This window comes from Chenopodium album, chromosome 10 (assembly GCF_948465745.1).
Source record: "Chenopodium album chromosome 10, dcCheAlbu1.1, whole genome shotgun sequence".
Classification (NCBI taxonomy): domain Eukaryota; kingdom Viridiplantae; phylum Streptophyta; class Magnoliopsida; order Caryophyllales; family Amaranthaceae; genus Chenopodium; species Chenopodium album.
In genome coordinates, this window is record NC_137843.1 from 55,565,276 (window position 1) to 55,687,310 (window position 122,035).

General features: G+C 33.7%; 9 protein-coding genes and 3 pseudogenes across 11 annotated transcripts; 2 read left to right on the forward strand and 10 right to left on the reverse strand.

Moving 5' to 3' along the window:
* Positions 1–2,020: 2,020 nt before the first annotated feature.
* LOC145565450 (uncharacterized) lies at positions 2,021–2,551 on the reverse strand. Its single transcript, XM_081625451.1, has one exon. The coding sequence runs from the start codon at positions 2,549–2,551 to the stop codon at positions 2,021–2,023; it is 531 nt and encodes a 176-aa protein (XP_081481577.1).
* Positions 2,552–8,172: 5,621 nt separating this feature from the next.
* On the reverse strand, positions 8,173–10,406 carry LOC145564187 (deacetoxyvindoline 4-hydroxylase-like). The gene is made up of 3 exons (XM_081624516.1): positions 9,766–10,406; positions 8,864–9,185; positions 8,173–8,753 (listed from the first exon to the last, which is right to left on the reverse strand). Exons 1-3 carry the CDS (start codon positions 10,299–10,301, stop codon positions 8,496–8,498), a joined length of 1,116 nt encoding a protein of 371 aa, XP_081480642.1. The 5' UTR covers positions 10,302–10,406; the 3' UTR covers positions 8,173–8,495.
* Positions 10,407–37,604: 27,198 nt separating this feature from the next.
* LOC145565451 (uncharacterized) lies at positions 37,605–38,507 on the reverse strand. Its single transcript, XM_081625452.1, has 2 exons — positions 38,270–38,507; positions 37,605–38,020 (listed from the first exon to the last, which is right to left on the reverse strand). The coding sequence occupies exons 1-2, from the start codon at positions 38,505–38,507 to the stop codon at positions 37,605–37,607; spliced, it is 654 nt and encodes a 217-aa protein (XP_081481578.1).
* A 5,791-nt stretch (positions 38,508–44,298) lies between these two features.
* On the reverse strand, positions 44,299–46,226 carry LOC145565452 (1-aminocyclopropane-1-carboxylate oxidase homolog 1 pseudogene; annotated as a pseudogene).
* Positions 46,227–46,664: 438 nt separating this feature from the next.
* LOC145564188 (1-aminocyclopropane-1-carboxylate oxidase homolog 1-like) lies at positions 46,665–48,535 on the reverse strand. Its single transcript, XM_081624517.1, has 3 exons — positions 47,743–48,535; positions 47,296–47,617; positions 46,665–47,142 (listed from the first exon to the last, which is right to left on the reverse strand). Exons 1-3 carry the CDS (start codon positions 48,270–48,272, stop codon positions 46,876–46,878), a joined length of 1,119 nt encoding a protein of 372 aa, XP_081480643.1. The 5' UTR covers positions 48,273–48,535; the 3' UTR covers positions 46,665–46,875.
* A 5,747-nt stretch (positions 48,536–54,282) lies between these two features.
* Positions 54,283–56,314, reverse strand: LOC145564189 (deacetoxyvindoline 4-hydroxylase-like). The gene is made up of 3 exons (XM_081624518.1): positions 55,606–56,314; positions 55,060–55,381; positions 54,283–54,820 (listed from the first exon to the last, which is right to left on the reverse strand). Exons 1-3 carry the CDS (start codon positions 56,133–56,135, stop codon positions 54,554–54,556), a joined length of 1,119 nt encoding a protein of 372 aa, XP_081480644.1. The 5' UTR covers positions 56,136–56,314; the 3' UTR covers positions 54,283–54,553.
* A 2,676-nt stretch (positions 56,315–58,990) lies between these two features.
* On the reverse strand, positions 58,991–61,310 carry LOC145564190 (1-aminocyclopropane-1-carboxylate oxidase homolog 1-like; annotated as a pseudogene). Its single transcript, XR_014094765.1, has 3 exons — positions 60,760–61,310; positions 60,261–60,582; positions 58,991–59,633 (listed from the first exon to the last, which is right to left on the reverse strand). The product of XR_014094765.1 is annotated as a 1-aminocyclopropane-1-carboxylate oxidase homolog 1-like (transcript).
* A 4,586-nt stretch (positions 61,311–65,896) lies between these two features.
* Positions 65,897–68,877, forward strand: LOC145564191 (O-methyltransferase 13-like; annotated as a pseudogene). Its single transcript, XR_014094766.1, has 4 exons — positions 65,897–66,336; positions 67,169–67,477; positions 67,692–67,756; positions 68,549–68,877. The product of XR_014094766.1 is annotated as an O-methyltransferase 13-like (transcript).
* A 13,854-nt stretch (positions 68,878–82,731) lies between these two features.
* LOC145565453 (uncharacterized) lies at positions 82,732–83,819 on the reverse strand. The gene is made up of 2 exons (XM_081625453.1): positions 83,661–83,819; positions 82,732–83,595 (listed from the first exon to the last, which is right to left on the reverse strand). Exons 1-2 carry the CDS (start codon positions 83,817–83,819, stop codon positions 82,732–82,734), a joined length of 1,023 nt encoding a protein of 340 aa, XP_081481579.1.
* An 8,875-nt stretch (positions 83,820–92,694) lies between these two features.
* LOC145564192 (1-aminocyclopropane-1-carboxylate oxidase homolog 1-like) lies at positions 92,695–95,550 on the reverse strand. Its single transcript, XM_081624519.1, has 3 exons — positions 94,961–95,550; positions 94,282–94,603; positions 92,695–93,095 (listed from the first exon to the last, which is right to left on the reverse strand). Exons 1-3 carry the CDS (start codon positions 95,476–95,478, stop codon positions 92,835–92,837), a joined length of 1,101 nt encoding a protein of 366 aa, XP_081480645.1. The 5' UTR covers positions 95,479–95,550; the 3' UTR covers positions 92,695–92,834.
* An 8,262-nt stretch (positions 95,551–103,812) lies between these two features.
* LOC145562582 (DNA polymerase alpha-associated DNA helicase A-like) lies at positions 103,813–111,133 on the reverse strand. The gene is made up of 7 exons (XM_081622899.1): positions 110,216–111,133; positions 109,484–109,792; positions 109,118–109,401; positions 107,489–108,520; positions 106,038–106,206; positions 104,470–104,627; positions 103,813–104,327 (listed from the first exon to the last, which is right to left on the reverse strand). Exons 1-7 carry the CDS (start codon positions 110,892–110,894, stop codon positions 104,085–104,087), a joined length of 2,874 nt encoding a protein of 957 aa, XP_081479025.1. The 5' UTR covers positions 110,895–111,133; the 3' UTR covers positions 103,813–104,084.
* A 6,545-nt stretch (positions 111,134–117,678) lies between these two features.
* Positions 117,679–118,479, forward strand: LOC145565455 (uncharacterized). Its single transcript, XM_081625454.1, has one exon. The coding sequence runs from the start codon at positions 117,679–117,681 to the stop codon at positions 118,477–118,479; it is 801 nt and encodes a 266-aa protein (XP_081481580.1).
* The last annotated feature ends 3,556 nt before the right edge of the window (positions 118,480–122,035 follow it).

Genomic DNA, 122,035 nt, shown 5'->3' on the forward strand with positions numbered 1-122,035 from the left:
CCTACGTGTAAAAAGCCTATGTTTTTTACGCATTACAGATGGTCTATCCAATGCGGACCTTTTTATGCTTATGCCAATAATGTCAATCAAAATTACGCACATGAATACTTAGAACTTTTCGAGTCTCATCCACTCATTCTAAATTATTGCCAAAATAAATTTTAGGAATTAAAATAGAAATCCTCCCCAGTGGAGTGGCCAAAAACTGTAGGGAATATTTCAAGCTTCCCACACTTAAGCCCAACCATGATCATACACTTAAGTATGGTGGCGTCCAAAGGGAAGGAAGCTAGAGTAAAAGAATCGCCAACAAGTTTTAGGAACTTGTAAACCGTTCACAGGGTGAAGGTTACACCCCTTCATGATCCATGAGATCGCTAACTCCATGGTAGTCTGGAACCATGACTGGATATTCGGGGATGAAGGTACAAATCTAACCTAAAAGAGATTGAACCTACCCTAAAAATAGGCCTCTACTTTATTCTTCTCATATTCATGTGCGCTTTCTGACTAACATGCAATCAATATATTTATCATAAACCTATTTAATCTATGTTGGTTGAATATTAATGCACAAACAAAAATATTATTGGCGATCACTTGAATTAAAATCACATTAGCCTAAATAAAATTATTAATTATCTTATTAAGCGTGATTTCAAGTACAAATTCCCTTTAGTCCTGCAAGAGAGGGCGTAATCAAGCAATAATAATAACATCAAGCAACATAATAACAACAAATCATCATCATCATAATCTCAATATCAACAAAGCATAATAATATTAGAAAGATTCTGGGCATGATACTAACAAGATTAATAATAAATCCTAGCATGTCACTAAACAATAAAAAAAAATCAAATCTTTAACCCTAACATGATACTAGCATGATAGAAGAAATAGGAAGCTACCTAAACATGATACTAGAAAGCAATAAAAGACATCCTAACATGATACTAGGAATTAAAATAATCTAAGCATGCTTTTTTAAAGAAATAAAGCAGTGAAACAACTTACTTTATTGCCTAGTATCTCTTTCTATCAAAACAATACACACGTTAGTAACTTCAATGAAAATATTAAATCAAACAATTAATTTAAATAATTGAAATAGAGATTTAGGATCAAACCCTTAGAAATTATCAACCTTTCACGTCTAGGGCGAAGGCATCTTCGAGCTTGGCTAGGTGTGTCTAGAACTCGCGAATGCGATATTGTGTTTGAAAAAGGTTAGGCTTAGAAAGAGGGAGAAAGAATAAGCTATTGTTTAAGAGAGAGAAGAGAATAGAATTAGATGATTTTTGATGATTGAAAACAGGGAAATACGACCCTATTTATAGAGAAAATAGTCCGGAAACGATAGAAAATAGTTAGAATTCGAATCAGAGTAAAACTGTTTCAGTCGCCGCACGACAGGGTCTTGTCGTTTCGCGATGGGGAACGCGTTTTCTAAAATCCGTACGGAATCCTTAATCTAATTAAATTCGATTAATTAAAATCCGTACTTATCTTTTAAAATTAGATTTATTCTTTTTAAAATACTTGTTTTATTCCAAATAAAATTCTTTATTTTTCCAAAAGATATAATTATTAATCTTAATTCCACTAGAATTTGAGATAACCTTCTAGATTATTCTAGAAGATTAAAATCAATCCTAATGATTTTAGGAATAATAATTAATGGGCCCTCCACTAGATCATTGGGCCGTATAAAACCATTTCAGGCCCAATTTAGTATTTTGGCCATAACTTTCTCATTATTCATCGGAATTGGGCTTATAATATATCGTTGGAAAGCTCTTTTTGAGCCCAATCCAACTACATTATTATTGGACCCTTATCATGGACCAAACTAAATGGGACTGGACATTTTCATAAATAGAGTACATTTTTTAAAACAGAAAGAAAGGTATTTTTATTAAAAACAACCGCATCACAAGACTTCTCACACTTTCACTTTGTTCGATAATCGATGACGTGAAAGATATTCATCACTGGGTTTGGTTTTGGGGAGACACAATTAGGTGTCTACAGCCGTCTTCATAGCCTCCCAATTGGCCGACTCATCATATAGCATTACCCGAAGGGTAGGTTCGTACATCTCAATTGGGAGTACGGCTTTTGCGCCGTATACTAGAAAGAATGGGGTCTCTCCTGTTGAACTTATGGTTGTGGTTCGAATAGACCACAACACATTTACCAACTCATCCGCCCAAAGGCCGCCTACTTTCTCAAGCTTACGCTTGATACCATTAGAGATCATCTTATTGTAAGCCTCAACTTGGCCGTCAGCTTGCTGACGTCCGACCGAAGCAAAACAATGAGTGATGCCCTGGTCACTTAGCCAATTTTTGAGTTGGTGTGTTTCAAACACCATTGACTGTGGCACACCATAGCGAGTTATAATATTTTTCCAGATAAAGGCGGACACATCCGTCCACTTGATTCCTCGGACAGCCTCAGCTTCAACCCATTTGGTGAAATAGTCTACTGTTAATAACACGTACCGCCTCTGCCCGGACGCAGCAGTATACGGCCCCAAGATGTCCATGCCCCATTTGCAACGGGGAGTGGACTACTTATGACCGACAAGATATTTACAGGTCGGTGGATAAGGGTGGCAAGCCTCTAGCACTTGTCACATTTTTTCACCATTTTCATGGCGTCCGAATTCATGCTCGGCCAATAGTAGCCCAGATGGGTAGTCTTTTCTGCTAAGGCTCATCCGCCTATGTGGGATCCCCATTGCCCTTGGTGGAGGTCGTCCAACACATCATGTCCTCTCTATGGGGTGATGCACTTCAAGTACGATTTAACAAATGCTTTTTTGAATAGCTCCCCATTTTTCATTTTGAGTCAGGCCACTCTCCTTTTCATCAGCCAGCTCTCCTTATGATAGTTTGGGAGTGTCCCATCTCTCAGATAGAAGACCACCCCGTCCATCCAAGTGGAGCTTCTGTCCACGATCTGTACCGGCTCAGCATCAATACTCCTCTTTTCTTTTACTTTCCAAAATACTGATCTGGAAGTATCACATGATGCCGAGGATGCTAACTTGGAGAGCGCGTCCGCTTGATGATTTTCTGAACAAGGAACTTGTTGTAGAGTGAATTGATCTAGACCGTCGACCTCATTTTTCACCATATGAAGATATGTCATCATGGTCGGCTCCCTGGCCTCATAGTCACCATTAACCTAGCTAACAATCAGTTGGGAGTCCGAACTAGCATCAATTTTTGTTGCACCGACCACCTTACACATTCTAAGGTCAGCCAGAAGGGCTTTATACTCGACCTCATTGTTAGAGGCTTGAAACTAAAATCTCATTGCATATTCAAACTTATCTCCCTCGGGAGACTGACAAATGATGCCAACACCACATCCGGTTGTTGTAGCACTTCCATCCACAAAAACCTTCCAAATCTGATCCCCTACCGGCTGTAAATCTGGCCGTGTCATTTTAACTTAAAAATCAGCAAAGGCCTGCCCCTTGATTGCTTTCATGGGCTCGAACGTTATATCAAAACCTCTTAGTTCCAAGGCCCACTTAAACATTCGGCCACTGGCCTCCAATGTTGTGAATGACTTCTTCAATTGTTGGTCTGTGTAGACCACTATTGAATGAGCAAGAAAGTATAGCCTTAGCTTTTTTGATGCCATGAACAATGCCACGAATTTTTCAATGGGTGGATACCTCAGCTCGGCATTGTGCAAGACATGGCTTATGAAATACACAAGGATCTGATGGTCGTCCCTCTCTACAAGGAGGATGACACAAAAAGAATGCTCTGAAATAGAAAGGTACATGTATAGCTTCTCATCTTTGAGTGGGCTGACGAGCCAAGGAAGTGTATGTAGATGATTCTTTAATTGTACAAAGGCTTCATTGGCCTCTTCGGTCCACTCGAATATAACTTTTTTCTTGATTGTTTGAAAAAAATATCCACACTTATCCCCTGACCTTGATAGAAATCGGCCGAGCGTCGCTAAGCAGCCAGCCAGTCTTTGCACTTCTTTGATTGTTCTCGGCGACTTCATATCTAGGACCACTTAGATTTTTTCAGGGTTGGCCTCAATGCCGCGTTGATCAATTAGAAATCCGAGAAACTTGTCGGACTCAACACCAAAGACACATTTCTTTGGATTTAACATCATCTTATGCCACCTGAGTTCGGTGAACGTTTCTCGAAGATCATTCAAATGGTCGGCCGACAGCTTTGATTTAACAATCATGTCATCAATATACGCCTCCATGTTCCGGCCAATTTGATCTCTAAAAACAGTGTTAACAAGTCTCTAAAATGTAGCAGGGGCATTCTTAAGGCCGAATGGCATAACTTTGTAGCAGTACAGAACCTGCTCGGTCACAAACGCGGTTTTCTCTTGGTCTTCTTCCCACAAGGGGATCTGGTGGAATCCGGAGTATACGTCCATAAAGCTCATCAGGACGTGTCTGGTTGTTGAATCAACCAGTCGTTCGATTTTAGGAAAGGGAAAGTTATCCTTAGATTATGCCTTATTGAGGTCCGTGTAATCCACGCACATTCTCCATGTTCCATTCGGCTTTTTTACCAGAACTACATTTTCTACCCAATCAGGGTAGTAACATTGCCGAATGAAACCGGCGTCCAGCAACTTCTTAACTTCTGCCGCGGCCGCCTGATTCCTTTCTTCTCCATGATTTCTCTTTTCTGTCGGACATGCTTTATCATTGAATATACCGCCAACTTGTGGACGACCAGACTATGATCTGTGCCCGGTATTTCATGAACCTCAAATGCAAAGACATCCTTGAATTCTTTTAACAACTTTATCAAGTCACCCCCTAGCAAGCCCATGGCCATAGTGCCCACCTTGATCGTTCGATCAGGTTGGTCTGGATCAAGCACTATGTCCGTATGATCGCCAGCCGGCTGCGACCTTAACTTTTCTGGTCAGCCGACGACCATTAGCTGCTATGCCTGCTCTTTCTTGATGCGCTTCGGGCCGACCTGCTGTGTTTGGATTAACCTTTCTTCGAAATTTGGCTCGGACGACCGTTGTCGTCCCCTAACTGTTGGCTTCACAGCCAGCTGATTACATTCTTTAGCCATTTTTTGGTTACCATGAACGGTACCAATTTTTCCATCTATCCTCCCAACCTTCATCAGCATTAAGTGAGGTACGATTACTGTTTTGGTTGCTGTTAAAGTCAGACGGCCGATAATGACATTGTAGCCTGTAAGCTCTTTGACCACCAGGAAACGGATGACCATGTCCCTGCCTTCCCCCTTTTTCCCAAATTGGACGGGTACATCAATCCGTCCTATCGGGTAAATGATACTCCCACCAAATCCAATAAGCGGATAGGAGATATCCTGGAGGGCATCTTCTGGAAATTTCAAATTTTTCAGACATCCCAAGCTGATTATGTCGAACGAGCTGCCCATATCAACGAGTACCCGTTCGACCTTCATGTTAGCCACCTTCATGATGAACACTATGGGGTCATTATGAGGGGCTCTTATCTCGCCTCGGTCTGCTTCACAGACCGTCACTTCCGGGAAGGGCTCGTCCTTCACCCCCTCGGCGTGCATCACGTTCCCCAAAATCCAAGCATCCTGCTTGATTCCCTTCATGGTAGGGCCGCATGCGGCAAAGCCTCCTGATATGACGGCCACAAGCCAGAGTCAGTGCTATTTCCATCATCTTCCTTGTATTTTGCTTTTTCTTCTCGGATTTGTTGTCTGTCCGAGTGTACGTGAATTTTGACTTTTAAGGCGTACGAATTCAACATGCCCCTTTCGGCCAGTTTATCCACCAATATTTTCAAGTTGATGCATTCATTCGTGTCATGTCCCACGTCCTTGTGGTAATGACAGTATTTGTTCTTGTTGCGGTACTTGGCCGAACCTCTCATTGGTTGAGGCTTCATGAACTCAAATTTATCTTTGATTTCCACCAGGATTGAGTAACAATCCTTGTTGAACTCGTACTATGGTTCGTACGTCTTGACCTTTTTTGATTTTGGCTGCTGGCTGTCAGCCACCTAGACTTCCTTTCGCTTATTTCCTTCTTTTTTCTTTCCGGTCAAGTCTTGCTGAGAAGGTTTCTTCTTCTCAGCCCCCTTGGCCGGCTTTTCTACTTTGGTAAGCGAACAAAGCCTCATGATAGGTTTTGGCCTCCCGCAGCACGCCTGTGTATGTCCGAACCTTTTTCCTGACTAAATCAAAGTTGAAACCGTTATTTCTTAACCCCTGGAGAAATTCCGAATAGGCCATTTCATTCGGCAGGTTATGAATTTGGGTTTTTTCTTGATTGAACCTCTGAACGTACGAACGCAAACCTTCATTGTTTCCTTAAACGATTGTTGCTAAGTTCGAGCTGGTCTTCCTTGGGGGAATGTTATATGAGAACTTTCCAATAAACAATAAACTGAGGATGGTAAAATAGTTGATGCACCCGGCTGACAAACTATTAAACTAGTCCCGCGCCACACCCTTAAGGGTGGCCGGGAAGCACCTGCACCATGTGGCATCATCCACACTTTGCAAATACATCAGAATTCTGTACGAAGTGACTTGTTCTTCCGGGTTGCCTGTACCATCATAGGCACCCACAAGTACACTTTTAACCTTTGCTGGTTGGGGGGGGAGTTAAGAATTTTCTGAGAAAACGGAGGCGGCTTATCACCGAGATTTAAAAAACGCATTTGCCAATTAATTGACTGAGGCTGTGCGGATTGTCCGGCCAGGTAAGTTGCCTGGTTGAACGGCTGGCCATATTGCCCGTACTGTCCGAAGACAGGAGGGTTAGGCGGCAGAAACGCATTAAAATTCTGGGGGGTCTGATATTGAAATGGTTGAAAAACTAGAATAGGAGTTTGAGTATGGTGAGCTTAACTTCTGCTGGTCCTGGCCGAGTTGGTATGTTTGGAAAGAGAGGGGTTTGAGAATTCATCAGGCATTGTGGAAGTAGAGGCAGTGTCCGAGTAGGATGCTCGTTCCCGTTGCTTGTGCCAAATGTATTCCCTTGCGTCTTTCCAGCGTCAAGACGACTCAAGCTCTTCCCTTCGAGGCTTTCTAGTCTGCCCCCCAGCCGACTGTGTTTTCTCCAAGAACCCAGAGAATTTCGTCCGTGGCACCCAGGGAGATCTTCCAGGTCGTTTGAAAGGGGTGTTTCCACCATGTTCGGCGTTAGTTGCCTTGCTTTGGGTCTTCTTGTGAGTGCCCTCTCCTCCTCTCCTAGGCGGCTGCCTAGAGGAAGAAGGCATCTTACCCTCAAGCTCCTTTCGGAGCTTGCTCAAGGCAAGCTTAAGTGAACCAGCAGTGACTGGAGGATCCTCGGCCTCATGAAACAAAGTGGTCAGAGGATCACTAGAATTGATTGTTGCAACTATGTCCTTTACATGCCCGTCCTCACCAGGAGCAGGACCTGTGTTTGGTGTCAAACCATCTATTGCCATAACGGACAAGAGTCCCCACAGACGACGCCAGATGTTTCGGGTGATTTTGTGATTTCCCCCTGGACTCTAGTCGCGTTCTTATGACAAGTAGACTCGTACACCTGCAAAACACAAATATTCCGGCAACGAAATATTCGCCTCCGATGATTAAGTTAGTAACCCGAAATCAAAAAAGTTAGAGAGAGAAGTGGGAGCTGTGCTATGCTCTATTAAATGATATGTCTTAATCCATCCCTCTCATCATAAATGATTGGGGTATTTATAGGGGTGGGGATCTGAGCTTTTTAGGGTTTTGTACCCTAGAATGACGTTTTCTGATTAGCGGCGCAATCAGATCGGGACACGTGTCCTTGGGAAGCGCCGTTTTACGGCTTTCTCGGGACTTAGGCCTCCTGATCTAAGGAGACCCTTTTCTCTCTAATTCAGGTGCTCTTAAAAGGGCTTGCATACGTGGTATCTTCCTATAGTGACACGTGTCGCTCTTTGATTGGGCCACATGTCACTAGAGCATTGGTCCACGCTTTGGGGTAATGCCCCAAACACTAGTTACGATGACCGAGTAACCCCTATAAAACTAACGAGATAACCTTGTAATAACTTGTCATACGATATGGCCAATCACATGTAAAAGACATTTAAGCAAATAGTTCAGTACTCCGTATTAGTTTTTGATGTATTACTCAATTTCATTAATTAAAAGACATTTAAGTATTGCTGAATCCATCATATACAATAGAAAATATCACGGAGCGCATTGATAAAGCATCACACCAAGTAAAATAATGGACTAATGGCTAATAGGTTTTTTTTTTTTTTTGAAAGCACTAATGGCTAATAGTTTATCATAAGAGCCTTTATTTTCTATATAAATGTCTTCCCAAACTTTTGGCTTTTAAATTAGATATCACAACTTAAAATAAACGATTACAATAATGCGAATCTAGATTGCTACATATAGCTCTTTAACTAGTTCAAATTATGATGATACTCATAAAAATATTGTTGGAAGTTGTGGTTGTAATACTATCTCTAATAGATTTACTCTCCATCTTTAGGATAATGAATGTAGCTTGAAATGATCAATTCCAATCTCATCAAGGGATTTGGAGAATAAGTGTGTGAGATTCTCCTTGGTTGAGAATTCACGATAAATAGGTGGGTTTTCTTCTGATATTAGCTCCTTGATTGGACCATATATCTTCTTAGATGAGAAAAAACCTTGGACAAAAAATGGAACGGAAATTCTTGGTCCAACGCTGTTCACAATTGATCTGTGGTAGACACTCTTTAATAGGCCATTAGATACAATCTGTATACACATTAAGTATTAGATCACTAGTTTAGATTAAAAATTATTCACCCATGTATTCCAAAGTTAGAAATCATAGTAAAAATCAAGAAATTAAATAGTAATGTTACCTGAAGTGCGTCTCCAATGTTAACAATCAAAGCACCATTAATAGGTTTAACATTAACCCATTGGTTTTCATGAAGAACTTGAAGACCCCCAACTTGATCTTGTAAAAGTACTGTGAGGAATGTGATATCAGCATGTCCATTAGTTCCCAAGGTCAATTGTGGCTCTGGACAAGCTGGGTAGTAGTGGCAACTTAAGGACCATCCTTTGCTAATTTCGAGTTCTTCAAGATGCTTTGGTTTAAGTCCAAGACCCATCGATAACAACAGAAGTATGTTGTTAACGAATTTAACCATATGGTCGACATATTCTATTGTCACATCCCTGCGAAAATAATTTGTATTTAATATACTTGATCGAGTGAAATTTAAATTACAAATAGTAACATGAACTAGTCCTATATACTTAATAAGAATTCAAAAGATTAAAAAATTAGGACACACAAAGATACATGGGATACATAGATTTGAAATAGTTAAAAAGCATAAATTTTACGCAATGCGTTTGGGTAATATTTAAATACGATGTATTCATATATATATATATATATATATATATATATATATATATATATATATATATATATATATATATATATATATACTCTGTATTTTTATGGTTGCAACACTTCTCTTTTCACGCTTGTTGAGATATTTTTTCAATCGTTAATATCTTTAATTACCAATATGTAAAAATTATAAAGATTTGGTATTAAAATTGTATAAATCGAGATGAATCTAACAAGATTCCACATGACTATGTTTTTACTTAAGTATAAACTGTCAAAACTAGTCAAAGTGAAACACATATATAGTGTAAAAGTCAAACTGTTGCAACTATATAAAAACGAAGGAAGTATATACTAAAAAAAATCTGATTGATAACATAGCAATACAGAACTTACTTGCATATTGGAGGTAACTCTTGAGGATCGACTTCACCAGTCAGAGCATTGAAAGACAAAGTATCCCTCCAATTAGCAGCCTTCGATTTATACAAGTCATGGTTGGAAAGAAAAATGACCTTCTTTGAGAAAATATCACGACTATAAATTTGCTTCTTAGCCTCATCATCTTGTTCATGAAACATTCGAGCTCCTTCAATCATTTTTTCCAACAACTCCAAGGGAACTTCATGATTCATCACTTGAAAAAATCCCCAAGTCTGAGATGCTGAAATGATTTCTTTTACAATCTTAGCAGTTTGATCATCACTCTCACCAAGATGAGCAAAATCTATGACGGGTACACCTATATTTTCAGTGTTAGTATCCAAATCCTTAGAGCGATCCTCAAGTGGTCTAACAAATATGCTAGGCACTTTTTCGATTCCTCCATCTACCACCCCCTTTACCCCTATTTTTTCTTCATCAAACGCCTTGAGATCATTAGTTCGATCATAAATACTTTGTGTTTCATTCATGTTACCTTGGTTGCTCATTGAATCTTACAAGCTTTTTTATGGAGGCGGTATGAAATGGATCGGAGTTTTTTTTGGACTTATTAGGAGTAGTGCGTGCATAGACGACTCTTAGCTATGTATTAGTCAGTAAAACAAATTTATATAGTCAAGTGTAATTATTCATTTCGCTTTCCACTCACATACGAAGAAATCAATGTGTGAAGGAAATTAATTCCGTGGAGATTGCATTATCAAAACTAGAATATATACAAAATACAAGCTAGGAAGTTAGGCAGAATATCCTAATTGATTCAATTCCCTTAACAAGTGGGATAAACTTTGACTAAGCAAACCTAACTAATTGCTAGAATAGAATGACTTTGTATTGCCCGATCATTATTCATCAATAGGTTGAGTATTTATACAAAACCTAGGCTCATAAGATAGGAAACAATCTTCCTAAAGATATACTAGCATAACAATAAACCATAAAAATATATTTTCTAAATAATATCTTAACATAACATAATACTAAATATATTATTCTCATAACAATATCTATACGGAAAATATATCACATATATTTTCCGATATATCATATCTCTAACACCCTCCCGCAATCGTAACGACAGTAACACGAACGTTGCGATTGGAAATTCTTCAATTTGTTGAAGTCGAGATGCACACTTTTGTGATGTCGCCTTCAATTTTTGGTTTTTCTTTTTCATCGATGAGAACGTTTATCTTTTCGAACTCATCAATTATCAATCAAGCAGGAACGTCATTCTTTTCGAACCTGCAAATATAACAATTTTGGTTTTTCTAGAGCAAAACCGAGCTCAATCAAATATTGGTTTTTTCAGAGTAAACCACACTCAAATCTTTTATTGGTCTTTCAGAGTAAACCACACTCAAATCTCTTGGTCTTTTAAGAGTAAACCACACTCAAATCTTTTACTGGTCTTTCAGAGTAAACCACGCTCAAATCTCTTGGTCTGTCAGAGTAAACCAAGCTCATATCAAAAGGAGCAATGTTAATGCTCGAATCAAGTCACAAACCTCGTCGCACGGCACAAGGAGAACCAAATATATCTTGTCTCACGACACAAGAGAGCCGAAAACCTTTTTTGCGTTAAGCATAACGCTATTTCATTTCTTCATCTCCAAAGATGTGTTATAGTGGAGGAAGTCCACTCACATACTCCCAAAAAAAAAAAAGAAATTCACATACACATATATGATGATTAATCACGTGTACCAACCAAAAAAAATAAAAAAAAATAAAGAGTATTAATATTGTATAGCGGAAGCAAAATTTTGAATCCCACCGGTGGGTTAAATTTTCTAACCCACCGGCAGGGGGAAAGTTTATGTGAGCGGTCCCAAGACTTAACCTGCTCTTGATACCATGATAAATTAGAGAGAAGAGAGAATAGAATGACTTTGTATTGTCCGATCATTATTCATCAATAGGTTGAGTATTTATACAAAACCTAGGCTCATAAGATAGGAAACAATCTTCCTAAAGATATACTAGCATAACAATAAACCATAAAAATATATTTTCTAAATAATATCTTAACATAACATAATACTAAATATATTATTCTCATAACAATATCTATACGGAAAATATATCACATATATTTTCCGATATATCATATCTCTAACAAAGTGGGATAAACTTTGACTAAGAAAACCTAACTAATTGCTAGGAGTATGATAAGAATAATACAATTAATATTAGGGCTGTTAAACGGGTCGTGTCGTGTCGGGATTGTGTTCGTGTCGATGTTAAATGGGTTGTAAAACCCTTGACCCAAATCTTACCCGTTTATTAAATGGGTTGAAAACTCTTGATCCAATCCTAACCCGTTTATTAAACGGGTTAATCGTGTAACTTTTTATCCACATAGTATGTAATAAACTAATTAATGTTCAATTTAAAAATTAAATTAGCATTCATCATTAATTCATTAATGATACTACAAGAGTTTAAAGTACAGAGTAAGTAAATTTAGTAAAAGATACTACATGAGTTTAAAGCTAGTAGTTTTAGCTAGGGCTGGCAATCCCTAACCTGACTTGATAACACGATCCGAACACGACCCGAAGTTAGTGAGAGAAATCCGAACCCGAACAATTCGCATTCAATCCGATTTAACCCAAATTTCATATTTCATAATAATATTAAGTTTTACACTATTTTTTATTGTTATAAGCATAACATGAAATTGACTCGAAATCTGACCCGAATCTGACCTGCTGACCCGAATTGTCACTTCTAATTTTAGCTACACAACCATACATAAGAATTGTCCCAAATTAACAGCCAAATTTCAATTGGAAAAATTGTCAAAAATAATACAAACTTTGAGCGGTCCGCCAAAAACAAGTCAATCTTTTATTTATTTCTGAATAATACAAACTTTGGGAAGTATCCGCTATAAACAGGTTATAACCTGTTGGTGACTTGATTAGTAGGTATATGGAACACGTGTCATTATTCTGTTGGTTTGACAATTTAATTTTTTTTTATTTTATTTAATGTCTTTAATATTTATTTTTTTATTATGTTATTAATATAATTATTTTAAAAAAATAAAAAGAAAAAGAAACCCCTCCCCTACCAGCCACCCATTCAGCCCTTCTCCTCTCTGTCAACAGCCCAACATCCCTTTTCCCCGCACCGGAACCTCCAGCAACCCCCTGCACCTCAGCCCTCTCCCCTGCGCCGGCGACACCAATATAGCCTCCCTACCGCCCCCTCTCCCTTCCCCAACTCCTACCCACCAATAATAATCAACCGCGCAAGTCACCGCCGCACGACTCGCTGCCGAAACTCAAATCGAAAGCGACAGGATGATGATGATTTCTCCGGCGATGATGATGATTTCCCCCATGAAATCACGGTAACCAATCGCCTATACTTCGGCGAGTGAAAACCCTAACTCCGTTGACACATTAATCACCATTGCTCCAACGTTCAGATTTCGTTGGTGTTTGAGGGGAGGGGAATGGGGTTTCGATGATGGTGGTTCGAGGGAAGGGGCGACGGTGACAACGACAACGACAACGACGGAGGTAGGAATGGTCGGCGGGCCGACGAGGTAACTAGGCTGACGCTGTCGGCGGGTTTGGGGAAGGGAGCTGTAGGTGAGGGAAGAGGAGGTCGGTGGTGAGGGAGGGAAGTGTTTTTTTTATTTTTAATTATTTTAATAATTTAATTGTTAATGAACTATAATTAATATTTTTCGAGTTAAACTATAATTAAAGCTTTAATTAGGAGTTAATTAAAGAATTTATCAAAAAAAAAAAAAAAAAAAATTGCCTGGTTATTAAGGTTCTTGGTAAAATATCTCGTTTATAGCGGATACTCCACAAAGTTTGTATTATTTAGAAATAATTACAAGATTGACTTGTTTTTGACAAATCGCTCAAAGTTTGTATTATTTTTGACAATTTTTTCATTTCAATTTACAAAAGTTGAAATTTATTTTAACCGCCAAAAATTTACCTTAATGTATACATAGTGCCAAGGCAATTTACAAAATTACAAGTTTAGAATAAAATTTTTGGTTTTTTACTACTTAATTAATAAGTAAAGCGTGTCGAGTTCGAGTTACCAGGTTATTGTTCAACCCATTTATATAATCGAGTTATGCGTGTCGGTTTCGGGTTGAAATTCAGGTTGAAAATTTCAACCCAAACCTAACCCATTAAATTTTGTGTCGGGTTCGTGTTGACCCAATTATGTAAACGGGTCGAGAATATTTGACCTAAACCCACTTATTTCATGTCGAGTTATCGGATTGTGTCGTGTCAGATTTTGACAGCCCTAATTAATATGATTAAACATGGGCATCGTGCCGTGCCGGGCCATGCCTGCTTCCCGATGGGTCATGTCATGTCGTGCCAAATTTTGGCACACACGGCACGGCCCACGTGCCTGGCGGGCCGTGCTGTGCCGGGCAGCTGGCCGCCCCGTTTAAATTTTTTTTTAATGTATATGTATATATAAAAACATCGATATATATTTTTTTTGAACAACTTTAATTATTTGAGTTTATATAAATAATTTTATTAATTTATGTTTATGTTTTTGTATTATTACATTACTCCGTGTATTATTTAGCAAAAAACAACAATGTATATAATTAAAAAAATTTACGAGTGCAATAAACCGATAACATAGAAATTGATGAATAACTTATTAAAAATCGTACAATAATCGATGAATACAATAATTTATAATGATAATTAAAAATCGTACAATAATCGATGAATAAATTCATTTTATTATACGAAATACGGGGTTCGATAATACAATAATATTGGGTCGCGTGCCGTGCTGGGTCGTGTCGGCATGTCGTCCCATGGGCCGAAGACCGTGCCACCCGCCGTGCCCGTGCCATTTTTCAAAATATTTGTTCACGGCACGGCCCACGGCCCACAAGTGGGCCAACTTGCCGGTGGTCGTGCCGTGCCGGAGTCGTGCCGGGCCCGTGGCGCCTGCGTGCCGGCACGGCCTATGCCCACCTTTAAATATGATACATATAGAATATATAATAAGTATATTCTAACAATGTGCATTAAAAAAATTTGGATAATCCTTGTGCTAATCCATATACATTAACATTATTAACAATTAAAGATGTTCCTATCTAAGAGAATTTATGTGCTACATGAAACCATGGCCTACTCTTAGACAAAGTTTATATTCATGTCACATGTCAAACCTACGCTATAAAAAACATGGTTGTTGGTATGAATTAAACTTGTGACCATTCAAATGCAAAATAAGAATTAACTTCCATTAATGTTTCAAGGTACTAAAAAATAAAGTCTTACAAGTTACAAATGTATGAATATTGTTAGACATGTATATCTCCGACACCTTAATTGTAATACAAATTGTTTTGAACAAATACTATTGTACGGAGTACCTTAATTCACTATAGAAATTATATTAATATAATTTTTTTTATTTTATTTTTAGTTGTAAGAGTTTTTGCTTCAAATGTTAGATAGTACTACTTCGTATTAGACAGAAATTAAAAAATAAAAACTTAGTGCATTGTCCGGGACAGTCATTAGTAAGTTTCCCGCCATAAGTGCTGCACGGCTGCATGCCTTTATTGTTATTGTTATTGGGTAAACCACCATACCTTTTCTAGTTTTCTACTTCCACTAAAACTCTAAAAGTTTATTTCCAGAAGATTAGTTGCATTTATCCTTAATTGTAATTAGCAAACTAAAGGCAAATACTGTAAGTTAGTCAATATTTTGTGTTTAAGTTTTAACTGGAATTTCTTTATTTGTTTTTTTTCGGAAAAAAAAAAAAAAAAAAAAAAAAAAAAAAAAAAAAAAAAAAAAAAAAAAAAATTGAAGGAGAGAGTATTAACTTCCATATGATTTCCTACATTTTTTTTTTTTTTTTTAAGGAAAAGCTTTGATACAATTTTGGTCACATGGTTGACCTTTTTAAGTTATTATAGAATTGGGTCAAGAGTTGACCTATTAATTAATTTCTACTTGTAGTTTAATTATAGAACAATTTTCAAATGGCTATAATAAAATTGTGGTCATTGTAATTGAGTGAATCACAACCCTCTAATTAATAAAATTCATCATATCCATCCATTTAATTGACTTTAAAATACGGTTATCAACCAAAAAAAAAAAACAACTTTTTTAATACCAGAAATTTTGGTCGAAAGAAGGATGAAATTTCTAATTTATCTTACTTGATGTTTTTAATTTTTTTCATCTTTAATATCAATTGATTGGTTTCTTAAAAATTATAGACAAATTTCACAAATTTGTTTTTTTTATCATCTTCTTCTTTTTTCCTCCCTTTTTCTGGTTTTCTTTAATGGAGAATGATTCATTTTTTGATAAATTTGATGCAAAATTATGGGCCTTGTAAAGTTGTAATATATAATGCGGTAATTAGGTTTATATTGTTGATAAACTATAATCAAATGTTGTTTTTTTTAATTGAGATGGGAGAATCATTTAAACTAAGAAATTTCAAGAATATGCATCGATGGCAAAGTTCATAATTTTTGCTATAGAAACTGTAAAACAATTTTTTTTTACTGGTAATCAAGAAACTTTTTTTAAAAAAAAAAAAAAAATTAAAAATTAAAGTCAATTAATTGAATGGACAAGATTGAACATTAAAAATATAGGGCCAAGATTAAAACTAATTACAATAGTTACAATTTTATTGTAGCCATTGAATAGTCTTTTGCTGTCAAAAAAATAAATAAAAATAAAATAAAATTATACATAAGTTTGCATTATTATATCCAACCTAACCACCTTATCTCAGGTTTGCAAATCTTAACCACTAATTGAAACCACCCCCTCACCCAGAAAAAGAAAAAAAAAAAAAAAACAAAAACCTGGTAAGATTCAAAACTTATAGACAAGGTCAGGACATTTATCATTCATGATCTCGTGTTAATGAGTACAAGTATTATGTAACATTATGGATTATGTGAAAATAATATTCTAATGACGAATATTTCCTAGTTATATATATATATATATATATATATATATATATATATATATATATATATATATATATATATATATATATATATATATATATATATATATATATATATATATATATAGGTGTAGACACCCAAATGTGTCTCCCCAAAACCAAAGCCAGTGATGAATACCTTTTGCGTCGAATGATAATCGAACGAGGTAAAAGTGTGAAAGGTCAAGTGTTGCGGTTATTTTTTATTAAAAATTCTTTATTTCTGTTTTCGAAAAACAACTCTATTTTATGAAAACAGTCAATCCAGTTTAGTTTGGTCTACGACAAGGGTCCAATAATAGTGTAGTTGGATGGGGTTTGCAAAGAACTTTCCAACGATATATTATAAGCCCAATTCGGATGAATAATGAGGAAGTTATGACCAAAATACTAAACTGGGCCCGGTTTGATCTTTACATGCGGCCCAATGATCTAGGGGAGGGCCCAATGATAATTATTATTCTTAAGGTTATTAGAATTGATTATAGTCTTCTAGAATTCTTTAGAAGGTTCTTTTTAAGTCCTAATAAGATTAGAATTAATAATTATGTTTTGATAAGTTTTATTTGGAATAAAATATTATTTTATGAAAAATACGATTTAGTTTTCATACAGACTTTACGAGTCAATTTTGATTGATAAGTGGACTCCGTGTTTGAAAACGCGTAGGAATCCAGGTTGTCGCCAAACGACAGGCCTGTCGCCACGCGACAAACCCTGTCGCCTGGCGACAAGGTCGGTTTTGCAGCGACAGAGTGGAGTTTTATTCCTTATCAAATTCTACCTATTTCTGGATTGTTTTCTTATAAATAGGGTCCTGAACCTCCGTTTTTATTCATCTACAATTCACAATCATCATCATCTACAATCATCTATACTCTCTCTCTCTCTCTAGCTTTTCATAAACAAAATTCCGCATTCACAAGATCTAGAAACACCTAGCCGAGTTCGAAGTTGCTTTTGCCCTAGACGTGAAAGGTTATAATTTCTGAGGGTTTGGTCCCAAATCTCTCTTTCAATTATTTAATTTAATTAATTGATTTTATATTTTCCTTGAAGTTACTAACGCGTGTATTTTGTTATTAGAAAGAGATACGAGACATCAAAGTATGTAGTCTTATTGCTCTATTCTTGTAGAAAGCATGTTTGAATTTGTTTAATTCCTAGTATCATGTTAGGATGTTATTATTGCTTTCTAGTATCATGTTTAGGGTGTCTTTTACTCTTTTCTAATATAATGTTAGTATCATGTTAGGGCTAAAGCTTTGATCTTTAATGCTTAGTGACATGCTAGGGTTTGTTATTAATCTTGTTAGTATCATGCCTAGGATCTTGCTATTATATTTAAGCTTTATTATTAACATGATTATAATTGTTATGATTATTGTGATTATCATGTTGCTTGATGCTTATTTATTGTTATTGCTTGATCACGCCTTTTATGCATGTTTAAAAGGAATTTGTACTTGTAATCACGCTTAATAAGATAATTAATAATCTTGTTTAAGGCTAATATGATTATAATTCAAGTGATCGCCAATAATAGTTTTGCTTGTGCATTAAATTCAACCAACATAGAATAAACAGGTTTAGGGTTAATCCGTTGTTTGCATGCTAGTCAGAAAGCGCACATGAATACGAGAAGAATGAAGTAGAGGCCTATTTAGGGCAGGTTCAATCTCTTTTAGGTTGGATTTGTACCTTCATCCCCGAACCCTATTTGGTTCAAGACCTTTTGGAGTTGATGATCTCATGGATCGTTAAGGGGTGTAATTTTCACCTTGTGAACAGTTTACAAGTTCCTAAAACTTGTTGGCGACTCTTTTGCTCTAGCTTCCTTCCCTTTGGACGCCACCATACTTAAGTGTATGATCACAGTGGGGTTCAAGTTTGGGATAATGCTTGAAATATTCCCTACAGTTTTTGGAGACTCCACTGGGGAGGATTTCTATTTTAATTCCTGAAATTTATTTCGGCAATGATTTAGAATGAGCGGATGAGACTCGAAAAGTTCTAAGTATTTCATGTGCGTAATTTTGATTAGCATTATTGTCATATGCATAAAAAAGGTCCTCATTGGATAGACCATCCGAAATGAGTCAAAAACATAGGATTTTTACACGTAGGAAATTTGAGAAATATCTTTCACAACTAGAATTGAAATAATACTGCAAAATCTGGAAAATTCTAAGAACGTAGATACCTGCTGAGGCATGTAGGAACTAGCGTCTAGAAAACAGGGCATGTTGCCTGTAAAGTGCTTCTGTCGCTTGGCGACAGTTCTATCGCTTAACGATATGGGTACTTTTGCGGCGACAGTCCCTGTAGTCTGGCGCCAAGTTCTTCCAATATCGAGCCAGAACTCGGCCTTCTTGTTTTGACCATTTCTAGCACTGTTGGCTCGATTCTACTTCCTGATTGAGTTTTTCTCACTTTTCTGAAACCCATATGTGTTCTACATATGGACATAACCCTCTGGGGGTTCACGCTCCATCTACCCAATCGAACGCTCCTGGCAACGACGGGTACATCCGAGTTTGTGAATCCACCAAACCGTGGAAGCAAGTTTTTAACTTGCGGGGTCCCATCCATACACACCAACCCTTCCAAAGCTAAGGCTTCCGCGCGATGCATTCGGACTCATAACCATGGATCCTCTTTTACTAACCCATATCCTTGAACTTTAGAGAACTAGAGCCATGGTTAGGTTGCAAACTCATTGCATCATGTTGTGACTATTTGACTACTTGTGCATTATTTGCTTGTGCATACTTAAATGTGATTTAACTAACCGTTTGGTTTGACTTGTAATTATAAATATAATTAAATAAACTAACCAAGGATTAAAAGACTTTGATTAATTAACTAGTTAATTAATTTGGCTAATAAATATGGCTAAAATTGAGTCATAGTTCCTTTGAGTCAACCCGGATTTTTATTCCCGTATACTGCACAAGTGTCAAATTGTTTTGGTCATAGCCGTAGTTCTAGGAAGAAATACGAGTCGTATAACCTATGGATCTGTAGCCCCGAGTTTTATCTTTAATTTGGCGTTGGTTTTGTTCCAATCAGAGTCACGGATCAAAAGTTATGACTAAAATACCACAGCCTGTCCAGTTTAATGCATATATGTTAGGTCTTAACTTAGTCTTTGCTTGAGTCTAGTCACATAGTCTAGCCGCATGGTCTTACACAAGAGCCTTAACATGTCACATACACTCACCATATAGTCACCATGACCATGTCTTAGGTTCATGCATGAGTCGGTTTTTTCCGTCATTTGAGTTGGGGGTACATTATATTCCTAATTTCTTATATATCTTTATCTACATCATCTTTCCATTCTCTACATGCTTTCCCCATGTCACAATATTCACTCTTCCTACCTTCTTCCATCTATTGCATGTTGAATAGAGTTGAGTCAAATAATTAACAACGAATATCCCTTAATTTCCCTTTCCACAGTACTTGGTCAAAGAGAGAAGAGCACTTAACCAAGACAACACTTTTGATAAAGCATCATTTTTTTTTATAAAACAAAAGGGTTGTAGTAATGGCTGGCGAAAAAGAAATTTTCTTAAGTAATATTAGTGAAAGTCCGTCAAGCCTGGAAGAGGATGTTCAGGAATTACGAAATACCGTTGTCACGCTTATGGGTGCAATAGAAGGACTAAGAGATTGGATAATGGTTATCGAACAGCGTTCTCATTATCAACACCATAGAGGCCATGATCACACTACCGAAGGACGCTTCATCCTCAAAGATCGCGTTCAAGACCTCATTGATTCAAGTCTCCTTCATGTTCCTCCGCGCAACAAGAAGGCTCGGATTAGTAACGATGACAACAGTGGCTGTAAAGGAAAGAAGAACGATTATCCTTCTTCTTCCGAAAACACCTACTCTAGCAACAGTGTTGGTACTTTCGACCTTAATGAAATCTTAGCCATGGATAATCGAGGATTTAGAAAGCAACTAAGAAAAGATTTCACCCCTATTGGAATTAGCTACGATGATGCTTTCGATCGACTCCATGCAAAGAAACTCATTACTCCTACTGGACCCGTTCAAGATCCCCCACTTGAGAAGAGATTGCCTAGTTGGAACCCAAATGTACGCTGCAAGTACCATCAAGGTAGGGGTCATATTACTGAGAGCTGTTGGAAGCTAAAGGAAGCAATCCAATGTTTGATCGACAATAACAAGCTTCCTATACCTCCAGTCGGCAAGAAGACCGAGTGATGATAAGGCACAAGATAAGAGGCGAGCTTCAACGACAAGATTTCATGACCTTTTTTTTCTATTTCTTTTTCATTTTTTCGTTCCCCAATAAGTCTAGCAATAGGCACCTTCTTCCTTAGATTTTTTTATTATTTTGTATGTTTCTTTTCTCCCTTTAATAAAATGAGCATTTGTTTCCTTTCATGTGATCATTACATTGCATTGCAAAAAAAAAAAAAAAAAAAAAAAAAAAAAAAAAAAAAAAAAAAAAAGCCGAACTAAGCACAAGGTATACCAATGATTTGAGGCACCCCTTGTAGCCACATCATATCACCTTTCACCCTTTAGAAAATATAAATCCTTTCTTGACAAGCCACTTTGAGCCTCGTCTACTGATAGACCTTTCTTTCTTCGACCCACATCTACCAACCTTGGGATGGGATGGTGTGCAATTTGTGCAATTTTCAAAGAATAAAAGCTTGAGTGAATCAAAAAATTAAAATAGCAAAAAACAATACAAATGGCGAAAGGGCAAGTGTTCCAATGTCTTTGATATGAAAATGTCTTTGATATGAACACGTCTCAAATTGCGTCTCTTATCGAGTGCTCGGTACCGTGCCTAAGAAACATGAATGCCAAGTGAGTGATAGACCGCATGATCAGGATTGCCCACACTTATCAAAAAAGGTTCAAAATAATAAAAAAAAAATGCAAAAGCAAAAAAAGAGAGCAAAAATAAAAAAAAAGAAAGAGCTCAAAAACGAAAAACCTCAAGCATACAAATACAAAGATTCAAAAGCAAGGTTGCACACCTTGGGGCTTATCTAGGGTCTTGAGCCTTTATCCCTTTCTTCTTCAACCTTTAGCCTAACCAAGTTACAACCCTTAAAAGACCTTTTTGAGGTATACACACTTGTGCGAGGTTCGGCTAGAGCTACGTTCGACCTGATTCCTAACGGATACGTAGGCAACCTCACATTGGGGTACGACCGTAATAAATATGCATTCATATTTACATTCATAATTGATTATATCAAAGGATCTCCAATGCTCATCCTTTTCCATTTAGAGCTAGACTTGGGGGCTTGATCCTTACATTATTAGCCTACCCAGCCTAAGAGTCACCACCATTTGACTCTTTTCAATATATTTTTCCACACACTTAGCCTTTGCGGCCTAACTTTAGTGTCACTTTTACACACATCACAGATACATGATTAAATAGTCTTTCCCTTAGGAACCCTTTGTCATGAAATCTTAACACAACGTTGGAGCATGCCTTGTCATATCAAAATCACTCATCACTCATCATTGCATCACAAAGTATGAAGTACTTAGCCTCCGCGCCTAAGTTACCTAAATACTTTCATTATCGATTCAACCAGGATAGTATAAGATGTTACAATCCTTGTACTGTGAGAGACAACGTTAACGGAATAAGCTCATTCAACATGCACCATCAAAAACTTCGCTTCTTTCTTTTTCGCGTCTTTCTTTTTAAGGAGAAAGTCGGTACCCTCCACAAAAATGACGGAAATTTTTGCTTTTTTTTAACATTTTTGAGTCGCACAATCACATTATAATGCACACACGAGTCATGTACGTTGAGTCATGTCACCTCGAATTAAGTCTAACACATGTGTCAAAACACATTAGGTCACATAAGAGTCACACACGTGTCAAAACACATTGAGTCAAACCTCAAGTCAGTCAATCACCTTAGGCCAACCCTAAGAAAAACACCAGCAAAGTCTTTTGGAAATCTTTTGATTTTTACAGGATACAACCATTCAGCAAAGCTCCTATTCGCAGCCAACCGAACGATCGCAACAAACATTCAAATATCGAAGCTCTATTGTTCAGAGACGAGTGGACATTCCTATTCAAAGCTCTATTGTTCAGAGACGCGTGGACATTTATTTCAAGCTCTTTTGTTCAGAGACGCGTGGACATTTCTTTTCAAGCTCTTTTGCTCAGAGACGTGTGGGCATATCATTTCAAGCTCTTTTGCTCAGAGACGCGTGGGCATATCATTTCAAGCTCTTTTGTTCAGAGACGCGTGGACATTTCTTTCAAAGCTCTTTGTTCAGAGACGCGTGGACATATCAAAAAAGCTCTTTTGCTCAGAGACGCGTGGGCATCCTATCAAAAAGCTCCATTGTTCAGAGACGCGTGGGCATCCTATCAAAAAGCTCCATTGTTCAGAGACGCGTGGACATATCAAAAAGCTCCATTGTACAGAGACGAGTGAACATCCCCCTAAAAGCTCCATTGTTCAGAGATGAGTGAACATTCCTAAAAAAGAAGCTCTTTTGTTCAAAAAAGAGTGAACATCAACGGCGACAAAGCCTGTCGCTTGGCGACAAGCAGAAATGGTGGCGACAAGCAGTTCCGGCTAGCGCTGGAGCGGCGACAGAGTACAGGGCTCCATAAAATGGTTATGTGAACCTCGTGCAGTAATTTTGGGTTCCTTGGTACGCCAATTAGCCCCTATAAGCAACTTGAAATGATTTAATGATCGGCTCAACCACGATTAAATCAAGTGATCGACCTGATGAAAAGATCGTCTCACTTAGCTTATAGCGCCTAAACATTGGCTCAAAGGCACCGACATAATGGTTCATAAATAGCAAAGGCATCGACGTAATGGTTCACAAGCAGCAAAAGTGTCGACGTACTGGCATAGCGGAAGCAAAGTTCAAGCGAACTTTAAAGGATCAACAGGAATTGGTCTTCTATGATATTCTTCGGAGTATTGTCGCAACAAATGAGGATGACTTCGGGCGAAGATATCTTCGACGACGTTCCCTAGGATGTGGAGAGTTGTCACAAAACGGAAGATGGCTACAAGTAGAGTTGTCTTCGATCGTGTTCCCTAGGATGTGGAATATGGTCACAAAAAAAACTAAAGATGGCTACAAGCAGAGTTATCTTCAATTGTGTTCCCTAGGATGTGGAAGATGATCACCAACAACTGAATATGGCTACAGGCAGAGTTATCTTCGATCGTGTTCCCTAGGATGTGGAAGATGGTCACAAGCGGCGGAGAATGACTACAAGAAGAGTCATCTTCGATGAAATAGGAGGCTGCTACAAGCAGAGAGGTCTAAAATAAAATGCAATAAATCGGTTACCTTCAGAGACGTGTGGTCGACGGTGTAAGATACGCGTTTCTTAACTCTCTTATCTGTTTAACTAACGCTAGTTTGCAGGTATCGGTGTTACAAGAATGATTTAGGATCGCAGAACGTTCTGAATCATTCTCCGTCCCTATCGCTACTTTGACTTTCGTTTTCGAAACATGCGTTTCTCCAAACTCAGTCAAAGTGGGGGCTTCTGTAGACACCCAAATGTGTCTCCCCAAAACCAAACCCAGTGATGAATACCTTTTGCGTCGAATGATAATCGAACGAGGTGAAAGTGTGAAAGGTCAAGTGTTGCGGTTAGTTTTTATTAAAAATTCTTTCTTTCTGTTTTCGAAAAACAACTCTGTTTTATGAAAACAGCCAATCCAGTTTAGTTTGGTCCACGACAAGGGTCCAATAATAGTGTAGTTGGATGGGGCTTGCAAAGAACTTTCCAACGATATATTATAAGCCCAATTCCGATGAATAATGAGAAAGTTATGGCCAAAATACTAAACTGGGCCCGGTTTGATCTTTACATGCGGCCCAATGATCTAGGGGAGGGCCCAATGATAATTATTATTCCTAAGGTTATTAGAATTGATTATAGTCTTCTAGAATTCTTTAGAAGGTTCTTTTTAAGTCCTAATAAGATTAGAATTAATAATTATGTTTTGATAAGTTTTATTTGGAATAAAATATTATTTTATGAAAAATACGATTTCAGTTTTCATACGGACTTTACGAGTCAATTTTGATTGATAAGTGGACTCCGTGTTTGAAAGCGCGTAGGAATCCAGGCTGTCGCCAAACGACAGGCTTGTCGCCACGCGACAAGGTCGGTTTTGCAGCGATAGAGTGGAGTTTTATTCCTTATCAAATTCTACCTATTTCTGGATTGTTTTCTTAAAAATAGGGTCCTGAACCTCCGTTTTTATTCATCTACAATTCACAATCATCATCATCTACAATCATCTATGCTCTCTCTCTCTCTCTCTAGCTTTTCATAAACAAAATTCCGCATTCACAAGATCTAGAAACACCTAGCCGAGTTCGAAGTTGCCTTCGCCCTAGACGTGAAAGGTTATAATTTTTGAGGGTTTGGTCCCTAATCTCTCTTTCAATTATTTAATTTAATTGATTGATTTTATATTTTCCTTGAAGTTACTAACGCGTGTATTTTGTTATTAGAAAGAGATACGAGGCATCAAATTATGTAGTCTTATTGCTCTATTCTGTAGAAAGCATGTTTGAATTTGTTTAATTCCTAGTATCATGTTAGGATGTTATTATTGCTTTCTAGTATCATGTTTAGGGTGTCTTTTACTCTTTTCTAATATCATGTTAGTATCATGCCTAGGATCTTGCTATTATATTTAAGCTTTATTATTAACATGATTATAATTGTTATGATTATTGTGATCATCATGTTGCTTGATGCTTATTTATTGTTATTGCTTGATCACGCCTTTTATGCATGTTTAAAGGGAATTTGTACTTGTAATCACGCTTAATAAGATAATTAATAATCTTGTTTAGGGCTAATATGATTATAATTCAAGTGATCGCCAATAATAGTTTTGCTTGTGCATTAAATTCAACCAACATAAATAAACAGGTTTAGGGTTAATTTCGAATCCTAAATCCGCAAAAACTGAACCCTAAATCTGAACCCTAAATTTGCAAAAATCGAACTAAAAAAAATCAAACTCCATGCGAAATTTTTTAAAATCAAATCAGAAATATCAAACTCATGCAAAATTCATGAAAATCAAAACAGAAAAAACGCAAATATCAAATCACAAAAATCGCAAAAATCACATTGAAAAACCGCAAAATCCACTTGAACATCATGCTAATTTCATAAAAATTTGAACAAAATTGAAAAGAAAAACATACCTGAAATGAAAATCCTTCAAATTGCAATTCTTTGGAGATTTTTGGGGGTTTGAGGAGAGAGAAAATGAAAGATACGTGAGGAAGAGAGAGAAAGTTAGAGGAGAGAGAAAAATTTAGGCGGTGGGTAAGGGGTTAGAGGGAGGATACGTGTTTTAATGTTAACCGTCCAAAACAACTTAATCCTATGGCTGAGATGGGTTCTTATATAACTAGGGTTCTTATATAAGGAGGGGTTCTTACCGGATCCCTCCCCTATTGTAGGGAATATTTCAAGCATTATCCCGAACTTGAACCCCACTGTGATCATACACTTAAGTATGGTGGCGTCCAAAGGGAAGGAAGCTAGAGCAAAAGAGTCGCCAACAAGTTTTAGGAACTTGTAAACCGTTCACAAGGTGAAAATTACACCCCTTAACGATCCATGAGATCATCAACTCCAAAAGGTCTTGAACCAAATAGGGTTCGGGGATGAAGGTACAAATCCAACCTAAAAGAGATTGAACCTGCCCTAAATAGGCCTCTACTTCATTCTTCTCGTATTCATGTGCGCTTTCTGACTAGCATGCAAACAACAGTTTAGGGTTCGATTTTTGCTAATATTTTGATTTTGTTCGATTATATGCTAATCTTCTGATTATATGCTAATCTTTTCATTTTGTTCGAATAAATAAGTTCGATTTTGCGATTTCACCAGTTTGTTTTTTTGCGGATTTATGTGTTCGTTTCAATTTCGAACAGATCTTAGCAAAATTTCTCAATTTTTGATTTTTTTTTCTTCAAATTCAAACTATTGATTATAGATCCGTCAATTTTGAACCGTTCTTTCCAGTATCCTATTGATTACTATTTTTCATAGGAATTGATGAAAGAATGTGTGAATTAAATTAGTACTTTAATATTATGATAGCATGTTCTAAACTATTTTTCAGCATGTTTCAAACTATTCTTATGTTTAGGTTGAAATTGCATGTTTTGAAAAATAATTCTGTGTTTGATTAAGGCTGTTAAATTGGGGGTTTTTTTTAATTATTATTTTCAGAGCACTTCACCCTCACCCTCGGACTGCCTATATTGCTGCTATATTTTTGTTGGTTAGAGGTAAGTTTACCATATTATAAGTTGATTATACTACTCTACTCTACTCTTTGAATGTTTGGGACTTTGGTATAATTTGGAGAATTTTATTGTTGAATGTTTGGAGAATTTGGAGTATCATATTGTAATTTCACCGCTGCTCTTGATGATTAGATAATTTCAACCCATTTTTTTCGATTTTTTTTCTTTTTAGCGTCATTTTTGGTGAGTGAAGGTGGAGGTCGAGGGTGAGTAAAAAATAGAACATAAGTAAAAAAATTTAGAACATAGGAAAAATTTTGAACATAGAAAAAAATGTTTATAACAATAGGCAGAAAAATTTAGAACATAGGGAAAAATTCTAAACTATTTTTCAGCATGTTCTAAACTATTCCTATGTTTAAAATATATTACTAATGTTGGAATGTTACTAATATTTTTACTTCTTAAAATTGCAGCAAAATGCAAGGCCAAAATGAAGAAAAATTAGAAGAAGAAATTACTATTATACCTGATGAAAAAATTACTTATGGAAGAAAAAAGGTAATTAAAGTTTATGTATTATTTTTCCCTTATGTTCTAAAGTTTTCCCTTATGTTCTAAAGTATTTCTATTATATTCTAAAGTATTTCTATTATGTTCTAAAGTTTTCCCCTATATTCTAAGGTTTTCTATTATGTTCTAAAGTAATTCTATTATGATCTAAAGATTTCTATTATGTTCTAAAGATTATCATATATGTTTGAAATTATTTATATTACATGTCAATGTTTTAAAGTACTTCTGATTATGTTCTAAAGATTATCATATATGTTCTAAATCATTTATATTTGATTTTAAAGGAAAGTTGTTGAAAATGAAGCGGAAGTAACTGACAAAGCTGAATTTGAGAAACATGTTAAAAGTCTAAAACGAAAAAAAAAAAAAAAAAAAGTAGCAAGCTTCCATCAAGGATTCAACCACCTAGAAAAATGAAAAAAAAAGGAAGAAGAAGAAGAGACGATGATGAGGATGATGATGAAGATGATAACAATGATGAGAGGATGATGAAGATGATAACGATGATATTGATGATGAGATGGATAGACCAAAGTTGGAGGAGAAAAATGATAAAAGAGAGGACGTGAAAGATGATAGTAAAAAAGTTCTAAATTATTTGTTGATGTTCTAAATTATATGCTTATGTCATAAATTGCATGTTTATATTCTACATTCATGCTTATGTTCTAAAGTAAATGATTTAATTAATATGTTTATGTTCTAAAATCAGGTTATTATGTTCTAATGTAAATGCTTATATTTTAAATTGTTTGCTTATGTGTGTAACTTTATTTTTGTAAGCTACATGCTTACATTCCCAAGTTTATGTTTTAAATTATACACATATGTTCTAAACTTTATTTTTATAACATAACCTATATGCTTATGTTCTAAATTACATGTTCTAAACAATAAACTTATGTTCTAAAGTTCGTGTTCTAATTCAAATCTTTTTTTCTCCTAATTTGTATTCTTATAATTGATTGCGTATGTTATAAAACTATGTGCTCATGTTGTAAACTATGTACTTATGTTCTAAAGTACATGTTTTTAACAAGTACGTGTATTCTAAACTATATGCTTGTATTCTACACTTTATGCTGATATTCTAAAGTTCAAGTTTTTATTATGTTAGAATTCTTTCTAATGTTCTACTTTTTTCAGGTGGTTCTGAAAAAAAATGTGAAAAGTAAGAAAAGAGAGATTGAAAAAGAATAGGATGATGAGGATGTTAAAGTAATCAAAGAGGAAAAAAATAAGAGGCCAACTTATCAAAGAGTTACTGCTAAGATATTTATGAGAAAGGTGTTGAAAGGTCTTTCTGATAAGCTTAAAAAAGCAATTAAGGAAATTGGATTTGGAGCTTTTTTGGAATTGTATGCACCACATCATGCCGATTCTTGGTAAGCACTAGCACTAAGTTTTATTTTTATTTTTATGTTTTAAAGATTGACTATTATGTTGTAATTCTTATAACGTTCTAATTAATGTTCTAAAGTTTAATTATTATGTTAATTTTTGGTTTATCTCTATTCTAATCTATATGCATTTTGTATTCTAAACCTTTAAAGATGTTGCTTGATGCTACTAGGGAGAGAAGAAGAAATATTCTTTGATGAAATTGATGTTCACATGACATATGGATTGCTAATGGGAGATGTCGAAATTCAAGAGTCACAAGAAGAGTCAAATGTGGAATATGAAAAGTTTTTTCAAAAATGGAGAAAAAACTTTGACCTTGAAAAGGTATGAATTTTTTGTTTTAAAATGTCACTTAATAGTTATTCAACCTATATTTAAAAGTTTAAGTATTATGTTCGAATTTTATTTTGTTCTAAACTTTTATTTGACTTACGTTCTATATGGTATTTTGTGCTTGATTCTAAATTTTTTATTATTATCATCTTCTAAAGTTTTTATGTTCTAAATTAGATTTAGGTTATGTTTTAAAGTATTTTCAACTTATAGAATATGTTTAGCTTATGAGTATATTCAGCCTATGTTCTATAGTGTAATTTTTATTGTGTGCTTGTATTCTAAACTTGTTATTTGGCTTATGCTCTAAATTATATTTTCTTCTTATTTACTAGTGTTGTTTTGAATTATACTCTATGTTCTAAATCAGTTGATATTATAACCTGTTATGTTTAAAAATAAATTTTTGCTTATGTTCTAAAATAATTTATCCTTATGTTCTAAAATATTTTCTGCGTATTAATTATTACTTCCACCTATGTTCTAACTTATATGTTTTATTTTGTGTCTTACAGGGTGCTCCAACAAATGGACAATTGATTAGTAGGATTGAAAAGGTGAAAGCGGTAGATAAAGCACAAAAACGAGTTTCCGATGAATTCATTTGGAATTTCTTGGTTTGTGTGGTTAATAGTTGCATCTGTTCAAATAATAGCACACAACTACACATTAAGTTTTTGTATAGTTGCAGGGATACGAAGAATATAATTAAGTTGGATTGGTGTAAGTTTGTTAAGGACCACTTGATGAAAAGTTCTAAAAAAATGGCTAGCTAGAGAATCTTTCTTACGGTAATTTTTAATTTTTTACCATTCTTTATATATGTAATTTATATTATGATCAAAATGCACTAAAATAGTCTAATTAATTCTTGTAGGTATCCTATTTTGATCGTGTACAAAGGAAAGGGTTGGAGCTACCACGTGGAGTTCCATTAATAGCATTGTGGAATAAGGAAAGGTTTCATACGAGATTGAAATTTGAAAAAGACCTTGGATTTGGAAAAGGAAAATTACTAGAAAGAATGAAATTGAATGTGGTATGATTTTTTATATGCTTATGTTCTAAATTTTACGCTATATGTTCTAAAGTTTATACTATATGTTCTAAAGTTTATAATATATGCTCTAAAGTTTATTGTATATGTGTTTTAAAGTTTATTATGCATGTTTATTTTATGTTCTAAATTTTATTATGTATGTTCTAAAGTTTGTAATTTATTCATATTATGATTTGTAGGGTCGAATCAAGAAGAAAGAATCGGAGGATAAGAAAAATGAAGGTTTATCAATGGTAATTATCGTTTTATATTTATCCATACATTATGTTTAGGCATGTATTCTAAGATTTGTAATTTATATTTAAAAAGGAATTGGAAAAAAGGCAAGGGAAAGACAAAGGCAAGAAATAAATATTGAAAGAGCAACCCTTGACAATTAGAGAAAGGCAAGGGGAGAAGAAAGTAATGAAAAAGCAACCCATGGCATTGTTAAAAAAGCAAGGGAAAGACAAAGGGAAGGAGAAAGTTATGGAAGAACAATCCATGGCTTGTGATTCTATCACTTATCAAAATGACATGATGGTATAATGTTTTAATATTTTATTTATTGATTTATTTACTTATTTCTATTATGTTTTAAATATTCATTACTTTATGTTCTAAATTATTAGCACTTTTTAAGCAAATTTAGAGATTTGGCAAAAACTCTTGCATTGAATGTGAAAGAGATGTATGCATGTTGGACCGAACAAAAAATATCTTTGTTGAGGAAGAAACAACTGGGAAAATGCATCATCTTATAGACAACATTTGGTGCAAGTGTACCACAAAGGTATTATAATCATGTTCTAAAGTACTTATGTTCTAAATTAGCTTTTGGTTATGTTCTAAACTATTTTCAGCCTATTTTCAACCTATGTTCTAAAGTATATTCAGCTCATGTTCTAAAGTATATTCAGCATATATAAATGTCTTATTGGACTCTAACTTATGTATTCTTATATTACAGCCATTGGAAAATCAAGAAGAAGAAAAGCGACCAAAGAAAAGTCCTTCTATACTTAGTCAAGATCAACATTTCTTCAATGGCCGGCATTCATAGAAGAATTGGATATGTTGATGAACAGAGCATGGAAGAAATTCAATGATGAAAAGTCACCAAAGACATTGGGACATGGTAATTACATGCTTAATTTCTAAATTATACCTATGTTCTAAGTGATGCTCTTAAATCAAGTGTTTATGTTTCAAATCAAATCCTTATGATATAGTTATGTTCTAAAATTGTGTCTTATAATTATTATGAAGATTTGACATTAAATGAATGAGAAAAAGAAATGAACAACAAAGAAAGAAAAAGCAATGAAAAGAAAGATGATAGCATCTCCTCACCTATAGTTGGTAATTTCACATTATTTTCAAACTCATTTCTTATTAATGTTCTTTGAATAAATTGATTTGGAAAAGGAAAAGTACTAAAAAGAATGAAATAGAATGTTCGTATATGCTTATGTTCTAAAGTTTACGCTATATGATCTAAAATTTATACTTTATGCTCTAAAGTTTATGTTTATGTTCCAAATCAAATCCTTATGATATAATTATGTTCTAATATTGTGTTTTATAATTATTATGAAGATTTGACATCAAATGAAGGAGAAAAGAAGAGAACAATGACGAAAAGAAAAGCAATGAGAAGAAAAATGATAATATCCCATCACCAATAGTTGGTAATTTCACATTATTTTCAAACTCATATTCTTATTTACTTTTCTAGGTTGTGTACTAATTGTTTCTACTTAATATTTTTAATGTGAACAAAGAGGGTAATGAAGAGAGAAACATGGAGAAGAATGATGATGAGATTGATGAACAAAATAAAGAAGACAAAAAAAGCAAGCATAATGAAGAGAAAAGCTTGTTGACCTCACCACAAATCGGTAACTTCACATTTATTCAAATTACATGTCTATGTTATAAATTATTTTGTACTTATATTCCAAATTTCTTATGTTCTAACTATTTTCTTATATCCTTTTTCATTCACAGTTGCTCTAGATGATCAAATTTTTGAACGTGTTCTTAGTTGTGATTTTCTAAACCCAGAAAGTGATCACAAAGAGAAGCAACTAAAAGAGAAAGAGGAAAATCAAGAAGAAGAAAAAGAGGAAAAACTAGAAAAAGAGGAAAAGCAAGAACAAGAACAAGAGGAGAAGCAAGAAGAAACCAAGGAAGGAGAAAAGGAGGAAAAAGAGATGAACAAGAAAGTTGAAGCAAAGGAAGGGTAATCAATGTAATTTAGTAATAGGAATATTTAAAACATTAGTTTTGGTTTAGAACATATGTTAGATGATTTAGTAAAACATTAATATAGAATTAATGGTTTGTTTGTTTTAGTTATATATTGGTTTTGATTTGGGTTTGTTATTAGTTGAATTTTTTGATTATGTTATATTGTTACAAGTTTGTTTTTGATTTAGGTTATTATTTGGTGTGGTTTGGTTGTGATTTTTACATAATTAATTAGTTTACAACTTTGGTTATGAACTAGGAATAGAACAACATATACATGATTATATGGTTATGAAGGTTTTGATGTTTGACTTAGATTAATTATTTTTATTTTTATAATGTTCTAAATTTTAAGTTTATGTTCTAAAGTATTTCTGATTATGTTCTAAATTACTTGTCCATGTTCTAAAGTAATTTTGATTATGTTTAGACAAAAGAATAAACTTAAGTTTTTCTTGCGTACAACAAAGAAGAAAGAGGAAAGGAACGAGGACACACCAAAGACACCAATTCCTCCAAAAAAGACACATAAAGATATTTCTCCTCCAAGCTTCAATTTGTTGTCACCCTCACCAATAGTTAGTAATTTCAACTCATTTAAACTTTATTTCTTATATATTTATTGGATATTTATAATATTTAATTTGTATGATATAAATTTCTGATTATGTTCAGAAGTTGTTTTAATGTTCTAAATTTTTTCTAGTTATGTTTTAAATTAATTATGTGAATTTGTTAATTATGGTTTTTTTGAATCAAGATTATCCACCTACATTCAATGAAGAAAAAGAGGACAAAAAAACCAAAAAAGAAAAGAAGAAGCATGATGAAGAAAAGAACAACAAAGAGAATAAGCAACGGTATTTATTTTGAAAACATTAGAAATTAGGTTTAGGCTATGACTGTTGTTTGATTATTATTTGATTTTAGTTGATTATTTTTTAATTCAATTGAACAGGAAGCAAGAAGAAGAAACAAGGAAAAAAAGAGGAAAGGATAAGCTTCCAATGTACTTGCGTTCGCCTTTTATGGTTAATCATGAAAAACTCTTCAACAATGTAGATCATAAAATGATAGCTGCGTATGCTTTTGCTCAAGGAGATAACGTGTAAGATTTCATCACTCTATATTTATATGCTTATAATCTAAGTATGTGCTTATGTCATAAAATCTATACTTATGTTCTAAGGTAGATGCTTATGCTCTAAAGTACATGTTTGAAACTATATGCACACGCCCTAAATTTGATATTTATATTCTAAACTATTTAATCAAAGCTATAAATTATGTTATTATTTATAATTTTAATTCTAAACTATATATTTTTTCTAAGTAAATGTTCTAAATGCTACAAGCTTATGTTCTAAAGTACTATGCTTATGTTATAAAGTTCTATGTTTATGTTCAAAATTACGTGCTTATGTTCTAAAGTATTATGCTTATGTTAAAAATTATGTTTTGATTTAATATAATTTTTTGTTCTCATTTTAGGGAACTTTTGTATGCTGACAAAACGACAACGGTGATTAGGAGAGATGATATGGATAGTCTTTCAGGAAATAGTCACATGTTCAACAACATTGCAGATGCTTTTGTTTTCATATTGAATTATGAAAACAAAAGGCATGGTGTAGACAAGAAGAGTAGATTTTTTTTTCTCTACTGAATGCTATGTATGTTCTAAATATCTTACTTATACATATAGATTATACAAGACATATATGATTATTTTTTTGTGGTTTTATTTGGTTAAGAAGGTTTTGGTGTTGAGAATTGACTTAGTTAATTATTTTTTTTATCATGCTATTATATGTCTATGTTCTAAAGTAATTCTGATTATATTCTAAATTACATGTCAATGTTCTAAAATATTTCTGATTATTTTCTAAATTACATGTCTATGTTCTAAAGTAATTTTGGTTATGTTTTAAAGGTTTTTTTTTTTTTTTTGGGTAAGAATGTTTTGGTTTAGAGTTTTGACTTGGTTAATTATTATTTTCTTATCATGCTATAAAGAAATTTTATGTTCTATTTATTTCTAATTATATTCTAACTCATATGTCTATGTTCTAAAGTAATTCTGATTATGTTCTAATTAACATATCAATGTTCTAAAGTATTTCTAATGATGTTCTAAATTATATGTCTATGTTCTAAAGTAATTTTGAATATGTTCTAATTACATGTAATGTTCTAAAGTATTTCTAATTATGTTCTAAATTACATGTCTATGTTCTAATTATGTTCTAATTCTGATTATGTTCTAATTACATGTCAATGTTCTAATTACTTAAGTTTTAATTTTTTTTTCAGCTCATTCTTTGCACCGGAAAATACGTCAAAAATACAAAAAGTTTGGAAGATAGAAAGCTTCATCAAATGATAAAGGAAATGACAAATGCCGAAGTAACAAAATTTAACAACTTTCAATTGGTAACATGTTATTTTTTTTTTCTTTTTATTATGTTCTATTTATTTTTATTTATGTTCTAAAGTATCTAATTATTTTATAAACACATGTTTGTATTTTTTATTTATTATTTAATTGTGTTTATCTATTAGGTTTTCTTTCCGGCTGTTTTACCGGATCACTGTTATTTGTTGTGTGTCAACTTTTTGGAAGGAACACTTAATGTGATTGATAATAGAATTCTTCCACCAAATATTTCTTTTGAAGATAAATATGGAGATGACTTTACAAAGATGGTAAATCATTAAAGTTTAAATTTTCTAAATATGTATATGTTTATGTTCTACACTACATATTCAAATAAATAAGTTATATGTATATTTTCTAAAAAATGTATAGCTTAAACCATATGCTTATAAATTAATTTATTTTTTTAGTTGAAGGCATTTGGTGAATTCTATCAAGGAGTTGATAACAAGAGTGACATTATCTCTTCTTATGAAACAAGAAACTTGGAGATCAAATGGAAGAGCAATGCGAACAAGCATGATTGTGGAGTGTTTCTATTGAAGCACATGGAAACATATGAAGGACAATGTGGAAAACAATGGAATTCAGAGCTAGAGAATTGAAGGACAATGTAAGTGTAGAACAAGACATATATGATTAGGTTCTAATTACATGTCAATGTTCTAAAGTAATTTTGATTATGTTATAAATCACATGTCTATGTTCTACAGTAATTGACTATGTTCTAAATTACATGTCTATGTTCTAAATTCAATCTAATTATGTTATAAATTACATGTCAATTATGTTGTAAATTACATGTCAATTTTCTAAAGTTATTCTGATTATGTTCTAAATTACAGGTCTATATTTTAAAGTAATTGTCTATGTTCTAAATTACATGTCTATGTTCTAAAGTAATTTTGATTATGTTCTAAATTACATGTCTATATTCTAAAGTAATTTTGATTATGTTCTAAATTACATGTCTATGTTCTAAAGTAATAGTCTATGTTCTAAAGTCAATCTGATTATGTTCTAAATTACATGGGAATGTTCTAAAGTATTTTTGATTATATTCTAAATTACATGTCTATGTTTCTAAACGTGTTTATTAATTTTTTTATTTTTTTTATTTTTTTTATTTTTTATTTATTTTTTATTTTTTTTTTTTGCAGTTTGAGCAAATGAAAAGGTTAAGAATGGAGTATTGTGAGAAGATTATAACATCAGAAGTAAATGAAGAACGGAAAAGAGTGATAAAGATGGCTAAAAAGTGGTCAAAGATCAACAAAAATTGATATATGATTGTGTAAATCTCAAGTATATATCTTTAGAAAGATATTTAAAACAATATAATAGTACTTTTTTTTTATGTATATAAAAATATATTATACAAGACATGTTTTAGTACTCTTGTTTATGGGATTGATGATAAGGTTATGGTTTTGATATTTTGGTTTAAAAATGCAATCAAAAAGTTAATACTACCTTCGGTTATTGTTACTTGCAAAATTTGCCAATAATAGATGGTTCACATTACTCGCAAAAAATTGTTTCCTCTCCTCCTCATCCAACCCAATTCTCATGGTAATTAAATTCCGTTGGTGTGGTTTCCAATTGTTGATTCGTCATGATTTTAATTCGTAGGTGATATGTTCACATCGCGAGGTTCGTCAATGGTAGGTTAGTGGGTTCAAATCGGTGGGTTTGTCGGTGATTTGTGAATCAATCTATGGGTTCGTGGTTGGTTTATGGGTTAATGGAGGTCGGTAGGCTGCTAGGGTAAGTTAGGGTAAGTTGCAGTAGTGGGTTTGGTGGTGGTGGTGGATGGTTTCTATGCTGCTATTGGTGGTGATGGGTGGTTTCAATACAGTTGTTAGTGGTGGGTTGGCTTAATAGTTAACTATTTACCTTTATTTTTCAATAATCATGCTTAAAATCTTAGTTTTAGCAATACCCATCTTTGTTTCGAGTGGAGCTTGGTGGTGGTAGAAGTCATGGTTTTTACAAAAAGAAAAAAAAAAGAATAAGAGTTATAACATAATCATGTTCTAATATAATTGTAAACATAAGAATATAGAGAATGATTGGACAAAAAATAATATGATATTATGTTCTCAATATAAGAAAAAGAATACAAAAAAATATTAAAAAATTTATACAAAATTTTTTCCATGTGCAAGTAAATGAGATTATTTTCTAAAAATAAAATGTCTCGTGCGGTTGTACTAATAGCAAATCCGTCAACCTGTAAAAAAAAATAAAAAATAATTAGAACATAAACACATTATAATATATGATAAATTTTAGAACATATTTGATGCATTTTAGAACATATACAAAATGATATGAAGAGACATTTATTAAATTAAAACTCAAAGTATTTATATAATAATAATAATTTTAATTTATAACTAATTAGAACATAAGAAAATTAAAAAATGTTTACTTACAATATCACTTGACTTTCCCTGGACAATTATGACTATCATGATGGCCAAGCTCTCCACATGCTCTACATAATCTTTTCTTCTTTTGAATTTGTTCAACAAATTTTTCTCTATCACTCTTCATTCTCTTGTCACTATTTGGAACATGGGTATCATTTGGAACATGGGTATCATTTGGAACATCGATATCATTTGAAACATTAACCTGATTTGGAACATTAACCCCCGTACCTTTGTTTTTTGAAATTTTAGGAGGTTTAATCAAAACTTCAGAAGGTAAACTAGCTCCAATAAGCATTTGAATGTCTTTAACTTTGCTAGAAAGATTGTTGCTTCCATTTGTTGTTTTCTTCTGTTCCAAATCTATCCTCATGGCTTGAAGTTTTTTGACAAGATCAGTAAGATCATCTTCATTGTTTTGCACTAAACTCACACAAGCATGAATTTCAGACCACAAATCATTTAATAGCATCTTTTTATCTACTGCATCAAGCCATTCCTAAAACACATTACCCTCTAAATAAAAAATGGGCTTCTTATAAGCCATTGTACACCATCTATTCAGAACGTAGGTCTTGGGAATTTTTTCTAACATGCTTGCCTTCCACACCTAAATCATATGCCTATAAAGCACACCATCACGTTCAAATTTTTTACAAAAACACTTGGTACCTAAGGTAGTTGGATTAAAAACAACATCAAAAGTCATCCTCCTAGATCCTTCCCTTAATTTGAAAATGTAAATCTCATTGTCCTTCTTCATCTCCTCAACACCACAATTAAAACATCCAATTTCAAGCTCATATTGAAATTCATAGAAAATTGTTGTTGTAAACAACTCGAAAGCATCTTTCTCTAAAGGAATTGGAGTCTTGCACTCCGGACGCTTATTCTTCGAATCATTATCCATTTTATTTTGAGTGTGCCTTTGAGCATCCAATGCACATTCAAACCTATAGAAAATAGAAATTAACTTTAGAACATAGAGGATAACTTTAGAACATAAAGTGAATTACATTAGAACATATTAAAATAATACACATGACATGCTTATTATGATCTAAATACTATTAAAACATTAAACAAAAACTTTTCAACATGTAAGACAAAATTTAGAACATAAAAAAGAAACATAAAACAGAATTATAAAATAAATAGTAAAACTATAAAACATAAAAAGAAAACTTTAGAGCATAGAAGAAAAACTACGAAGTGCTATAATTTGTCAAATGGAAAAATCATCATTTTTAGGCATGTGAAATTTATTGAAAACGAGTTCCCGTTCTCAAAGGTTCACACACCGAAAATTGATGATTATGATTTTTTGGACTACTCTCCATCAAATCACATTCACCATTTGCGCACCACTCAACCACAATCCCCTCCTTCGCCAATCCAGCCCATGCCTCCTACTGGGTCGACTCCTCCTTCTAGCCCAATCCTCCACTCTCCCGTCACAACTTCGCAGGTGGGCTCCCAAGAAACCGCAGCCCAACACACTCCAATCCTTATTCCTCCGTTGTTTGACAGCCCCATCCCCACAGCTTCGTGAGGAAGTGAGGATCACTCTCCTCACATGACTGCCAGCCCCACAGCTTCTGTCACGGCTAGCAGCCATGCCCCACCCACGCCACTAGCCCGCAAGCCACCGTATCCCACCCAATGACCACTAGAGCTAAGGAAGGCATTATTAAGCCTAACCCAAAGTATTTCACCAACCTAAACACAATGACCACTACCGCCATCTCTCCTATACCAAAGGACTCGGTTAGTGCTATTCGTGACCTTAATTGGAAAAATGCAATGTTAGATGAATATAATGCTCTTATTGATAATCATACATGGGATTTGGTTCCTCGGCCTCCTAATGTGAATGTCATTCGTTCTATGTGGATATTTCGTCATAAACGAAATTCTGATGGTTTATTTGAGCGGTATAAGGCTCGTCTTGTAGGTGATGGCAAGACTCAGCAGCAGGGCATTGATTGTGATGAGACTTTCAGTCCGGTTGTAAAATCGGATACTATTCGTACTGTTCTTAGTATTGCTATTTCTCACTCTTGGCCAATCCATCAGTTGGATGTCAAGAATGCTTTTTTTCATGGTTATCTCAACGAGATAATTTATATGCATTAACCTATGGGTTTTCGCGACAAAATTGCCCTGAATATGTGTGCCTTTTGCGGAAATCTCTCTATGGTCTCAAATAGTCTCCTCAAGCCTGGTATCAGCGGTTTGCAGATTTTGTCACTTCTATTGGATTTGCTAACAGTAAATCTGATAATTCTCTGTTTATTTACAGGCAGGAAACTGATACTGCTTATATTATGTTATATGTTGATGATATTATTCTTACAACTTCTTCTGACCGACTTCAGACACACTTTATGGGTCTTCTGAGCTCCGAATTTGCAATGAAGGACTTAGGTCCTTTAAGTTTCTTTCTGGGCATTGCTGTAACTCGTAATGCAAATGGCATGTTCTTATCTCGGAAACAGTATGCTACCTCCATCATTGACAGGGCCGACATTCTTTAGTTGCCTATCCTGGTCTGCTAGTTCCTCTCTTTGATGCTAAAATTTGGATTCCTCGCTCGAGCTGGAATCTTGTGAAGAAGGTCCCCTTCAAGCGCCAGATTGATGTTTTTGACAATTGGTATTTAATTTTAGATTTTGTCACCAAATGAGAAGGTAGTTTTTAATTATTTTTTTCAATTTATATTTCATAATTTTGTTGTTGTTGATGATGTTTTTAGATTATTATATTTGTTCTTGAATCATTGTTAACGAATTCATCACTGAAAGAAAATGTAAAAAAAAATTTATTATTATTTTAGTTTTTTTTTTAATTTTTAAAATTTGTGTTATTTTTGGAGGTTGAAGATGAAGTTCATTTGGGTTAGGATAATTGTGCTTTTATCAATTTTTTGGTCCATATTCATTGGAATGAATATGTTCATTGAGTTTGATTAATATGATCTTTGGGTCTAAACTTTATGTTCTTTATAGTCACAAACTATGTTCTTTGGATTTGAACTATGTGTTCTTTACGTTACAAACTATGTTCATCTAATTGCGTTTTTTTTTTTATTTTTTTTTTTTTAAAAAAAACAAATCATCTAATTGTGTATATGTATATTTTTTGAAATCAGGATCATAAAGGTTGATGAAGACGACATACTTTTAGGACTTCTTCTATTGATGATTGATTTTTCGATAGATTTAAAGAACATTCGCTATATTTATAAAGAACATGATCATATCATTTAAAGAACATTTTTTATATTATATACCCAATATGTTAATTCAAAAAATATTTCACAATAAGTAATGAACATTATGTGACAATAAAGGTACATTAAATTACAATCAAAGAACATAAATATTATATAATGAACATCATGACACATGACCAAGATGAATATTATAACATAATATAAAAATATATAATTGGTTGTAGAGAATTTTTTTTAAAAAAGAAAGAGAACAGGAAAAAAAATATTGGAATTTGAAATTTTGAAAATGAATTTCAAATTTTAAAATTTGAAATTTGAAATTTGAAAATGAAATCTTCATTAAAAATAATTTTTGAGAGAATTATAGAAAATTGAATATTTTAAAATGAATTGACATTAAATACGTGGTAAAAATCAATTGGTAATTATCTTTTACGTTTTTTAAAAACTGTTTCACCAAAATTATCACGTTCTTTATATTTCAATGTTGTATTGTTTTATAAAGTCGTGATGTTTATTACAAATATAAGTTATATTCTTTCTGCTTTTTTTTAAAAAAAACTAGTTTTGATACAGGTGTACCATGCGCATGGTACACCTGGGTGTACCAACCAACAATTAATATATTATTTCAAAAATAAAAAGCTTTCTATCAATGATATTATCATTGCTTTAATATAAATTAACAAAAATACGAAACACCAAACACAATAAAATTTTCGTTCCTCTTCTCTCCTCCTCTCTTTAAGGGTTTCTCCAAAATCTTGGCCGTTTAGGCCAGAAATAGTCTAATTTCTTCGGAAATTAGACTATTTTCGACCCTTTTCCCTTAATTTAATTTTACTTGTTAGGTTTCAATAAATCTACACAAGTAGTATAGATATTTGTCCGTCTCCCTATGGTAGAGTGTCTCCCTATAGTGGAGTCGTTAGTTTTTGTTAGTTTAGTTGTTTGTTTATGTTTAGGGTTTGTTTGTATGTTAGGGTTCATCAAAAAGGTAATCATCTTTGGCCCTATTGTCAGTTCTTTTGTAAAGATTTGTTTGAGATCATGTTAAGTTTTCAAATAATGCGTTCAGGCGAATCAGATGAGAATCATCCTTACGGCTACAACAAATCGTTAGACCATCTTTCCGAAAAGGCTGTATATTCCAGCGATGTGTGTGAGAGATGTACCACATTACAATATCTTTTCAACGATCGTAGCTTTGATAAAGGAAACCCTAATTTGATTCAATTTTATGTATTTGTTAATTTAGATTTTATTTATAGATGCCGAATGGTTTTTTATTAATGAATTGATATGTTTCAAAAAAAATCATTGGTTTAATATATTTGTAGGGGTGCTGACCACTATTTCACTACGTCATCCACACTGCATAAGTGAGTGTTTGGTATCTTAACTAATTGATTTGAGTTTTGTAGGTAGTACTTTATATTTTGAATCGAATTCCGTTTAAATCATTAATTATTTTCTTGATTGATATCTACCAGAAAAAAAAATAAAAATAAATAAATAAAAAAAAAACAAACAAACAGAGTATTTGACAATAAGGCTATTAGTTAATCTATACAGAATTATAGAGTATAATCAACTTATCCGATCTACACCTTAATTGACTAACTGTTACCATAAATTATTTTATTATGACCAAAAAAGTTTTAACCATATGCTTCCTCCGTTTTTTTATAGTTGTAACAATTTGACTTTTACACTACTTATTTGTTTCACTTTGACTAGTTTTGATGATTTATGGATAAGTGAAAATATAGTCATGTGGGATCTTGTTGGATTCGTCTCGATTTGTACCATTTTAATATCTAAAATTTATAATTTTTACATATTAGTAATCAAATATATTAACGATCCAAAACATACATCGGTAAACGTAAAAAGAGAAATGTTGTAACTAAAAAAAGAAGAGGAAGTAAGTTTTGAGTACTCCTTTTTAGTCTCAGCATCTTCTTCATGAAACTTTCGAGTACCATCAATTGTCTTTTCTAAGAATGTCAATGGGATTCCATGATTTACCACTTAAAAAAATCCCCATTCCTTTGATGCTGAAAAGATTTATTTGACTATCTCAGCCGTTCGATCATTACTTTCACGAACTTGACCAATATCTATGACGGGCACACTTATATTTTCATCACAAGTATCGAAATCCTTTGAACGATCCTTGGATGATCTTACAAATATGCTTGATATACTTTCTGTTTCGGCGTCTACCAACCCCTTTATCCCGGTTTTTTCATCATCGAATGCCTTGAGGTCATTAATTCGATCATAACTACTTAAAGCTCCATCAATGGTGTTTTGGCTACCCATTGACTTTTGCAAATTTCCTTTGATGAATGTATCTGATTACGATGGTTTTTCTTTTGTTTTTAATTTGTTTGCTTCTTAAATAATTAGGAAGTTGACGTAAAGAGTATAAAATATCACACACGAACTACGAAGTATAATATAGGAAGATCAATTGCAAATGGAAGTACAGTTACTCCGTAATAATTAAAATACGAGTATGCATCAATCCACATGCTTTACTCGTGTGCGTTAATCTCTATTGTACTAAATCTAAATACATGTGATGTGCAATTATGTGTAATTTACTCCGTAAATCATTTACAACAAACTCATACTCCTTTATTTCCAAAATATATTACCAATTTCTATTTTTTCAGTTCGAACTTTCAAAAATAAAAAAAACCTTGCATCATCTTCTATTTTTAAAGGTTTTTATTTTGAATGTCACTTGTAAAATAATTTGGTACCTATCTTAAGTTCTTAACATGTAAATTTCTTTCGATTTTTAATTTTATTTAACATAATTTTTTTCCGGGTTTTCACTAAATTGAGTATATCACATCATAACAAGATTTTATTTTAAACGGAAACTTTAAACTTACTTCCTCCATTCTATTAATATTGCAATAATGGACTTTTTGCACTATTCATCACTCTTGTTTGACCTTATAATATGACTTATACGTTAAGCAAAATATAGTCATATGGAATATTATTGGATTTGTCTCATAAAACATTTTCAAAAATTCAAATTTTTATAAATTTTACTCTTACACAATTATAGATATTTAGCATATAAAATGTGATTTGGGATGCCTAATTTCATCCTTGTAGAACAGAAGAAGTAAAACATTCGAGTATCCAATTATCAGGTCTAATACTTTCTTTTTTGTTGTGTAAACAACGTTAGAAAAGACTTGTTTAGCCCAGCCCAGCCAATTTAATGATTTTTGAGGCCCGCAATTTTACTTTCAATCGTATGATCAAAACGAAACGTTTTGTGAAACCATTTACAATATTTTGTCAAGATCGAAGTAGTGGTTCAAAATATTGTACATTAGTCATTACACATGTGACATACCATGTAACAACGCCAATAAAATAAAATCCACTGGTAAACATGTTGAAATACACATAGTTACCCAAAATATTTCCATGATCAGTGGTGAAACATAAACCATCTCATCGAAATTAAATCCGATTGCCGTCTTCATAACCGGATCTTGAAATTATCGATACCAGGCTGATCTAATGGTCTCGAGACGAAGTGTGTGAGGAACTCCTCAAGTGTAAATTCTCTATAGATCGACGGATTTTCTTCTGTTATTAGCTCCTCAATTGGGCCATATAATTTTCGTGATGAAAAAAGGCCTTTGAAAAAGAAAGCAATAGAAATCCTTGGGCCTACCGTTTTTGCAATGACTCTATGATATACACTTTTAAGCTTGTCATTGGATACAATCTGAAATATTATGTAAAGTCAATATTATTTAATGTGGGACAACTCACATGTGAATAGCAAATATGTTTTAGGTACACTAAAAAATCATATACTAAAACAATATTGTAATGAACTAGGCAAAAGAGATCAAACCTAAAGTGCATCTCCAATGTTAACAATCAACGCACCTTTTACAGGCTCAACATTAACCCATTGGTTCTCATGAAGAACTTGGAGACCTCCGATTTGATCTTGCAAAAGTATTGTAATAAAGGAGGCATCAGCGTGTTTGCTAGTTCCTAACGTAAGATTTGGCTCCGGACACTCCGGATAGTAGTGGCAAACTAGGTTCCAAGCTTTTGTACTTTCCAATTCTTTTAAACAGTTTGGTTTTAATCCAAGACCCATTGATAACAACATGAGTATAAGATCACCTAACTTAATGACATGATTGATATAATCCAGTATCACATCCCTGCAAAATTAAAGCTACCTTTTAGCAACATAGTTCAAGAGTTGAAACTACAATATTAGCCAATTACTAATCCATAAAATAGCTCACTAATAAGTCACTAGTATTGATCAAATTGTGTAAATATAAATCCAAATCACATTCTAACAATTTGTTTTTATGAGGATAAAACTGATAAAATGTTATTGTAAGAGTAATAGATTTATGTACTTGGAAAAAGACTTGTAATCAAACCTGATATTGAATCTCGTTCATATCATTATTGCAGATAGGAATCAAGAGATTTTAAAACAAAGGTGATTACTCATTAAAGTGACCAATACACAAACAATTTTTCCAAAATCATGTATAGTATAAACAAATTCAAGCTCTAATTTTTTTTGGAGTAACTTTTAATTATCTCTAAATTCAAGATCAAATGGCAAGATAACAATTAATTTTTTTTTTTTTTTTAAAAAAAAAAAAAAAAAAAAAAAAAAAAAAAAAAAAAAAAAAAACCTTACTTGCATATTAGGAGGTAACTCTTGAGGATCAACTTCACCGGTAAAAGTAGTGTTGACCGACAAACTATCCCTCCAATTAGCCGCATTCGATTTATAAAAATCGTAATTAGAATTAAAGGTGACAACCTTTGATTTCTCGCGACTATAAAATTGCTTCTTACACTCATCATCTTGCTCATGAAACATTCGAGCACCTTCAACCATCGTATCCAACACTTCCAAGGGTATCCCATGATTTACCACTTGAAAAAATCCCCATTTTTCTGATGCCAATACAAGATCTTTCGCAATTTCTGTTGTTCTACTATTGCTTTCATGATCAACATGAGCTAAATCTATAATCGGAACACTTATATCTTTAGGACATGTACCTAAATCTTTTAAACGATCCTCATGTGGTCGTACAAATATGCTAGGAATTTTTTTTGTTCCTTCATCAACTATCCCTTTAACACCTGTTTTTCGAGCATCGAACGCCTTAAGATCGTTCGTTCGATCATAACTCTCAGGTTGGGTTTCAATGAGGGTATCTTGGCTGTTCATTATTTTCACCCGTTTAAAATGGAATTTATTTTTTTTAAATGATTGTGAGTTGGTTCAAAACTTCAAACTGCAAATTAAGGTTCCTATAAAGCCAAGAAATTGAGTTCATTGACTTTATCAGTTAAAGAATTTTCCACCCAAAATTTAAAATTAAAAAACTCATAATTTAATGCGTGACAATATGTTAGATTCCATTATAATATATATTTATTTTTTTTTGGTAAAGAGATTATAATATATTTCACTTGTTAGGTACTCCTTTCATATTTAAATACTTGCTCCATTATTTCATATATACCAACACGGCAACACGTACTTTTGTATGCTTGCAGTTTTGTTTTTTTCTATAAAAAAATGAACTTATTACTACATAAAAATGAACAAATTATAATGTACACGGAACTGAAGTTAAGTATTTGTGGGAAAACAAACAATAAAAATTTAATTATGTAAGGTAGTGAAAGAGAAAAACAACTATCATAAAATAATAGATGTTGCAATTATCTTATAACGGATGAAATAGCTGAGCTTTTAAGAACATACTGAGTATGCACTGCTTAGAATCATATGAAATTGGTATACTCTAGAATGGAATAATCAAGTATAAAGGACAGCAGATTAGTGAACACAAAATGTACAATAACCGCCTAAAGATCGAGACAGGAAACAACAAATAATGATATCAAAATCATTCAGCAGCCAGATTTTGATGATCGGAATGATAATGAACATGACTTGGTAAAGGATGTTGATTAGATTGTAGAGTTACTAGACTTACTACTGTCCAACTTTATGATTATGTAGCTTAAAGTATTCGAATCCTGGTTCATCAAGGGGCCGAGAGAAGAAATATATCAGAAATTCACTGAGGGTGAACTGTCTATAAACCGCTGAATTTTCATCAGACAGCAGCTCTTGAATTGGTCCGTACAACTTTGGCGATGAACGTGGGCCGTGTAGAAAAAGTGCAACTGAAATTCTTGGTCCGATATGATTAGCAGACACGCGATGGTACACACTCTTGAACTTGTCGTTGGAAATCATCTGCTTCGTAAAAACAGATTAAAAAACAGTAAATCAGACATTAGTACTTGGCTTTCCTCAAAAAAAAAAAAAAAAAAAAAAAAAAGACATTAGTACTTGGCTTATGTGACAAGAACCAAAAACAGGATGACAGATTGAACAAAATTAAGAAACCTGAAGAAGATCTCCAATGTTAACGACAAGGGCGCCGGGTATAGGCTGAACGTCCACCCATTGATTATCGTGCAGAATTTGGAGACCGCCGATTTGATCTTGTAGAAGTATAGTGAGAAATGAGGAATCAGAGTGTTTGCATATCCCTTGAGTCAATTCTGGAGCAGGGCAAGCAGGGTAGTATAGGTTTACGGCGGTCCATCCTTTGTTACATTCCATATCTTTCAGATGATTTGGTTTAAGTCCAAGAGACATGGATAGCAACTCTAGAAGAAGATCACTTAGCTTAAGTACTTGGTTGTAGTAGTCTAACAACACATCCCTGAAAATTATCAAACGGACACACTAATATAATTAGACTAGTAAAAGATAGCTCAGCATTATTTATGATCATATTCTAATGTATATTGTATAGGCACGAAAAATGGCAGTGATCAACAAACATACCTGCATATTTCTGGCAACTCTTTGGGATCAAGATGACCAGAACTTTTTGATGTGTCAACTGTTAAAGTGTCCCTCCAATTCGCGGTCTTTGAAGTATATAGGTCGTAATTGGATTGATACAAAACTTGTTTGGTCCTGTCACGGGTGTACATTTTCTTCTTTACCTTGGCATCTTGTTCATGAAACATCCGAACCCCTTGTACCATCTTATTCAGCAATTCTGAAGGGATTTCGTGATTTATCACTTGAAAAAATCCCCAATTTTCTGATGCATTAAGGACTTCTTTGATGATCCCAGCATACCGATCTTTATTATGAATTTCTTCTAAATTTATTACAGGTACTTGGAGTTTCACACATGGAATCTTGAGATCTTCTAAGAGCTCGTGAGTTGGTCGAATGAATATCTTAGGAAGAGTTTTTACACCTGAATCTACTAGTCCCTTCACCCCTGTCTTCGTATCATCGAAAGCCTTCACCTCTCTAGCGTGATCATAGTCGAATTGGGAGCCATTGGTGTACCCGTCCATGCTAAACGTCCTCAAATTCAGCTATAGACTAGAACAATGATTTAGCACCACTTAATTCTGTATCCGATCCCTTAGTGATTAACGTTAAGGATACGACATGATTCAATAAAATGGCCCTTCAGAACGATTGTGACTCGATAACATATTTACAAGGTCTAGCTATAAAAAAATCATTCGAGTAGAACTTAGGACTTTTTCCGAATATTCTAAAATAACGCCATGTATACGAGTATTTGATTTATTAATTTGGTACCGCAAGAGTAGTACTCCCTCTGTCCTTTAATACAAAATAAAGCCTCTTTCTAACATTTATTACTCGAATAATAAAGAGAAAGAGGTTTTGTATTAAGGACAGAGGGAGTAGTAATATGTCGCATGTACAGAAGATATTTAATTAATGATGGAGCAAACAAGACCATACAACTAATTGAAAAAGACATTCCTGTGCCTCACCGTAAGTTGAACCTCAGAAAAATAATAAGTGTTGATATGTAGAAATAAATATTATTTGTATAATCTATGAAGTTGTCATTTTATGCACCCACTGAAATAAAATCTCAATTATATTTAGTCTTACTTTTGATAGAGATTAGGGAACTAATGCAAGTAATTACAAGAAATAAATAATTGAATTTAACCTTCTAGAAATTAATAAAGCAAAGGACACTACAACCACTAAATTTTTAATGAGGCTCCAACCAATTATTAAGTAAAGGCATCCTGTGACAAGACATGATTAACAATTCAGTTCGGTTCAATTCAGCTCCAATCAGTTCAGTTCAGTTCATTTCAATTCAATTTAGTAAATCAGAACAGACCCTAATTTGACTAACTAGTAGGGTTTAGTTGTTACTTGTTAGCATTTACGTATGTACTATTATTATCATGAAATTTTCTCTGTTTATTGGTGTACTTGCTATATTAATCAATTTTCACATTTGTTTATGTAAAATTTCAACCATTAATATGTTAATATCAGCAATTTAAGTAAAACTTGAGATTGACTAAGTTATAAAAAATAGTTAGTAGATTCAGTTATAGATTGTTACATATTAAAATGTAAAAAATGACTCACATAATCATTTATATTTTTAATGAAAAAGCTTGCCCAAAGCAGCTCATATCTGGATTTTCATTTTGTCCTAAAAGCCAACTTTGCAAGCAATTTAGTCCATTGCCCCATAACAAGAAAGCATGTTACAAACGGTAACCTACGATATATAAGTAGCATAACTAATAAAATGGAACAAGCTAGACATCAACCAACACCAAGAAAGAGCACGCAATTGGATTAAAGAACGATGCCCCTACTCCACCACCTCAAGTCCTCAACCTCGGACTTTCTTTCTACAAGCCATCTCCATGATTTTGTATATATAAGTACTCAAATCCAGCATCATCAAGGGGTCGTGAGTAGAAATGTGCATAAAATGCATCTAGAGTGGTCTCTCTATAAATAGCTAGATTTTTTTCAACAACTCTTTAATCGGCCCATACAACTTTGAGGATGATGAAACACCTTTAATAAAGAATGCTGATGAAATTCTTGGTCCAACTTAATTAGCCGTCACTCTATGATAAACACTCTTAAGCTTATTATCATTGGAAATAATCTACATCATCATAGCAAAAATAATCAAGACAAAAATAAAAATATTCAACACTACTTCCAATTTCTGGATACATGCATGTGACATTTTATTTTAAATCGGCCTAGAAATGTAGGCTACGTTCATCATTTATATACCTTTATCAATACGCACGTAAATTAAATGTGGCCAATTATTTATAAACATCAGTATAAATAAGTTCGTTACAATTAAGATACCTAAATGATATTACCAATATTTATAACAAGGGATCCCAGAATGGGCTGAACGTCGACCCATTGATTTTGTGAAGGACTTGGAGCCTTGGAGGCCACCACCAGTATGGTCTTGCAACAGTATAGTAAGGAATGTAGGATCAGTGTGTTCAATAAAAAATGACCAGTTTATAACAACTGTGATCTTATAGGCTTATACGGAGTAATAGCATATTTACAAGTCTAGTTAAAAAAAAAAAAAAAAAAAAAAAAAAAAAAAAAAAGTTATTTGAGTAAAAACTTATGACTTTTTTTCGAACATTTTAAAATAGTACTCCCTCCGGTTTTTTTTTTTTTTTTTAAATGCATCACTTTCTTTTTACGGGTGTTTTTTTTTAATTGCATTACTTCTTTATTTAGTAACTTTATATTACATTTTTTCATTTCTCTCTCCTACTTCAAACCCCACTTAAATTATTTTATCATTTTTCTCTTTTACATGATCCCCACTTATATGATAAAAATATCTATTCTTCCTCACTACTTTCTCTTACATGGTCCCCGTCTTACTTTTACAATAATAAATTATTAACACACTCATAATATAATATTACACTCTTAAAACTCCGTGCATCACCAAGTGATGTAAATAAAAAAAAATGGAGGGAGTAGTTTGTATATGTGTAATTTAAAAGAGTAATATATCGCATGTGCTGCCAAAGGTAACCGATAATATTGAAGATTTTTTAATTAGTGACGGAGCAAACAAGACCATTTATACATAGCTATTTGAAAAAGACGCATACTGTGGCTCACCGTGAGTACGTGATAAATAAAGCTTATGTTCAACTTCAAAAAAAAAAATTAAACATAAACATTACAATCTGTGAAGTTGTCATTTTATGCACCTACTAAGGACCTGTTCTCATTAAATTAATTTCAGTTAAGTTCAGTTCAATTTAGTTTAGCTCTAATAAGTTCAGTTCAGTTCAGTTTATATTTAATGATATTGCTAATGATATAAAGTCAAATTTCATACTTTTAAGCTTATATTACAACAACGACAATAATAATAATAATAATGATGACAATGACTATTATACGATTATACCATAATTCACTTAATGACTATTGTACCATATTTCATTATTTGACGAGCTAGGTGTAAAAATAGGATCAAGTTAGTTTTTAAATAAGATTGGCCCAACTTTTTTTTATTATTATTTTTTTTTTCATTTTGAGAATTTTTTAAAAAGTGTTTTGTGTTCTTTTGTCATTTTAATATTTTATTTTTTTAATTATATAGTATATGTTTTTAAAATGTTTTGGAGTTCCATGTTTTTAATATATTTTTCATAAATACTTTAATTATATAGTATATTTTTCTTAAATATTTTAACATGTATATTTGTATATACACATATATATAATAATAAATAATTAAAGATCATTAATCCGTAATTAAAAATCACTAATTAATAAGTTCAGTTCAATTCAGTTCTAATAAATTCAGTTCAGTTCAATTCAGCTCATTTCAGTCAATGAGAATAGGCCCTAAATATCTCAATTATTGGTTTTTATTTTGATAAGGAACATATGCAAGTAATTACAAGAAGAAAATGATTGAATTTAACCTTCTAGATGTTAATGCACAACCACTAAATTCTAAAGAAGCTCCAACCTATTAAGTCAAGGCACTTATGACAAGACATAATTAAAAACTTGTACTAGCTTGTTTTAATAGAATGCTTATTCCTCCTTGGACATCTGAGAAGGTATACTACCTATCAACATGAAAAATATGCAAAAGAGTCCCCGAACTAAACCTATTTCATCGAAGTTGAAGAATCAAGGAATTTGTCTTACAGATTCTGATAACTCGAGAAGTTTTTATTTTATTATGATAAAAAAAAAATAACAATCCATTTTGTGTGCAAGGGGTACTCAAAGACCTTTTGACTACGGTTCCAATAAGTAATCTCGGGAAATGTTAAGTTATTGCGTCCCCCGGGCATTAGATTGCAGCTTAGCGTGAAGTATAGGTTATGCGTCTTGCCACTAACAAAAGAAATATGCTGCATGACAGGAGTGGAAACCAAATTACTGATGCAGATGCGATTCGAGAGGAGATTCTCAGTTTCTACAAGGGTCTGTTAGGCTCATGTGCAGACTCTTTGCCTTGTATTGATCTGAGTATTATGAGGAAAGGTAGAACTTTGAGCAATGAAGTCAGGAGCTCTCTCTGTCAACCAGTCACAACTGAAGAAATTGAGAGTGCTCTTTTTAGATCAAAAGTAGAAGTCTTTCGCTGTGACTAAGGATAGACAGGACTCTCGGTTCGTCTGAGCCTGAGTCGAAGACTTCGGGTCCTGCATCTGCTTCAGTTAATTAGGTTAAAATGTGCCTTAACTTAATGGTGTTTTGATCTAATCCTAGCTAGTCATCATCCGAAGTTGAGGCCTTTCATCCAATGGTCTGTCAAAGAAGAGGTCAACCATCGCAATAGAGAGGGGCCTAAAAGGTACGAGGAGGAAAAACCGGAGTACAACTTAGACATAAGGTTTGAAATTGGGCTGTACCAATTCTACAGGAGTAAGACATTCACCCCTGGTCTTTCTTTCGATTCGAGCATTATATTGGCCATACCTTTCTGCAATCTCTTCCCAAAGTTGTTGTTTAGCCAGTTTCTTCTTTGTTCGAAAAGAGCTACTCCGACTCGACAGTAAAGCAAAGATCTAAGGCCTTCTTTGCTCGGCCAGGAAGGCAGTCGTAGAAGCGAAGCCTATCGCCCCGCCGACCATCAAATACGAGATTGGGCCCCTTCTCAAAAATTGGATGGGCTCGTCGCTTCCGAGCTTGATGCTTAAGAAGAAGACGGAAGAGTAATAAAAAAAAAGGACTCTTAAAAAAAGGACAGATGCCAGTCTTTTTTCTGTTGATGCGAAATAAGTGGTCTTAGCTTTTACGAGATGCCCCTTGGAGTGTTGGATTGAAGGAGAGAAAATCGCTTGCGTTGCGGGGGATGCCCGCGCGTAGGGCCAGGCCTGCTTCCCGCCCGAAAGAACCGCTCAGGCTAAGGTCGCACCTCAGATGCAAAGTCAACAAGGGAATCGCTTGAGAACTAACTGCATACCTGAAGTTAGCTTGTGTGCGCATAGCAGCAAAGCTAATCGAGAGGATTGACCAGATGGAAAAGAACTAGAAGGCACATCCCCCCTTTTTCTCAATCAACCATCTCGGACTACGTCATGATCGGGCAGCCACGCAATGTATTTCACTCCGGTTCAGCGCAACATGTACACAGGCGCAAAAGCCAGCCAACCCAGCCCCATGACTGTAAGAAGAATAAAGAAGAGAGGAGGCCGGGCCATAAAGTCTCTTGAAGGCTGGTTGACTCCTTTTATACAATTATGAACTTTACGTAACTTTCTCAATTCCAACGCAATTTCTCCTTTTGGAGTTGACGTAACAAACTACGCGAGCCTCCCAACGAAGCCAACAGAAATCCTATCCGAATAAAAAAAAGCGTTAGGGGTCTAGGTTTCAGTTGTAGTTTTCTGGTATCGACACAGACAGTGGTAAATCTCTATACGATTGAAGTCAGTGTGCAAGACATAGTCTAGTTTTTACTTTGAGTTCCTCTGCCGAGGCAGAGTATAGAGGTGTTGCAAATGTTGTCTCTGAGTCTTGTTGGATTCGCAATCTATTGCTAGAACTTCGTTGCCCAGTCACGAAAGCAACATTGGTCTATTGTGATAGTTCCGCAGCTGTGGAAGAAAATTCCATGATTCAAAAATAGATAGGCAGAGTTAACAGATAAGGCCGCCCGGGGAATAAATATAACGATAGACCTGGTCGCGGATCTCCTTCCTATATTCTAAAAAGAAAGAAGAAAGGGTCCTATGCTCCTCCTTGCTCTCTCTCCTACGCTCCGATTTTATAGCTGTAGAGAAAGACCCCCACAAAAGAGAGATATCCGCCGGCGGGCGCGAAGCGCAAACCGTTTTTTAATCAAATTATGATATGATTTGGTCGTTCGGAAGAGATTCTCTGAAAGCGTCCCTCGGGCAGGAATGAATGGACTGATTGATTGCCCCAGCTCAAAAAAAAGGCAAGGGGGAAGATCCAATATCCTTTAATTGTTCGGAGAGAAAGACGATGCCTTTACGGGGCCCCAAAAGCGTTTTTACTTACAGACACTTTATTTTCACATTTATATTTTCACATTTATCAATGTATAATTTCAAGTTCAATTGGCATTAAAAGCCAACTTTCCAATCAATATGTCCTTTACCCCAAAACAAAACAGCATGGTACAAATGGTAACCTATGGTACATAACTAAGAAGTATTAACTAATACTCCGTAAGATAAACAAATAGACATAAAGAAACACCAAGAAAGAGCACACATTTGGATCCCATCGAGTGACGCGCTCCTACTCCACCACCTCAAGTCATCAACCTTGAAATTTCTTTCTACATTCCATTTCCATGATTTTGTATTTTTAAGTACTCAAATCCAGCATCATCGAGGGGCCGTGAGAAGAAATGTGCATAAAATGCATTGAGAGTGAACTCTCTATAAATAGCTGGATTTTTTTCCGACAATAACTCTTTAATTGGTCCGTACAACTTTGAGGATGATGAAACACCTTTAAGAAAGAATGCTGATGAAATTCTTGGACCAACTTGATTAGCAGTCACTCTATGATAAACACTTTTAAATTTGTCGTTGGAAATAATCTACATCGATCATAGCAAAACTTATCAAGAAAAGAAAAAAAATCAACGCTACTTCCAATTTCTAGATAACATGTAACATTTCTATTTTAGACCGACCTAGAAATATAGGCTACTTTCATCATTTAGTAGCTAAATTGCATTTATTTTCCTTCATATGCCCTTTCTAGCTAATACGTGAATTAAATGTAGCCAATTATTTTAAGACATGAGTATGAATGAGTTTGATATAATTAAAATACCTGAAGGATATCACCGATATTTATAACAAGGGCTCCCGGGATTGGCTGAACGTCGACCCATTGATTTTTGTGAAGGACTTGGAGGCCACCAATTTGGTCTTGCAATACTATAGTGAGGAATGCAGGATCAGTGTGTTTGCTTGTTCCTAAGGTCAATTCTGGAGCAGGACAAGCAGGGTAGTAGTGGTTTATTGAAGTCCATCCCTTGTTACATTCGATTTCTTTCAAATAATCCGATTTGAGTCCAAGACCCATAGACAATAACTCTAGTAGAACATTACTTAGCTTCAGTACTTGGTTAAAATAGTCCAATATTGCATCCCTACAAATCAACAAATTAATGGACGCATTGAATTCAAAAATAATCACATAATGAAACAACTGTTACGTATGTAGTCATTCAAATTAAACGATGAACGTGACGGTTTATTCTGCATAAAGGTACGAACACTTAAAATAATCACATAATGATATAATTGTCAGTTTGTCACATTTAGTTCAAGTTAAACTATTAACACGACTGCTAATTTCAGACGAGATACATACCTGCATACTTCAGGTAATTCATTGGGATCGAGATGTTCAAAATTATAAGTGTCAACTACGAAAGTATCCCTCCAATTCGCAGCCCGAGAATTATAAAGATCATAATTAGACATATACTTAACTTGTTTTGTCACGTCACGGCTATAAAAATTCTTCTTTACCTCATCATCCTGCTCAAAAAAACTCCGAATCCCCTGCAACATCTTATCCAACACTTCCGAAGAAATTCCATGATTTACAACTTGAAAAAATCCCCAATTTTCTGATGCATCTAGGACTTGTTCGACAACCTCGTTGTAACGATCCTTACTATGATCAATCCCTTCAAAATTTATCACTGGAACCTCGAGCTTAACACAAGGTGTGCTAAGCTCTTGTACGAGCTCCTCAGGCGGTCGAATGAATATCCTAGGAATTGCTTTTGCACCTACATCAACCAGCCCTTTCACCCCTGCCTTCGTAGCATCAAAGGCTTGTAGCTCTTTTACGCGATCGTAGTCGAGTTGGGAGCCGTTGGTGCATACGTCCATGCTTAATTGTGTACTCCGCACCTTTTAAAGATAAACTTTTACGAGTCGAATATAGAATGAGAATTATTATTGTGTGTGGGTAATGTTACTTGGTATGTAGTACACTTTAATTTTATTACGCAAAATGGGTATGGGTACGCAATTTGCTACCTAGTTTTACAAAAGTCGATAAGTGTACCAATTTATATGTTCATTAGCCAAATTGATCACATATATAATCATCGACAAGGGAGAACAACATGATATTTTCCCGACTTTACCAATTTTGGCATTTATTGAATTTTTATCTTCTACTATATAGATAATTAAAGAATATTCACAAAAAACTAAAAAAATAAAAATAAAAATAAATAAAAACAAATTTGGAGCTAACTTTTGTGAAAGATCAAGTGTTTTGGGAACCTAGAATATATATGTGGAGATCTATGTACCACGTATTAAGGATTTTAACCATGGAAGACTTGAAATCTTTAATAACGTGCAACAAATAGGACTACATATTTATACTTTTATAAACAAACAAACAATAATGATGTGTGGGTAGGATGATCTTGAATCTCACACGACACTCTCCGAAATTGTAATTCTTTACCTAGTGATAACATAAGTAGTTGGTTATAAGCTTGGTAATTTAGTTTGTCCTTCCCTTTTTATTACAATACGGAGAGAGGATGCACATTTTAACAATAGGGTAGAGGGATAGAGACATAACAAGAGGGATTCATGAATCGATGAGGACAATGATAGAGTAACCCTGTTCTTTAAAGCTGCTGCGTTCTGCTGAAATCTGCTTTGCTCTACTGACTCAATCTGATCTGTTAAAATCTATTTTGCTATGTTCAGAAGTTCAAAGGAACAAGACCTTAACACTGCCTAAAAATATTTAACACTAGCCTTAAAAAATGCTACAGTTATTCTACATCTTTCTTCTCAAGAAGGATTTTTAAAAAGCTTAGATTTGGACAAATTTTCTTAGGTTGGCTGACCTCAGTATTTGCATTTTTATCCAAGCTTTGCGCCAGCGTTTTAGACCCTAACAATGACTTTTAAGCTTTGGGCCTAAAAATCCCAGGTTGGCCCGAATCATAGGCCTTAAAACGGGCCTCTCTTACACCTAAAGCATGAGCTGCCTCAGTAATTTGACCACTATGTGTTTGTTTTTTTACTATTCTTCATCCCCAATTGTTTGTGTTTTTTACGAGTTCCTCCCCATTTTTTGCTGTATTGTATTTTGGGGAATTCTCAACGATAACCCCCTAATTTTGCTACGCACCAACGGTGACCCTCCTTTTTTTTTTTTTTTTTTATTATACAAAATGACCTTAATTAAAAAATTTATCTCACTTATGACATTTTAATGAGAGTTAATTAATTAAAAAAAGCTAAATATGGTTAGCTTTGAAAAACAAAAAACTAAAAAGAAAAACCACCAACCCAACCACCATCTCCACCCTCATCCCCACCAAATCTAGCTAGCACCACCTCCACCCTCACCAGAGCCACCAACCCCCTCATCTGAAACGCCGACCTTCCATCCAAACCGCCGAACTATCCCTCCATCATCTCCTATGCCTGACCCAAACCCTAACCTCATAACTCTCTCTCCTCTGACCTTCGATTCTCACCATCTCGCCGCCTCGCCGTGGGTAGGTTTTGGTCGAGGTCTGGAGGAGGCGTATTGGGTTTAGGGTTTAAGGTTACGATTCTGGGCGGAGATCGAAGAAGACAAAGAGATCGAAAGAGGGTGGAGGAGAGGGCGGAGAAGAAAGAGAGAAAGATCGGTGGTTTGGTGGTCTGGGGTTGGTCGTGGTTTGGGTTCGGCAGTTTGGGGGTGGTCGGGGTTCTGAGTTCGACGATCTAGTGGTGGTGACGGTGAGAAAGAGGAGAGGGAGGGTTGTGGGCGGGGATTTGGGAATCTGGGGCTTGGCGGTGGTCAAGGTGGAGTTGGCGCAAGGTCACAAGCGGTCAGGGAGCTGGGTAGCGTCATCGGCGATCGAGCTGAGGAACCTGGGTAGTGTTGCCGGAAGGGAGATGGTGGATGGATAGGTGGTGGTTGGGGTTAATTTTTTAGATTTTTCTTTTTTTTTAAAAAAAAAATCTAACTATAGTTAATATTTAAGGAAATAAGGTTATGAGTGGGATAAAATTTATACTAAGATCATTTTGTATAATAAAAAAATAAGGAGGTCACCATTGGTGCGTAACACAAGTTGGGGATCACCGTTGAGAATTTCCCTTGTATAGTCAAAATTTAAGAACTTTGAACATAAATTATCCTAGATCAATAATGTTGTATCTGTTTCAATGTTTACTTTTGAAATATAATTTGCATAAAGTTAGATTGAAATATTTATGTTTTTATACGTGTTTCCAAAATCATAAAAATTTCGAGTTGTACCTAGTTAATTCCCAAGATAAACAAATTTTGTTTATTTGGGGTATAATTGTCTTTTCAAGTACCAGTGGAGGGGTACATGCGTCTTTTCATATACTAGTTGAGGGGTACATGTGTAATTTCCTAAATACAAGTTGCAAACAGTATTTGGACAACTTACCAAAAGTAATGAATAAATTACCACGTTTTTTCAATATATTTACATAAATGCCACTAGATCAACAAAAATTCATTTATCTGGCTGATAAATTTGTAATTTGCCCAAAAATTTCAATAAGGCAAACAAAAAGAAAAAGAGGGAGTACTTCTTAAGTTCTTATCAACCTTTATGGCCGTTGTAATTACATAATATGCTCACTTTATTATGTATTTAGAGAGAGAAAAAAAAAAAAAAAAAAGTCCATCACAATACAAAACTATTAATTTATCACAACCATATGTACTGCCCTCAACTAACAACTTTTATTTATTGTATATAAATTATACATTTATACAACCTTAATTTAAACACTACTATAAAATACTCCTATAGACTAGGAGAGAACTTGTACTTTACTGTCATGCACATAATGCACATAAAACACATTAGACACATATATATGGAACATAAAGGTATATGACGCACGAAAGTATATTATTCTTTCTTATTTTGACCTAAGCAATTAATCTCTGCCCATTAGAAATATGAGATATTCAAAATATAGGACAATATCTTATATCTCATATCTCTAATTATTTTTTAGGAAGGCCAATTATTTTTTAATTGTTGCTAACATAAGTACTTAAGTAGCATGTATCAAAGTAGGGAAAAGCTTATTATTAGCATTCTATAAGAAAAGACTTGAAATTGATCATTATTTCTTGAAAAAGTCTAGGGCATGGCTTCCGTCTTGACCTTTGTTGAAGTAATGGCCAAGATACTCCTGAGTTGTTATCTCCCGGTAAATTGGTGGATTTTCTTCGGATAGTAACTCTTTAATTGGACCGTAAATCCTTGTGTTCAAAGCATGTGGCTTGAAAAAGGCTGCCACTGAAACCCTTGGACCCACTGTTTTTGCCTTCACTCTATGGTACACACTCTTGATCTTGTCATTCGTAATCAACTACATATAGACAAGTAAGATAACATCAATAAATAATACATTTGCTCTAAACTTTTCAATTTGATATACTCTTTATATTTTCCATCCTTTATTTTGGCATTCAAAAACATTATTAGTTTAAAACTTTAAGTTCCTATAAACAATTAATTCTACCAAACAATGTAGTTCATTAGTCAGTTCAACACACATTTTTATAGTCGTAAAAAATAAATAAATAAATAAATAAACATCCTTCATTCTTTTTTACTTGACTTGGTTCGAATTTTACACTATTTACCACTCCTTCTTTCATCGTTTTTTGTGAATTATATACAAGTAAAATTATATTCATATGTGATATTGTTAGATTCTTCTCAGTATGCACTATAATAATGTATAATTTCTATAGTTTTTACTTATAGAGAATTAAAGTTATTAATCCTTAAAATTATGCATTGACAAGCGTGATAATTAAAACAGATCAAGTAATAAAGAACGGATGAACTACATTATATCACTTTCAAGTACAGCCTTTTTTTTTTTTTTTTTTTTGTTGACTAAAACGTATTTTACTTAACGTATCAGTTTCAACTCCATAGGCTAGTACAGCGATGTATCATTGTAAAATGTTGTGAAAGTGCAAGTTACCTGAAGAAGATCTCCCGTATTGATGACAAGTGCACCAGGAACATGAGGAACATCAACTAGTTGATCTTGATGCCAAACTTGAAGACCGCCAACTTGGTCTTGTACGAGGATGGTTAGCACATCATTATCAGCATGTTTGCCAAACCCAATGGCTACATCAGGCTCAGGGCACGGTGGATAGTAGTGTCCCAACAACATCACGTCTTGGGCACAATCCATGTCCTTCAAGTGATTAGGGTTTAGCCCTAGCGCCCTCGAGATTAGTTCAAACAAAGTGTGGGACAACTTCGTCACTTGCTTATTATACTCCAATACTATGTCCCTGTAACACAAATACATTATATCATTAACACATGTCATTTTATAACATCATCACGTCTTATTTTTAAAGAGAGTATGTTACACTGATATTCAAAGTTAACCAGGCTAATATATTATTAGGAAAAGATATTTATGTAAAACTACATACGTCGATAATATATACTAGTACATAATATACCTGCACACAAGAGGCAATTCCTCGGGTTTAGGAGGTTCAGGGGTTGTAACGATTGTTATTGTATCCCTCCAATTAGTAACGGGTCCAGTGTACAAGTAATAGTTAGAAAAATAAACACATTTTTTACCAGCATATTCACGAGTGTAGTATTGTTTCTTAACCTCAGGGTCTTCCTCATGGAACCTACGTACGCCATCAACAACACCATCGACGACATCTTGAGGGATACCGTGGTTAACCACTTGGAAAAAACCCCAATTCACACAAGCATTCTCGATCTCTTTGATCACCTTCTTAAGCTTTCGGGATCATGTTCGATCCCTTCAAGGTTGATCGTGGGAATGGTGAAATCGGAGTTGTTGGGCTCAATATCAGGGCGATTGTGGTCTAGGTTGTTAACGAACATACGAGGGACCTTGGACAAACCCGAGTCAATGAGTCCCTTAACACCTAATCTAGCCTCATCAAAGGATTTTAGCTCACTCTTTCTGTCGTATTGGTCTTTCATTGTTGTGGTTGTGGCTTGTGTTAGGCTCATTATTTTTTCTTGGTTGTTTGGTTTTTCTTGATAGTATTTTGGTAGTATTTTTCTATGTATTTTTTACCACAAACTAGGAAATATGAGCAAGTGTAGTGAGTTGAGTCTTTCTTGTGCCGCCTCAATTTATAGCAAACTAAGTGTAGACATAATAAAAAGATTAGATTAGTATTCAATGGTCTTCCTCGTAGACTAGTATATACTACATACTTAATTATAAAGATGAGTCACTAGCATTTTTTCATGATTATAACTATTCAATACTAGCAGTTTTATATTCAACAATACATTAATAAGGGGGGTGGTTCTGAATATGTGCAGGACAGTCGATCGCACAAGGCCTCTAGATGAAACTACTATTAGAGGGCCCCATTTTTCATAAAATTTATAATTTAGTAATATATTTTTCCTTACAAAAAATGATTTTAGGGCCCAATTTAACAAAATTGTACCAGACCATTTCTAGTGTTAATATTTGTAGCCCGCCTCTGGTAATAAGGTTATAATTAGTTTAGTTATTTAAGCAAATACGAAGTAACTATTTTTGTTAGAAATATAATGATTAGATCATCAAATTAAAGCATGCAGTTCTTATTTTTATTATTTGTGTTTACTTATCACAACACATTTTTGGTTATGTAACTTAAAAATTAATATTTATTTTTTTTATGTTCAGAAGGTATACATCATTAGATAATATTTTTTTCATGGGAATTGGTACATATATAATGCCAAAGTTTGGTCAATTAATATAATTAGATCAACCCCAATAATATCATATCAAATGAATTAAATATAGCTAGCCCAATAAGTTTTACTTCGTATCCCATCGATCACCAAATTAAATGGCTACCTTCTTTAGTCAATGTTGATTGGCTACCTTCTTAGTCTAGCCGACTTTGCTTAATATTGAAATTAAAATTATTTCACTGTATTGAATTTCAACGAATTATGTAATTAAATTCTAGAAATTGCATTCCTTCAAAAAAAAAAAAAAAAATTCTAGAAATTGCATTTTTCAATCTTAATAAGAAAAAATATATATTAACGGTAAAAGGCCGCAACTCTGGCTCCATATTCTTCTTCTAGAGATATTTTTATATTATTGACTATTTTGGCCGAAAATATTCCAACAATTTTGTTTAAGTGTTAGGGTCATGTATTTTCTTATTTCAACTCATTGTATTTTTTAGTTTTGATTTCTTTTTGTTAGCGATATGAGATATCGAAAAATATATGTGTGATATATTTTCCGTATGTATCTTATTATGAGAATAATATATTTAGATTTATTTATGTTAAGATAATATTTAGTGAATATATTATTAGGGTATATAGTATATCTTTTAGGAAGATTGTTTCCAATATTATAAGCGTAGGTTTTGTATAAATACTCAACCTATTGATGAATAATAATCAAGTACAAGTAATACAAAGCCATTCTATTCACTCTTTCCCCTAATTTGTCACTTTTACATAGGTTGTTAATAGTTGACAAGGTGATGACGATCAGGATTCAAAAGGCTCTAGTTTTTTTCATTGATTCTTTTATCCAAACAGTTATATTATACAGGTATAAACAAAAAATAAAGGTCTACACTTGAAAAAATACGAATATAAAAATATTGTTCTTATCAAATTTAAAGCAGTACGGAGTCCTTATTAGTGATGTATGTGCTCGTGTTATCAGTTATGCCCCTAAAATTGATTATTTTTACCATTAAAAGATATGTTAATTATCTATTTTGTGTTTCATATGAGTATAGATGTCTTACATCGGTTACACACACACATATATATATATGTGTTATTATGACGATAAAAATTCAAGTAAAGTATTTATTGTGAGCCGATTTCATATACTAAAACAACTTAATAAGTATAAATGAATCGACAAAGTATAATTTTGTTTTCATCGTTTTATTAACTTATAAAAGGCTATTTGTTTTTGGGAGGGGGCTTGCTTGAACGGTTTAAGTGATATAATTAATTTCCTTTATAATTTTAAGTAGATAATTCACAATGTGTAAGAAAATAATTATTTGTAGTTCATTTGTTTATATTTTTTTTTTTTTGAATTATAAAAGTTAATAATATGAATATGTAAATTAAAATAAATCTGATAAGATTTCACGTGATGATATATATTTTTAAATCAAAAAAATAAAATGTGGTCCAAAAGCTTACAACGAATGAGTATTACAAATATGAAAGGTCAGCCACTAGTTGGAGCTTAGTAATGCTAATTATTTCAAACATATAATGAGATGGAAAATATGACCCCTTGTCATTTTCGAATATAAAAGTTATAAATTTAATTATGAATTGAAATAATCACCCCTATAACTAATTGACAGTTAACTAATTGAAATAAAGTATAATAGAGATGAGCACAAAACGGGTATATTTGATCCCAAAATAATGGCAATATGATTAGACATCCAAAAAGATGTTGAATGGTAACCCTAAAATTAAAAACAAATCTGTCAACCTTAGCTAGTTGATTGACAAAACAGGCGATTTTACATTAATATTGACAATCAACTTGATTTGGTTGAAGATCGCAAGTTAGATGTACACGCGATTAGGGGTGTGCAAAAACAGACCGGTGCACAATCCTAGCTACATACACAATAATGTTCAATGCAAGTACGATGACTAAAGATTCAGCCAACTCAATTAACTCCGATAGTACGTCTAGCTAGTAGCAAGTAGCAAGCTAAATTTCATAGTTGGTCGTATGTGATGAATGTACTTAAGATAAATGTGATGAATATCATCACATAAAGCCAAAACTCATTAATAAATGAACGAAAATAGTCCATTCATTCTCAATCTTCATTCTTTTATATTGACAAGTACCACATATATTTTGGAGCCTCGTATATTACTGTATTAGTAGGTCAACCTAATTTGCATTAGCAGGCGCAGCAATAATGCAACTATGCAAGGTCCATTAGCCGGCGGCATGGGTATGAGTGTAAGGGTAGGTATTCGATCTCAAACCCAAATTGTCTCTAATGGGGATTGATCACAAATATATATAATCCTAACTTTTTGTTACGAGTATAAATAAAGTAGCTTATTAGTATGTCGTCAATGCAAATAACAAACCATTAACATTTTTAATTATCTTTTTTTATTATATAAATTTGACATTTTAAAAGTTTATATCCATACAACTATTGTAACATAACAAGACCCACATAATTGTATTTATCTTAATTTAAATCATGTAAAAGAAGATCAATAGATCAAATGTCTATCAATAGTGTAAAATTTTAAACATTGCGATTATTAAAAAATAACGGAAGAAATTAATGCTAATTGTATGTAGAATCTAGTAAGAACTATTTCAAAATGTAATTTCGAAACACTAAGGGCGTGTTCGACGCTAGCTTTTGAGTAGCTTTTAGTGGTTTGACCAAGTCAAATTACTACTTAAAAGAAAATATTGGTATGAGTGTTTGGCAATGTATAGTGGTTGGGGTATCTTTTAGTATTGGTATAAGTGTTTGACAATTTATAGTGGTTGGGGTAGCTTTTAGTGGTGAAGCTAGCTTTTATTAAAAGTTAGAAATATTAGCTTTTGAAATTAGAGGTAGTTGTTGAGGTATCTATTGAAAATTTCTATAGTTTTTTTTTAAAAAAAATAAAAATATTGATGTTTATATGTAACAGCAATGCTAAGCTAATTTACCAAACACTCGTACCTAAATTATCTATCTTCACAACTAACCGCTTACTTGCAGCTACCTACATAACTTACACGGCTACCTTCACAGCTATATTTTGTCAAACATACCCTAATTTTGTAATTATGATTAGTATGTAACCCAAAGTATTTTTTAGTAAAATGTATTTTGAAAATCATAAACTTTGAATAAGACTAAGACGAGTGGATTAATCAGTGCTACCTACAAATCAAAAGTCAAATTTATTACTTGAGGAGGCAAATTTTAATTAGAACACTCAAATACTTAAATAATATTTACGTAGTCTTACTTCATTTTATTACTTACCCTTGTCATTTTCGAATATAAAAGACTAGCTACAAATTAAAAGTCAAATTTGAGATTCAAATAAGGCAAATTTTAATTAGAACACTCAAATACCCTTGTTATTTTCGAATATAAAAGACTAGCTGTCAAATACTTACTTCATTTCCTTATTTGAAAATCTTTTACAATATTTAATTTATTTCTCCTACTTAATAGACCCAACATAAATAATATTTACGTAGTATTAATTTCATACTCTCTCTCTTCTAATTTTCTCAAATACTTTTCTTTTTACAATTTTTTATTCTTCCCCTTACCCCACTACCTCCATATTTTATTATTATTTCCAATTTCTCTTAAAACTCCGTGTATGGAGAAATAAAGCAAGTATTAAAAACGAAGGGAATTATAGTTATACTACATTTGAAATACATACGTACCTTTGTTGTCATCTTACTTCCTTCAATTCCACATTATAAGTATTGCTAAAATCATACGAGTAGAATCACAATTTTCTTACATCTTGCACCTACATAAATCATTAAGACATTAATACACTCTTATTTTTCTCTCCCATCAAACTTCCTAAAAATTTATCACTTCAAAATAAATGTCTTCATCCAAAATGCAAACCCAAAACGGGAGAGTATATGATGAAGATGAAGAAAATAATGCATCTTCATTATTTGCATTGTCTCTTTTAAATTCTTCAGTTACTCCTATCATACTACAAACCATCCTTGAGCTCGAGGTTTTCGAAATCATCAAGAAAATCGGCTCTAACGGAGGCCAAGTTTCTGCCACGGAGATCGTGGCACACTTGCCCGCCAAGAATCCGGAGGCGGCCACCATGCTAGACCGCATGCTCCGCCTCCTAGCTAGCCACTCCATCCTCACTTGCACCACCAGGAGCCTTCCTGATGGGCTCGTCGAGAGGCTCTATGGCCTAGCTCCCGTTTGTAAATTCTTGATTAAGGATGACAATGGTGTTAGCTTGGCTCCTTTGGCTAGTATTTCCAAGATTATTATTGATAGCAGGTATGTAACATGTGTATCTTATTAAATTATCTGCTTTTATTTTTATAATATCTGTTTTTTATGATTTTAAAATACTGATAATTAGAATTATTAATTAATCATTAAAAACATGCGTTGACAACCCCTTACATGAGAGTCCTTTGAGCTTGAATATGGATGTAGCATTGACCTCCTCATTTGGCTCTTGATACCATGTTAAAGAATCAACTCAACCAAAAATTCAAGCTGAATAGCTAGCTAATGGTGGAAGCCCCCGATCGATTTATATACTTTAAAGTACCGGATGCACATGCATTTGATGAGTGGGGTCCCTTGACCCCACTTGAACATGAAAAAAGAAAAAAAAAATTACCTTTAAAAATTACTTGTATTTTTATCAAATGACCCCATTAAAATTTATCAAATGTTGTTTGACCCCGTTAAATATTTTTTCTAGATCCGCCACTCATACTCTATCAATAAACCATGTATATAAAGTCTTAGCATCCACAATAATTTAATAACGAACATAATAATAAGTAAAAATATGAAATAATCTTATAAACATCACGTTTATTATTCAATAATTATAAACATATGCTTCCTCCATCTATCTCTAAAAAATACTTCATGTTCATGCTTGAACAATAATTATCTCACATAATAAAATCAAAACATGAAGAGCTTTTAGCCGACGTAGTCCGTCCGTAACTTTTTTTATAATTAAATTGGGTACGGTACATGAAGCACTCGACCTTATTGTATAACTCCGTACTTGATCAAATTATTAGTTGCTTTCTGGATCATATTTGTGGTGTGTAATGATTTCACGGTGTGAGTGTGATTGTTGCAGCTATCAATTGAAGGATTCGATTTTGGAAGGTGGACATGCATTTGAAAGAGCATACGGTGTCACACTATGTCTATAATGCGCAAAACCCGGATATGAACGAGAAATTCAACAATGCAATGGCTAGTCATTCAACAATTACCCTGGACAAAATACTTAAAACATATAAGGGATTCGAGGATCTCTCCTCCTTGGTCGATGTTGGTGGAGGTAACGGAGCTACTCTTACTAAGATACTTTCAAAGTATCCGAATGTTCGTGGTATCAATTTTGATCTGCCTCATGTCATCAACGTCGCTCCACCTTGTACAGGTATGAAGTATGAAATGATGAGTAGGATCATATGTAAGAATATTTGAGAGTGAGGGATAGCTCAGGTTGTTAGAGTTTCCCTTTCGATTCCAAATGATCTTAGGATCGATTCCCATCACTTAATCTTGTGGCTCTCTTAAAAAAAAAAAAAAAAAAAATTGAACATTCGGAGTAGTAATATAAGCTAATATACTTACGAAATTTTCGTGTACAGGTGTGGAACATGTTGGAGGAGACATGTTTGAGAGTATTCCAAAAGGTGATGCTGTTTTCATGAAGGTGAGTCTCTATTCAACGAAATAATTGTTATTAGTTGTTGTACTAGCTGTTAAATGTTACTCCAATCTATAATACTACCTCCGATTTTTTTAGTTGCAACTTTGGAATATTTTATATTTCACAAATAATACCCCAAACTTGCAACTAATAAAAATCGGAGATAGTATGTATGTAGGTATAAAAAGTTTTATCAAAAATAGACATAAATCTTGACATCTTAATTGTATGAACTTGATAAAACTAGTGCTTATTATTAGAATATTTACAAAGATAAAACACAAATGAACTACTATAAAGTATTGATTATTAGCTCTTATAAATTTAACTTAAAGCTACCTTTACCTCAGAAGTTAGATTTATTAATTTATAAGATCTTATAAATTTAAATGTAATAATTTAGTAGTGTACGTACGTTGCAGAAATGATGAAATTAAAAACTATACATATATCCTCCATTTCTCAATACATGTATCATTAGAACCTCATCCAATCCAATTTTAATTTTTTTGGCTAGGTTGTCTAAGATTTGTGACAGAATATATGAAAAGAAATTTTATCGCAATTAGGAATATTATGTGAATATTGTATATTTATCTTTTGAGGTTTCTCAATAGAAGTTATGACTCACATTATAACTTATATATGTATCCATCAATGGAAATTAAATCATTCCAATTTATTTCACAAAATCTAACATGGTATCAGAGATTAGGTTTTAGATCCAACCCTAGCTTCTGCAATTATACTTTATTTTACTTTTTTCTTTTTTTCTAAAATATGGTGATATTTTAGTGGATATGTCACGCTTGGAGTGACGAGCAGTGCATAAAATTCCTGAAGAATTGCTATGAAGCAATCCCAGATCACGGAAGAGTAATTGTTTGCGAGCATGTCCTCCCGGAAGAAGTAGAAACCGGCCATGCCGCGAAATTTGCGTTTCAGTTCGACACGATAATGATGGCTGTACCAAATGGGAAAGAGAGGACTAAGAAAGAGTTTCAAGCCTTGGCTAAAGCAGCTGGGTTTAAAGGCTTTAGGGTTGCTTGTTCAGCTTATGATACCAAAGTCATGGAATTTCTTAAGAAGAGTATGGAGTAGCTAGTTATAATTATTAAAGAGCTTGTCCCTGTTAATTTCAGTGATAAATAATTTTTGTTTATCACATGGCAATTTTGAAAATATATCAACAATCTTATCTAATCACTATCAATTGTGGAGAGCCCACATTAATGAAAAAGTTGTTGATTTATTTACAAAAATGCCATGTGATAAAAAAATTTTGTTTATCACCGAGAGAAACTTGTATTTTCTCGTTATTAAATTTTGTCTTAATGTTTGTAACCGTTTATATTAGGGAATTTTAAGGTTCTTATTTTTGCATTTAGTTGAGATCAATCATGAATTGGTGGTGAGAATAATTCAAATTATTTAAAATTATTTATGGTAGTACTGAAAACTAGGACTAGGCATGATTGAAGCTATGAAGTCTCTGAAGAGAGAAAATTTACATAATTGTGGCTGGTTATGTCGTAAAATCTTGGATTTACAATTGATATAAGAAGTACTTCATTTAATTTGAAATCGAGGAAGTATTTTTTTTTTTTACTTTTTATATAACATGTTTTATTAGTAACCCTACAATTCAAGAAAGTATAGCCTATAATATACTCTCAAATCTTAAAAACCTAACGCTCATCCTCTTCTCCGGCCTCTCTTCTAGGGTTTTTCAAAATTTTTGGCCGTTTTTTGGTTCCTTTTCCTTTATTTTTCTTTAGTTTTGCAACATAAATTTCAATAAATCTACACGAGCGGTGTAGATTTTCGCCCGTCACCCTATGGTGGAGTCATTAGTTTTTTGTGTGTGTGTGTGTGTGTGTGTGTGTGTATTAGAGTTTATTAAAAAGGTAATCATCTTTTGCACTATTATCAGTTCGTTGGTTAAAAGTTGTCTGGGATCGCAACAGTTGTCAAATCTTTTAAGGTGTTCAAGCGAATCAGATGAAAATCATCTTTACGCCTACAACAAATCGTTAGATCATCTCTCCGGAAATGATGTATATTCTAGCGATATGTGCGAGAGATGTACCACAATGCAAGATCTATTCAACGATCGTAACTTTGATGAAAGAAACCCTTATTTGATTCAATTTTATGAATTTGTTAATTTAGATTTCATTTATAAAAGTCATATGACTTTTGATTTATATATATGTATATATATATATATATATATATATATATATATATATATATATATATATATATATATATATATATATGTATATATATGTATGTATATATATGTATGTATATACATATGTATGTATATATATATGTATATGTATATATATATAACATGTTAGTACGAATTATTTACACTTTGTATTTACATGCATATACTACTAAAATGTTAATTTCAATTGCACAATGCATCGGGCCATTCGTGTTCATAGTTCACGCTTAGGTTTTACATGGAATAAATAGAATGAAGAATGTATGATTAGATTGATGGAAAAATATTGTGTAAAACGGACTCACGTGAGTCCAATCATACAAATTAAACATAAAAAATAAAATAAAATAAAATTTTTAATTATCAGAAATTAGATAATAATGGTCAGATATTAGATTATAAATATCAGATATTAGACTATAAGTGTCAGAAATTAGATAATAATGGTCATATATTAGATTTCTTTTGTTTGATAACAGGTTATATTGGTCAGATATTAGATTTTTTTTGTTTGATAACAGGTTATATTGGTCAGGTATTAGATTTCTTTTGTTTGATAATATGTTAATATGGTCGGGTATTAGATTTGTTTTGTTTGATAGTAGATTGATCGGGCTAAGATAGGTCGTTGAGCTACTAACCCTAATCAAATTAATTATTTATAACCTAAACTACCCTAATACAAGTATAGGGGTAAGTAAAGGGTCGAACCACTAAGGAAGCTCACTTGTCCAACATCAACATCACTAATGCAAGAGTCAAAAGTGGAAATGTTTTTGTTGATATTTTGGATAAAAAGCACTAAAACTACGAATAAGCAAAGATAACGATGAATAAAATCAAGAGAGAACAACGCTAGGGATACGGGGGTGTCAAGCATGATAAGAAAAGGGGGAATAATGATAGTTATCATGAAGAACATGCCAAAGAACACAAGATCCTACCTAAACAACCCATTCTCATGCAATAGTCTAGGCAAATCAATGAAAGAGGTCTATGCTAACTAGGATCATTCTCATGCATCCTATTAGACACAAGCAAATCAAGAGAATAAAGAAGCACAATATACAAAACTCCATTTTAACAACTCATTCTCATGCAATCATTAAAATAGAGGTGATCTTAATCTAATTCAAATCATTTTCATGCATTTAAACTAGAAGGCAATCAAATTTAGTGCAACAATAATCTCAAGCCATTAAAAATCATGTCTTTCATCAATTTAAGGCATGTATTCAATCCAACCATCATCATTCATCCAACATTCAACACATATTTTCCACCCCCTTCCCCTAGCTAAAAGATTAGCCTAGAGAAAGGAGATTAAACATAATAACAATACTAGAAACAAACTCAAGAAACTCAAAACAAAACATGATTAAAAACAATGAAAACAATAATAACTAGATGAACTAAAAAGATTAACAAAAATAAGCAACAATAAAGCAAATAAATAAAGCTAAAGGAAAGGATTAGAGATTACTAGAGAGAGGATTAATGAAAGATGAAAGCTTGAAGGAATTGCTTGATTGAAAATTAAACTTGACCAAAATTGATTACTTGGAAGAAAATTGAGCAATAATCTACTTTATCTCTCTAAAAATTATCTAATCTAATCTAACCCTAAGAGAGAGAAGCTCTCCTAAACTAACTAAGAAGATAGCATAATAGATCCCCCCGTACAAAACAAGCCCCGCAATATATAAAGAATCGCGCAAAAACGCAGAACAGGACCCGTTGTGCGCCCGCGCAAGGATCTGTGCGCCCGCGCATGGTAGCTGTGCGCCCTCGTAGCGGTCAGTGCGCCCTCGCAGCGGCCTGCGCTCCCTCGCAGCACCCTGCGCGCCCGCGCAATGTAGCTGCGCGCCCGCGCATTTGTGGGTTGCGCGGCTTGTGCTTGGGTGTGTGCGCCCGTGTTGCTGGTTGCGCGCCCGCGCACTGTAGCTGCGCGCCCGCGCGGTGTGGGTGTGCGCCCGCGCACATGTCGCGCACATGCCGCGCAAAACTTTCTGCCTCGATTCTGCAATTTCGCCAGTTTTGCGCGGGGGTTCTCACAGGGCTGCGCGCCCGCACATTATGCGCGCCCTTGCACCTTGCTTTCTTCGATTCTTCTCTCATGCTTCCTTGGCTTCTTCTTTGCAATTCAAGACTTCAAATACCTAAGCACAAACACCAAGGGAAGCAATAAGGTATAGGGAACGGTGCAAACACGCAATGAAGGCAAGCATTCAAGAATATACGCGATTTCATTTAAAACACATCGAGACATGTATGCATGCATTATTTGAACAAAACAACTCCAAAACACCATAAGACAAGCTAAAACAAGGCATAAACACTATCCTAGGAGTGACATAAATGTCACTCATCAAATTATTGGATAAAAGACGAGAATAATAAAATAATAGAAATAAAAGATAAAAATGGTGAAATTATTGGAAAATAAGTCGGAATACGACTCAATAAACACCCTAAAAGTGACATAAAAGTCACTTATCATAGATTTATTGGTCAGGTATTAGATTCTTTTTGTTTGATAATAGGTTATATTAGTCGGGTATTAGAATCTGACAGCGACGACGAACTTGCTGAACCTTCAAATGTAGTGAACTTCACTGTCTTTCCAACAAATATTTCGAGAAAATTTAAAATCAAGTTAAACAGATCAATTAAATTGCTTCAGATTCAATATATATATAAACCTCCAAAATTAACCCCAAAGTGCGATTATGAAATTAATGGAGAAATCAGTCTATAACGGAAATCAAAAATCGACTTACTTACTCATGTTCCGGTAGATAGGGAAGAAGACGAAGATGACTCGAAGACGCTGCCATTAGAGAGATGAGCAGGGGAGGGAGAAAGAGAAGTGGAGGGAAGAAAGAGAAGGTGAGCTGGAAAAGGATTTGGGAATAGCGGCGAAAGCGGACGGTGGAATAGGCTGACTTGGGTGGTGGTGGGTGGGGGATGGACATGTGCATTATAAACCGGACTCACGTGAGTCCATTCTACGCAAAACCTTCTGTAGATTGATTACATAATTAATGACTACTTCGCACTCTATTTATCTATTGTGCTATATAATAAATTGTGGACGCGGTCATTTTAATGTTATATATGAGCACATTCATATATGGTCAATTTATAATTTTGTTAATTATTAAGTTGCATAAATCAAGTTTAATAGTTTGAAATAAATGAATAGTAACACAAATTAAGTAATTCTAAGTATAAAAAAAAGTAATGCTAAGTATAAATCTGAAAAAATTTCAAAAAAAAGTATAAATCTGAAAATTAAGGAAATTGAAGAGTGCATGGATTTTTCTTGGAGAGTATTGGTCAACTCTTCCTTACAGCCTTAGCTTATATAACTTGGGGAAATAAATCCAAAATAGCATGTACTATTATGAATTAGAAGAGTAGGTAAACTTATACGGAGTACAATATGTCAAGGTATATTAAATAATCCGGTGGTTGTGGAGATAATTTGGTCGGCCATCACACATGAATTTGGATTTGAGAATTTGATAAATGTGTTAATTACTTATATTTCATATATATAGGTCTTGTTTGGCAATTGGATGTTGGCTGTTGGCTGGTTTGACTGGCTGTTTATATTGGCTGTTTGACTTTTTATTAGTCTAAAAACATGTTTGGTAAAATTGGTTGTTGGATGTTATTAGTAACTTAGGTAGCCAAAAGCTACTCCAAGTAGCTTTTTCATTTTGGCTTAATGGCCAAAATACTAAACTGGACCCAAACTGGATTTTACCTACGACCCAATGATCATGTGGAGGGTCCAAAGGTTTAATCCTATTCTTAAACTAATTAGGATTAATTAGAAGCTTCTATGAGTTTCTAAGAGATCTTAATTATCCTTTTTGAAAAGATAAAATCAAAGAATATGAAATTGAATAAAACTTTCCTTTTTTTAAATCCTAATTCTATTCGAATTTAAAGATGTTGAAAGACAATCAGATATTATTTTTGTGCCTCATAATCTTTATCCAAATCTTATATGGTTGGATAGATATTGAAATTATCGTTCCAATGATATATTATAATACTAATTCCGAGTTATAACGGAAAAAGATATGAATGAAATACGAAACTCTATCCAAAACTAACACCCTTTCACTATTTCGGCCATATCTTTTAATATACAAAATATTTTTAATCTGATTCTAATTGGGTTGGAAAGTAGACTTCAAGAGATTTCCAACAACATATTATATGATTTATTTGAACTTCTAGATCAAAAGATATGATAAAAACAAAATCTGCAAAAAAGTTATCCTAGCGCCAAACGACAGGTCTGTCGACTGGCACTAATACCTGTCGCCTGGCGCTGCTCCTGTCGTCTGGCGCTGACTCCTGTCGTTGGCGACAGGAGGTCTTTTATTCCGAATGGGACTCGAACTCTTTTCTATCGTATCCCGAGCTATTTTTTCTATAAATAGGGGTCGTATCTCCCCGTTTTTAATCATTCCCAACAATCATCAATCTCTCTCTAAAAGCTAGAAGATTATTCTTTCTCCCTCTTTCTAAACCTTCCCTCTCTCAAAATTCCTCATACATTAGTTCTAGATACACCTAGCCAAGTTCGAAGTTGCCTTCGCCCTAGACGTGAAAGGTTGATAATTTCTGAGGGTTTGGTCCCCAACCTTATTACAATTTTTTGATTAGATTTACTGTTTTAATATTTTTCCTTGAAGTTATTAACGTGTGTATTTTGTTATTAGAAAGAGATACGAGGCATCCAAGTAAGTAATTCAATTATTATATAGAAATCATGCTTTAATTATTCCTAGTATCATGATAGGATGTTTTATTGCTTCCTAGTATCATGTTTAGGGTTAACTAATATCATGTATATTATTATGATGCTTCCTATTTCTTTTCTAATATCATGTTAGTGTCATGTTAGGGCTAACTGATATTTATTATTTAGTGACATGCTAGGGTTTGTTAATATCATGCCTAGGATCTTGCTATTGTTATTATGCTTTCATGAGATTGAGAATATTATTATGATGATGATTATTGTTATTGCTTGATCACGCCTTTTATGCATGTTTAAAGGGAATTTTTATTTGTAATCACGCTTAATAAGATAATTAATAATCTTGTTTAGGCTAATATGATTATAATTCAAGTGATTGCCAATAATAGATTTGTTTGTGCATTAAATTCAACCAACAAAGATTAAACAGGTTTAGGGTTAACCTATTGATTGTATGTTAGTCAGAAAGCGCACATGAATACGAGAAGAATAAAGTAGAGGCCTATTATTAGGGCAGGTTCAATCTCTTTTAGGTTGGATTTGTACCTTCATCCCCGAACTTCCAGTCATGGTTCCAGACCTATTGGAATTAACGATCTCCTGGATCGTTACGGGGTGTAACCTTCACCCTGTGAACGGTTTACAATTTCCGACTTGAAAGTCAATGTCTTAAAGGAATTTTAGTTCTCAAGTCACTACTTTCTATGAGAAGTACTCAGTTGATTGTTGATTGTCTGAAACTGTGAAGAAGTCATAAGATAATTTAAACTGTATTTTACCTATGAATTTATAGCCTATCCTTAATTCTTCTTGCTTCAGCAGGTGGATGAGCCAACTTGCTCGACACCAAGGAAGAAATCAATCAACCTACCAAGTATGACATCAATAGAAGAACTCTGAACACCCGACTTTGAAGCCTTGTTGAAATGATTTTGGGACTTTAGGTTTGGAAAGCAGACAAAAGGTGATGTGAAACATATATACGGACAAGAGGGTGTTTTAACTAAAGTGAGTCAGTAGTTTAATTATAAGATGCATATATAGTATTATGTAGAAACCATGTACACTTATACAATATAAGTATACAAACCATGTAGCTTCAATTTCCTTAGATAATCAAAGTTCATTGTACTACTCTCTGCTTATTGATGTATAAGAGTGATAATTTACATTGTAAAATCTTTTATTATTATTATTATTATTATTATTATTATTATTATTATTATTATTATTATGTATGATAATCTTTCTTGTTGCCAGTTTTTTTTCCTTGGTTTGTTTATTAATTTAATGTTTGTTTTAATATATATCACATACGATTCCTGGAGGAATAATAACTAGCATGTATAAAAATCAAGTAATATCTGTCTGATTGTTTGAACATGACAGTAGTACTCATTTATATTTAATGATAAAATACGAGTCAATGTTCAACAATGCTTGACTCTAATAGAGAAGAGAATGGTGGAGACTAGAGATAGAGTGAAACTAAGTGTAGTAGAAGATGGACTAAACCCTATTATACCTTAATGTGCTAAATCTTGTTCTCGGCTACATGTTCTCAACTTCTTAGTATATTTTCCAATCAAAAAAAGCAAGAAAAGTGTGGATTCTGGGTACTTGCCAAGCTTTTTTTTTTTTTTTTTTTAAACATGATTGTGCTTTGGTAGAATTTATCTAACTTCTACTTTAACTGAAATCTCTTTACAGAATTAATGATAATTTTTTGGCTTGGAATCAGCCCAAAATTTTTATTTAGGTCAATGTGGATTCTTTGTAAACGTCCATACTCTTTTTTTTTTTTTGTCTTTTTTTTTTGAAGAAGATGTCCTTACTTGCAATAGTGCAATATGGTCTCTTAAAACTCTTAGTGAGAGAACACAATTAAGAGGCCTTGTCTAAAGTAAAATCTAGGATGTAAAATATTTATAATGACCTTTTTTATTAGTTCTTAAGAAATATCAAGTGTATCTTTAAAGCTTTTTGATAATTTAAGGGGCCGCACGTGATCGTTGATTCTAATGGTTATGACACACCATATAAACTGCTACCACGTGTTGAGATAGCGTGACGGTAATGGCTCTAATGTATCTGAGAAATTTAGATTACTAGCTCATATTTTTTTTCTATGCTCCTTCATTTGCATGAACGTTACATACTTACGTATCAAGTTATGTATACACTTTTATGTGCAACCACAATATTCTATTTAACCGAATAAATCAAAGATATACAACACTTTTTGAAAAGAATTTAGAATTTGAAAAGAAAAACAATATTTTTCAAAAAGACTTTATAATTTGGAAAACCTAAGTGGTACAATGTAACAAAACATGGAAAGAGAGAGGAGAATGATTGAGAACGGCAGGAATGCAAATAAAGATTAACATTATAAATTTTGAAAATCATAAGATAGGAAGGGAAAGGAGGGAGGGAGGAAGAGAAAGAGATGGTCAATTAATTGTCAATTTCATGTGATAAAAAATCAATACTAATGTGATAATTTGTCTACAAAGTCAATCTGATTAATGACATATTTAGAAAATGAATTCAACCTTAAGGTAGAATGTGTTGGATTCTTGCGTAATATTTCCTTTAGTTTGCATATACCATGTTTCTTTCCGTAGAAATTGAAACCCTTTATTTTGTTCATCTTTTTATCTTTCAAAATGACCTTAATAATGTATAAAAACACACAATGAAAAGGAGAAATAAGCCACAAAATATCAAAAAATACATAAATAAAGACATTAAATTTTAAAGCAATTAACCTAAAATCTGGGAACATGACTAGAAAATAAATGTCAAAATGACACTCATCACATACGAGAGAGAGGGGGGGAGAGAGAGAGAGAGAGAGAGAGAGAGAGAGAGAGAGTGTGTGTGTGTGGGGGGGAGTTGGGAAAGAGAAAGGCAAGGAGAAAGAATGGGGCCGTGAGAGAGAGGGGGCTGGAAAAGAGAGAGAGCAAGTTAAGAGAGGAAAAGGCATGTGAAGAGAGGATAAGGGAAGAGAGAGTGAGGGGAAGAGAAAGAGGCAGGGGGAGGGGGAGAGGATGAGAGAGGGAAGGAAGGAAGGAGAAAAGGAAGAAAGAAGGGGAAGGAGTTGGGAAATAGAAGGGTCGAGAGAGAACGGGGGCCGAAAAAGAGACAAAGAGGGCTGAGAGAGAGAAAAAGGGAGGACAAGAGAGAAGAGGTCTAGGAGAGAGTGAAAGAAACAAAGGACATGAGAGAGGAGTTAAGAGAAAAGAGAAAGAAAAAGAAAAAGAAAAAGGGCCTAAGAGAGAGAGGACCAGAAGAGGGTGAGAAGGGTTAAAAGAAGAAGTGATAGAACAATAAGAGATAAAGGGGCCTAGAGACACAAAGAGGGGCTGGGAAAGAAAAGAGATAAGGAGGTCGGAAGAAAGAGAGAAATATAGAGAAAAGATGGGAAAGATAAAGAAGCCGGGAGATATGGATTGGGAGAACAAGTGCAGCTTATAATTTTCAAAAAAAAAAAAAAGAGCGAAACAAAGAGTTTTTCCCAATAAAAAAGAAGGAATGATTAAGAGACGAGCAACTGCGGCCTATAATTTTCAAAGCCATTAATAAAAGAGTTAACCTAAATTTTACTTATATTGAATAAATTAATGGACTAATGCATCAACCAAATTAATTTTTATATATGGGAAGGAAGTCAACAAGGAACTTTTATTTTCTCAAATACTGTTTGACTTTTTTAATTCTTTGAGAGAAGTGTACGTACTTTAATAACCCAGCGCAAATTTTTGTCAATTTTGCTCATTTGTGTTTTCAAATACTATACGTATATATGTAGTTATTTATGAGAAAATACAAGTTTATCACATTAAATAAATCAACAGTTTTTTATTAAACTTGATAAACGTATATATGTAGTTATTTATGAGAAAATACAAGTTTATCACATTAAATAAATCAGCAGTTATTTATGAGTCTTGTGCCCTAAAGTTGATGATATAATTACGAATATGCTGATCGGATATTTTCTGATTTATTACGATTTTGCAACTTGATAAACGAATTTTATTTATCAATTAATGTGATAAATAAGAACAATCCGTTATTTATTTTAGGTCAAAAAAAAGTAGCTAGGTGTGTACATTATACTATTATACGCTATTATAAGTACTCTTTATGGAAATTGAGCATGCATAAGGGCACAAGGCTCTTTCTTCTTTGGAGGTGGTACCTTGTACAGTTGTACATGACTACATTGATTTGACATCATTAAAAATCAGTTTTTTTTCCAGGTAATCGGGTATAGCCAATAGCTTCACACAATAATTAACACCGTTAATCAGTACTAAATAGGTGAATTGATCAAAGTCATATAAAAAAATAAATAAAAACAAATTGACATATATTATTAATTGTACCTTAAGAGTTAAGACATGCATAGGCCTATAGGGTGTTTAGATGGATAAGGATTGCGGATATACATGCCGTTTTTCCTAAGTAGAGCGTATCCGTGCTAAAGCACGGAATATATTAATCGTATATATCAATGTTTTTTATTACTACTCCATACAATATTATTAATTTATTTGTGTAAATATCATAGTGAAAGTTATTGAATTTGTTTAGTAGAAGTTATGAAATAAGAAGTTATGATGGAAATTAATAGGTTTTTTAAAATAAATAAATAAAAAAAGTAAAGTTTACAAAAATTGAGGATTTAGAGTTTGGAGTGTTGCGTTAAAAGTCGAAAAATGACTCTACAATTATATATAGGACTAGAATTTGCCCGTGCTAATGCACTGGATATAATTAAGGATAGGATTAAAAAAAATACAAAGTATATAGATGCAGATAGTATTTAATAAAACCAAAAATAGTAACAACAAAAACTACATAAAAAAAAGAAAAAAAAAAAACAAATGATTACAAATAAAAAAACCAAGTGTTGATTCGCTAAAAAAAAATAATAATAAGTCCTGAAATATTATGCTGAATGAATCTAAGTCTTCAATTAGATTGTCCACGCATCTCTCGTTTCAGAAAGTAGAATTCTTCCTCCCATCTTACTTGTAAAGCAGATGCAACTATGATATCATCATTTCCAATTTTAGGAACATGTAGTATGAAAGTGAATGTATTCACCAAACGTTCACTCAGATACTCCTCTAGAAAGTAGTCTCCAAATTCTTGTTCATAAATAACAAATGTAGTCATTATGCAGGTGAGTAATTGCTTAATATATATGATTAAAGGATATACTTACATTATTTGTCATCGCTTGAATACTTGATATTGGACAATCGATAATCATCTCAGCATATTGGCCAAAGAGTGTAATAGACAATGTATTTGTAGCGTCACCAATTTTCACATTGATTCTATATCTGTTTTTATTGATATGATATAATTAGGTATAGTGATATGTAAAGCAGGTTATAATTATATTTTTTAAATAAAATTAAAAAAAAAGTGAAAATACCTTGGCCTACTGAAGGAGGGGTTACACTCCACGCACATATCAACTCTCCTTGAGTGTCGACCACATGATTCATACCAAATAGGCATACAAGAATCAATGGATAACACTTTTGCTAGTACTCGAAAGTATTTTACCTGAAAACACACATCAAATATTAAATACCTCATGTATAAGAAAATGAAATAAATAATGGTTGATATACATACATTGTGAGCAACTGAAAATTGATTTAACTTGATCCTTTTAGCATTAAACACCATTTCCATTTGAGAGATACTATTAGCTAATATCTGACTCCAGCTGATATGTTTTTGGACATATCCATCATCCGCATACCTAATGAGTTATATAAGTACATAAGTATGCAACTTACATTGTTGATTATGATGTTTTTAGGCTTACCATCCATGTAGATCATCATTTTCATCAATATCAGTCAATAAAAAGTCTGGTACATCCAACAGTGGAAAGACATGCACCTATTGGAAGGTTAGTAAAAGTATTCAAAGCAATGATAATAATGAAAATGACACCACAGTCTTTCTATGGTTATCTAATTTAAAAAACTTATTTTACCACTATAGGAGCCAATTAATACCATGGATGCACCCAACACATGATCCTGATTAAGCTCATGGAATAAGAAACGACCTTGATTATGAGCAAGCCCTTCCCATAAAGTTAGCCTCATTGTTTACATGCTGTAAATCAAAATATGTCATTTGATTTAAAAAAATAAAATAAAATAAAATAAAAAACTTAACATTGCATAAGTTGTTATAATTACATAAACATATTGTAACTTGTGTAATATGGTCTTACTTTGTGTTGCAGAGTAACACATCTTTTTTGAATTGTTGTCTCCCACCTGAGACTCTATATGATTCAGACACATATATAACCAATCCAATAACATCTGTGTACATTCATCATCAAGAAAAAAAGTTCGAATATGACCACTAAAACTCAAAAAATAATTTTAAAAATGAAATAAATATTCATACTATGTATTTTAATAACTAAAAGTCACATACCGATGAGAGGAGAATTGTGCATGTGAAGGTACTGTGGAATGTGGCAAAATTCAATAAACCTAAAATTGTACCTTGGGATATCATCACAATCATCAAGAATTTCTGTTATCATGGTCTTGTTGCCAAATTTCAACCTCATTTGGTTATTGGCATATTTGTAAGATGTATCTAGAGGCATAAGATCTAGCTGAGCAATTGAATAAACCTTTCCTTGTTTCAAGATCTCTTTATATTTATCAATGTCAGCATTAAATAATTTGATTTGAACTTCGTCCCCCTAGAAATTGAAAAATTCATACATAAGTGTCAAATAAATGAATATATTGGAAAAAAAAAATTAAGCACTAAGAATTAATATAGTTCCACCTCTGAGTCAATGAATACCATACTCCATGAACGGTGGACGTAATTTGTACCTCTAGTTCTACTTTGTTCATTGACCATCTATAATAAACGCACTCTCATATTCACATTCAATGTCGTAAGTAGAGGAGGACCTTCCATCGGGGCCATTTGGGGCCTGGCCCTTGGTAAATTATTGTAATTAATTAGTTAATAAACTTAAATAACCTTGTATTACTTATAAAATATTAAAACATAGTGACTAATTTAAAGCGAGAGGCAAAAGATTCAAATCCCGACCCCTTTAATATTTTTGGTCAAGATCCGCCACTGGTCGTAAGGGTAATAGAACGACATGGTGTGTATCTTGTGTTCATTTCCTGCATTTTAACATCATTGAAGTGAGCATAAAAAATAATTTACATAATATATCATTATTGATCCAACCCCGCACATGTATAAAAGTTATATAAATAGTATAGATAATGAAATAAATCTTTAATAAAGTAAAATGGAAGCATTAACATGACAAAGAAAATTATATAGAAAAAAAAAGTATAGCTCTCAAATTACACTAAAACAAACATTGCTAAGAATTACTAAATAAATGTTATAACAAAACCACATACATAGCTAATTTACACTGTTTAATACTTCCTTAATACACAATATTTTTAGTCAAATTGTTACAAACATCCTTCTTATTTTGTAGTAAGATTTTTAGCCCGAAAGGAGATGTTATTTGTGACAGTGTAGCATATAATTGGCCATGACTAAACACGGGCCTAGGGAGAAAAATGCCAACTTTGTTCAACGTTTATCCTTGACTTTTATTTATTGTTATAGAAAAGGCTAATTTTAATGAAAATTGCCTTCTTTTGAGACGGAGATCTATCTTTTTGTTAGAAGGCGTTAAATCAATTCATGGAATCAGAACTGATTCTGTAGCTCTTGGACCTGTGATCACTTGTGCTTCAATCACCCTATGACCCAACTTCTTGATTATAAGGCGTGTTCCATTGCACAACCCTATGGATTAGTTCATATTTCGCATCAATATTACCGAGGCACCAACTTTCAACTCTAAGCAATGATTAGGAAGACCTGACAAATTTAATGAGTTTAACATTACATAGGCTCCATGTTATCAAGGAACCCACCATCTCCTGTATGACCCAAAGTATCCGAACTATAATATCTCTGCACATTTCCTGGTAGCATTGATAAAAATTTTGAATTTAACTCATCTACATCATTGTTTATTGGTGCTAGAATTCTGCGATCTTTGAGGTACTCCCAATTCGTGTAATTTGAAGGGATATTGGGATAGACAAAGTTAATGATATTTTGCAAACCATTTTCATCATCGGTTATCAAAAAATCATGTGGCATTTCAATCCAATTTGGTTGCCCTTCCTCTGTACTAGGCACTCCTGCTATGTCTCCTTCTCCAACTTTTATTATCCAATCAGCAAATTCTCGAATTTTTTTAAGGGTATCAGAGGGAACGTCACTTCGACGTAAACGCATGTTTATCCTTAGGCACATAACTTGGCAGTCTCTCCAAAAGGGCACTTGATGCAAGGTAGCTGCAACAATAGATTCTCGTCCTTTATCTGGCACCACAGGAAGCATCTGTCTAAAGTCTCCACCAAGAACAACCAATTTACCTCCGAAAACTCTATTGTCATTACAAATATCCTTAAAATGTCGATCTACCGCCTCAAATGCTAATCGATGGGTCATTGGAGCCTCATCCCATATAATTAATGATTCTTCACGGATCAAATCAGCACGAGTTGAGTCTTTTTTGAAGTTACAAACGGAATGTTGATCAGGATCAAAAGGAATCTTGAAAGTCAAATGTGCGATTTTACCCCCAGGCAATATTAAAGCTGCAATTCCCGATGAAGCCACAGAGGGCACAATCTTTCTTTTAGATCGAATTTCGCAATCAGAGTGTTCCACAGGTATGTCTTTCCTATCCCACCACTACCGTAGACAAAAAATAGGCCACCTACATCTCGAGAATGAGCATCGAATATTGTAGAATATACTCTATATTGATCTGTGTTTAACCCTCCAACTAAGATATCAAATCTGTTGGCAACTAAGATATCAAATCTGTTGGCTTCATCATGTGTGTCATAATCAAGTTCATTTCTTATCAACCGATTTAAGGCATTGCATTCTATCTCTGAAGAAGGTTGTGCCATGTCACGGAAATCTGTCAATGACCTTCCAAGTTTATTCAAGATATGCTCAATCTCTTATAATCCTTGATTCTGCATCTCTTCGGGAGTCAATCGTAAGTTAGGGTTTCTAGTTTGACATTGCATCATTCTCTTAAGATCATCAGTAAGTTCACCCCAATGTTGTTCCCACAACTGTTTCGGATCACTTACTTCTGAAAACAACAATATGGCGCAAAACATGTTTCTCAACTGTGAACCCGATGCCCAGTTAGAGGCTTCTAACAAAGTTTCATGCCACTCATTATCGTCGTCAAGAAACCCTAAGGCATGACATGCAGATCTAAAGGTAGGGTGGATGACACCATCAACAGTTTGTATATCTTCAAAAGATTCTGCTCCACAAACCTTAATTAAAAGCATCGGTAAGTAATATCATTCCCCATAATTTGGATGAACAAAAGGCAATTTACCAATGCAAGGTCTTTCTTGCCGTCGTGCCCACTCTTTTGTAGAACGATCCCATTTGAATCCCATAGGAAAATTTTGGTAAGTGTATTGATTTGCTTCTAGAAAATCCTTATTAGTTTGAAACCACATAGTTAACATGGTTTGTTGCAATCTCGATCGTTCAAGGACTGTGTGCAGATCATCATTATCATTGAAAACTACAAATTGTTCACCAGGTAGATGAAACTGAAGTAGTTCCGTTGAAGGATATTGATGTTGCAAATCAAACTCAAATATTCTCCAGCATGCTTCAATGGCCGATACATATCAACAATCTAAATATTGTTTTATCTCATCCACACTATTTCCTTGTCGTACCTCTTGACCACGTCGTGTGGTTGAATTGTTTTCAATGACAACCGTTGCTCGATCTTGACCTTTAGTAACATACTTGTATAGATACTTTACCACACTTCTCGCAGCAACACGCTCAACATTTATGTGTGCATTGCACTTAACACATATATGGTACCACCCAACGATTATTAACCTCCCTTCCATTAACAATGATGGGCTCTCTATTTTGTCTACGTCTATACTGCACAAAGCCATTATCATCAAAGGTGGTTTCAACACAAAATTTCTTCGGGAAATGCTTTGAACACTTTCCATCGATTAAACATGGCCCACATGGTCCATGGAGCATGTTCTTGGTAACTATTTCAAATGCCAAAGGATCTTTATCCTTGTCAGGTATTTCCGCAGAAATAATTACATCAATATCCTCTAGACACTTAGGCTTATCTTCTGGAGCCAATGTTATGAGAATATGCGCATGTGGAAGTCCGCACTTTTGAAATTCAATGACATAAAAATCTGTAACATGAAATATGTCCTATGTTAATTAATTAGATATGTTAAGAAATATAGTACGATTATATAATTAATCAACACAATTCACCAGCAATGACTTTTCCAAACTTCTTATTATCCTTCAAATCGTGAAGCATTTGTTTCAATTTGATCTTGAAAACACGTGCTACAATGTCCGGTCTATCTTCAGTGCGACAACTTCCACGTGTAGATATCTCATTTACAATCTCAGGCCAGTTGGATTGCAAGTGAAAGTTATAAATAAATCAGGCAGACCCAAAATACGAAAAATTGCCGTAGCATCTTGATAATGATGGGCCATATTACGGGGGCTTCGTGTGAAGGATGATGGTAATATGAATAATCGGCCTACATCAGTAGCATTGACATCTCCAGCCGTGATTGCATCTTGGAATCCACTGTATAAATCAGAGCGAAGCCTACCTTGATTTCTCTTTACCCATGATAATCGATATTGTTCCATTGCAGCGTATGCATCAACATCAAATGTTGCAATAAGCATTCGGAATCTATCAAGGTGTCACCCTCTTCTTCTCTATCTTGTATCCTAGATGCATAGAATTGTCGTATTGTCACAATATTTCGACTGTTACTTGTACTTGACACCTTAGGTATCCCAACTCTCCATCCATCGGTACCATATGGAAACAGTAATGGGTATTGTAAAGGCATATAACTTGGATGAGTTTCGTCAATCCTTTGTAACCCACCATCTATTTTTTGCAATATGATATCCCGATTACCTATGTCTCCAGTTCAATCACCTACCATCAATGCAGCCACCTCACTTGCGGTTGGTTGGATATATTGTCTGTCTTCTCTTGCGCAAATTAGCTTTATTCTCAAATCTTGATGCTCACCTTGATCGCGCAACATACTGCCAACATTTCTGAAGACTGCAACATAAGGATTTATATCATCAAGCATCGTTTGTAGTCCTTGTAAAATTCTTGGATCTAAGGAAGAAGCCTATATGCCCCCCATGTATTGTAGCCGATTGGATGTTTCGTTGTCAGTGTCATAAATGTACAACTGTGCAAACTTTGGTCCAGTTCCAGGCTTAAGGAGTAAAGTTCCAATTCTATGGTAATTACTACCACTTATACGATAGACATAGGGACCTCTACCATCATTAACTGTGTTATCAATCCGACCGCCCATAGAGGTGAAAGCTAATAGAGAATTGAAAGCTCTAATATTGTTTCGAAATTGCTGATATGGAAAAATTGACATCAGAAATGGCGGTGTCAAAGGTAAAAGCTGCAATTTAACTTGCCCACTTTGACAATAATGATAGAACCTTGGGTGTGTTTTACTACAACCCTTTACCCTTTCTTCTATCCACATAAGGGCCTTGCAATTAGGACACACAACTGTTCTAGGTCCAAACTCCCAACGTCTATCAAACTCATCTCTACGATATTGATGAGTCACTTTTGCATGCATATGATTTATTTGAGTGAATATCAAATTAACAATGATATATCAATAATGTGTGTGGTTAAGTAGCTTGGCAAGGCGGTTACCTCTCCCTGCGACAATTTGCTCATCATGTCTAGAATCATATTCTATCCCATTATCAAGAGAACTTTCTGGAATCAAAGTTTATAAAAATTTAATATAATCCTTAGTCAAGGTATTAATATTCTAAAGTAAATATTAATGGTTTTTATAAGTACCATTCATATTGATCTCATTGGCTAATTGTTCCACTTGACGTGTCACATCTTGACATTGATGTGTAGATCGACGTAATTGCATCATCAGTAATCGCAATGATCATGCTTCTTTCTCCAATAAGTAACGACGTCGCTTGAAAATAAGATTTTCATGGTTTGTAGTGCGTTTGAATAGTAACCTTCGCCTAACGGCTAATCTAGCTTGTTTATGTTGCAAAATCTCTCTAAATCGATAATTACTTGTACTTATGTCCATTCTGATCTATTAATTATACGATAACCAAGAAATATATTAGAACCGATATTATAGTTTGTACAAACATCAATAAAAAAAAAAATAAGTTGTAACAATTGATTTTTTCGTGTTAGTATTTTTAATTGACATGTTTTATTTTTTCCAAATTGTTGGCTTATATTTACTGTTAGTGGACCAACTCAACCAAAAACTTATGCTGATGATTGAGGCTCATGAATATTTTTTATACACTATCATTTATATTTACATTTTCAAATACACTCATTTAATTTTGTAAGTCGGTAGACTTATATTTATACTTTGTTTTCATAAGTAATTAAACAATATATAAAAAAACATTAAACAAAATTATTAATAATTATACGTGTTACGTAATATAATTTTATATCTATACAATGTAAAGTGACAAATTGTATAACATGCCCAATACAACAGACAAAAAAAAGTCTCAATTCACCTAAATATCCATGGTCATTCACATTACCAAAATTAAAGCAAAAATTACCGTATACATACCTATAGGGTTTAGTAAGATAAAGGCGAAAGCAGTCAACTGATTTGTATACCGTAAAAAAGACCATAAATATAAAAGATTAATAGATCTTCCAATAACTATAAATAAATAATACATGGATCGCTTAAAAATTTGTGTTGATGAAAAATAAAATGCTAAAGTGAATTTACGATTTAAAATTGATTAGACGAAGCTAGATTACCATACATAAGTGAATTTGTTTATCAATGTATTGTGTATTATATATAGTTGTGTAATTCAAAAAATGAATTTGTCTCTAAGTTTTTAATAAGATAATACAAAGTATATAAATATATAAGTACTTATTATATATACTCTAAATTCATCAAATGCTTTTATTAATCCTGTATATCCTATATATAAAGTGAAGAGGGATTTTGGATGATAAATGTTACTTTTCCAAATTACCACTCTAAATTCATCAAAGGTTTCTTATATTACGCGTGTGTTCTTAGCTTGTAATAAATAAGAGGGGGAGGAGGGTTCCTGCCTTAAAATAGAATTAGCCCCTCTTAGGATTGGATATACTTGGCTCGAAATACAAAACCAAACAGCTATTGAACACATACATGAATAATCGAAACCAACCCACCAAAAATTAGCCTAATAAAATATTAACAAAAATAAAAAAAAAAATAAGAAGGGGGTCCTATCTTTTTATTTGTTAAATATTTAGATATTCCTAGGATTTGTATTAATCATGTGATTTGGAATATGGTGGGACGTTTCATAGTTGAGTAAGTGTTGTTAGTAAATGGTTTATTTTTTAAATATATATTTATATTTTTCAAATAAAAATTAGATGATTTTTTTCTCCATAGGTTATTTTAAATTACATATGCATCATAACGGCAATTACAATATGATATGTTAAATCATCATTGATAAATTATAATTCATATAGCACAATGAAAGTCTTAGTAATCCACCAACTCGCAAAATACTCGTACAACAAAAGCATATATAATTACATAGATATAAATCTTTATTAGAATTTACAGATTAAAAAATATTACCTTTTTTTTTTGGTCAAGAGCATAAAAAGTATACTCAATGTATGCTGTAACCAATTATAAATAATAAATAACAGTTACTCTCTATTGTACATTTTGGGTTTTTGCTCTACTTGTGCTATTTGCGTCGCTTAGGTTCTTCATCCATCATCTTCCTCCTTATACAACTTAGAATAAAAAAGGTTGATGAGTATGATGTGATACCTTGTTCGAGCTCGCCGCCAATTGATGTACTTGGTCGTTCAAGAAATTTAAAATTGTCGGTTATTATGTAGTAGATGGTGATAGATATTCCTACAAAAAATGGATAGAATTACCGAAAATAAATTAATTGCAATGTTGATTTCATTCATCAAATGCAAAAGGACGTAATTAACTATGAAAATATAAGAAGAGAAGAAAAGAGTTAAAGAAATAAAATCAAATATAATTAGAATTATCTAACTAACTAACTATAATTTCAAATCAAAAATAATGATTAAAAAAAAACATAAATCCATATACAGTAATTATCATATACAAACTTAGTGTGCAATCATCACATGAAATGTAATATCCAAGTATATCCAAATCTAACATTCACAATAATGACATATCCATATACAAACTTAGTGTGCAATCATCACACGAAATCTAACATATCCATATATGTACTCCGTAATTATCATATAATCAAAGCCTAATTTGTAAATCGAACAACGACATAGCAAAATCATAAACCTTGATCGAGGAAATACCTATGATTTCATTTAATAAAGCATACTTATATATAGCAGTAACATACAATTGATAAAGTTTCAAATCAACATCAAATGGAAAAGGAAAGAACTTACCTTTCACCTTAATTGTCAGTAGCATATAGCATCATGTTTTTGGGAGATGAGAATGTATAGTTTAGTAAGTATTAAACTAACCGTGTGCTAGTGTTGATAAGTTGGAGTTTTAATTAGATTTTAGTGAGTAGCTTGTTCTTTCAAATTTTAGTGGGTAGTTATTATCCTTTTTTTTTTTTTTAAGTGTAATTGTTTTTTAAATTTTAAATTAAAAAGTAGAAGTAATTTTGGAGGGATTAGTGAATTTGGGTGGGAGTGAATGTAAGGCAAGCATTTGGGTTTTGGTGTTCTCTCGTTAAGTTGGCTGTGCAATTATAGAATAGATTTTGCCCAAAGAATGTCCTATCCTTATATATTTCATTCTTTAATTCTTGTCTCCTTCCCTAAACAAACATCTCGATGCACCAAATTTATCTATAATTAATTGTATAAGTACTTGAGTAGCCGAGTCATTAATGTGTAATGTATAAATAAAATAAGTGTTATTATTTGTTTTTTAGAAGGATAAGGATTGCGGATATACATGCCGTTTTCCCTAATTTAGGGCAAAAATATAAAAGAATTTATACTCAATAGAATTTCACCGGGAGCTGATTTTCACACACCTTATTTCAATATCCACACACCCCACTTTTCCACTAACTCCCCATTTCTATTTCCATGTTTTCACTCTCACGTGCCAATGTTGGTATTTGTTTTTATTTTTTTAAATAATTTGACTTTGTTTTTTAACCAATTAATTACCCAGCTCCTTAAATAAGGTAAAACTAGTTTTTGCCTTTTACCCAAACCCCCTATACACCCAAAGTTTCTACCTTTTCATGGATCTTCATTAGTAACCTTTTAACCTCAAAAGCTTCCACCTTTTCAAATTACCTCTAATCTATTATAATTAGGGGTGAACAAAAAATTATGATATTATGAACCAGAATCGAACCTTGTTCGGAACCGCAAGTTTTGAAATCGAAACTTATACAAGAGGTTCTGATTCCGGGCAATAAAATGGGGTAATAGGGTACCTTGTGTATGCTCACCCTGATTATAATTGCACCTAATTTTAATTAGGAAGATGGATGGAGAATTTTATTTTAGAGGGATTCATGAGAATGAATTTTGGAAACTTTTTAGACTAAATGATTTGCATAACGTACTAATTTTAACTAAGGTAATGCAGTTTTATTTTCCATAGTTTGATTTTACGTTTATGTGTCTAAATTAATTATTTTTATATGCTTAATTTTGTTGTAATGGATGAAGGTTTACTCATTAAAGTAGTTAATTCTAGGTTAATGGCACACTTTTGAGACAATAGTGTTTAGTACAAGTATTTTTGCAAAAATATTGGTCGATATAACTTTTGGCCAACTTTACATTTTGTTTAGTACTTAATTTGAGATAATCATATTTGTTGATTTAAGATGTTTAATATTCTATTTACTCCATAATTGTTAAAATTATTATTATGAATAAAGGTAAAATTGAAAAAAAAAAAAGGGGTATAATTAAATCAGGTTACATGTAAAAAAAAAAAAAAAAAAAAAAAAAAAAAAAAAAAAAAAAAAAAAAAAAACCCAACAAATAATTAACTTTGACTTCACCATAAAAAAAAAATTAGAAATATTACTTGTACAATATTACACAGTAATAAACAAAAGCTATTGTAAAAGGTAAAAAATTAAAAAATAAAAAAAAGTAAATAAAATAAAAAATAAATAAAAACCGAAAGCTAATATGAAAGAAAATAAATTAACTAAAATAGAATACATATAGAAAAAAAAAAATGAAGCATACTAATTTTTCTCATGTGCAAAGTAGTGGAATATGGCAAGTGGGGACATGGGGTGTGCGGACAGGGGTGTGCGGAAATCAGCAGGCAAACCCTCTAATGTCCTATCCCTATATATATTTCATTCTTTAATTCTCTGTCTTCCTAAACATATATCCCGATACACCGGATGTATCTATAATTAATTGTATATTTGTATGTACTTGAGTTGTAGCCGACTCAATTATTGTGTAATTGACAAATAAAAAAGTCTTATTATTTGTTTTTAATAAAGTAGTAATTATCTTTATTCAAAATATGTTTTCATTAATTTTATTTTATTTTTTTGAAAAAAGTATTTATTTTGTTTTGGAAATTTGGGACGAAAAAATAATGAATAAAGGATTATGATGTTATAAATAGTATAGGCGGGAAAATTTTCATGAGAAGTTGACATGTTTTTATCAATGATATCAACATGGCTTGTTTTAGGGCATGTTCATATTTACTGAACTGAACTGAACTGAACTGATTGGAGTTGAACTGAACTAAACTGATTGGAACTGAACTGAACTGAACTGAATTGAGCTGAAATGAATATTTTATGTGAGAGGGAAATTAAGAGCTGAACTGAACTGAACTGAACTGAAATGAACTGATTGGAGCTGAACTGAACTGAACTGAACTGAAATTAAGTAAATATGAACAGGCCCTTAGTATAGTTGTGGAATAGTATATTATAATGTAATGGTGTTCTTCAACTTCTATTCATACATAATCGCTGACAAAATCATTCAACAAAGTCATCTTTGGTTGTTATTCAATACATGAATAAACAATAATAAATAAATACGACATTATCCTGATCTGTTTGCAGCTCAATATGATCGAATGACATTGAGGGGAAATTTATAATAGTTTTAAATAAATCGCCTATGTACAAAACTTAGTCGTTATAATACCAATTAAACTTATTAAATTCGTTATAGACTAATTCTGGACACAAAAGTAGAGTAGTGCATCAAAAAGACAAAAACTAATCATTTTTTATGTACACTAAAAAATTGCAACTTGTCTATTACGGAGTACAAATTTACAAGTTTACAACACATAAAATTGACCAACAATTTATTTTATAGTATTATAAATAAAAAAACATATGCATTTAAACTTATCTAACAATATTTATTTGTTTTTTACATATTGGCAAAAATAAATTGTGGTCAAAATTGTTGTGGTAATTAAATAATGAAGGAGATATAATCTAGTAGAAATGGTTGCAAATTAAACAAAAAAATTTAACCAAGAAGTTTTTAAAAAAAAAACAATAATAATAATATATTGTTAATAACAATTTTATTATTATGTATTGATATACTCCGTATGAAACGTGCTTTTACAACACTTATTTGATCGAAAATGAAATAATTAAAATAAAATGACATACAAGTTATGAGCAATGATCTAGTGATCTCTAGATCGATACAAACTAGCATTAGCCATTAACAATATAATATAAATGATGAGATGAACAAATTGTACGTATAAAAACATAGATTACATATTCGAAGTTTGGACTATTTCATGCACACATATTTAATTATTTATATAAATTTATTTGTTAAGCTTGAAATTTTCGAGTGCTGGTTGAACACCATAATCTTGGCCAGTTTTATAGTAATGAGCAAGATATTCACCAGCTGTAGTTTCTCTATAAATTGGAGGATTTTCATCGGATAATAATTCCTTAATTGGTGCAAGTAATCTTGGGTTCTTCAGGCTAGGCCTAAAGAAACATGCCACTGAAATTCTAGGGCCAATTTTCTTTGATTGCACCCTATGGATTACGCTCTTGTACTTGTCATTGCTGATCAGCTGCACATAATACAAAATCATATCTAATTAATATGGAGTATTTCGTTTTATTTATATAATTGTCAAATAAACTATATATTATATGATTTTTCTAAGCTAAATTTTAGCTAGGAAAGTGATTTTAAAAGGTATGTAGATACTTTAACTATTTGTCTTTAAAATTAGGTTAACTCAACTAGGTGACAAAAGAGACAATATCAAAGAGAAAAGCAAAAAATTAGAAGAGAGCTTTCTCAAAAAATAAAAAATAAAAAAAATGAAAATTTTCACATGCACCCGTCATTCGGGTGAACCTAATATAGGGTACATTCAAGGAATTTTTGGAGATGTTAAAAAAAATAGACTAGTTTCAAAACAAGAAAAATACTCCGTCTTCTTGTATGTGCCGTATTCAACACATAATAAGTAATTGATTGTCATATTATTAAATGTTGGTGATTTCTCTTTCTCAGAAAAAAAAAATGTTGGTGATTTCAATTATTAGTTGTTACTACTCTTGTTAGTACGTAGCTAGATGTTAGCTAGTAGACGTTATTCAACATAATCCATAATTGATTATCATATAACGTGAAGACCTACTTTCGACTACATAGACACTTATCTTTCACTTGACAAAACACCCACGTGGGCTTTTAAGTGACACTTGTTTAAAGAATTTTATAATTAAATTCCCCAAAATATATTTCACTCTAAAGGTACATTATTCTAAATTCTAAACCCAAACACTTTTAAATTACTTTCTCAAAAAGGTTTTCCACGGACAAAACCTTGATGACAATTGATTATCTACATCGATTGTCCATGTATCCACCTAGGCGAAAAACCATTACCGGGAACAATTATTAGTTGTTGACGATTTCAATTATTAGTTGTTAGTAGCTACTCCGTAGATACTATAAAATATATTATTTATGGGAAATAATTATTTATTTATTTTTTGAACAAAAGGGAATAATACTTGTAATATAAAGATAATTATATAGAAAATACGAGTATGAGTTATTAATATATTAATTTTAGAACCTTCATAATTTAATATGTGCAAAAGTCAACCTTCAATAAATTTAACTTATTATTTTCAATGCATTACCCTAAACTCTTAAGATTAGCTTGTTCTCATCCAACTTTGTTAAACACTAATTAATACCCTTAATCCAAAAACAATTAAAAAGTTAAATTAGCTTACTTGTAGAAGATCTCCAGTGTTGATAACCAAGGCACCAGGAATATGAGGAACATCATACCAAATATCATCATGAAGAACCTGAAGTCCACCAATATCGTCTTGTAAGAGCACCGTAAGGATGTCGTTATCAGCGTGCTTGTTGATGCCTATAGCCGATTCGGGTTGTGGGCATGGAGGATAATAATGGGTTAAGAGCAAATAATCTTCGGCAGAATCCATGTCTTTCAAATGGTTCGGGTTTAGACCCATGGCCTCGGATAAGAGCTCCATGAATGTTAGTCCTAGCTTCCTCACACTTTTTCCATACTCCATCATTATATCTCTACGTAAGTTGAAAAAAAAAATTATACATCTTTTTTTTTTTGAAACAAATCAATTCATTAATAAAAAGTCATACCACATTTACAAATGAAATTTGAATTAAGTGATGTTATCATATGATACATAACTAATGTTTCTATGCTTTTTAAATCATTAGAACTTTAAAAAGAAAAAATATGGTAATGAGTTTTACAAATTTTTACTCCTTTTACATGCATTATATTTACATAGTTTTATACATTGCATCTAGCTAGAAATTTTTTAAAAAGCAATTATAAATTTGACCAATAATAAATAAATAAATAATCGACTAATGAAAATTAAGTATAGTGTTAGTCATTTTAAAGATTGTATATACCTGCATGCCTCGGAAATTTCTTCAGGATCAGGCATAGGGTTCATGGTGGCAACGGTGGTGTCCCTCCAATTAGTCACATGACCGGTGTAGAGATAAAAATTGGACGTGAACACGAATTTCTTTTTCGTGTCGATTCCACGAACATAGTACTGCCTTTTGGCCTCGGCATCCAAGTCATGAAACCTCCTAGCGCCTTTGAGCATCTCTTCCAAGACGTGTTGGGGGATCCCATGGTTCACGACTTGAAAGAACCCCCACTTTTCAGTTACATCGGATAACTCCTTGATAATCTCCTTTCGTTTCTCAGGACCTCCGTCCTCTAACCCGGTGAAATCTATCACCGGGATGTTTAGCTTTAGTCCCTCATTGACTTTTTTTGAGTCCGGGGATGGTAGGTCATTGACAAAAATTCGAGGTAATTGTGTAACGCCTGCATCAATAAGGCCTTTCACACCCATTTGGGACTCGTCAAAGGCCTTTAGATCGGCGTTACGCTCAAAGTTTGTATTAATTTCCATAATGTAAATATTGTCTAGCAAGTATTGCAAAAAAAATGTGTGTAAAAGTAATAGTAAGATATATAATATATGTGTGTATGTATATTATAGTTTTTGAGCTAGAATATTATTGTTGGTTGCATGTTTGAAGTATCGAGTGTCTCTATTTATAAGAACTTTTTAGCTATTGCGAATTTGCGATAAGTGAGCAGACAATATCCAATTATGAATAATTGTCATGTCACTATCTGCTCCCTTTCTTTGAATGCAGTATTATGAATGTCTTAATTTGACCTTTAATTAAATATAGAAATAAATATCCATGGCAATTTAATATTTGGTTATATATAGATTCAACATAAGTAGGGAATTAAATAATCAATTTGGTAGTTTAATCTATTTTTTATGCAATGGGAATTTAATCTATTCAAAAACTAAGGTTGGTATATGTTTTGAGGTATTTTATCCCTTGAAAAATTACAAATTTGGGTTTTATAAGGAGATCCTTATCTGCAACATGTCCGGCCAACTCCTTTTATGTATTAATGTGTTTAGCCTTAAGAGTTGTAAAGGCTTAATTGTTAGAAGTCATTTTTATGTTTCTTATGCTGGTTTAAAGTCGAAGGCGGTAGTTGTAAGTTTTAATTTTTGTTTTGTATTTTAAAAAAAAATAAATAAATAAATAACAAATTTGGAATGCAAACATCAAGAGTGTACATTCACTGTTTTCTTCAAAATATAGTCATGTACTCAAGTGGAAATATAACTTCTAAAATACTCCCTCCGTTTCACATTGTTAGTCCCTTTTAAAATCAATCACTTAAAATAAGAAAAAGAAAAATATGTTATGAAATATTTGTGGATGACCATTATATTCCTATATTCTCTAGAATATTCTAGATCTAGGGTTTAGTGTTCTCTAAGAAAACCCTAACTATTGTACATGTATATATATATGATTCCTCACCCAATGGAATGATTGATTGATCGATTCTCTCCTCAATTTCTCTCTCATTCTCTTTATTTCACAACACGTTATCAGCACCAAATCTCTAATCCATTAATTAAGATTACCTCTAAGCTGTTTTGGATATACTAGACGAATCTCGAAACCCTATTATCCGCTTTGGGTCAGATTAGTTGTACACCGGTATGAAAAGCGTTAATCGATTCATATAATCAAGCGAGCAAGTTTATGCATCAATTAATACTGTAAGTGACGTTTTCATGTGCTTTGGAATTACTTAAGGTATTATAATATTTTTAAAGGTTCGTGATAATTTGGTATTATGATTTGCTTAAAGGTTCTAACTTCTTACTTGTTGTCTCTTTAGCTCTTGTAATTTTATTTTATTTTATTTTTGTGTATGTTTTTGCTTAATTGCTTTTGGCATATTGCTACCTTTTTAGTATTTAACTCATGTGATGATCAAGTGATGGGCATGATTGAGTAAATATAATAGTGGGTGTCATTGTATACTCGTAGATTGAGTACTACTCTTTGACATTTGTGATGGGTTAATTGAGGTTATTTGGTTCCATGAGTTCGGATCTGAAACTCTGATGTTGTTAACTTTAATCTTATGATGGTTTAATTAATCATGGACCTAATTACTATGATTGATTGGTATAATATCTATGGAAGTTATAATCATTTGGTTGATGATAATCAATTAAGGGTTAGATTTATTTTTAAGTATGATTATCAATTTACAATATTATATTGGATCAACTAATAATTATAATTCTAGTTATAGTTTTGATATAAGTATTACTGGTCTATTGGATGATGGGTGTTTTAATCTATAGATTACATATAAGTTGTATATACTTATGTTAATTAGTTTTTTAAGTTATATATCTCTATTATACTTCTACTGTTTTTATGTTCAGTCACACTTTGTAAAATTGATAATGCTCATATCTTGTATTCATTAGGCAGCAAAGGCACTATACACATGTAATACAATCCCACAATGCCTAACTCTAGTCAAACAATATCTTATAGAATTTCTAGAGATTGAAGATCAGTGGGAAATCTACCAAACCCTATTTTACATAATACGAAGAATATCGTATCATATATATATATATATATATATATATATATATATATATATATATATATATATATATATATATATATATCAATAACCTATACTAAAAGCGAACCTAAAATGACACTTGTCACAATGTCATTAACAATTTTCCCGCCCATTTTACTTTCGGTTTTTACGAAGATTCTGTAAGGAAATCATTTTATAAAAATGAAAAATATCTTTCTTCCAGTTAAATTTCTTAACAATAATAACTCTCCATATAAACCAAGCTAATATATTTTTATATTTACTTTTGAATTAACATTATGATTATAATTTTTTTAATAAAATTCAATACAATAATAACTCTTTAAAAAATCAATAATAACCGTGCATTGCACGGGATTTAAACTAGTATATATATATATATATATATATATATATATATATATATATATATTTTCCCATAAATATTATCTTGATATATCTCAATACAAATTGATGTGTTCAACTATACTTGTTAAATCAAATTTTCAAATCTATCATGATTCATGACTTTTTATGATCCTATACACGTGGGCTAATTATATGTTTAGTTTGTCTTTTATTGGTTTATTATGTATTTACGTTTATATTGTTATATATTATACTTCGTACTTGCGTTGCATTCTGACACTCAAGGCTAATCTTTATGTTGTTAATGTGTCTTTATTCCTTATCCTTGAGAGTTAGTTAATGTTGACCTTGAAGTGTTATATAGTTGATCTTTCTCTCTAATCTACAAGTAAGCATGCAATGTACAGATCAAGTGTTTTGAAAGAAGTCTTATTGACACTAGTTCCGTCTTAGAAAATCACAATGTTTTATTATTAGGACTTACAGTTTGCATATTACGGAGTATTTGTTAATAATTTGAGCATCTTGACATTGTCAATATTAACCGCAAAATATTTCATACGGAGTATGAGATTAGAGACATTACTACGATGAGTATGTTTTAAGGAAACTAAAGTTTGTGGACTAATCTTAACAAGGTAAGAATGATTTAATTTTTTGAAAATTGTTATATTGCTTATATAATATGTGAGATTACTCGTACTTAGATGATGTCATAACCGTATTGGTCACATGAATTATTATTCTTGATGATTTCAAATCATGCTAGTATTTGTTTAAAGATGAATTTCAGAAAATAAATCATTTGTTTTGTTAATCAATTAACTAGACGTGAAGAGAATTTATGAATTGTAGTTAGTAATTACAATGCTTATTACAATTTGTTAGTTTTATTCATATGACATTAACTTGGTACCATGGTCATAATATTAGTTGAGTTAATGATACTATAAAACATATATAATTTCATGATTTCTATAATAAATATAGATTTTGTGATTTCGTTCATTCAATTATAGGTGATATTATACGCCTACATGAAAATGAAATATGTTTGAACGATGTGTAAGTTGAACATGGAACTCTTGTATACATAGATCTGAAGTTCCTTAAAATTATGAGCCAGAATATCTCAACTTTAGAAACGTTGACATAATGTCTTTTAATTTGGTGGTTATTATAGATACCACATTTTGGGTGAGTATTAATAATTCATAGATTACAAGATTCCTACTACTCCCAAAAATGAATGAGAAATAATTGTAGGATTGAGATGATACGTGCATATTTTCGTGATGAATATAATTCATGCAAAAGTTATACTATGTGCAAATTAAACATGATTGCACAATATTTATTTAAACAATAGATAGATGACATTGTGGGAAACTTACTTGAAAAATGTATTACTTATGTCCATAGTTTTAAGAATTTGTAATATAGAGATTAATATAATTGGGCAAGAGTTACGAGTTGGCTTTATAAGAGTAATTTTACTATGCTTGATACATGCATTGCTAAAAGAATTTATGCCTTAAAATTTGGATAAGATTTAATGTTGAATTCATTTTATGCCCCATATGCAAGGATTAGGGGGAGATTGTATTCATTCCATTATTTTATGTAATCCTTGCACATAAATAATAAAATATATTGATGGTCAGTTTGATATATACATTAACTTAGATTTCAACGATTTATTAAATAGAAGTGGCCACATGTTAATTAAATATTTTGAAATGACACCATCCTGAAGATGGATATAAATAAATGTCATTGATCATATACTAATTGTAAATGCTCCAATTAAAATTGATGTCTTAGAAGGACAACACCAATTGCTGATGAACCTATAGCGTGCTTGAAGTGTGATAGATCAATAGAATCTAAAGATAATTAAGTATCTTCGAAAAGGAAATAAGCCACTATTGACAATGACAAATTTGAGGAAGTGATAAACTACATTACATTTCTAGAAGAAATAACTTTTAGTAAAATTCTTATGTTCCATAACTATATAAAGACTCCAGAAGAGTATAAAATATCCAACAAGATTAACATGTATCAAGTTTATAGTTTAAACTCCAGTAGAGTATGAGTAATTATTGGATAAAATATTAATCGATTGTCTTGCCAATTGTATAAAGAAACACATGTTGGTGTTATAATATCACATCATATTCATGGTCATGCATAAATTAATTTTAATAAAGTAATCACTAGTGTTGAAAAACTGACCAGAGTCCAAATTTAGAGAAGTGATTGGATGTGATAATTCAATTAGGCCATCCGGGTGTAATAATCACCCATTAAGGAAACCTGATGTTTCATTTGATAATGTGCTGACGCTTTCTCAATGTTAGATATATGAAATGAATAGAGTGGCAAGACATAACATTGAGATTGAGCTATATTTGGATTGTGATTCATAATAATTTATATTGATGAAAATTTCAAGAGTTAATAGGTTTTGATTTCTAATATAAAAGAGTAATAGGTGACCAGAAGTTCACTAAAATAACTTATATTATATTGTCAACTATTAGGTGACCAAAAGCTCACCAAATATACTATTTAAGTCTTTAAAGATCCAGAAGATCACCACTTAGTAGAATTACAAGCAAGTGATTTATGTTTGTATAACAATTCTTTTGATTGGGGCTATTATATGTCAGCACATAAGAAATAGGAAAAGAATATAATTTAACTGCACAACATATGGCTCCCCATTGATGTTGAAATATTGCTCTCTAGAAGAGATAAAAGCTTGTTTAATATAATTCTTCTGAGAGATAAATTTTGTTAATTATGATCTTCCCATGAAATGAATTTTATTGCAAATTATATACTAAGTTGGTAAAGAATTGTGATGCCCCTATATATGAGATATTATACCAACTTAAGGGGAGAATTGGAGTAAGTTGGCAAAAAAAAAATTAATTAAACTGATGATCCCTATATATGTAATGGTAATTTGAAATGTTTTCTAGCCAACTTTCGTCCATATGTAATCAAGATATGTTGCACATTGAGATAAAGCTTTCCAATTGTTTATACTTGAATCACTACACCTGAAGTGTAGATTGTATAATCGGTTCCAAAATAAAGATGTGATATATGGCAAGATAGTGCAGTTGACACTTTTAATAGTGTAATAGTATATTAATACCAGGTGTATGAAATACCCTTGAAGTTGTGTAGATATCTGAATTTTTACAATATATGGCCTATGATGTAAGAAAATTATGATGGTACCAATGAAAAATGTATTCAGATATCATTGTCAAAATAGCATGCAAATTAAAATTGTACCTTGAGGAATTATATGATGATACCGGTATATGATGGAACCGATAAATAATACATATGCATGATATAATGGACTAGTGAACAAGGGATCTGGAATATATGTCTATTTTAATGTCGACATAATGATAATAATTAAAGTTATCATAGACCAGAAGTCCAATGAAATATGGATTTTTAAAATCCACACTGTATAGTGTCTTACATTATTTCGAGTCCTATGTATGTTCATATGCATGTGTGAGTCATAGGTTACTGGATTATTCATTGCATATGTTCGAAGTTGTTAGATGCATTACTTATTGTATTATTTGTTTAATATGTTATCATATTTTCTATATTTCATATTGCAAGCATTACTTTCTATACAATAATTGTGGTGTATTCAATGTTCATTCCAAGTGTATTAAGACATATTTACAACTTTGATGGAAAATGAGAAATGGATATTTATATTCCAAGGGGCTTATAATTGTGATGAAATTATTGATGACGCCAATTTAATTGCATGTTATGAATCATGTAAGAAGAAGAGTTCCTGAATAACTTATGTACGACGCATTTATATATCCAGCCCTACAAAATTTATATTTTGAATATTCTAATTATTATTAAACTTTTAGTCTATGTGATTAAATCATTGACATCTTAACCTGAAGTTTAAGCATATAAGTGCTAGTAATGAGAATTACTATTTGTATATGAAAGAGAACTATCGTATCAATTATAAATATTCTAAAGAATCAACAAGATACTTATGCGTGAGACTGTTTTATCATGGTCCAAAAGAACCATGATCAATGTATATAATTACATGTGTTATATTATTATTTCATACAAGATTGAAAAATCAACATTAATAATATCATGTGTTGCCATATTATTATTAAGGAATGTTTAATCGAATAATAATGATCATCAATTTATATTATTCACGGCCTCCAGAAGAAGGCATAAGTATAATGAATATGGCAACTTTAAACAGAGATTTCGAATGAAATGTGGATAAACACATATATTATTGTTATAGGTTTGGTGATATGAAGACTCACTTGTTCGCGTAAAGATTTGAAGATTTGGGAGGATCGATAATCAAGGAATGATACTATTCTGCGTCATGTGAGAAGAGTCCCAACTATATTGGATTCATTGCATTAGAAGACCTCAAGTTGAGTATTTATCAGGGGGAGAAATTACACGCTGCACTCTTTTTCCCTTAACCATGGTTTTTGTCCCATATTGGGTTTTTCCTGGTAAGGTTTTTAACGAGGCAGCATTTCGAGCGTATGACGAAGAATGTTGTACTCTTTTTCCTTCATTAGGTTTTTATCCCACAGGGTTTTTCCTAATAAGGTTTTAATGAGGCACAGTCTTCGATAATGGACATCCAAGGGGGAGTGTTATGAAATATTTGTGGATGACCATTATATTCCTATATTCTCTAGAATATTCTAGATCTAGGGTTTAGTGTTCTCTAAGAAAACCCTAACTATTGTACATGTATATATATCTGATTCCTCACTCAATGGAATGATTGATTGATCGATTCTCTCCTCAATTTCTCTCTCATTCTCTTTATTTCACAACAAAATCCTAATAATTTGGAATTTATTGCATTTTTGTAAATAATGTTTTGTCTTTTCCTGTTTAATGTTTTTTATATTATATAAATGGGGACCATGGAGGAGTGGGGTTTAAAGTAATAGAGAGAAATGATAAAATATAGTATATATTAACCAAATAAGGAAGTGATGTATTTAAAAAAAAAAAAAAAAAAAAAAAAAAACACACCCATAGAAGGAAAGTGATACACTTTAAAAAAAAAAAACGGAGGGAGTATTAACCAATCAGAATCATTTGATTCTTTAAACACCCAATTACATTAATTATTCACATATTATGAAAACTGTTCATCCTATAATAATGTTAGGAATATATTCCATATGGATATATCATTTTGAAACACCCAAAATAGTATATGGGACTAATAAAGTGAAATGGAGGGAGTATTAATTGTTTATTATAAGATAATTATAAATATTAATGGTATAGTATAAAATGTGTATTGACCTTATTACTCTGTAAAAAATGAGTATGGACTATGTTTATCAATCTTGAGTCTGTATATCAATCCAGCTAGAGCGCTAGGAACAATTTGGGGATGAGGATTCCCTTACCTTTTCCCTTAAGGAACCTTGCTGGGTAATGCGGACTATATTAACCTATGCAAGGTTTCGTTCAACGTTGGCATTTTGGCAGCCTTGCAAGTTTAGCCGAGTTAGCAATTAGCTGAATCTTCCCAATTTGCTGGATTGTTAACTTGATCTTCAACTAAGTTGGCATTATCTTTCAACTAATTGGCGGTTTGGGCAATATAATCAACTGGATATGTTAGCAGTAATCATCTTTGTTTTGGCAATCAACTTTTTTCGTCGAATGTTCATGTTTTTCGTTGAAAGTTCACGTCTTTTGTTACATCTTTTGTATTTAGGTTGTTAACAATTGATCGAGAAGGTGATGATAGGGATTCAGAAGGGATTAGGTTCATCAATGCTTATATCCGAACAATTATAATACAAAATATACAGAGTACTTGTATAATTGTGAAGGGAACTTGAGAAAATGCAAATATATTGTAAGATTATAGTTTGTAGTAAACTTAATGATGTTCATTGCAACATATTTTTGCAAATGTTTGTATTATGTATGCAAGTGAGACTGGGACTGCTATGCACATATACACTTGCAACGCCGCTACAAAAGGCTTTATACAATATAAAAATTTGAATGCTATACATGAATGAGCTCTAGGCGTATGTATCAACAATTGGAAGAAAGCAACCAATAGCTCAGGAATCAGTTGTACAAAGAAAGCTTCTGGCTGCATCAACTTAATGATGGCAACATGGGATTGGAGCCGAGTCCAGGACCTCCTAAATAATCAGACCCAGCATGCTTGACCCTTCCGGAATATCGAATATGCCGCAAAAGCCTCGCAAGGAAGGTGTTATGGCATATAGTTGAGCTATCACAAACAATGGCAACATGCTTGCGTGCCCTTGTTATGGCAACATTCATGCGCCTACTATCCCCAAGAAAGCCAACAGCACCCATTGTGTTTGATCGAACCTGAAAAGTTCAGTGTCACTTGCCATGTACTTACAAATAGTGCAAAAACTTCAGCCAAAGCAGAACTATCAATCTCCTGTTAATTTTTACAGTAAAATCTTAGGTAGACAGCAGAAATGACAATGTTTAAGATGAGACTCACCATAGAGATGATTACAGCATCAGCTTCCCGGCCTTGAAAGCTATCAATTGTTGCCACTTCAACCCCTCTAGTCTCCTCAAACTGATGGAGCTTCTCTCTCAGCAGTTGCACTTGAGCAACATAAGGAGACTGAACCGCGATGGCTTTTGGGCTCACACCTGCATGATAGAGAATACTTAATCAACTTCCTCATTATATGAAGCTCGTCATCAATGAAAAAAGCAAAAAACGTGACAGTTGCATTGCGTAGCCCTTCTCCATGCCTTGAAAAGGAGTGTCACAAAAGTTTGGGTGCAAGTGTATAGCAGAGGTATATCTTCAGTAAACTACTGACTTGTTTAAAATTATAAAGCAATTCAGTAAAGAAATCAGGATTCTCTTTACGTTAATCAGGGTGATTACCTAACTTACATTAGTCATCACAATGTAATTAAAACTAAAAATTGTTTAAATAGTTTGCAACCATGCAAGTTATGTTATTTGTATGATGAATGATGATTATGGCAGAATTACGGAATTACCTAGTTTATGCTGAGGAGTGCTCCATTGAGCTCGTGTTTGGTAGGCAGAAAATAGCTAAATTCGGGGGATTTAAAATTCCCTAAGAAATTTTCGCATAAACATGGGAGCTCACTCACCCACTACCCATCCTCCCAAGTCATTCAGAATTCCCACACATTGGGGGTCAACAAATAAAAAAAATTGCCCTGATTTCAAAAATAAATTAAAAACAATTGCCCTCAACCTTCCTCTATTGATGAGTCTACATGACTCCTTTTCTCTACATCTTACCAACAAGGCTGCAAAAACAACTTGGGTTTCAAGCTGCAATTCTCTACTTCTGCTATGATGAAACATCTCAAATAGAATTTTTTAATTTTTAAATGTGACAAAGAGGTGAGAAACCTAATCAAATCCAAATTCTACATTCAGAAAAAATTAATGGCTCATTGCAACTTTTTTTTTTTTTTTTTTTTTTTTTTTTTTGACGAAATCATTGTGCTTTTTGTTAATCTTATTTAGGCTTCTTCCTGATTTGATTGGTTATAGTGTTATACACTAATCAAATTCTGATATGCTAATATTTTATAAAAGCTGATTTGTTGTATATTACATAAGAAGTTGATCAATTAAACCAAACACAAATTAGGAAATCAATTCCCAGGAATTTCAAAATCTTTAGTACCAACCAAACATCTCAAGGCCATTTCCAGTAAATCTATGAACTTTCCAATGGAATTAAATTTCCGTGTGAACCAAACAGTGTTGACCTAGTTGATATTAGGCAACCAGGATGTCCAAAGGTTTCCATATCTTAGTTCTGCTAAGAAAATGATGATGGTCTATGAGGCGACCTTCCCTAGAACATAAGCCCAATGAAACAACCGATGCTCTTTGTAGGTGGGCCTAGCGTTTTTGAGTGACAGTAAGATGACTGTACTGTGGTTAGCCCATCTCAATTTTACATGTCTATGTTGATAATTTATGAAAGCATTCAAATATCCCCAAAAAAATGGCACATGTAAGAGATTTCAATGTATTAGCATGTTTTCTAAACAGAAACAAACCTGCATAAACCAATGAAAGGACATGCTGGATAACAATATTTGCCTCTCCTTCATTGTAGAAAGAACCAGTACCAGCAGGATCCATTTGTTCCTCACAACCAACAGATAAATAACCATATCGCATTCTCGTATCCAGTAATAGCAATGGGCATTGAGTTATCCAAGTTTGCTGCAAATAGGAAAACATAGGCTTTAGTGACACAACTACAACAGAGACTAACAATTTGGTGAATCTCTTTTATGCATCATTATTTTTTTCAACCAAAACAACATTAATTATTACAGATGAAACTATAACTTTACCAAGACATTGTGGTAATTGATGCATGCAAGTGTGGCTCATTAATCCAAATAAAAAGACATAGATGGGGAGGGGAGAATAGAGTTTGAAAAGTTTTCCTAAAACAATCTCCACATCTAATTTGTTAAATATTAGACCACAATCTGATCTTCTAGATCCTTCCAAGCTAAAATACTAAACGTCTTTATTGCTAGACAAATTAGACGCCAACTAAAAGCCCATTCAAGTCATAGGTAATGAATGACTGATAAGTGTTGTGAAGATTTAACTATAAGGAACTGACAAACTAATTTCAAAGGTGCTATCACCTGCAAAGCTATACAAGGATTCTATTTGCTTTTGTATGTCCTGAATATGTGTCAATTAGATACTCAGGTAATACTGGGAAGAACTCTTTAGGTAATTATAAAGCAATGCTTGCAGCTAGTATTTCAGCAATCTGGGACTCTAGATATCCAATGGCTTTTTAATTAGTGTAACATCACTCCATAAATCCAATGCTATTTGCTATAGTGCAATATAACGTGATTGGAGCTCCCATTCATAAGTTGAAAATGGCAGAGCCTAAGCAACTAATATGAACTCCATTTCACCAGATAAGGACAACTAAGTAGATATACTTGATCTCAGTACTTGACATTGATTAAAATCGAAGAGAAGCAAAATTAGACTAGTGGTCTATATTAGCTTAATTTTACTGGGATTGGGATAACGTAGGCTTCAAGTCCAGAATGTGAATTTTCCAAGGACAGAAAAATAGAAATAAGATGCAGGTTGGCTTAGTACCCAGAATACTGAATTTATAAAGTATCTGAAGTTGTAAGTTAACCACAAAAAAAAAAAAAAAAAAAAAAAAAAAAAAAAAAAAAAAAAAACCCTAAAGTTCCGATGCTTGATTAGGAAAGAAAAAAAACAAAACAAACTTATATAAGAATGTATGAAAATTTCTCATGATTGCTATCCAGAAAGCAAGAGAGAGAGAAAAAAAAAAAAGCAGAGTACGGTCAAGGGTCTCAGGAGTCAGGACATGCAAGAAAAGGGGAAAAGGCCATTATTACTAAATAGTTGAAAGTAAAATAAACCATTAAAAAAAAAAAAAGCAAAGTCAAACAGCTACTTTTAAATATTAATAGATACTAATCAAGGTTACCTTGACGAAAGGAGAATCTATAAGGAGATGAGATGAGACTTCTGCAGCAGACTTCAACAACCCACCATACATTTCCTTTGAAGCCCAGCTAGCTATGATATCATTCATCCGGTACTGAGTTGTCAACTTTGCAATGAGCATTCCTCCATGCAAATTTGCTGCTCTCTCTAGAAGAGAGATTCCCAAACCCCCTTCCAGTGCATTCCTAGATAAAACCACTGGAGCAAGCTGGCAATGATCACCTGCAAGCACACAGCGCCTTCCCTGCAGAATTGGGATCCAGCATGAGGGTTCAATTGCTTGCCCTGCTTCATCAATGATAACTAAATCGAAGGGCCCCAACCCTCGGATCTGTGGATCTGCAGCTCCAATATTAGTGGCAAGAACAACTTGAGCAGTTGACAATGTGTCTTTCACAATCTCCTTTTCCTTCTTCTTTAATGTCTTAGCGAGCTGCTTTATAAGCTGACGTATGCCAGCAGCTAATGAATCATCCTTTAGACAAAGTCTCAGGTCTTTTCTTAAATCTGATCTTTTCCTTTCTATTTCTGTCCTGAAATCCCCAATTTTGGAATTGACAATCTCCCCTAATGATTTTGAAGCAACAGCGGCAGATATTCGGGCTGGATTTCCCATTCGCACAATATTTATTCCAGTATCTGAAAGTTTCTCAACCATGTTGTCAATAGCTGCATTTGTCGGGGCTGTAACAAGCACTTTTTCACCGCGTTCAACAGACAGAACAATAAGTTGTTTTAACAACCTTGATTTTCCGGAACCAGGTGGCCCTTGGATAACCAACATAGGCCGTTTTTTATTCAAACCCAAGGCCATTGCTTGACGCTGAGAATCGTCAAAACTGCTACTGTCCACCAGACTGTCCTCCTCTACTCCTTTCCAGTCTACCACATGATTGTCCTCCAGCCAATCAACATCTTCTTTATCACCAAACAGAGAAGCCACAACAGCAATTGATGGATTTTTCTTCTGCAAACCATTCTTTTGCAGTAGCATCAGCGCCTCACAGTTACGCTAGAGAATAAATGAAGAGACAATAGTTAATAAGTTAATCAAGAGTAAATCAAATTCAAGAAACTTTCTAAGTGAGCCAAGATAAGATAATGCAAGCACACCTAGTAAACCTCTTGACATTTATACAAAATGCAAGCACTTCACACAGGTTAATCTAACCAAACTTTTATGCTAAATCTATATTGATATTTGTACAAGGTTCACATCTTATCAAAACAAAGGAAACTAACAATTCATATGAAAAATTATAGAACAAAGAATTGCAAAGAAACAGCACTAATGTCCATCAAAAGAAACTAACAATTCAAAGAAATATTAGCACTGCAAGGAAACGCATTAATGCACATGCAAGTATGCAACTGATGCAAGTACTTCAGTAAGAACATCTATCAATTACAAATATTAAGGAAGAAATTTAACCGGAACATGCTATAGCAACTGGTAACTAGAACACATATCAAGGCGATGACCTTTAAGGACCACAGAGATGTGCGTCGCTTATGTAATGCATGCACGAACATACTCACTTACAGTGTAACTTATATCTATCTTTCCAATATTTACCAGAAACAGAATCAGTTCATCTTTTCCAATTACCTCATATGTTCGTGTGTCAGCCAATCCAGGAATGCGATCAATTCGCACAAGCTTGCCAAAGAGCTTTGAAAAAGTAGCATCACCACGTCGAGACTCCAGAGCAACACTAATACTGCAGCCATCCTCCCCAAGATTATCAATAAAACCCTGCATGCATGAAGTTGCACCAGCACCTCTGCTATCACATGTTCTCACACAAACCATATCACCTGGAGAGAGAGTAGTGGGTGGCAGCTGGTGATTACCCTCCACTCTAAACACAACCAAATTCATGCCACCTAATCCTGCAAGTATAAGAGAGATGCTGAGTCAAAGTAACAACGGAATTGACTACTTTATGTAAGTTCATGTCACAAGCTGAGATACCAGTTGAAGTGCTAACTGCAGTTAAGTTACAAAGTGTATCACAAAGCTCTTGTTGTGATTGCCCATGGCTGACCAAAAATTCAATTGGCTTGGAGAAATCAGAATTTTCGTCAGGTGTAGGCACGGCATTTAACTCTTCCTGAGTAAATTCCAACTCTGAATCCCTTTCTATACGAAGCAAATTTGCCATATGATTGGTAAATTGATCAATGGTAGCCTGCATCTTCCTGACCTTGTTAATGTCAAGACCCAAAGCACCACGGGCAGGCTTCGGCTGAGTGATCTTCCTAGCTATAGCTTTGTGCTGCGCTGTTACATTCGTATGATCAGATGAAAAACAATCAGCAGGAGGCATATTAGGATCAATAAGCTATCGAACTGATCATCGAAGCAGTAAATTTATCAAACAGTCCAACTGTGCACAGCATGATTATAAAGTTTAAAAAGAACAAATCACACCGGGGTTTTACAATCAAATTCGCAATCCATTTTTGAACCCAAGCAACACAAAACATGCTTAGTTGTAGTGAATTTCATTCCTTTGTCCTTCATTATCATCATTCTAAAATAACAGTTAGCAAATCCTAAAACCCTACAAAAGTATCATACTCGATTTTACCACACCACCTACGAAAACTTAACATTCATCAAGTAATCAAAATCTCAGACAATTAACAACCCTAAAACAGCAATCAAAGAACCAATTCATAATACGAAGGCATAACAATGGACCTGAATTAAACAATTGCTTAAGCAACTTCCACGACCGCGTCTCCTTCCAATCCGGCACAACCGCCTCGCGTTCCAACCTCTGAAGAACATCCCTAAGCTCACGCTGAAAATGATCAAGCAAAGTAGGATAATGAGCACAAGCCTTCAAACAAACAGCTTCAAGACCAACTGGCATAGGAATTGCAGTAATATACGGTTGCGCCTCAATCAAAAACGTCACACCCGGTCCCATTCGCTGCTCCAACTCCGAGAAATCCCCTCGCACCTCCGCCGCCGCAAACTCCGCCGCCATAGCACTCATCCCTTGCCGCAACCACCGCACCACCAGCTTCCCTAGATCTCGTCTTCCTAACGGATCTCCATTGTGATACAGCGCCTTGTTCGCAATCAAATTCCTCGGCTCCGGCAACGATGTCTCCGCCGGCGCCGGCGGAGTTTTCCGTTGATTCCTGCTTCTCCTTCTCTTCGGAGCAGCAGTGTTGGATTTCCCGGCAACATCGCCGCCTTTTCCGGTGATCATTCTGGAATTCGAGAACACAACACTCGGAAAACGAAGCGCCGCCGCCGAACTCCCGACAAACCGCGTTCTCACGGCGGAGGAAGTCGACGTCGAAATGCGAAGCTTCTCGAGTGCGAGAGCAGAGGAGCCATTACAGACATGGTAGCAAAAAGCTTCCATAACCGAGTTGAATCAGCAATGGCGGAAACCTGCTACTGAGTCAACTCGGTGCAACGCATTATTTTAATTTTGATTTTTTAATATAAATAGTGGAGAATTTAGAAGAGAGAGATACTTAGGGGGGGGTTTTTGTAAACCAGAGACTGAATATGGGGTAATTGAAAGCGAAAGGAAAGGGGAGTTATTGACGAGACGTCTGGTAATTGGGAACCAATAGTTGTGTTTGGAAGGTGGGTTTTGGGATTGTGGTTGGACGACGTGTATTAATTGGGTTCCCAGTTTTTACATTTGTGGGGATGGAGTGAACCAACGTTATTTTACACTGTGTGGCTCTCAGTCACGGGAGAATGGGGATTACTAGTGTCTCCGCCTCCGTTGACGTCTTGATATTTTATAACTTGCCCCGCGGTGGCCCCGCCAACTCGCTCTTTGAATCTATTCTCTTACGGAATCTTTTGTGTTCATTGGTAAATCCCTCGTAAATTAGAAGCTTTTGATATTTTTTGTATACACCCAGCTGCATGATACACCCAATTAATTCTCAAAGTTAGCGTCTCTTTGATAATGCTATTGTATTCTGTTTTTTGGTTTTTTAATTCAAAATTACTAGTGTTCTGCCCTGTGCAATGCACGGAATGTATATAGGTGTACAATATAAATTTTTATTTTATACTCCGTAATATGTTTCAATTGGAAAATGAATAGTTTATATAGAAGAAGAAAGGGTGACAATTGAATGTTATTGTATAAGATATTAAATTAGAAGAAAGTGAATCAAATAACTTTCATACATTCAATTAAAGCTAGTGCTAGAAAGTAAATGTAAATCAGGCTGCTAAATAGTTCCCTCTAGGTTTTTTTCTTGGGAGGGTTTTTTGGTTCCCTCTAGGGTTTCTCTCTTAAGAAGGTTTTTCTAGCCTTCATTGCTAGGTTTTTTCTACATTTTTGAAGGTTTTCCTTCAATCTTCTCCTTCTCTCTTTCTCTTCCATCTTTTTTCTTCTAGTCTCAATTGTAAATTTTTGTAGGGGCTTCCACCGGTGTTTTTACCGGTGGTAAGCCCCAAAAAACTTTTTAATTGCTTTCAATAAAGGATCACATCTGTATGGTGGTGTTTATTCTATTTGGTTTACTTTATTTGTTTGTTCGTCTGCCAAAGATTGAAGATTTAAGGTTTCACAATCTCCAAAAGTATCTAGAAGGCTATATGAGTTTTTTCACCCAAACAACTATTCATCCGTGGATCTCAAGCCGAATTAGTGCTAACTCACATATTGTATTGCTTCGGATGAAGATTTTTATAAAGGCGATCGTTGATCGAATCTGCGATGTAACTAGTTCTAAGGTGAAATGTATTTGTGTTGGAATTTTAGATTTCCTTGGAATTGTTTGTAAGTGCCGTTTGGCTATCTTTCACTAATCAAATCCTTTTCTTCTTGTCAAAAAAAAATTAAAGCTAGTGCTTTTTTTTTTTATTTTTTTTTAATGAGAAAGGAGATTAATTAATTAATGAAAAGGTGAGGTAACATGTGACATTGGTGAAAAATAAAGTTTACCTGTGGCACAATGGGAATGATGATTTGTGTTTTTAAATACTAAGTATAGATATGTCATATAATGAATCAAAAGTTGGTCAAACATATAAAAATCGTGATAATTTTGAAAACTGGTAGAAAAGAAGACACAATTGTTGTGCTTTTGTTTTTTTTTTTCAAAATATAAAAAAAAAACTGAAAATAAAAAACAATGTCAATCAAGCTCTTAGTTTTTTTTATTTTCATTTGATGATTAATTAAACAATATTCATCATAAATGAGGCATAAATACCCTTGGGTACATTGTGCACCCGAGTATATAAAACATTATAATAATCTCTCATAAGCCGTTAAGCCACACAGTGGAAAACTGCACTTTAGTAAAAATTAATTCGTATGCCTTATGTTTCTAATTAATTGACACGTTTGATTCTTTCACTATTCATATATTAAGGCCATTTTCACTCCACCTTGAAAAAATAATATTCAATAAAAATAATTTCAGTACAACAAAAATAATTTCAGTTCATTAAAAATAATTTTAGTTCTGTAAAAATCTATAAACTTAAAGAAGAAATATAATAGAAAATCAGTTAAAGATAATTTCAGTTCAGCAAAAATAATTTCAATTCAGTAAAATTAATTTTAGTTTAGTAAAAATAATTTAAGTTCAGCAAAAATAATTTCAATCCAATAAAAATAATTTCAGTTCAGTAAACACAAGATAAAGTGAATGGAGCCTAATTTTAGACTTTTTATTATTCATTCTTAAAACTCATACATCTTATTTTAATTAGGTTAAGAGTACAAAACTATCACGAATTTCTATAATTTAGATTCAAATTAAACTTATTAAAAAAAACTGTGATTTTCTAGGACACATCTTTTGTGCGGGGGTGTGTTCAAATTGGAGAAAAAAAAAAAAAAAAAAAAAAGTTTGACTTTAATTTTGATTTATTAAATCCAAAGACTAACGAATTTAATTTATAGGCAGACAAGTGGGATTTCATGTCAACAAAATGATGTACTAATGAACAATGGAGAGTTCGGGACTATGTTATCTTCACTAGAATTAAGGTGTTATAGTATGCAATTTTTAATCTAATCTAATACGCTTAGTCAAGTTTTGGCAGCTCTCATATATTTTAATTAGACTTTGACCTTTTTTTATGTTAATACAAAATTTATATACACATATTATCAAGTAAATCGATCTTATTAGAGTTGTTTTAATGTGTATTTTCTAAATACATAGTTTTTATATCATTGCAATACAAATTAATAAAATGAAATTAGGAAAATAATGGCCTGATCTAAATTTGAATAGATTCGTATGGTTTCTTTAAGAAAAAAATAGTAAGATTTTGAGATAAATTAATGGAAACTTAATGGGAGTGGAGTCTAATAGTTTAATGAACTCTCATAGTCCTTAATACTCTTACTAATTGGAGTAATTGCTATAATTACTATACTTCCTCCGTTTTTTTATTATTGCACCATAGGGGTTGGGTACAAATATTTTGGTAGTGGAAAAAGTAAGAGAGAGAAAGGTAAAAATACAAAATTGCCCATGTAACATATTGATAAACTAAAAAGTAAGTGTGAAAAAGCAAGGGTATGTTGGGTATTTGTAGTGTGAACACAAATAATTTTTTTCCTAAAGAGGAAATGGTGCAATATTTGTGAAACTTCCTAAAAAGACAAGTGGTGCAATAATAAAAGAACGAAAGAAGTATTTATATATATATTTAATCTATATATAAAGCATTTAATATATATATATATATATATATATATATATATATATATATATATATATATATATATATATATATATATATATATATATATATATATATATATATATTTAATCTATTTTCTTTTAAATACAACACATTTTTTCAGTACACACTTTGAAAAAGAGATTAAGTAGTGAAAACGGATGAATTATTCAAAATAAAATTTATGCATGTAGTACCTAACCCTACTGTAATCTTGGTGTTCAAATTATTTTAATAAAGTTTCATGCTCGTTTATTTACTCTAATCATCTCCTTAAAAAAACGTGTCAAAAAAATTTGTTGTATTATAAGAATACAAGGGAAGTTTGATGTATGATCAGAGCCTATTTGGTTGAACTTGCTTGTTTTAGCTTAATTCAACCAAAATAAGTTCAAAAAAAATTATAGGAAATTTATTGCCAATCGAGGTCCGCATTTGCGGAAAAGAATTCATACAGATTAGTTCATAACTACTGTTTGTGTCCCATCTAACAACTAAGTGGATGACAATATTGCTTGCACGTTTAACATGAAAAATAAAATCAAACAAAGGAACCATACTACCAATATTTTCAGAAAAGGACTTCAATTAATTATAGACAATGAAACTTTAATTTTATACTTTCTAGAAAAATGTGTATTTTTGTATGAAAATTTTCATTTACACCTTTTGTTCTAAGAAAAAATTAGGCCCTGTTCTTTTCACCTTAAAAAAATAATATTAAGTAAAAATAATTTCAGTTCAATAAAAATAAGTTCAGTTCAGTAAAATTAATTTCAGTTCAGTAAAAATAATTTCAATTCAGTAAAAATAAGTTCAGTTTAGTAAAATTCAGTTTTCTTAAAGAAGAATTATAATAGAAAATCAGTAAAAATAATTTCAGTTCAGCAAAAATAATTTCAGTTCAGTAAAATTAATTTAAGTTCAATAAAAATAATTTGAGTTCAGCAAATATAATTTTGTTTCAGTAAAAATAATTTCAGTTCAACAAAAATAAGGTGAAGAGAACAGGACCTTATTAATTATAGTAATTGGTGTAGACTTGTTAAATAGGTCATAGTAATTGGTCTAGAAAGTTTAATTTAGACTTGTTTGTGTGTGAAATGTTTGAAATTTTTTTGTACTTTAGTCTAATAGTAATTGGTCTAGAAAGTTTAATTTAGACTTGCTAAATAGGTCATAGAACAAAAGGTGTAAATGAAAATTTTCATACAAAAATACGCATTTTTCTAGAAAGTATAAGTGTCCTTTTTTTTTCTGAAAAATAGTGTTTAATTTCACTTTGAATAAAAAGGTGTGTTAGTTTGCAATTTGTAAGTTTTAGTCTAATATGAATTTTTCAATTTTTCTAATAGTAAAATAAATTACTAAAATACCCTTTTAAAAAAATACTAATTAATTAATTAATTAAAAAATACGTTTTAAAAATACAAGGTATTACAACCTGAATAAAGAGAGAAAAAGGGCCTCCTTATATCAGGAGGCCCAAATCCCAAGAAAGCCGCAAAACGACGCTTCCTAAGGACACGTGTCCCTACCTGATTGTGCCGCCAATCTGAAAATGTCATTCTAGGGTACAAACCCTAAAAAGCTCAAATCCTCACCCCTATAAATACCCCAATCATTTATGATGGGATGGGTGGATTAAGCCAACATTTAATATAGAGCACAAAACAACTCCAACTTCTCTCTACTTTGTCTTCCAGCCTTTCCGATTTCAGGTTACTAACTTAACCGTCGGAGGACCGTCGGAGGCGAATATTCCGTCACCGGAATATTCGTGTTTTGCAAGTGTCTGAGTTTACTTGTCAGAAGAACGCGACCAGAGTCCTAGGAAATCACAAAATCCCCCGAAACATTTGGCGCCGCCTGTTGGGACTCTTGTCCATTATGACAATAGATGGTCAGACACCAAACACAGGTCCTGCTCCTAGTGAGGATGGACATGTAGAGGATATAGTTGCAATAATCAATTCTAGTGACCCTCTGACCGCCTCGTTTCATGAAGCCGATGATCCTCCAGTTACTGTTGGTTCACTTAAGCTTACCTTGAGCAAGCTCTGAAAGGAGCTTGAGGGTAAGATGCCTTCTTCCTCTAGGCAGCCGCCCAAGAGAGGAGGAGAGGGCACTCAGAAGAAGACCCAGAGCAAGGAAACTAACGCCGAAAATGCTGGAAATACCTCTTTCAGACGACCTGGAAGATCTCCTAGGGTGCCACGGACGAATCTGTCTAGGTTCCTGGAGAAAACACAGTCGGCTGGGGGGCAGACCAGACAACCTCGAACGGAAGAGCCTGAGTCGTCTCAACCTTGGAAGGACGCAAGGGAATACATTCGGCACAAACAACGGGAACGAGCAGCCTACTCGGACACTGCCTCTACTCCCATATTGCCGGATGAATTCTCAGACCCCTCTCTTTCCAAACATACCAAATCGGCCAGGACCATCAGGGAAGCCAAGCTCATCATACTCAAACTCTTATTCCAGTTGTTCACCCGTTTCAATATTGGACCCCTCATAATCTTAATGCATTTTTGCCGCCTAACCCTTCTGTCTTCGGACAATACGGGCAATATGGCCAGCCGTTCGACCAGGCAGCTTATCTGGCCGGACCGTCTGCACAGCCTTAGCCAATTGATTTGCAAATGCGTTTGTTAAATCTCAGTGATAAGCCGCCTCCGTTTTCTCAGGAAATTCTCAACTCCCCTTAACCAGCAAAAGTTAAGAGTGTACTTGTGGGTGCCTACGATGGTACAGGCAACCCGGAAGAGCACGTCACTTCGTACAGAAATCTGATGTATTTGCAAAGTGTGGATGATGCCACATGGTGCAGGTGCTTCTCGGCCACCCTTAAGGGCGTGGCGCAGGACTGGTTCAACAGCCTACCGGGCGGGTGCATCAATTATTTTACCACTCTCAATCTATTGTTTGTTGGAAACTTCTCATACAACATTCCCCCAAGGAAGACCAGCTTGAACCTAGAAACAATCGTTCAAGGGAAGAATAAAGGTCTGCGTTCGTACGTCCAGAGGTTCAATCAAGAAAAAACCCAAATTCATAACTTGCCGGATGAAATGGCTTATTCGGAATTTCTCCGGGGGTTAAGGCATAACAGTTTCAAGTTTGATATAGTCAAGAAAAAGATTCGGACATACGCAGGCATACTGCGGGAGGCCGAAGCCTACATTGAGGCATCTGAATTTTGTTCGCTTACCAAAGCATAACAGCCGGCCAAGGGGGCTGAGAAGAAGCAACCTTCTCAACAAGACTCGCCCGGAAAGAAAAAAGTAGGAAACAAGCGTAAGGAAGTTTGGGTGGCTGACAGCCAGCAGCCAAAATAAAAAAAGGTCAAGACATACGAACCATAGTACGAGTTCAACAAGGATTGTTACTCAATACTGATTGAAATCAAAGATAAATTTGAGTTCGAGAAGCCCCAACCACTGAGAGGTTCGGCCCAGTACCGCAACATGAACAAATATTGTCATTACCACAAGGACGTGGGACATGACACCAATGAATGCATCAACTTGAAAAGATTGCTGGATAAACTGGCCGAAAAAGGCATGCTGAACTCGTACGTCTTGAAGTCAAAATTAACGTACACTCGAACAGACAACAAATTCGAGAAGAAAAAGCAAGCTGACAAGGAAGATGATGGAAACAGCACTGACTCTGGTTTTGTGGCCGTTATATCAGGCGGCTTTGCCGCAAGCGGCCCTACCATGAAGGGAATTAAGCAGGACACTTGGAAGCTGGGGAATGTGATGCACGCCGAGGGGGTGAAGGACGAGCCCTTCCCGGAAGTGACAGTCTACGAGGCAGACCGAGGCGAGATAAGAGCCCCTCACAATGACCCTATGGTATTCATCATGAAGGTGGCTAACATGAAGTTTGGTCGAGTACTAGTTGATACTGGCAGCTCGTCCGACATAATCAGCCTAGGATGTCTGAAAAATTTGAAGTTTCCAGAAAATGCCCTCCAGGATATCTCCCATCCGCTTGCTGGGTTTGGTGGGAGTATCATACACCCGGTAGGACGGATTGATTTACCCGTTCGATTTGGGAAAAAAGGGGAAAGAAGGGACATGGTCGTCCGCTTCCTGGTGGTCAAAGAGCTTACAGGCTACAATGCCATTATCGGTTATCCGACTTTAACAGTAGCCAAAGCAGTAATCGTACCCCACTTAATGCTAATGAAGTTTGATAGGACGGACGGAAAAATTGGTACCACTCATGGAAACCACAAAATGGCTAAGGAATGCAATTAGTTGGTTGTAAAGCCAACAGCTAGGGAACGACAACGGTCGTCCGAGCCAAATTCCGAAGAAGGGTTACTCCAAACACAATAGGTCGACCAAAAGCATCATGAAAGAGCAGGCACAACAGCTAATGGTCGTTTCCGGCCAGAAGAGTTAAGGCCGCAACTGGCTGGCGATCATACAGAAGTAGTGCTTGATCCAAATAAACCTGATCGAACGGTCAAGGTGGGCACTATGGCCATGGGCTTGCTAGGAGACGACCTGATAAAGTTGTTAAGAGAATTCAAGGATGTTTTTGCATTTGAGGTTCATGAGATGCCGGGCATAGATCAAAGTCTGACCGTCCACAAGTTGGCGGTAAATCCAATGATGAAGCCTGTTCGACAGAAAAAGAGAAATCATGGAGAATAAAGGAATCAGGCGGCCGCAGTAGAAGTTAAGAAGCTGTTGGACGCCGATTTCATTCGGCAATGCTACTACCCTGATTGGGTAGCAAATGTAGTCCTGATGAAGAAACCGAATGGAACATGGAGAATGTGCGTGGATTACACTGACCTCAACAAGGCATGTCCTAAGGATAGCTTTACCTTACCTAAAATCGACCGACTGGTCGATTCAACAGTCGAACACGCCTTGATGAGCTTTATGGACGCATACTCCAGATTCCACCAGATCCCCTTGTGGGAAGAAGACCAAGAGAAAACCGCATTCGTGACCGAGCAGAGTCTGTACTGCTACAAAGTAATGCCATTCGACCTTAAGAATGCCCCTGCCACTTTTCAGAGACTTGTCAACACTGTGTTTAGAGATCAAATCGCCCGGAACATGGAGGCATAAATTAATGACATAATTGTCAAATCAAAGCTGCCGGCCGACCATCTTAATGATCTTCGAGAAACGTTCACCGAACTCAGGCGGCATAAGATGATGTTAAATCCAAAGAAATGTGTCTTTGGTGTTTAGTCCGGGAAGTTTCTCGGATTTCTAATTGATCAACGCGGCATTGAGGCCAACCCTTAAAAAATCCAAGCAGTCCTAGATATGAAGTCACCTAGGACAATCAAAGAAGTGCAAAGGCTGACCGGCTACTTAGCGGCGCTCGACCGATTTCTGTCTAGGTCAGGGGATAAGTGCCGATATTTTTTTCAAACAATCAAGAAAAAAGCTATGTTCGAGTGGATTGAAGAGGTCGAGGAAGCCTTTGAGCAATTAAAGAACCATCTGCATACACTTCCTCGTCTCGTTAGCCCGCTTAAAGATGAGAAGCTATACATGTACCTTGTTATTTCAGATCATTCTTTGAGTGCCGTCCTCTTTGTAGAGAGGGACGACCATCAGATCCCTGTGTATTTTATCAGCCATGTCTTACACAATGTCGAGATGAGGTATTCACCCATTGAAAAATTTGGGTTGTCATTGTTTATGGCATCAAAAAATCTAAGGCCATACTTTCTTGCTCATTCAATAGTGGTCTACACGGACTAACAATTGAAGAAACAGTTCACAACATTGGAGGCCAGTGGCTGAATGCTTAAATGGGCCCTAGAACTAAGAGATTTTGATATAATGTTCGAGCCCAAGAAAGCAATCAAGGGGCAGGCCTTTGCTAATTTTTTAGCCGAAATGACACGGCCGGGTTTACAGCCTGTAGGGGATCAGATCTGGAAGGTTTTTGTGGATGGAAGTGCTACAGAAACTGGATGTGGTGCTGGTATCATTTGTCAGTCTCCTGATGGAGATAAGTTTGAATATGCTATGAGATTTCAGTTTCAAGCCTCTAATAATGAGGCCGAGTATGAAGCCCTTCTGGCCGGCCTTAGAATGTGTAAGGCGGCCGAGGAAACAAAAATTGATGCTAGTTCTGACTCCCAGCTGATAGTTAGCCAGGTGAATGGTGACTACGAGGCTAGGGAGTCGGCCATGATGAAATATCTTCAGATGGTGAAAGATGAGGCCGTCGATGTGGAACATTTCACCCTACAACAAGTTCCTTATTTAGAAAATCATCAAGTGGACACACTCTCCAAGCTAGCATCCTTTGCATCATGAGATACTCGCAGATTGGTATTTTAGGAAGTAAAAGAAAAGATGAGTATTGATGTTGAGCCCGTACAGATCATAGACAGAGCTCCACTTGGATAGACGGGGTGATCTCCTATCTAAGGGATGGGACACTCCAGGACGATCCTAAAGAGAGCTGGCTGATGAAAAGGAGAACAGCCTGGTTAGAAATGAAGAATGGGGAGCTGTTCAAAAAAGCATTTTTTAAGCCATACCTGAAGTGTATCACCCCAAAGAGAGGGCATGATGTGTTGGATGACCTCCACCAAGGGCAATATGGATTCCATATAGACGGACGGGCCTTAGCGGAAAAGGCCAGGCTACCCATCTGGGTTACTACTGGTCGAGCATGAAGTCGGATGCCATGAAAATGGTTAAAAAATGTGACAAGTGCCAGAGGTTTGCCACCCTTATTCACCGACCTGCAAATAGCTTGTCGGCCATAAGCAGTCCACTCCCCTTTGGAAAATGGGGCATGGACATCTTAGGGTCGTATACTCCTGCGTCCGGGCAGAGGCGATATATGTTAGTAGCAGTAGACTACTTCACCAAATGGGTGGAGGCTGAGGCCGTCCGAGGGATCAAGTAGACGGATATGTCCGTCTTTATCTGGAAAAATATAATCACTTGTTATGGTGTGCAACAGTCAATAGTGTTCGACAATGGACCCCAATTCGAGACGCCCTAACTCAAAAATTGGCTAAGTGACCAGGGCATCACTCATTGTTTTGCCTCGGTCAGACGCCCGTAAGCTAACGACCAAGTTGAGGCTTACAACAAGTTAATCTCCAACGGTATCAAGCGTAAGCTTGAGAAAGCAGGCGGCCTTTGGGCAGATGAGTTGGTGAACGTGTTATGGTCTATTCGAACCACAACTATGAGTTCAACAGGAGAGACCCCATTCTTCCTTGTCTACGGCGCTGAATCCGTACTCCCAATTGAGATGTAAGAACCTACCCTTCGGGTAATGCTATATGATGAGTCGGTCAATTGGGAGGCTATGAAAACGGCCCTGGACTTTCTTCTAGAAGCCAGGGGCAATGCGACACTTTGAAATTTATCGTCTTAAAATGACGAGGGCATACAACCGCAAGGTGTCTAAGCATCCGCTAAAGATGAGGGATCTTATTCTGAGAAAAATGGAAGCGGTCGGCCGTGCTAATGAAGATGGAAAGTTAACCCCCAACTGGGAAGGGACATACCGAATCAATGAAGAAGTAAGGGATGGTACATACCGTCTTGAACCCTTAGATGGCCGTCTTATTCCTCGTACTTGGAATACGGACAATCTAAGAAAGTGTTATGTTTGAATCTAGTACTTAGCCAGAAAGTTGTATATACAACTAGGTCTAGATGACTGAGCCTTGTAATTAAAGCCGTACGACTCCTCAACAATGTAATTTTGACAAAATTAATGAAAAGTTGAACATTATTATCTAAATTCTTGCCATTTATTTATGATTACTTAAGCAAAAATGTTGATTGAAAGTAATAACGATGTTGC

Excerpts from the sequence above, each read along its gene's own strand:
- LOC145565450 (XM_081625451.1), bottom strand. The coding sequence starts at position 2,551 with ATGGACATCTTGGGGCCGTATACTGCTGCGTCCGGGCAGAGGCGGTAC.
- LOC145564187 (XM_081624516.1), bottom strand. The coding sequence starts at position 10,301 with ATGAGCAACCAAGGTAACATGAATGAAACACAAAGTATTTATGATCGA. Across the intron at positions 9,186-9,765 it reads GAGTTACCTCCAATATGCAA|GGATGTGACAATAGAATATG; the intron begins GTAAGTTCTGTA and ends TTATTTTCGCAG. Across the intron at positions 8,754-8,863 it reads ACATTGGAGACGCACTTCAG|ATTGTATCTAATGGCCTATT; the intron begins GTAACATTACTA and ends ATGTGTATACAG.
- LOC145565451 (XM_081625452.1), bottom strand. The coding sequence starts at position 38,507 with ATGGATAATGATTCGAAGAATAAGCGTCCGGAGTGCAAGACTCCAATT. Across the intron at positions 38,021-38,269 it reads TTTTAATCCAACTACCTTAG|TGCAAAACAATGAAGATGAT; the intron begins GTACCAAGTGTT and ends GTGTGAGTTTAG.
- LOC145564188 (XM_081624517.1), bottom strand. The coding sequence starts at position 48,272 with ATGGACGGGTACACCAATGGCTCCCAATTCGACTATGATCACGCTAGA. Across the intron at positions 47,618-47,742 it reads GAGTTGCCAGAAATATGCAG|GGATGTGTTGTTAGACTACT; the intron begins GTATGTTTGTTG and ends GATAATTTTCAG. Across the intron at positions 47,143-47,295 it reads ACATTGGAGATCTTCTTCAG|ATGATTTCCAACGACAAGTT; the intron begins GTTTCTTAATTT and ends TTTACGAAGCAG.
- LOC145564189 (XM_081624518.1), bottom strand. The coding sequence starts at position 56,135 with ATGGACGTATGCACCAACGGCTCCCAACTCGACTACGATCGCGTAAAA. Across the intron at positions 55,382-55,605 it reads GAATTACCTGAAGTATGCAG|GGATGCAATATTGGACTATT; the intron begins GTATGTATCTCG and ends GTTGATTTGTAG. Across the intron at positions 54,821-55,059 it reads ATATCGGTGATATCCTTCAG|ATTATTTCCAACGACAAATT; the intron begins GTATTTTAATTA and ends TGATCGATGTAG.
- LOC145565453 (XM_081625453.1), bottom strand. The coding sequence starts at position 83,819 with ATGGCACAACCTTCTTCAGAGATAGAATGCAATGCCTTAAATCGGTTG. Across the intron at positions 83,596-83,660 it reads TAAACACAGATCAATATAGA|TGGTGGGATAGGAAAGACAT; the intron begins GTATATTCTACA and ends TGTCTACGGTAG.
- LOC145564192 (XM_081624519.1), bottom strand. The coding sequence starts at position 95,478 with ATGGAAATTAATACAAACTTTGAGCGTAACGCCGATCTAAAGGCCTTT. Across the intron at positions 94,604-94,960 it reads GAAATTTCCGAGGCATGCAG|AGATATAATGATGGAGTATG; the intron begins GTATATACAATC and ends CAACTTACGTAG. Across the intron at positions 93,096-94,281 it reads ACACTGGAGATCTTCTACAA|CTGATCAGCAATGACAAGTA; the intron begins GTAAGCTAATTT and ends TATTATGTGCAG.
- LOC145562582 (XM_081622899.1), bottom strand. The coding sequence starts at position 110,894 with ATGGAAGCTTTTTGCTACCATGTCTGTAATGGCTCCTCTGCTCTCGCA. Across the intron at positions 108,521-109,117 it reads CTGACACACGAACATATGAG|CGTAACTGTGAGGCGCTGAT; the intron begins GTAATTGGAAAA and ends TTTATTCTCTAG. Across the intron at positions 106,207-107,488 it reads TAGATTCTCCTTTCGTCAAG|CAAACTTGGATAACTCAATG; the intron begins GTAACCTTGATT and ends TCCTATTTGCAG.
- LOC145565455 (XM_081625454.1), top strand. The coding sequence starts at position 117,679 with ATGAACAAATATTGTCATTACCACAAGGACGTGGGACATGACACCAAT.